Below are 142,814 nucleotides of genomic sequence, written 5' to 3' on the forward strand. Positions count from 1 at the left end.
AAATTCTGCCTACATATTTGGGCTGATCTCCCTCATACCCATGAAGCCTACCTTTTCCTTTGATATCTGGACCGTAAACAGGTTACACTTCAAGTGCTTTAAAACACCAATGAAGCATCGACCTCATGGAAACAAATGTAAACCAGAAATGAAGTAATATACCGAAATGCAGCGAGTACCTTCTGCAGATCAAAAACAGAGAGGCTAAAGTAAAATCCATTCACGAGCAAGATTAAAGATGTGAATAAATCAACACTTACTGATAAACTACAGCATGAATGCGCATCAAAACCGGGGCCTTCCATTTAAAAGAGCCCCGCTTCTTCAATCAGATGCGTTTCAGCTCGCCCTTGATGCTCCACTCAGCTTCTTCTCTAGCTGCTTCACACTCATGGCGCCATCGCGAGTTCCCATGATGAAGAGCTTCGGTTTCAGGGATTGCAAGATAGATTTATGGTGCCGCCCAAAGAGAACCGAAGAAATCATTCCAAAAGGACAGCCTATGCTAACATATCTGACGACTTGTTCTATTTGATCTGCAGCTGACCCAGCAATTGGTGCCTGTGTAAGAGAAATAGAAAGAGAAATAAACCTTCATATGTTAGCGAAATCAGAGTATAAACTGCCGCATAATCACAAGTAACTTAGTGCAATTTCCAATGTCTAGATAAGGTGGAAATTTCCAGAAACTTCCATACTGGTCATTCATTATGGAAAAGGAAACTGCAGTCAGACTATTCAGATCAATCAACCTTCGGGTCTATTAGATTTCACGTCTTTGACTCCTATCCTCATCTTGTTCATACTGAAGTCTTGAACTTATTACTTTCTGCCTCCAATGTCTGAATTCTTTAGATGCTGGAAAAACGAGAGTTGCAAATTGAGTTCTCTCCCACCTTTTTCCGTCCCACCTCTCATACTAAGATATTGGTTCATAAAAGTAACCATCACAGCCGTCTCTGTCTTCACAAGCAACTGCTCAACGTGCTCTTAGCTCATGAGGAATACAAGATAGACGCCCAGTTTGCAAGCCCAATATCTACATTTAGGCTCCATTTTTTTCTCGGAATATGAATGCTTTGGAAAATATTTTCCTACAAATGATCGGTTGTATCACTTGCAAAGTAAGTCAAACAATGAAAAATATTCTCATTAATGGCAATAATATGCGTCTAACCATTTTTGTGAGCGATGAAAAACTAATTCTTTAGTTTTATTTTGCAAGTGATAGCAATCATTTTTAGGAAAATATTTTCTAGATCATTCATTTTCCACCAAACAAACGGAGCCTTACGGAGTCTCAATGCTGCCTTTGCACAGTACATGGAACAACTATTTTTGTCCCCGACAGTGGTCGACACACAAGCAAATGAGCAATGCACATCATCCTTCTTTCCTAATAGCTTTCTGGCCTAAGTACCTCCTTAGATGCTTAATTTTGAGAGGATTGAGATCCTTTTGTTTCTGGGAAAGGAATCACCATCTTAAGATCATGACATAAAAGTTGCAACAGCATCTCATTCTCAACTACTACTGTTTCCTTCGAGGTGATGTACATGATGTGGGGCACCTAAATTGAGTAAATATGGAAAGGATCTCAATCCTTTATAACAACTTCAGCATGTTTTTAACCACTTTCAGTCTTTCAGGATGTATTATGCCAGTTAACATTATTACACTTACATCTACATAGGTGCAAACATCACCCCTTCATTGCTATTATATATGCACAGAAATAAAAAACACTGCTGCGGTGCCAGTATGGCAGGATGCTTAATGGGATTGTAGTAAAGACAAACAAAGTCCAAAGACCGGAAAAGTAATACGGGAGGGCACGATGCTCGTATTGTAATCCAACGCGGTAGCTGCTGTAAGATGGACAGTCAAGGGATTGAGTAAATTGATAATTTCTTGGCTTAGACTGTCAATGCTGTGCTTTGAGTCATCAGCAGTTACTTCAGAGCCGCTGATGGAGAAGCTGCTCTGGAACCAGGTACAGAAAATGAAAACATTTTGGTGGGAGATCCAATGAGGTTAGGTTCTTCTGTTGTATTAAGGCCTCCTAGTTGAAAGTTTCTGTTAAGACGTGGAAACACACTGCTACCACGTGATCCTAGTTTTGCATCATGTATGGAAATGCCTTCTTTCAGCCAAACTTAGAGAGTCTGCAGACAAAAGCCTGTATAGACCCCCCTCTGATGTGGAGCATAAACCGTCCCTTTCTCCCACCTCATTATTTTTTGGACCTAAAGTATCAGTTCTAGCCTTAGGTACGCGCATAACAGGACCAGATTCAGTGTTATTCTTTGGTCTAACATAGCATTCATCGCACGAACGATATGACTTGTCCTGGTCTGGAGCCAAAGAAGCTTTCAGGCTTCTCCTGCTACAGCACGCTTTGCAAAAAGCAAATGGATTGTGACATCCTGAACACCTGGAATGGTCAATGCTGGGTACCCATTTACGTAGACATACGACAGCTTGTGAAGTTAGAGCCACATGCTACACTCTTCATCATTCCACAGCAAACAGACACTTATAACCAAGCCATTAAACTACTGGTAAAGATGCCTTTGATTATTCACAAATTGGATGAGAACAAAATCTAAATGAAAACAGGTACCACAAGCAAGCTGGTATCACTAGTCAGCCTTCTTTTTCTTGTTGGAAAAATACATTTCCTTCTTGGCTAACATATCACTAATCACTTGTCATATGAGAATCAAACTGAAGTGGCCAAAATACAATCAGTAAGAAAATGCAGAGGATTTAGGGCAGATTCAAGACTAAGATACACGGTTTTCAACACCCTTTGTGACTACTTATCAGCTGGTAAAGCTGGTATCAACATCCTTCAAACGAATCGATTGCTAAACTCATATCCGATAGGGGCATGGGAGACCATCTTGTAACGCTCCTGCACGTATGTGGGCAGACCCTGAAAAAAATTGACCCGTGTGTATGTGCCTGTCTCGACGTCGCACAGCAGGACGTGAAGCTCTATACCTTGTCTCTCCGGAACAATAATGAGTTCCCCGGCAGTCCCGCTCCCGATAAAAACACAGGGGTCATCGAGCTTCAAGTTAATTTGGCGATCTGTCCATGTTGGCCCTGCACGGTCCTCCAAACTGGACATGATAATGGAAATGCCCTCGCCATTCTCGGCCATCTTCGCATCTAGGAGGGTGACGCACCCTCGGAACTCCATGAGCTTCAACTCAATCTGCCTCTCCCCACCCAATTCTTCACACGATCGGGCAGCGGTAGGCTCACGAAGTGCTCGGAGCCGATGAGGAATAGCACAATTTTTATTTCTTCCTGACCTGTTAAGAAATAGATGATACCGTCCACGCAGATGCTTCCCCTAATGGCTTGGATAGGGGCCCTGTCCTGGAGGGTCTTCCACTCCCCTGTTTGGGATCTGAACAGCTGGTGGCCGGCGACTTGTCCCGGTTCATAAACGCCCTCTTGCTCGCCACAGTATACCCAAGTGATCAGAATGACAATCTCCTGGTTGGTGGGATCGAATCCGGTGGCACAGAACTGCTTGAACAAATACTCCGTGTACTGAAACCACGTGCCATCAATAGGCACAAAGGTGGGGAATTCTCTGGGACGGGTAATGGAGAGGCTCTTGCGAGCAAGGGTGGTCGGGTTGAATAACGCTGTCTTACGGAGATGGTGGTGGTTGTTACCGTAGTCGTCCATGTCGTCGTGCTGGTCGGGATAGTAGAAGATTAGGCCCTCCACGCTCTGGGTACACTCCTTGTCGAACAATCTGTCAAAGGGGCGCACCCAATAGGTTTCGCCGGTTACATTTAACAAGGCGAGATAATAGTGATGGACCTGCAGAAGTTCGCCGTCCTCAAGAATTTCGCCACTGACCTCCAAAGGGAGGAGGAAAGCGGATGCCGGGTATGAAGGCCGCCGCAGAACTTTGAAACCCCTGGCGAACTCCGCGCCGTCAATGCGGGACTTCCACTGCTTCGAGGTGCGCCGGTAACGAACGAGCTCATTAAGCGGCATTTTGAGAAGAATTCTGGAGAAGAGTACGCTATCATCCAAGGGGGAAAGCTCTCCAGCCATTGTGGAACAGAGCCGAAAGAAAAGAGAACAGGGGCTAAGAGACTAGAGGGAGAACAGGGGAATGCGCGGGAGGAAGAGAGGGGCTAACAGACGTGGGCATTGGTTGGAAGTGCTGAACCTGAGCGACCCATTGTTGAACAGAATGGAAAAGAAAGAGAAAGATTCAAAAACGGGTAACAAGGGAATGAGCGGGAGAGAGAGAGAGGGAGGATATAACAGACTACAAGTCGGTTAAGTCAACTTGCATGTAGGCATTAATGGCAAGTGGGTTCCCACTGGACACGTCAGAGACTCTCCAGCTCTCTTCAACCAACCAGTTCTCTTCAAACAAGCATGCGGTTTGTGAAGTGGGAACAGTCAGATTCTCTCCAGTTCTCTTCAAACAAGCATGCGGTTTGTTAGGTGCAAACACGTCAGATTCTCTCCCACTCTCTTCAAATGGTTTGTTTGTGGTACCCACGTGCTTCTAAGAAAGGGAAATTGTTACTGGCCGAAGAGTCGTTACTCAATGCAGCGTTTGGGAGGAGATTGAATCCAACTTTTCAGCATGAACGGAGATGAATTCTAGACCTTAACAGAAACCTTCTTCAATGCAAATCTTTTGCTCCTCTCCCATGCTTCATCTGCACTTACTACATCTTTTGTTCCCCCAGAACCAGAGCATGTAAATTTTTCTGCAGATTGAAGGAGCATTCGTGCAAGGTCTCGGCTTGTTCGTGCCAGAAGAACTGAAGTGGGTCACTGAGTATGAACACGACGACAAGGCATTCTTAGTTGCTCTGAACGTATCTGAGATGTAAGCAAGCTGCAGCTATCAAATGTTTTGAGGACTCAGGAATACTCTGTAGACATATATTGACCTTCACCCTTCCTTCTCACCACATATTAAAGCATGGACCAGGAACATATATTTGATGAATACATTTTGTTCAGAGGAAGTGACATCAAGGTACGTTATGCATGCATGAACGTATGTTCACAGTGATGAATAATAGAGTTGAGGTTTGTTTCAATATCTTCAAGCAAATTCCAAAATAGAATCCCGAAAATGTTTGTAACTCGGGTCATTCAACAGAACAACTCTTCATCTGCATAAATTCTCCGTAATTTATGATTGCATCAGCCTTTTGCGTTAAAAAAAAGCCCATATTGTCCTCCCTTTTTATCTTTCAATTGCAGCTAGAATTGGACGTAGATTATCATGCCATCTCATGTACTAACAACAACAACGAAAAAAAAAAATTGGTTGCAGAATTTTTCTTATTTTGCTTGGCTTAAACTATTTATGAATTGTGTTTGTCCTTCCTTTTTTATCCATTTGGAAGCTGGAGCTGGAATTGGAATATGAAGCCAGCTCACTTGGGCTTTTTCCTTCAGTAGCGGTGTGTATTGGTAACGGAGACAAGTTTTCGTTTCTCATGTTCTCTCAACAGCTAAGTTCTCCATTCTTCTCTTTTTACAGGATTTGCAGGTTAAATCTTCTCCACCTGTTCAGCCTGCACCTGAACCTGCACCCCCTATCAATAGTGACCCAGCAATCATACAGGTACTTGGGTTGATAACATTTTTCACTGTAAATTTAAGTAAATGGAATCTGATTTTGGCAGTCTCTGTCTCACTACCCTCGTGCGGTTTCAACATCTGCAAGTTTGACTCCCGCTGTTAGCGGTCCCTTAGATATTGGCTCCAACACGGCACAGATGGCACTACCTGCCTCGAACTTTCAAGGACCTGGAGGAAATAAATATAGGGTCATGGGGAGCTTCCCAGCCCCAGGTGCAAATAATAGTGGGATTATGCCTATGTATTGGCAAGGATATTATACTCCCAACGGGCTTCCTCATATTAATCAGCAGTCTCTGCTTCGGCCACTACCGGGGTTGTCTATGCCGCCTCCTATGCAGCAGCCAATGCAGTATCCTGGCTTTAATACTTCTTTCCCTGCTGGAGCTTCTAACTTGCCAGAGGTCCCATCTCCTTTGCTTCCCATCAGCAGCAGTTCCCTAAACATGACTTCCATTTCCTCGTCTGCCACTTTGCCTTCAACTCTCTCTACTGTTCCATGAGCTACAGCATCTTCAGATTCCCTACCAAGTGTCATGCTCAATAAGGCACCGATCTCTGCCCTTCCTGCAGTCAGTCTGAGCGCTAATTTGCCATCGCTCCCTCCTCTGATGACTACTGGTCCTGACATTAGCAACATAATTCCCCCTATATCTAAAATGCCCAATGTATTTGCTGGTTCAACCTTGCAGTATCAAAGTACTTCTCAAGCCATTCCCTCCATTTTGGGGCCATCCAGTGCTGTCAATCCAGAAGCTTCTATACAGATGCCAACACCAACACCGATACCTCATTGATAACACCTGGTCAGCTTCTGCAGTCAAGGACCCACTAACACCTCTTCTTCTCAACCTTCACAAATTGCTCAGAAGGATGTGGAGGTGGTTCAATTGTCACCATCATCACCTCACCAAAGCCATTGGCACCTGTTGCATCAGAAGCTCAACCTCCTATATTGCCTTTGCCTCTACCTGTACGTGGTGGTTATAAGGTTGTATTCTCTACATCCTTTTTAAATTTGCACAGCCATGGCACATGTCCGAAAGCATAATCTCTTGTTTACCGATGTACATGCATTTCCGTTCATTTGCGCATAGTTCATTCTGATCTGAAGATTCTCCATCTACTCAGTGGTCTCTGACAAATTATGCTGTGTAAGGCACATTTGAGATAAATCTATTTATGTGCATTACTAGTTACCAGGGGCCTGAGGCCTGCCGTGTGCTTGTTGCACTCTGTGTTCTTATCATTGAATAATATACATTCATGTGAAATTACTACTGGCCTGAAGCTTGTAATTAAAATGCTCTCGATTTTGATTCACCACTTTGAGAATATGGAAGTTTCTTCTCTTTTTGTGCGGTTCAAAGTTGTCTGGTCCCCTCTGTGGTAATTTGTAAGCGATCAACTCTCCTTGAAGAATTATGGGAGGGCGAGATTAATTAAAGTGGACCGTGTGGGGGTTGCAGAGAAATGGCTGGTCGTTCTGGTTCGCTTCTCCGATCTTTGAGATCCTTCATCGGGTCCTCACGAAATGCTTTGCGCCGTGATGATGCCGCCCACTTTGTCCAGCCTCACCGCTCATTTTTCACAACTAACAGGTTCCTCCTTGAATTTAATGTTCCGCCTCTAAATGCTACTGAAGTTTAATTTTTTGTGTTTCTTTTTTTCCCCTCCTGAAACTGAATTTGGTCCTGCGTTTGTGATCCTTTTAGTGGCAGCACAGTGAGACAACTGGGCAGCAACCACTTGCCAATGCCGATCCAGGGTATTTACCGATTCTCTCTTATGACAATAACTCCATTGCTTTCTTTTCTTTTAGACTACTTTTCAATAGAGCTCAGTAGGCTCTTTCTATCACATCCAAAGCTCAAAGGCTCTGATATCCCTTGTCATAATTTGGAGGACTTGGTTAGCTTTTGATTGTCTCCAAGGCAGCCATTAGGAGTCAGTTGAGTGACACTTTATGGTTAATTCCTAGCTAGCTCACTGAGGTGTCAAGACCACTTTTTCGGTAAACACGGTTGGTTCTGTCTTTATGGGATAAATATCAGGGTCACCTCACAGCAGTTTCACCAAAGGTGCCGATTAGAGCTAGCTCAGGCACATGGTCTTTTTTCTTGAGTAGGGCAGTATCATTCTTGGGGGTGAAAGGGGAACCAATGAAAGGATGGACGTATGCTCAAATCTGGAAGTCTAAAAGGTGTGGTAGAAATAGAACGAATGCAGGCGTAACTGCCGATAAAATATGTTGCAAAGGTGAGTGAATTCACAGATGGAGGTCCTAATATCTCATCCCGAGGTGGTCGTTGTTGCATAATCTGGGACTGGAATGATGTTTCTCCTGATGGATAGAGCATACAGCTTGTTTAGTTATCAATATGTGAGAGATTTTGTGGGATCACCGCCAACTGTTATAAAAGCTTAAGTTGATAGGTGAAGAAGACGTGGTTTCATATTTAATTACTCTAACAATATGAATGTATTTTATCGTGATTTCTTCTGACAAGATAATCTTTTCTTACTAAGGAGAATGAAAGGAAATGGTCTTGAAAAAAAAAAAAAAATACCAGGGGAATCGAATGTTTCATTGTATGAACACTGTAAGGTGCATATTTATTTCTTCTTCGTGATTCACATTAATATGTTTTTCGGCCTGTATATCAATTCATTCTTTGGGCTTTTCGAAGCTTGGCCTACAAAATCATGGCGCTATTGCTATAGAGCCTTCATTGGCTTTGAAGGTTTTCTGGTGCTTCTTCTGTGTCTATGATGAAAATGTTTTGGGGCGCTTGATTGAGGCTGCTTTTTGCTGCATGACAGATGGAATTTTGGCACTCTAAAAAAATTTGACAAATTGCCTCAACACTGATAAACAATTTTTGCTGGTTCTAAATCAAAAATTGCCGACGTTGGCAGCTCCCTGTCCTGTTCAATTTGATTCTGTTGTTGACAGATTTTTGCGAACTTATAACACTTGACATTTCGAATGATGAACTGATGTGGTTTTAAGATGTTTCAGCTGCTTCATTCTCTTGTGCTATAGAATGATTTTACGCTCGATTTCTGATTGAAAAAATGGTATTGAATCTCACCTGTGAAAATAGCAAGTTGAAGGTTCTATCTTCCATGCCATAGCAGTTTGTCCTATTATTGGTTTTCAACTTATCCACGGGTGTTTATTTGTGAATGTCTAGGTTGTCTGGCACATCAAATGCACTCTCTTAAGATGACCTGTAACCACAGAGGTTACAACGCCATCAAATCCTTCACGGAGGAGTTGCCCTAGGAGCCTTTTAAGTCTTTTGTGCGAAAATTCTATCAAATCACTTTTTTCCTTTGTGCAGTGTTGTCGCATGTCAATCTCGAAAAAATAGCAATATAGTTGCTTCCTATCGTCAAGATACTGATGTCGCTGCTTTTGCTGTTTCTTAATAGTGGCATCAAAAGTTAGCAGACTTATTAAGTACTAAAATTTAGAAACATACTGTGTCATATTATAAAAGGTTCTTTTTTAACACCGATCGAGTTAAATTGATATATACTTAATCCCGCAGCAGCGAAGGACTCTCATTCAGATGGGGACTATTCTCAAAGTCGTGGACAATTCAGGGGCGAAGAAGGCAATGTGCATCCGAGCTTTGAAGGCGAGAAAGAAAGGGGCGAGGCTAGGACATACAATAAAGGTATCTATCGAGGAGGCCCTTCCCAAATGGGAAAGCGAAGAAAGGAATAAATTCAGTGCCACTGCCATTGCGCAGGTAAAAGTATGTCCTTTCTCACTAACAAACAGTAAAAGTATTGTCCGACGACGGTTTTATGTTCTTCTAAAAAATCGGATATATTCACATATTTTTGGTGATAGAAAAGAAGAAGAAGAAGAAGTTGAGTTTCAAATACCAAATTATGATTAAGGATGCTAGTGATTCCAAAGGCGAGTACTTTACCTTTTGGGGCCAAAACAATACAATTTTGATTTTTCCAATTATGAACAGTTAAGCCGAACAAATATAGACATGTTGATTTGTTAGAATCAAATGGAATAGTTGCATTTTGAAGTAACAATAATGGCAAAACAAAAGTCAACACAGCTCAGTTTGCCACAAAGAGTTGGCCGGATGACGCAGCTGTAACAACTCTATTTACCCTGATATTGCCTGCTCCAAGCACACATGAGCTCAATTTGATCTGAACCGCCAAATTATGTGGGCCCAAAGAGATACCCCATAATGCCACGGCCGGGATCGAATGAGCTCAGTTTGCCAGGACAGGGTTGCTGATTTCTCCTTCAGTTTCGGTCAAAATTCAATAGGATATGTTCACCAAGTCCTCAAACTTTTCACGGTAATCGAGTTCTAAAACTTTAAAAGGGTATGATCAAATTATAAAACTTGTCAACTTAATACAATCGAGTCCTTCCGTTAAGTCCATCTTATTCGGATTACAAAAAATGCCGACTTGCATTTTTTATTACTTTCTCTCTCCTACGTAATTCGGACGTGGCTAAAATCAGAAAGATAAATACAAAATAATGTTGCTTTGGTCCAAATTTAATTTGTAATAGAAATATTAATTAACTTAAATTAAATTTAACCAAAAAACAAATACAGAAGCAAAACCATCAAAAGCAGAGAGGGCCATACAACCGGTTGTGACCTTGGCCGGCGGCAATCGAGGGTCGCGGTCCTTAGCCCGTGGCCGGCGATCCTTGCCGACAGCAGGCGAGGGTCATGACTCTCACCCGGATCGAGAGAGGGTAGCTAGCCCTCGCCTAGATCGGGTTGAGGGTCGTCGCTCAACCTCTCGCCAAACAATAGCAATCCTCGCTCGCCGTCGGCCATGGTCACGGACCATTGGTCGTGGACTAGCAGCGCCGGTCAACCCTTCCGGCGATGGTGGGGGGTGGCATGAGCGCTCTATCCTTGTTGCTTTTGTTTTTTTTTTTGTTTTTTGTTTTTATAAAAAATAATTAGTTTATTTTTTAATTAACTTAACTAGCTTTTATAGAAAAAATCAAATTTTGACCAAAACGACATCGTTTTGAACTTATCTTTCTTGTTTTAGTCACATTAGCACCACGTAGGAGAGAGAAAGTAATGAAAAATGTCAAGTCAGCATTTTTTGTTACTTGAATTAGACAGAGATGGAAGGACTTGATTGTATCAATTTGACATATTTTAGGATTTGATTTCACTTTCTAAAAGTTTGAGGATTCAATTATACTTTGGTGACACGTTTTATGATTTCTAATGAACATATCCTAAATACAATAAAGGGAAAATTTCATATAATGACTTCAAGTGCCGTCGTTTTCTCAAATAAATGCCCGAAATGCTTCATTGTTTCAAAAAAGACTTGGCTGAACTGTATTTTCGTCCATTACTTTTTTAAATTTTTTCTTTTGACTTTCCTTTTTTTTTTCATCTCCCCTCCCTAGCCATCGTGGCTCTCGCTCATGACTTCGGCGAGGGCGAGCGCGACTCTGGCTTGTAACTTCGGTGACCTCCGCTAGTGGTTTGAGGAGGAAAGAGGGGAAAAAAGAAAGAAAGAAAAATTTAAAAAGTAAATAATAAATATATTCTTAATCAATCTTTTTTCAAAATAAGAATAAGACTTCGAACGCTTGTTTGAAATAAAATTCATTTAGGGGCCGGGCCTTTATTTGAAATTTTCTTCCAATAAAAAGTGTCACCCTTCTCTCTTGAAGTCGCCACATTCGGTCCAGACTGAGCTCGAGCTCTCCAATTTTGATCGTCTTCTCCTGCTCGGCCTTCGCCATGCGACCGCCGCGAACCTCCAAACGCAGCTCCACCTCCAACTCTCTCTCCCTCCAGTCGTATCCGCATTCCACTCCCCTCGACCAGCCCGTGCCTATGTCGGTCCTCCGGCCATCTCTCCGGCGGTCGCCGCTGCTCTCTCCGAGTCCAGGACCCTCGCCATCTGGGCTGCAATCTCGCCGTCAGCTCAATTCTCGCTTGGTGAAGCATGTCACCGCGGCATTGAGCCTGAGGAGGTCCCCGATGCTAGATTCAGGCATGCATGGAGCGGAAAAGAGCAGTGTGAGGATGGCGACCGGTTTGTGCTTGACTAGATGCTTGAGGAGGTCTACGAGGCGGGGATTTGCCGTGACTGGTACGGAGATCGACAATGTGGCTACCATTTCGCCTGCATTGGGCGATTTGTTGAAGCGAATCTAGTCCCGGGGAGGCGGCGAGAGGTGTACGGAAACACCGTGCGGCGGATTCCGCCGAAAGGCCTTGGAGAAGTTCGAGTTTGGTGCCGGAGGATGTTGGGAGTCGGAAGAGAAATACTTCTCTGATTTCGGTCAAGGTATGCTACTTGAGTAGCTGTCTTTGTTTGAAGATGAGATATCCTTGTGAAAGGAATGTTTGCTGCTTTTATCCCGAAACTTAGGTGATCACAGCGTTATATAATTGCACTCAGAATGGGCATTATCTAGTCAAAGTTTGTCACGGCAAAATATTCGACCTTCTTTAGCAGAAATCTTTTGAGTATTACGTGCGTCTCGTTCTTAATTACTCGTTCTTGCTTGAGAATGGCCAAACTGGTCTAAGTAAAATTCATGTTGCTTTATCAACATTGCAGCAATTCATAACAAATTCTGCAGTAGTTTAATAACTGCGTATCACACCAGGTAGAAGTTGGGTATTGTCACCTAGTTTCTGAAGAATCTTTATGTAAATGATACCTATCTTCAAGTGACTCGTTGGATCATCTATGAGTTAGTTTGATATAGTCTAGTGAATGACATACTAAAGGAAAACCAGGAAATCAAAGAATCAACTGCTAGAATAGTTCTTTGATTATAAACATATACTAAGCTTGTATCCACGTCTTTCCCATCAAGTGCTTTGACTAAATTGTCATGTATGCTATCCCTGTTGAGGTAATTGTAACAGTTGCTATAAATGGCTATCACTCAGCTTAATTTTACTTGACGCTATCTTTCAATTTTCCAGATGCTTCCCATCTCTTAGTAACATTCTCATGGTTTAAATGTCAATCAATATGCTTTTCCGGACACCCTATTGGTCTCTCAGATCATCTGGAATGTATGTTTCAACCCCTAGGGCATAATAGCAACTGTTACTCGTAATTAAATACTATTGCGTGTGGTCATGGCTTAAGATGGTGAATTGAAGGAGGCACCTATTATGCAGTTCGACTAAAGCATACTGGCAGTGTGGAAGCATATTTGTAAAAGCATTTGAATTGAAGAACGTAGAAACTTCAATAAGATTGGTCACTTTCTGTGCTCTCAATTTTGTCTAATCTTCAGCAAAGGACAACAACATTGTGGAAGTTTAGTTGCAACTCTAAGTTTCAGGAAAAGAGATTACTGAAACTTGCACGGCGTTTCTGGTTTTTCGGTTCATTTCTCATGAGATTACTTACAGTCTGACTTCTATTATGACATGGAGTATTCTGTGGAGTATTCGACATTTCGCACATTGATTTCTGGTGAGTGCGTTAATACTGACGCCACGGGTAATTTTAGGTCTTTTCATCACTGGTTCTGAACTTCTCTCGGATTCACACATTTATTTTTAGAGATAGAGACTTCCAGAACTCAATTTTCTGAATGCGACTCTATGAGTTCAGGTGAGATACGGATGACATTTCAATATCTAATTTTGTGTCTCGCTATCAGATGGTTCGGCTAAGGGCAACGATTCTCCATCATGTAATTCCTCAATGGTTCAGCTTCCGCTGACATTGGAACAACATTAGAGAATATGCTGAGAAGTGGAACTCAGAAAGCAGAATTAACGCTCTTAGATCTTTATTCTGGTTGTGGAGAGATGTCAACTGCACTACATCTCGGCGCCAAACTTTCTTGCACCGATCTTGCAATGGTATATTCATTAAATAAGCGAGTTCATAAAGCCTTTAATTTGTATTTGTACTGACTCAACTGTCGCTTTAGAGATGGGCCCTTGATTGTGATGAGTCTGCATTCAAGAGCTTCAAGTTAAATCATCCTGAGACACACGTAAACACACTAAATATCACGATTTTGGTGGCTTGGACACCGTTTCTCCTCATTGCTCTACAGCTGTTATACTAACACGTAGTCCTTATTCAGATTAGGAATGAAGGTGCTGAAGAGTTCCTAAAACTATTAGAATTGGGAAAGCTATGTAAGAAATTTGCAGCGAATAGTGTTGAAGGTATGTACGGATTGGAAGAAAACACCTGTAGAGTCACCCTTCGTCATGGAAGTCCTGCAGATGTTGATGATACACCAAAAGATGAATGTGAAGTTTCGAGCCTAGTGCGAAAAAAATATATGTTATGGCGATCTCAATAAGATAGGCAAGCCCGGACTACATTTTAAGGTTCCCATCTACATTCATCGTCGTTGCTCATTGCTTTTGCTTTGTATTGCTGAATCATCTATTTTCTCTCACTAAATGTTTATAAATTTTGTAGCCCGTTATTCTTTCTCATGCTGCTGCAATACCGCAATATGTAGAACTATCAATGAAGATGAAGTATTAGCATGTAGAGATGTTCAAGAGCAAAAGCTAAGAAAATTAAATTCATCTCAAAGGATGCGGTCAACAAATTATTTAGGAGTTGGGTGATTTTACGTGTCCACAAAGTTTCCAGTGTCAAATCATTTGGAGCTTCCGTTTTGAATCTGTCCATGTGTAAACATCTAGAGGACATTGATTCACCTCTTTCTTCAGTCATTTGTGCTGTAGCGTGTGATTTAACCGGGTTCCTTATACTTAGGATGCATTTCTGTGCATTCAGTACACGAAATAGTTTCTAGATTTGAGTTTGCTGACATCTTGTAAAGATTTTTTCTGTTTCCACTTCTAAACTTACTTTAGCACTTTTTGGTGTGTTTTAACCATTTGTTTAGTTATCTTTTTTACAGGTTCTATTTTTCATCTCTCTTCGTAATTTTGGTCCCACTTTCGTAAAAGTCAACACAATGATAAAATTCCTTAATGTTTTTTCAGTCAAAGGACTTGGCTTAGTGGTGAATGAATAAACTTGAGTGTGGATTAAGCGCATGACACAGAGTTGACTCCATATGCAAGTGCAAAACAAATTCCTGTTTACGCCAACTACCCATCCTTTGGCTCTCGTCTTACCAGGTCCATGAAATGAGATTAGTTCGATATTATATAGGCCTGGGGTTTAATTACTAGGCACTCTTTCCCGTTATAAGAAGAAAGAAATTTTATTTACCAATTGGTCAGCCACTCAGCCTTCTTATCTTTCCACTAAATTGTTTAATGTAGATATCCGACTGCATGAGGGAAACTGGGAAAGTCAAAAGACTGGTGGGATATCCTTGGACATCCGAACAATGCAGGGAGGAACTGGTTGATAGTTAAAGATATCTAAGTAAATATGTAGATCAGGCAATAATTGGTAAAACATGAGGGATGTAGTTAACAAAATTGTGCTTTATTACATCCAGAGTCAGGATTTCAAAAATTTGCAAAAGGGGTCTTTCAATTAGATGTCTTTTCATTCGAATTGATCTTTGCACCACCCAGGTTTCAGCCTTTCAGATGGATTGGATGGTTACATCTCAAACTTCGATGATCTAGTTGACAATGTCATTGAACAATAAACGAAAATCAAAGGTGTGAACTGCAAGATATGCCTCAGAAAGCAATCAAGATCATTTTGATTGCTGTAATCCTCCCTACCTCCTTTTCTCTCTGGGGAAAAGAAACTCACAAGTATCCGAGAGTGCGCACACACACATAGAGAAATATATGTTTCTCAGAATTGATCTACTATGATAGGTTGTCTACTTCTTACATGAGTTTATTGCACGAATTGCAGAGAGACCTGAAGTGGGAGGATTGCCTCGCTTTATAGTGGGACAGTCCATGGGTTGAGCTGTTACTCTCAAGGTTCATCTAAAACAGCCTGATGCATGGGATGGAATCGTCCTTGCTGCCCCAGTGTGTAAAGTATGTCCTCCATCATCTTTGGCCGTCACCATTTTCGTTGTGTTCTTTTGCATGGGAACCTTCTTTTATCTGTGCGTCATTCAAACGAATTGTCGATTATAGGTACAACATGAAGCAAAGTCATCTGGAGATGTAAAGATATCTAATCTGTGCGCTTGTTTCCAAAGTAGTTCTACTTAGTTAAGGACTTAATCAGAATGAATACCAGATCTGCATAGACTGTGAATGAGTGGTTCCTGGGGGAAATTGGTCATTGACCATGCAAATGATGCATGATTTCTTGACAGAATATATAAATGTAAATCACTTAGGTTTATTACCGCATTTGAGAAAAACCAAGTTTCTTGTGTATTTTGCTGGTTGTTGAATTTGTAATAAGATGCTGGATGATAACAGTATTTATCATATTTTTCAACAGGAAATTCCCTTTACTTTATGAGAGATGCCTGTTAATTTCATATTCCTTATGTTTCTCATATTAGACTTACTCTGGCAAACTCTTCACGCAAGAATGCTATGCGCAAGAATGCCAAATTGACTAATATTGCACCACCATTTTTTAAGTCATTTTAACCATCAGTCTCTCTGTCTCTCTTACTGATGCATGTCATCATGCGTGCGCTAAGAATGCATGCGTGCATATTGTATAGCAGGAAAAACTAATGCTTGTGCCCTGTTCTGTCTGATCTGAAGTTTTTTATACTGAGCAAAACTGCACTTCAAGTTTTTTGTTGGAACCAATGCTCTGGGCTTATGCAAATGTATCTCGACACATATAAAGTGCCTGTACGAAGCTTTTTGTACGTTTATCTTGACCCATACTAATAGGAACTTCATTTCCAAGTTCTAATGGGAACTGATGTCTGTGCCTAACAAGATAAATTGCTGACTCTAATTGCTTTCAAGATTTCAAACACTGTTAGACAAGGATCTTCAGGTTTCATCTCCATTGCTGATTCTTCATGAAGCGGGTGATAAGCTGACAGATCCTTCAGTGAGTAAGTTTCTCTATGAAAAGGCCTCTAGCAAGGATGAAACCTTAAAGCTTTATGAAGGAGGGTAATAGGTATCACTGCATTCTTGAAGGCCAATCTGATGAAAAGATATTTATGGCCTTTGATAATATTATTTCGTGGCTGGATTCTCGGTGTTCCCTCAAGTAGAAAACCCATTCTCTTGGCCTTGAAAGCAAATTCATTTGAGATCATCATTGTTAAGTTGCACCTTGGGCACCTCAAACATCATTCACTGATACGATTAAATTACGGGGTGCTGTTCCTGATTATGTTGATGTTCAGTGCCCCTGCCTAGTCTTCATTATGGACTCCTCTGCTTAACTGGGTTAAAGCTTATTCATTTTTTCGCCCCTTTTCTTTTTCAGCATTTATTGCAGCGTTCACCTCTGAATTTGAGAGCCATTTGGAGAAAGTCGTTAACCTTTTCTATGCCGAGTCATTGGTAATTGTTACTTTTGGAGGTGGAAGATGTATGTAAGCTCAACTGTCAGACGAAAAATTTTCTCTAGTGACTTTTTTTCTTAGTTCTGTAAAATTGAGAATGGTGATCCATCTTTTCCTTCCTCCTAAAAATGGAAAACTGGGAATAGAGGCAAATGTGCATTTGTAGCTCTGTTCATTTAGTTATTCAGATGCCTGTGAAGAGGGCGCTGGAACTGATGAGGGGATCCTCCGGTGATACTGATGCTGGTACCGTTGTTTACATTGCCCCGGTTGTTTTGTTTCTTGTGCTATGTTTTTCACAATCTGTGTTCATTTCAAGCATGAAGATATAATCTACCAGTTGAACTCGAGCGGATGAAGTGCAACCATCGGTTGAATGCATGTGTCATGGTTGCTCAATGCAGCATGTTATGGTCTCGTGTTCACTTATTTGGCAAATTAGGATGCCCCGGAATGGACGCTGTCTCATCAATAAGTGTCATATGAAAGTTTAGAAACTGTTGGTGCATGAATTGTATTTCCTAGGGGAATTTGGTAGGCGGTCGACGGCATAACAAATCAATAGGACCTTTTAGTCGTGCAGCGTGATGGTCAAGTTCAAGGTTTCATACCAAGGCTTTGGTCTGAACAAGGTTTTCAAAAGGTCCACTTAAGTAGCAAGCGGAAAGCATATATTTCTGAATCAGCTCATCTTATCGAATCAATACATTTGAGCAATTTTTGAACGGAGCACTAACAATCGCATAACTAAGGTGATTTCATCACGATGTGGCTATCACACCATGCCATAAGATTAATGGGAATCCTGTTAAATCAACCATGAAAGATGAGAAAACTAGTATAGTTTGAAGGATGGAAATCCGCTCTTGTTAGCTAGGGATTCTGTGTTGAAGCTCGTCAAGTAAAACGTGTTCTTGAGCAGCTGAATCGCCCTCCTTCAAAGGAATATCAGAATGCTTTACTCACTCAATTGTTCGAAGCTTTCTATAACATTTTGGTGGAAAGCTTTCTTGACTATATAGTTAGAGAATATGTCTCCCGTGTCCTGTTACAAAATATTAAATGAATGAAAAGAATAAAAACACAATGCATAGAAATTAAAAGGGGCAAATTTCGTATAAGACCTACAAGTGCCTTCTTTTTTTCAAATTAGAGTTTGAAATGAACATTATTTTCAAATAAGGGCTTGAAGTAGCTAAATTGTCTCAAATTAGAATGTGAAGTGGCCAAATTGTCTAAAATGAGGATTTTTGGTAGATCCGTGAGCATGTAATTATTTCGGCCATTAAGGAAGGGGTATTTTAGTAAAAAAATCTAAGAATATTTCTTTTTTGATTTTATTGACTCTTTTTTTTTTTTTTCCTTTTCCCCCCTCACAACCTTGTCAATGGCAGTGAGGGCGACCCTCGTCAACCTCGGGCAAGGGTCGCCCATGCTTGGGCTGCGCAGGTAAGGGTTGTTGTTGCCTTGGTCTATTGAGGCTTGCCCTTGCCCTCCCAACTAAGGTGAGGGGACCCTCGCCATATCCAGCGAGGGCAACCCTTGCCTAGAAACCTTTGCTGGTCATTGACGAGATTGGCAATGGCTGGTAGAGAGAACACGAAAAAAGAAAAAAGAAAGAAAAAAAATAAATGACGAAAATGGCTTTCGATAGGTGATGAGGTCATTCTTTGAAATTGATATAGTCATTTCAAATAGACACTTATTTAAAATAGGCCCTTATTTACTACGATTTCGCCATATCAAATTTTTATTTGAAACAAAAAACGCTTTCAAGTGCTTTTTTAAAAGGGTTAATATAATGAAAAATCTCAAATTAGTACACTTGTGATAAATTTATCTCAAACTATTTTTTTGATCACGAAAAATCTCAAACCGGTACACGTGTAATAAATTTATTCCAAATTATTTTTTGACCACCAAATATCCTAAACTAGTATATCTATGACAAATTTACTCTAAACTAATTTTTTTAACCACGAAAAATCATAAACTGATATTTTTATGATAAATTTATCCTCCGTAAAATTGGATTAATACCACTAAAAATCCTAAATTGATATACCCGTGACAAACAAAGAATAAATATCCTAAATTGATATACCCATTAAATACCACATGTCATTTAACTCAGTAATTTGACGATTAGATTTAACTAAAATTAACGGAGGGTCACAGGTGTACCAGTTTAGGGTAGTACCAGTTTAAGATTTTTTGATAAAAAAATAATTTAAAATAAATTTATTATAAATGTATCAATTTAGAATTTTTTCGTGGTATTTAACCCGTCGAAAACGATAAAACGATGGCAGTTCTTATTTAAAAGATTTTGCCAACTGAAAATGACGATTTCGGGCGTGGGGGGAAGGTCAACAGCAAGAAGCTTCCCATATACATCCAAACTCATTGAGTCCGCACGAATTCACTGACGATCGCGACTCTCGGATGCAAAATCCATCCAAGTTCGATTCTTGATCTCACCTAACAGGAAACAGCTCACCACCTCCCCCAATTTCACCTCTTTGATCGTCTTCTCCATTGAAGAACAGAGCCAGCAATCTCCGAGATCCAGCTCGCGGTCACAGGGGCCAGTTCCAATCTCTCGCTGTATGTTGCGAAGTTCACCTTTCCCCATTCATTTCATTCGATTGCACAAAGAACCCCATGTCTCTTCTGAACCAGCTGTTCAACAGAGGCGTCTTCGGCGCAAAATGGTCAGTTCTTTCCTATTCTGTGTCTGATCCATGTCTTGATTCATCTTTCTTGAGGCCACTTTCGTGCCTTTCGCCTTCTCCGGCGTTGTGTGCTTTTATGGGTTCCGCAATTTTGGAACGTTCTTGCGCTTTTGAGACGCTTACTGTTCCCAATAGGCCTTTTTGGCGAAAGGATGGTTCTTTATACTGATGAACTCCGCTCCTAGTTGCTATCTTTTTTTCAGAGCTCCGAATTATTATTCTTAGAGATTAAGGCGATGATAGTACGTGTTGTCACACTCTGATCGTTTAATGTGCTGTTCTATTGGGTATTATTTAGCGGGACAAGCTTGACATTGGCGATCTCGCGGATCAAGTTGCTGCAGAACAAGAGAGACATGCAGCTCAAGCTCATGCGCAAAGAAATAGCCAATTTTTGCAGGCTGGGCAAGAACCAATTGCTCGCATCCGGGTACTTTCAAGAATTGCGCTCAGAGAAATTTTTTATGAGATTTGTATTTGTTTATTCAAAATCCTTGAGGTGTGTGCACTCGGTTGAGAGTTGTTCTTCAGCATGATTGTTTTTGTTGCCACAGGTGAGCTGTTATACGGGAACAAAATATAATTTGCTGCATATGCTATATTGGAGCCGTTTTGTGAGTTTGTTCATGCTCGCATCCCTATAATTGAAAGTCAGAGGTTGGCCACTTAATAGATCGCCGTGTATCTCACTGAAACTGTAATGTTGCTTCTAGGTTAGTTAGATTAATTAGGTGGATATCCTCTTTTCTTGATTTCATGCTAGTTCTGTGTGGAGCTATGAAGTTGCTAGCTCTTGGCGCATGTTAATATATGTAGTTCATCCAAAAGTTCGAATTTCTAAGTGGGGATGTCCAAGGATAATAGAATGTCATCGTCAGGCCTAAGTGATCCCAAACAGTGCAAATAGATGACTAATTGATTAAAAGAATATGATGAGACAAATTCCAGTATCCTCGATATGACTGCTGGAGCATTTGCCTAAAAGTTTGGGCTGTTTCCTGAAGAGATAGGAAACTTCACCCAACACGCACAGAGATACATCACGGCAAGCCTGAAGCACAGTGCTTTTCTACTTCCAAGTGAATATTCCACGTAGAAAAGGTGTGTCAAGGACAAAAAGAGACAATTGAGACAATTGGAACATAAACCATCAGTTAGCTTGAGAAGTAGTATGCATAGATGCATATAGGTCGACTGCTAATAGAATCATAAATATAGTGGGATTGCACTGCTGAATGCGGAGTGTATGAAATTAGAGTGAAGCTATTCGGATCATATCTTGATGGTAGTCAAGTTATTTAGAGCTCATTGGTTTGTGGGCAAGTTGCATACATAGTAAAACGGAAGTTAGAGGTAAATATAGAGAGGTTTTTTCATGGAGAGAGGAGGAAAAAGAAATGTTTTTTTTTTTAGTGCTACAATGGAGAAATTGCTTTAGCGGCTTGTCCCAACTTTCAAATTACAGTATTTCTTTTTCCCACGCCTCAGAGAGTCCCCAACTGATTTGCGTGAAACCATTGCAAGCATCATTTCGTGGCTGCAAGATGTTCAGACGTGCCAGATTTGCTGCAGATCAAGAATCTGTTCACTACTAAGTATGGGAAGGAGTTAATCATGAAGTTAGTTGGCTTGTCCTTGTATCCTAACTCTGATCATGCTTCACCCATTGATTCTTACCTCTTAAATTGTTCATATGATTGTCACAGTTAATTGAAAAGCTCAGTGTTAGTGCTTCTCCAGTCAAGACAAGACTCAAAGTCTTAAAGGACATTTGCCCAATAACATAATTTGGACTGGGATTCTTCTAATACCAAAGCAGAGTTTACTTGGAAGCATGAAGATCTCCTGGTAATTTTTATTTATTTCTCTAGATTTATAGGCAACGACCTTCTTTTGAATAAGTTAGAATCAAGGATCCTCCCCACTATACTTTGATTTCAATGGATAGTCAATACACTCATTTGCGTTGGAGGTTTCGAAAATGATAATTGCCTGCAAAATTGATGAAGAAGTTTTGGGTTGGACCCAAGTTTCAGAGAATGTATCCCTGACAAGAAATTTCAGTTACCAAATCTGATGCATGCATCTTAGGTTCACTTGTCCACATTGTAGCTGTATAGATCCTTGGTTTGTTTCAAGTGTGATCCCCAATCCGGCTGTTAAGTGTTAGTTCCTGCATCTCCATCTTCTGGAATATATCAATGACCTGTCAGGTTACCGTTTGTGATTCAATGTCAACTATGTAGAGAAGTGAGGTCAGATCCTTAAGTGGCTATGCTGTGTCGATATAGTTCAAGAATATATTGTCCTTTTGTGAATACAACCAAAGTTCCTTTGTGAGATTACTTTTATAGCTTACCATATCTGCGATCCAACGACTGCAAGTAGAGATTGGCCATTACTTATTAATTGGATCGTGCATAATGTTGTATGTTTAGCTCTCTGAAAATTATTCACTGCCTTAAGTAAACAACTTTTCTTGATTTTCTTAGTGGTTGACCTACCAAAGAGAAGCCAATATCAGGTTCGTATGTAGTTTAGGTCCATTTATCAAAATAAATATTTAAGATGTTCACTTTTTGCTGGACAGAGGCCTCTGAGTGAATTCACTTGGAGATTTTCTCATTTTGAGTTAAATGACTTGATCGAGTTGAGCAAGCATCGCTTAGCTGAACAACCTGCTAGTTACTGGCTACTAAAAGAAACAAGCATATTCTCACTCTTGTTTTCATGGACTTTCATGCTGGCAGGATCTAAGCAACTTTACAATGGAGCAGCGGTGGCACAAGGCCCCACCAAGCACGTCTCTTTCCAGTTACCTCCTAACGGGAAACATGATGTAACTCGTGCCTGTCACTGCTAGTAAGATATCCTCACACAGCACAAATGAGATCGAAACATCTCACAAGAGTCAAGATGCTGGAACACCGACTGATTCAAATTTTGTAGTCATCTGAAATTCCGGAAAGAGCTCGAGCCACCATTGCTTCTGCGGAGCGCGCATCTGCCGCTGCACGTGCAGCGGCTGAGCTGTCGAAAATCCGGCACGGGATGCAGAAGAGTTAGGACGGGAGGTCTTCCTGGTATCTGAACGTGATGAGGTTGAACGCATTGCCTACACGTTCGAATACTTCTGTAAAGAAGCGAGATAGATATAATTAATAGATTAATACCACGAAAAATCATATATATATATATATATATATATATATATATATATATATATTTTATATGACAAATTTACCATAAAACTATTTTTTTTTACTTAAAAAATTTCAAACTGGTACATTTATGGCAAATTTATTTTTAATTATTTTTTTGACTACAATAAATTTCAAGGTGGTGTATGAACCAATTTTGGGGTACCTCAAGTAGTCCACATCCCCGGACAATTTTAAGACCGCAGTCTCCATTATCGATCTGGTGCCATATATTGGTTTCTCTTTGATAGTTCAACCACCAAGAAAATCTAGAAGTTGTTTACGAGGTAGGGAATAATACAACAAAAAATCTCATGTATATACACGTGTGACAAATTCATTTCAAGTTATTTTTTTGATCACAAAAAATTTCAAATTGATACATTTGTGGCAAATTTATCCAAAATTAAATTTTTAATTACAAAATATTTTAAATTGGTTCACATGTGACAAATTTATCCTTCGTTGGTTTTCGTTAAATCGGGTTAATACCAGGAAAAATTCTAAACTAATTCAAGAAAAAACCCCAAATCGGTAGATCTATCAATTGTTATGTGTCATTTAACTCAACAATCTGATAGTAAAATTTAACAAAAAACTAACAAAGGGTAAATTTATCATAAGTGTACTAGTTTGGGATAAATTTATCATAGGTGTATCGGTTTGAGATTTTTGGTGGCCAAAAAAATAGTTTGGGGTAAATTTATCACATGTGTACCAATTTTGGATTTTTTGTGATAAACAAAATAATTTTGAGTAAATTTGTCACGGATGTACCGGTTTGAGATTTTTCATAATATTAACATCTTAAGGTAGGGAATTATTTTTAGAAACCTAAGCATACAATTCTATGCATGATCCAATTTATAAAGTAATGGCCAATCTCTACTTGCACTCGTTAGATCACAGATATGGTAAGCTAGAAAAGTAAGCTCACGGAGGGAACTTTGATGGTATTCACAAAGGAAGGACAATATATTCTTCAACTAAGCTATCTTGAACAAAGGACGACATATATTTTTGTTGCGTGTCGAAATCCCTCGATGAAGGTCAAGTGGATGAATCTTGGCCCAAAAGGGATTGAAGCCCAAAAGGATTTCTGACGCGAGAATCTTTTATTGAACTTAATCTGGTCGTTTTTCAATAAGGAGTTCTGGGTCGATTTTGGAGAGAGAGTGTCAAATGCAAATGATAATTATATTAACACCGGATGCGCAATACAGACTCTTAACGATTTGACTGCCCACACATTTCGACAGTGAGACGAACTTCGACGTACTAAGACTTAGGATGCGACTCCGGAATTTAATCAACGAGGCCGAATTAGATTGTAGGACACAATGCCGGAATCTAATTGACGATACCGGACGGGGGAATGTAGGACACAATACCGTTGACGCCTAAATTTTGATTAATCTATTTTTTGCATAAAAATTATAAAAAAATCATCTCATATATTTATTTTTAGCGTACATTGCATTGGCATATAATTGGGCAAGCAGAACACTTAATTTAGCATGCGTCTAGACTAGGCACGGGATGGAAAAATATACCGAGAAGATTTGAAACTTCAGGGGACTGTATTGCAAATACTTAAAACTTCGAGGACCGTATTGCAAATACTTGAAACTTCGGGACGCATTGCAAATACCAAGAGAAGATGAAGAAGGGAAGATGATGAAGGGAAGATGATGAAGGGAAGGTGATGAAGAGAAGATAAAGAAGAGAAGATAATGAAAGGAAGATGGTGAATGGAAGATGAAGAAGAGAAGATGAATATGATGAAGGGAAGGTGATGAAGAGAAGATGATGAAGAGAAGATGAAGAAGGGAAGATGATGGAGAAATTTGGCTATAAAAGGGGGGAGAGTTCTTGAGAATTGGAGGAGGGAGTGAAAGAGAATTGAGAGAGTTTTAGAGTGGAAGAGAATTGAGAGAATTTGTGAGAGAAATTCTTTAGAGAGGAAAAAGAGAGTTCTTGAGAAAAATCGTAAGAGAAAATTTGAGAGTGAAGAAAAGAGTTTTAGTCGAGCATCATCTTCGACGAGTCCCGGCACGTACTTCGCCTCTCGCCATCCAACAACGCCACTGCTTGCCTTTTTTCGACGATAGCCACGTTCTTCCAACTCCGAGATCTTGAAGGAAGCCATAACGTGTACGTGAGTAAGATTTTGTGGAATAGAAGGTAACCCTTTCCATCTCGATCTACAAAAATGTAATCGTTTGGTGTGAACATTTGTTTTTTTATTTTAGACATGTCACGTGTCCCAAAATTTAGCATTATTACATGTTAATTTATTTTTGTAAATACTCGTGATTGGCTGCGTTTTCTTTCTTTCTAAATCATCCATGGTGTATATCGTACAAAGTTCAATGTTTTACATCCCCATAAAAAGAAGAAAAAACCAAAAAAATTGCATCTTTGAATTTCAAGTAAAATCCATCGAAATTGCCAAATCAAATATTTTTCATGAAAATGGTACCGAAAGGGCGTTAGAGTAATCTAGCGTAACCAAATCCCCGAATTCAAAATCTCCGGTTCGCGGAAATAAGATAGTTTTCTCCCGCTATTTTATTTAGGTTTCTAATCAACCTACCGAAAATGATTAGTGGCGACTCCAAATTCAAAACACGTTGCATGTTAATTATTTGAACCTTAAGTTGCGATTTGGTATGGACTTGGGAGAATCCGAGTTAGGTTAGTTAATTAATTAACCCGATAATCCATTAGCCCGAAAATTAACTTGTTTATTTTTTAGGTCGTGATGACTTAGCGACTCACTGGGGACTTTAAGAGGACTTAGGCCGGATAATTTCATGAAAAAGGAATCACTTGATTTGGCAAACTTTGGTTGAATTCTCATTCTTAGGTGTTAAATGCTTTTGCAGATTGGGAGTTATAAGGGGAGGAGTGATCGGCTAACCCTTTGTTTTGCGGACTTGGTGAATTGGAATTGTGATTTAACTTTTGAATCATTGAAGCGATGTTTGCCTTTAATTGTTGTGCATGATTTATCGTATTTGCACTACACCGCACATAACCCGTGACCGGACCGGGTCACACTAATAGTTTTAAGATGGTATTTAGATGGTTCTTTAACCTTGGTGGTAAGGTTTCGCTAAAGGTTATCCTATCCGGATCCCGAAAATTTTTCCAAAAAATGGCTCAAGAGTCGTTCTCATACACGTGAGGCTACGATGCATGAGAATTGCCCTTGTCGACCGAACCAAGCCGAAGTGATTGGACCCGACTAGTCATGACTATTGTACGCGAGGTTGCGACTAGTCATGATGACTGTGCGCGAGGCTGCGACATGTCGTTTCGTTCATCATTTCACTTTGCAAAAGCCTTTTGGATAGATAGAATAAGATTTAAACTCACAATTCATGCGCATGTCTTTGTGATTGGCATTTTCTTCGTATGAGAGGTAATTTCTTGTCTCTTGTACCCTGTTATCTCATTTTTATTTTGAGCTGGTCCATGGTTTAGGAGTATCGTTGTCTTATTTCCAATTTCGCACTTTGCTTCCGTAGCTTTTACAATTTCATCGGTTGTCCTCATTTCTGATTTGGCTTGTTCTTGTTGTGCGATTTTTACTAAATTCTACGATCGAGCTTTGAGTAAGTACCAAACACGAAAGTTGTAGACCTATGTTTCAACTAATATCCTACAAAATTTCAGAATTAAATTCATAATTTAAGATGGCCTTTCGTTTTTTCAACTACCTGCGGTTATAACAGTTTTCTGAATGTGATTTTTTGGAAAAACACATTAAACTGATTTGACCCGTGCATTTCTAGTCCGATTGGCCAACATAAAAGTTGTTCATCATCTTCTCAACTACAAGCTCGTAAAATTTGGACATGTTTTGATCAACGTGCGAATTAATATGAATTTTTTCGTAAAAGCGGATAAACTGAAAATTACATGTTTCAATCCTTTGGTCATAATCACTTTGTTCGTTTGAGTCTAGAGGGATGCCATGGGCCGGCTCGCTATTCTTGCTCCCTGTACTCATTTTGGGTTTGTCTATGTGTACAGGTAATTTATCACGGATCCTCCACATATCACCCGATCGGTAGCAAAAAGGATGGCCGACATCAACGCCACCGTTAGTGCTGCCCTGGATGAGAAACTTGGCTCCTTGACCGAGCGCTTTGAAGGGATGATGTCCCGAAAGATGGAGGAAATGATGGCCGCCTTTGCCGCCAAACTTCAATCATCCACCTCCAGCCCGCCGCTAACCATTCCTGCTCTAATTCCTCCTACGGACAACGTCGGTAAAGCCCTAGAAGCTACTCCCTATCCGACAATGCCGCTAGAGGATGTGATCATCACGGGCGTGAACTCGAGCACGCCGCCCGTAGTCCCAATCCCTCAAGCCAACCCCGTGGCCCCGGGTTGAATGGTGATACGGTCAAACCTGTTGGCCCAAATGGAACAGAGGATCCGAGAGGTTGAGGGGACTCACAACATACCCCGATTGACTCGTCTGTCTTTTCAAAGGTCACGGTGCGGAGAAGTTCAAGATGCCCGACTTTGAGAAGTATGATGGAACTTCCAACCCGGTTCAAGCACGTCCGGATGTACCAGGCAAGAATGAATAAGCATGCGACCAACGGTCCCTTAATGGTTCGGACCTTCCAGGCTAGTTTAAAAGAAGCTGCCATGAGATGGTATACGGACTACGAGATCTACCGGATGGATGATTGGGAGAAGGCAGCTAATGCTTTCATCAAACATTTCAGCTTTAACTTGGACGTGCTCACCACCGAGAGAGGACCTTGAGCAGCTTGAGATGAAAAAGGAAGAAACAATCAAGCAATATGCCACTAGGTGGAGGAACGTGGCATCTCATTTGAAAACAGTCCCTCCCGAAAGGGAACTCATGAAATTGTTTGTTTCCACCCCGCCGAGTTATGAGAACTCGAATTTTGGGATCTGTTTGCCACGTCATTCAGCCATCTCATCGCAATGGCTGAAGAAATCGAGAACGGCATGAAGAAAGGTTGGTACGGTGATGTCGCCATGACGACTAAGAGGTTTGTGGTAAGGAAAGACAAGGAGTCGGCCCCACAGTCAACATGACCTACAGCCCAAAAACCCACGACCCCGGGACGCTGGTCGTACTGATTCCTAATCAGCGCAGGCTAATTTCGGCATGCAACGACAAAGAGGGAATCAACGGTCTCCTCGGCGGTTTACCCCTCTACCGGGAACCCCGTCGCGGTACTTGCGGTTCGCGTAAGAGAGGTTTAGCGACTTCCGAGCCTCTACGACCCAAGAATACGAGCTTGCCGAGATATGATCCATCGAAGAAATGTGATTACCACTCTGGGGAGCTTGGACATGACAACGATGGCTGTTTTGTTCTGAAGCATCGGATTCAAGATCTCCTGGATTCTAAAGCATTCTCATTCCAAGGCAACAAACAGCCAAATGTCGGGAATAATCCTTTGCCGGATCATTCCGGTAAAGTTAATGCTTGTATTCGGGTGGGAATCGGACAGGTTGGTGCTAGTAAGGATGAAGGAGTCTTCGATATCGCCGGTTGTTTTGATGATGTAACCATTGCTGCTATATCCGAAGACGGAGCGCATAAGGAGGAACCTTACCCGGCGCCTAAACCTTCCAAATCATTCATTAATGCCATATGTGATGATCCACTGGAGGGTTTAGATTCGTAGTAACATCTTTATGTTTATGCAATCCCCTACGTGGGAAATTTTCTGTTTCCTTTAGGTTTTGGATCGCATTTGGATTTCTATTCTGTCTTGCACTCTTGGATTTTCTTTCCTAGAAGATGTAATTTCATATCAATAAAATTGCACCATTTTTCGAATCTTGTTGAAGTATCCCAAACCAACCCGATGACGATAACCAACGACCAACAAGTTTGTCATCATGGTAAGAACCGAGGGTTGGGCTTCTTCAAGAATTCATGTCCCACGGTTTTGAAAAAATAAAAATAAAAAAAGTTCTTCAAAAAAATCATACCGCAATTAAGCCCTGTTTGTCCTTTTGATTTTGTTACTTTATGTTTCAAGGGGAGGGGAACTTAGTGGATTCGAAGTATACGACCTAGATGAGTCCGGTCCAGTTATGAGGAAATTCGTCGGGATTTCGAACGACATGAGGAGATCAAGCCCTTAACCGGTGAACAAACCGTCTCGGTCGACCTAGGCGATGCGGAAAACCCTAAAGATGTTAAGATCGGGGCAAACCTTTCCAAAGAGATGATTGAGCGCTTGACTAAGCTCCCGAAGGATTACCAGGACATTTTCGCTTTGGTCCTATGCGATATGCCCGGTCTTGACCGTTCCATTGTCGAACATTGTTTGCCGACAGATCTTTCGGCTAAGCCGGTGGTGCAAAAGTCAAGGAGGGCCGGACTAGAATTGGTCCGGAAGATCAAAGAGGAAGTCATGAAGGTGCTTGACGTCGAATTCCTTGAGACTACAAAATATTCGATTGGTTGCCAATATAGTCCCGAGTCATAAAGAAGGATGGGCGTATTCGGTGCTCGGGGGTTTGAATTGTTCTCATTCATGGACGGTTTCTCCGGGTACAATCGGATCCCGATGAATGTCAATGACAAGTTGAAAATCACCAACACCACGGCTTAGTGGTCGGGGGGAATGATAGTGGTTCGAGGCGTCTCGGGATTTGGCGTCAATGTACAAAGATTAATAAAAATCTTTTTACTTCGCAGTTCAATGCCGATTGAAGCTCGGCCAGGATGGTTACAAAACCGGAGAGATAACATCACAAACATACAATCCGATCCGGATGAATCGATCTTTTCAAATTCAAAATTTACAAGGAATACGTACAAGGGTAAAGCGGTATCGTTTCAACTCGTTTAGAACATGAGAACGTACATTGATGCTTTCCCTTTTGATTTTTACGGGGGTCACTGCCTTTCCGGATAGGGAAGTATCCCTTCTCCCTAAAATTAATGAAATGAGAAATTCCTGGAGCCTTTGACAATCTCATGTCTCGAACCAGATAATGAAGTTTTGCAACTTATTTGCATGAGCGGGGGCAACTCACGATCCACGCCCTAAGAAGTTTCTTATGTGCTTGCGAATTCTGTCCACCAAGATAAAAAGTTGCTGCATTTTATATGCTCGAAAACACTCATACATTGCATAGTTTGTGCATGATTATTCCTCATGTTTAATTTATCAACTCTGAATAAGGAACATGAACTACATAAGATACACCAAATGTATGGAATGGGGCAAGACAGGATGATGAAAGGCAATCTTTTTCCAAACACGTCCCATTTTTTCAGGCGAGTTGAACGGTGGCTAAGTTCCGCATTCCCCGAGGTAAAGAGTTTTCTCGCGAAAGGTACGTTAGCCGAAATGACAGAGGCATTCAATTCTCTATCCCAAACACTACGGGTGATCCATTGATTACCCCTTTTGAGCGGTGGTTTCATTTCTTTACCCCTGTCAAGAACCACCCCACATCGGGGTCCAGACGAGTTAATTCCAGCGGCAACACGAGGTAAATGGTTAGAAATTTTCTTGCTGGGACTAACATTAATCTTCGGGTGTTTCTTTGCATTTATACTCGAATTTTAATTCAAGTGCCTTAGGATGATGAAGAGCATTCACTTCTCTATCCTATACACTTCATTCTTTGCATAGCCCACTTGAGCCTGCAAATTCATTTCTTAAACCCTTGTTGGTGATCATTTGCTCATTCCAAAGACGAAGATAGCATTTTCCCAAGGATTAGAATTGGAGATGGTCGGGTCAACAGAGAATTCCCGAATGGACTCATTTCTTGTATGCTAGATTTTTTATGTTTACATAATTTTTCTTTGTAAATGTTTATGTTTGTTGTAATTCCTGGTTCAAAATCATGGGATTAAAAAAAAAAAGGAGAGGCAAACTCAGCTTAAAGGAGAAGGGCCCGCTCTCGAAAAAAAAAAAAAAGCAAAATAAAGAGATGTCGAAGAGCTCTCAAAGAAAAAGGAAAAGAAATCTCTTCTCGAAAAAAAAAAAAAAAGAAAAATGAGAGTCGGGAGTAAGAAAAGCAAAGGCCGATCTCATATGAAAATTTCAAGCATAGGAAAAGCAAAGTGCCTACCAAAAGCAAGGCCAATGCACATTCATTTGTAAAGTACTTCTGAATTTTGAATGTACATTTTTGCATGTTAAGTTGTAAATTCCATGTACATGTTTGCATTGTGTCTCTTGCAAATCCTTGACAGACACTTGTTGTGAAGAAGACTCCCCAAGAAATCAGTTTGCAAAGTGCAATTTTCAGTAGAAAACTACCATCCCTCATTCAATGATGGTATTCTTTCCGAAGACATTTCCGGAAGACCAAGATCGGTGACTAGTCGGCGATGATCACCAACGTCAAGCCCCTTCTCATTTAATTTCTGAGCCAAAACGAGCCTTTTCGTTCCTCGGTCCCCAATCCTAGCCTACGTTATAACCCTCCAAAGTCTCTTCTGATTAGGGCACTTGAGTTAACGTAGAGTTAAATGATTTTAAGCATCACTCGAAGAAGTTCGAGCAAGATTATTTCTCTCTCATTTTTGCGGGATTCTTGACTTGTAAATCCGGAGCAAATGATGAAGAAATTCATTTCAGCAGCCTTGACTCAACTGGAGTCCCCTTTGTAAACCTTTGACCTAGCTCTCATTACGGTCCTAATCAAGACCTCCCGATCGGCTCGGTCGTATCAATTGCGAGATTACTTGGATCCTTATCGAATGCGATGATGGAAAGATTGAGTGATTTCTCTTGAATCCTGCAGACGGGATAAATAGCTTTTCTCGAGAGTGAGAGAAAGCCCTTTCGGACTGAAGTCCCCCCATTCAGCTCACATTCGAGGTATTCGTAATGTGAGAACCTCCCTGGACAAAATTGGTAATGCAAACTTGACAGAATTGTTATGCATGAACCATAGTATGAGTGATTGCATTATACTCATTGTTGAATATGTTTGTGTGTGTTACCTCTGACATTCTATGATAGGTAATACATTCCCGATGTTCGAGTTCCCTCCCAAGGTCTCGAAATTCATCCAAGGATTATTGAATGAGCAAGTTTTCTTTGGCAAATGCCTACCAGGTACGATACAGCAATCTGCTTCGTTCCTTGATTAATCGTTTGGAGAACCCAGGTAAGTTTTCTGAACCCCTTTTCAAATTAACAACTCTTCTCATGATAGTTGTTATGATTCAATTCAGGCAATATGCCCCTTTTGTACTTATCGATTCCATTCGATGGTGCTCCTATCAAATATTGTTCAATTCGGGCAATATGCCTCTTCTGTCAAGTCGTGTAGACATATGCACTGGCGATCTTGACATCTTATCAAATCATAACGACGTAGCTCTTATGGTTTCAATCTCGGGACGTGAAGACATATGCATTGGCGATCTTGACATCTTATCAAATCATAACGACGTAACTCTTATGGTTTCAATCTCGGGACGTGAAGACATATGCACCGGCGATCTTGATATCTTATCAAATCATAACGACGTAGCTCTTATGGTTTCAATCTCGGGACGTGAAGACATATGCACTGGCGATCTTGACATCTCTTCAAATCATAACGACGTAGCTCTTATGATTTCAGTATCGAATCACGAAGACGTATGCACTGGTGATCTTGACCTTTAGTCGGCTCATAATGACATAGCTCTTATGATTTTCGGCTCCTTTATCAAATCATGAAGACATAAGCACCCATATTTTTTATCCAAACCAAATCATAACGACGTAGCTCTTATGATTTTGGTTCCCCTTTATCGAATCGTGAAGACATATGCACCGGCGATTTCAACATTTAATCAACTCACAACGACGTAGCTCTTGTGAACTTGATCCCACTTCTTTCGACTCACAACGACGTAGCTCTTGTGATCTCAAACGACACACATATCTTGCGCTGTCTTGCATTAGGGAGAAGTCTCCGATAATGAGATAGGCCAAATACCTTAAAATCCTTGCATCCGCAAAAGAAGCTTGGAAATTAAGAGAACCATTAGCTTACGAGAAATTTGGTAAAACAGGTATTCTTGTATGCGATCCATGTGTAGGTTTCTCTATCATGAAAAAGGGAAATTATGACACATGTTATTTACAGTCTTGCATATCATGCATCACTTCATTACATAAAAAATGGGATTAAAACTCCCGCCAAAAAGTTCATCCATAATTTGCACTGTCAAAATTTAGGATTCAATTTTGTCTTTGAGCGGAACCTCTACGAGCCTCCACTCAAAGAGGGGCAGCTGTTGACGCCTAAATTTTGATTAATCTATTTTTTGCATAAAAATTATAAAAAAATCATCTCATATATTTATTTTTAGCGTACATTGCATTGGCATATAATTGGGCAAGCAGAACACTTAATTTAGCATGCGTCTAGACTAGGCACGGGATGGAAAAATATACCGAGAAGATTTGAAACTTCAGGGACTGTATTGCAAATACTTAAAACTTCGGGGACTGTATTGCAAATACTTGAAACTTCAGGGACTGCATTGCAAATACCAAGAGAAGATGAAGAAGGGAAGATGATGAAGGGAAGATGATGAAGGGAAGGTGATGAAGAGAAGATAAAGAAGAGAAGATAATGAAAGGAAGATGGTGAATGGAAGATGAAGAAGAGAAGATGAATATGATGAAGGGAAGGTGATGAAGAGAAGATGATGAAGAGAAGATGAAGAAGGGAAGATGATGGAGAAATTTGGCTATAAAAGGGGGGAGAGTTCTTGAGAATTGGAGGAGGGAGTGAAAGAGAATTGAGAGAGTTTTAGAGTGGAAGAGAATTGAGAGAATTTGTGAGAGAAATTCTTTAGAGAGGAAAAAAGAGAGTTCTTGAGAAAAATCGTAAGAGAAAATTTGAGAGTGAAGAAAAGAGTTTTAGTCGAGCATCATCTTCGACGAGTCCCGGCACGTACTTCGCCTCTCGCCATCCAACAACGCCCTTTGCTTGCCTTTTTTCGACGATAGCCACGTTCTTCCAACTCCGAGATCTTGAAGGAAGCCATAACGTGTACGTGAGTAAGATTTTGTGGAATAGAAGGTAACCCTTTCCATCTCGATCTACAAAAATGTAATCGTTTGGTGTGAACATTTGTTTTTTTATTTTAGACATGTCACGTGTCCCAAAATTTAGCATTATTACATGTTAATTTATTTTTGTAAATACTCGTGATTGGCTGCGTTTTCTTTCTTTCTAAATCATCCATGGTGTATATCGTACAAAGTTCAATGTTTTACATCCCCATAAAAAAGAAGAAAAAACCAAAAAAATTGCATCTTTGAATTTCAAGTAAAATCCATCGAAATTGCCAAATCAAATATTTTTCATGAAAATGGTACCGAAAGGGCGTTAGAGTAATCTAGCGTAACCAAATCCCCGAATTCAAAATCTCCGGTTCGCGGAAATAAGATAGTTTTCTCCCGCTATTTTATTTAGGTTTCTAATCAACCTACCGAAAATGATTAGTGGCGACTCCAAATTCAAAACACGTTGCATGTTAATTATTTGAACCTTAAGTTGCGATTTGGTATGGACTTGGGAGAATCCGAGTTAGGTTAGTTAATTAATTAACCTGATAATCCATTAGCCCGAAAATTAACTTGTTTATTTTTTAGGTCGTGACAAATACCGAAATTTAATCGACGGTATTGGACGAGATGAGGAAAGGGTACAACACCGGAATTGAATCGACGGTATTGAACCTAATGAGCAGATGCCGGAATTTAATCGACGACACCTAACTCTGGATATGAAACTCACCGGAATTGAATCGACGATGGGAATTTGAAAGCTACAGCTAAACTAAAGGCTAAGAGTTTAATTGTAATGATAAGTGTTTTTTTTTTTGTTTTTGTTGTGTGTGTTGTGTTGTGGCCGAGGGTATTTATAGACTAGCTCTGGTAACCGTCGAACGGTTATTTCCTTTGGCTCCACGTCTTATCCTTTTCCGATAAGTCGTGTGGATAGCCTTTTGATGGTTTCTTGATTCTCGCGCCATTTCTTTTCGGGGGATTACCGCCAATATTTCAGTAATCGCCCCGATTGTGGCTCATTTCGCGCGCTTCTCCTTTCGTCCTCCAAGTAAGATGCCGCCAAATTTTTTTGACAAGTGGCATCTTCTAGGTTCTCCTAAATCTGTCTTGGATACACCTACCCGCAGGCGGTCAAAACTCCTGCTCGTGCTCGTCACGTGGCTCTTGGAGTAACTTTGGGTGTTAACAACTTTAATAATTTTTTCACACGAGTAACCTTTGGCCGCAAGAAATGCAGCTAAGGTATCTAGTCAGACCCACCATATATCCTCAGGATTAGGATAGAGGAGAAAAGTCATTTTCTCATGAGGCGAACTTGCACCTTGAATCCTTTTTACATAGTCTAAAAACATCCTAGTACTTGATCGAAATCATTATTAATGAACATGGAGATACGTATTCGCTTCCCGGCCTCTATTCATCCGAAATAGATAAGACTAATTAATACTCCATATAAAACGACTAGTCTACACAAAAGAGTACATCGAATGATACGACAGACAAACTAAGTATTTAACCCTAAAAAGAAGCCTTTCACATTGTTCAGTATATCTATTTTATAAAGTAGCTTTAGAATATACGTTGATCTAGCTTATTTTTAAATAACTACTTGCCTTTCACATTGTTCACTCTGCTGTCTATCGCATTCGCTGTGCATCAACTATGTGTCATCCATTATATCTCAAGAAATGAGATGCAAACTGCGAAGTCTATCGAACCATTCCTTCATTCCAATCAAGCTAATCTAAACTAGATCTACGACCACTTTAGATCCTTAATTTCTTATTACGTTCTATTTGTTTCGCGAAAAATGAGTCATTTAGAAATATCTACCTAAAAATGATGGTCTATATTGCTTAAACAAATGATGAAAAAAAATATTTTCATTGTCTACAAACATATGGGGGCATAATTTTACTATCGATAATGAAAATAATTTTAATGGCTAATTATTTTAAGCAATAACTGATACAAACAACTATTTATACGAAAATATTTTTCAAAAGCATATTCATTTTCTGCGAAACAAACGAGTCCTTAGTATTGTGGCTTTGTCTCACTGCACTCCTTGAACTGTAGAAAGTGTTCCACTGAAATTTTTGAGGGGCGAGAGAGAGGTACAGATCATGGACAGACTCAGGTAAGTAAGTTTGGCCGATGGCTTGAATGGAGGAGGGTTTGTACGTAAATGATGAGCGCTGATGGTTCGTGGGAGAGGTGGGACAATGGAGTTGGATATGAACTGGAAGTTCCCACTCAGTTCAGTTCCTCTTTGCCTTGGGGAGGACTTTTTGGAGCAATCACCGCTCGTCCTCATGCACCGACCAGCCACGCTATTTCCTCACTCGACCGATAGTCACTCTTCAATCACAAGCATGAATATGAACACATTTTCTTTGGATGGTTGTTCGGAGCGATCATGAATTCTAGCATCCACTTTAGGTTCTTCACTTCTGGGGTAACTTTGAGCAAGTGTACTTGAGGGTTAGGAACCAACATAACATCACAGCAGCAAATAGGAGAGGAAGATTATTCAGGAAAAAGAGAAGGAAAGTGACAGACAGGCCATAGAGATGCACTCCCATCTATCTTGGCGTTTTGGCGTTAGGGCAAGGGTGCGGAAATGCAGCCTACTAGAAAATTTTCCATCGTAGTGTCGGGTGGTGTATCATATCACAAGCTAAATGGCCGTCTCAATCAGTTTAAGGATTAGAAGTTTTATGAGGAATAACTTTCTTATAACTTCACTGCCGACAAATGCGGGGAATAAGAATCAAATTCAAGATTGAAATCTCCTTGTGGAACTGATGTTGGACAAGCAACAAAAGATTTTATGAAGATTGATCTTGCCAAATTAGGAAAGATATAACCGTTATATTATTTCCAGCCAATATTAGACATGATTAAAGAATGGGATATCTATAGGTTATATATCTTTTTGCTAGGTGTTCCCAAGTTTAACTTCTCTATAAATAAGTGCCTTCTAATTTGGAAATATTGTCCAAATAGTCTTAAATCTATTGTACGATGGTCAATTCAGCCCTAAATTTTTTGATTGTGCCAATTTAATCCCAAACCTTTCGGCGATTTGCTAATTTGGTCCCAAACCTTTATATTGTGCCAATTTAGTGCTAAGCCTTTTTAAATTTGTCAATTCAGTTCTAAAGTTTTTGACGATTTGTCAATATAGTCCTTCGGTCAATTATTCGGATAATATATTCGGGACTGAATTGGCATATAATAGGTTTAAGATTGAATGGTAAATTTTTTAAAAAGTTGAAGAGTAAATTGACACAATTGAAAGATTTATGGCTGAATTGACCGCCGTACAATGGGTTTAAGACTTTTTATACAATTATTCCCTTCTAATTATCTTTCAAACATATAAAGTTTCAATATATTCACATTCATCCGGTGCTTCAGATTTCCTATTCCTTGAGATTTGAGGTCACTCTGTAAGACTGATTCTAATCCGTCTCGCTGTCACTCTACCCCAGGAGCACCTTTAACATTTGGATAGGTGGGACAAATCTTGTCCAAAAAAATTTAAACCGTTAGAAAAATGGGCCAACAGCACATTTATAGCATAATATTTAACATTTGCCCTCTCGTGTAAGTTGGTCTTTGAAGATCGTCTTGGGACTAAAAAACATTAACAAGATCTAACGGAAAAAAAAAAAAAAAAGACAAACAAAATAACAAGCAAGATCAAATCGAATCATTGCAGGTAATACCGAGGATATGTGCTCCCATATCATGTTAGACAAATGGTTTGTCTAAAAAGTTCGATCGTTATATTCAATGGTGTATGGCTTATCATGACCGAAGGATAATTCGAGCACACTTCCATTTCATTTTCAACTTTCTTAGAAAGTTTGATCGTTATGAAACGGGAGGAGGGTGTGTACGTATATGGTGAGCACTGATGGTTCGAGGAGAGGTGGGACAATGAAGTTGGATATGAACTGGAAGTTCCCACTCAGTTCGTCTTTGCCTTGGGGGGGACTTTTTGGAGCAATCACCGCTCGTCCTCGTCCACCGACCAGCTACGATATTTCCTCACTCCCCCAATAGTCACTCATCAAGCGCAAGCATGACTATGAACACTTTCTCTTTGGATGGTTGTTGGGAGCGATCATGAGTTTTAGCATCTACTTCAGGTTCTTCACTTCTGGGGTAACTTTGAACACGTGTACTTGAGCGGTAGGAACCAACATCACAGCAGCAAATAGGAGTGAATATTATTTAGGAAAAGAGAACGAAAGAGACATGCCATAGAGATGTACTCCCATCTATCTTGGCGTTCTGGCCTTAGAAAGATAATTTAGTTCTAAAGCTTTTGGCGATTTGTCAATGTAGTTTCCCGATCAATTATCCATATAATAGGTTTAAGACTAAATTGACATATAATAGGTTTAGGACTGATTTCACAAATTTCTAAGAAGTTGAGGATTAAATTGACACAATTGAAAGGTTTATGAATAAATTAGCCAATCATCGAAAGGTTTATGACTAAATTGGTATAATTGAAAAGTTTAGGGCTCAATTGGCCGCCGTACAATAGATTTAAAAAATTTTGGACTATTATTCCCTTCAAATTTATCCAGTGCTTCATATTTTCTATTCCTTGATGAGATTTGAGGTCACTCTATAAGACTAATTCTAACCCATCTCGCTGACGTTCTACCTCAGGAGCACCTTTAACATTTGAACGGGTGAGACAAATCGTGTCCAAAAACATTTGAACCGTTAGAAAAAGGGGCCAACAAGGTATTTATAGTATATGATTTAACATTCGTCCTCTCGTGTAAGTCGGTCTTCAAAGACCGTCTTGGGACTAAAAAACATTAACGGGATCTGACGGAAACAAAAAGACGAACAAAATTGCAAGCAAGATTGAATCGAGTCATTATAGGTAATATCGGGATTCGAATCTTGACATGTACACCGATACCATGTTAGACAAATGGTTCGTCTAGAAAGTTTGATCCTTATGAAACGTGACGAGAATATATTCAATGACGTATGACTTATCATGACACAACAACGTTGGTGTAGCTAGTGGTAGTGTCACTTGTGGGGGTTCCCCCGATACCCTTCGGTCCACACCAGAGAAAAACAAAAACCTCGAACTCGAAAAAGGAAAAGGAAAAGAAAGAGAAAAAAAAGGGGTGAAAGCTACGGTTGCATGGTGCGGACCAAGAACCGGGTACAATAATAAATCAGGAGGGGAGGGGAGATCGTGCAGCCATGTGGGATGGTGATCCGTAGAGTTTGCCCATCTCGACCTGATGAGCAGATCGCAGCAAAAAAAACTCTGCAACGATTTGGCATGCGGTTCATTTGCCTCCAAACACATAACATCATCCCCTTTCCATTCTTGGGTTGCCTTTTAACTTGTTGCAGCTGACACCCCCCCAAGAACGAGAGAGAGAAAATCTTTCACCAAGCCGTATGGGGACGTGACATTGGCGACGGGACATCGCTCCATCTGATCTCATATATAAATATATATATGAGGTTTTTATAAAATTATCGTTGGAAGACAATGGTTGTGTCGGAATATTATCTTATGATAATCGTCGAAGAAGTATTAAGAAACTCTCAATAACTTTGTCGGTGCGAAAAAGACAATGCCGTTTTATGCGCTATTCTCGATTGCATTTTTCTTGAAAAGGGGTTAACTTATTAACATTTCTTTGGCTAATAAATTAATCGTCAGCCACATATACATATACATATACGTATACACACACATATATATTTATGATATATATTTATGAACTTTGCTAACGGTCTTTAGGTGACTTTCAAAATAACAGCATATTATAAGACATAAATTCTTAAAAATATGGACCCTACAATAATTTTTAATTAAGTTGTTATTAGTTTTTTGTAGTCCAAAATAGACTATTAGCATAACAAACATATTAGGAAACATGTGTTAGTGATTTGTGTCAAAAAATCCCACGTCGAAAAATCGAGGCAGAGTAGAGCAGTAAGTATATCCATACTGGCCTATAACTCATTAGCTTAAGCTTTTGAGTGAACGTGAATTTGACCGGATATGTTAATGAGCTCAAACTTGGGCTCTCTCTTAATAATCTCCCCGGACGAAGGTATTGGACTTCTGCTACGCACTCCTATTAAGTGATATCAGAGTCGATGGTTCGATTTCTGGGCGGGCTCGATAGCGGACTTCATGGTTTTGAAGTTAGGCATTGATGGAGACTGAAATTTGAGATAAGTTGATGCGGAAGGATGACCTAACACTAAGCTCACATGCAGGGGAGAATCGCGCGGCAATTCCAAAAAAATATTCCAAGCAAACAATCCACACTAACATAATATAATAATAAAAAAACAGAATCGGAAGAACATATCGGATAATTTGTTATCGAAATTCACCCAAATTTGGGCCATCTCTTTGCGCAGAGGCACTCTACGAATCCACTAATATTCGAAAAAGTAGGAATACCATTGATGATCTTCTCACAAGATTATGGCACAGAGAAATTGACTACACTCGGAATGTCGTCACGACCTCTCTTTTTCCTTTTCTCTCTATTTGCTGCTTTGCCCTGCTTTTTTTTGTTCTTATGACGAGTACTACCTTTTACATCGCTAATATAAGAGGTATATCTTTTATCCTAGAAGCAAAAAAAAAATAAAAAATGAAAAGACAAAAAAGCACTTAATAAAATATTTTGGCTTCACATGTTAGCAATCTCCCACTTGAGACAAATATATCGAATGCACCAAGCAACTTTGCATCCATCCTCTTAAAAAAATTAGCAACTGGAACTTGTGCCTCTGCGATGCTCCTCATCAATTAACATGGAGCAATACCAATAATAGTAGTATAGAAAGTATGTTTCTCGCTGTCTACTATCTTAATAAACATGTCAAATTGATTCTTTGAGCTATCAATATTTTATAGCTTTAACTCATTATCTTTCATTGCTGACTTGATGAAGTGGTAACGCTTCTTGATATATCTAGTCATTGAGTGATAAACAGTATTCTTTGCTAAGTGCACTGCACTTTAACTACTACTCCATAGTGTGCTCATTGATTGTTTTCCCACATAATCTTGCAACCACATGATTTTCGTAGAGGTTTTCGTGATTGCCACATACTCTGCTTACGTCGTCGATAGAGCCACTACTTTTTGTAGTTGAGATACCCAACTTACTATTGCACCTGCAATTGTAAAGACATATCCAATAGTACTCTCACCTCTATCTTGATCACTCGAGTGATCTACATCCGCATAAACCTGCAATTTTAAAGACGTGTTTCCATAACAAAGATAATAATTTGATCTACTTGCTAGATATCTTAATATCCATTTTAGTACATTCAAATTCTCTCTACCCGGGTTCTGCAAATATCGATTGCAATATCTGGTCTCGTGCTCACCATGGCATACATCAAACTTCCCACGGTTGACCCATATGGCACTACTGCTATCTCATCTTTCAAAGCCCGAGTACTTGGACACATATCCTTGGAAAGTTTGAAGTGACTCACTAGAGGAGTTGTAACCGATTTTGCCTTATTTATGTTGAATCTCTTCAACATCTTGTTCACATAGTCTTCCTGCGACAACCACAATTTCTTATTTTTTCTATCCTTGATTATTTTCATGCATAAAATCTTCTCGGCCTCTCCAAGTCTTTCATAGAAAATTGTGATGCTAACATCTTCTTCACTTCTGCGATTCTTTTCATATTAGAGCTAACCACTAGCATGTCATCGACATATAAAGAGAGATACACAATATCACCATTGCCATACTTGCTAAAATAAACACAATAATCAGTTTCACAATGTGCAAATCCTTTTTCTTTTGTAAAATCATCAAACTTTAAGTACCATTGTTGCAGAGTTTGCTTTAAGCCATACAAGCTTTTCTTCAAGCGACACACCATGTGTTCTTTACCTTAGACCTCAAAACCTTCAAGTTGTGCTATGTACAACTCTTTATCTAGATCACCATGCAAAAACGCTATTTTTACATCTAACCGCTCGAGATAAAGATCCTCCACTGCAACTATACTCACCAAAGCTCTGAATGATGTTATCTTCACTACTACTGAAAATATCTTAGAGTAGTCGATCACTTCTTTTTAAGAAAAGCCCCTTACTACAAGTCTTGCCTTGTATCCGAGACCACCGTCTGCTTCACTTTTCATCTTGTATGCCCACTTGTTTAACAAATACTTTTTACCAGTAGGCAACTCGATCAACTCCCAAGTTTTGTTCTAAAGTAACAAGCTCATCTCGTCTTTCATAGCGCGCTCCCACTGCATGTGAGATGTGTCTTCTTTGCCTCATCATAAGTCTCCAGCTTTCTCGAATCTATATACAAGATATGGCTTAGAACAGTATTAGCTAATGGATCAAAAATTACCTTTGGCTTTATCAAACGTGTAGATCTCCTCAAAACAGATGCTTTAGGGTTGTTAGTCTATTCCGAATCACTGTATTCCTCATGAATTGCCTATTCATTAATAATGTGCTCATTTTGAACCTCCCTTTAGGTGCACTATGATATGCTGGAATTATCTTTATAGGAATTGTGTCCAGCTCAATATATTCTGGTTCTATAGCTGTCTCATGCTCTGTCTGATGATATTTGTACATCTTTTCTTCATGTAACACCACATTCCGACTACAAATGACTTTGTTATTCTCATAATTCCGATGCCTATATCCATATCCAATAAAGACGCACTTCTGGGACTTAGCATCAAGCTTCTTCTTGTCCTCTCTATTAATCAAAGCATATGCAATACAACTAAAAACTTTTAGATATGAATAATTAACATTTTTACCTTATCACTACTCTTGCGGTATTCCTCTATCCAGCACACTAGATGTACTCTTGTTAATCAAATATATAGTTACATCAATCGTAGTAGCCCATAAGTGTAATGGGAGACCCGCATGTAGCCTTATGAATCTTGCTCGCCCCAAAATAGTCACGTTCATCCTTTCGTCTACATCGTTCTCGTGAGGAGTCCTAGAAATAGTCTTCAACCCATATATGCCTTCTCGGCTCAAGTATTCTGCAAATTCTTTACTCATGTATTCACTACCATTATCGGACTTTAGAGAGCTTTAATCTGATAACCTGTTTCTTTTTCTATCATGGTCTTCCATATATGAAAACTTCGAATACTTCTTATTTTTCTCTAAGAGCATAGGCCTAAGTCTTTCTTATCGCATCATCAATAAAAGTGAAAAAATATCTCTTACCACCATAAGGGAGTTCCTTTGCCGATCCCCACACATCAGTATGAACCAACTCTAGCTTTTGCCCTTTATTCTGTCGTCTATTCAATTTTAAACTTACTACCTTTTATTTTCCATAAATGCAACTTTCACAGAAATCTAATCAACTTTCTGCAAACCTAAAAGCAACTTTCTTGAGTGTAACTGCTTTACACCCTTTTCACCAAGATGTTCCAAACGATAATGCCGAAAAGTAGATAAATTATCTGTAGCCACTGTAATTGCAACTATATCAACGATATTGTTTCCCTAGAGAAGATAAAGTGTAGATGTACGCTTTTCCTTTGCTACTACTCTTACCCCTAAGATTATCATCCACTCTCCGCATCCAAAATTTGTTACCATGCCTTTTTGGTCAAGTTTATTAGTTGAAATCATATTTTTCTTCAACTCAAGAATATGTCTAGTTTCATGCAAAATTAGGCGTCCTCCACCTAAAATGTTCACAATCACAGTTTTTTTCCCCCCATAATCGGACATAAGTGGCCGTTTCCCACAACCACTTATCCAAAATCTCCATTGGTGCAATCAATAAATATGTCTCTTTGCAAGGTACAATGAAAAGAAGCACCAAAATGAAGAAACCACTTATCTGTCATCAAATCAAACCTTGCAGATAAACTCAAGTTCTCTAGCAAAGGTTCATCGCTTACCACATCAGCTCCTTGATTCTCATCTCATTATTTCTTTTTATAGCCTTCACGTTGAAATCTATGGTGTCCATCTAGTGACAAAATCAGCACTCGTCTTTTGCAACCTCTCTCTTCTCCCTTGATTGTGATCTACCACGCCCACTGATTTTTTCTCTGCTTTTACTCCTCCCATGGTTCTCCACTACTAGTGCCGTCAAAGATGTAGCTACTGAAAACCTATCTCCACCTGAAACTTTCCTTCGCATTTCTTCATCCATGATGCTGCTCATAGCATCATCCAGAGTCAAATCATCATTCATGGTACTCGAAATTTCCTGCACCATAGTGTTGCAACTTTCCGAAAGGGAATATAAAAATAGTAAAGCTTGAAGCTTCATATCCAAATTTATCCAATTGACCTATGACTTGCATAAAACTATTAATGTGCTCTGCAATAAATCCTCTGTCAGATAGCTTCATATTAACCAATTTCTTTAGCGAAAATATCTAATTTGATGTGGACGATTTCTCATAAATATTTGTTAGAATATCTATGGCTTCTTTTACGGTCTTCGCTTTTGCAATGTGGTACCCTGTCTTTTTCGTCAACCCTAGACAAATTGCACGTAACGCCTTTCGATCAAGAATTTTCCAACTCGATTCTGCTATCGGATCCACTTTCGCGAGTACGGATTTCCAACCCTCAAGTGGTGCATAGAGATCTTTCTAAAAAAGATGATTCATGAGTTGGAGTTTCCACCATCCGAAATCCTGCCTATCAAACTTATCAATTCTGATTTGATCTTACGCCATACCGTTTGCTTTCAATTGAATGTCACAAAAAGCCCCTCGATGTTCTCGATTAGTTAATTCAGGCTACGATACTAGTTGTCGGGAATCGCACACGAATTCTAGAAAAATAATCCAAGCAAACTATCAATACTAGCAAAATATAATAATAAAAGAAGAAAATTAGAAGAATACACTAGAGAATTTATTATCGAAGTTCACCCAAACTCAAGCTACGTATCCGCGTAGGGGCATTCTGCGAATTCACTAGTCTTCGAGAAAGTAGGAATACAATCGATGGTCATCTCACAAGATCGGGGCACAAAGAGATTGAAAACAGTTAGAATGCCGTCATGGCCCCTTTTTTTCTTTTTCTCTCTATTCACTACTTTGCGCTTCTTTTTTCTGCTCTTGTGGCGGCTATTACTTTTTAAATCACTAATATAAGAGGCTTAGTTTTTAACTTAGAAGCAAAAAAAAAAAAAAAAAAAAAGACAAAAGATAAAAAGGCCCTTAATAAAATATTTTGGCTTCACACTCCAATAAAACAGTCACTAAAAAATTGTTATATAATCAATACCTAATATATAAATCTCAGTTAATTAATATATAACAAAAATAAAATCAAAGAGAAAAAAGGAAACCAAAAGCTGGAACCCAATAAGTAAATGCCTATTGTAAATGGGCCTAATACCCAAAAAAAAAAAAAAAAACTCTAACTTTAACATTTGTGACAATTCTACCTAAAATATTTTTTGTCTCATAAAAACCTCCAACTTTTACATTTGTCTCAACTCTACCCCAAAATTTTACTTTTTTCCCAATTCTACCGGCCTAGTACAAAAAAAAAAAAAAACCCCTCAATTTTAGCATATGTCCCAATTATATCCAAAATTTCATTTTTGTCTCATAAAAAACCTCAACCTGTTACTTTTATTTCAATTATACCGTCGTTAGCCTTCCGTCTATAATCACCATTAGTTACTCCTATATGGCATTTTCACGTTGTTAATGAATTACACCTTAGTAAAGCTGACATGAAAAAACTCGTGAACTTCTCTCCTATAATTTGTTTTCCCTACATATTGCCGGGAGATATAGAGTCACTCAAGACGGTACGTTTCGTATTCTCTTCGGCACTTAGCAGCCCAAAAAGGCTAGACATGGAGATATTTGGACTAACGATCTAAAACCTCATCGTTCCTGAAACCTACTATTTCTAAATTTCGAAGATTCATTGATAAGTTCGGTGAGAAAACTCGAGTCACGTAGGATTAACTAATGGTGATTATGGAAGGAAGACTGACGGTGGTAGAATTGGGATAAAAGTAAAAGTTGAGGGTTTTTTTTTTTTTTTTGGTATTAGATCCGTAGAATTGAGACAAAAGTAAAAGTTGGGGATTTTTTATGAGACAAATTTTTTTTTTGGATATAATTGTCAAAAATGGTAAAGTTGGAGTTTTTTTGGATATTAGGCGATTGTAAATGTATATGCGGTTGTCAAGAGCCTTTTTGTCGATCGGATCTCTTGCTATAATTAGTGCTTAGTCAAATCAAGAAAATTTAAAAACTAAATCTAACGAGCCAATAGAGAAAAAGAAACACAGATTGAAACTTAGTTAACTAAAAGAAAGAAAAGAGTAGGGCCGAAATTTAAACATCTTATGCTTGATTCTTGTACAAAAACTGTATGGTTACCTAAATGCATAATGTAAAAGCCAAAACTTCAACATACATGAATCCTAACATAATTTGCAGAATCATACTGCTTCATATCCAGATACGACTCTCTCCATCTTCCATGATCATATTTCGGACTTTTGACACAACTTATTCATCATAAGAAGAAAAGAAATCTGTCGATTATTTGACATATACTACGCTGGGGAAATCCCAAAAGCAATCAACAACTTTATTATACTATCGAGAGAGAATGATAAGATCTTCCCGGGAAAAACTTAGTGGGAGGAGTTATGGCGAATGCTAAGTTTTTCGTAGAACTCTTGATTTGCAAAATGAAACTCATTAAATACCATTAGATATTGAATGAGACAAGTACAATTTCCTAGTTGGAGCAAAAAGGAAGAGAGCGCAACTGAAGTACTCCTTACAAGGAGAATGATTAGCCTCTTCGTGTCGGCAACCCTATTTACGAACCTTGAAGGTAAATTTTAGGGTAAACGTCACATATGGTGTAAACGAGTCAAGCCACTCGGTTTCCTCGAATCCCCAATGGACTCTTTTCGAGTTTAGGCAGCTTAAGTACTCTATTGAGTACAGTTTGAGTTTAGAACTTGAATTTCCATATAGTTTTATCGCATATAATCTTATTACACTTTTGGAATTCGAGTCCGAGTGTAGATTAAAGTTTACAAATTGAGTTTAGCGTTAGGTTGAGCTCAAGCTGATTGAAAATCTGATCAAGTCCCCAGTTGGACAAATCAAATTGGATTGAAATCAAATTGAGTATCAAGTCGTGCGCAAATAACGGGAAAAGTACACTAGAAGTGCCATAACTTTTGTACGACGTTCACTTGAGTATCATAACTTTCAAAATGTTCACTTGAGTGCCATAGCTTTCAAAAATCGTTCACTTGAGTGCCATGTTGACGTGGACGCCGGAAAAGCCGACGTGGCAGCCGAAAAGTTAACGTGGCACGCCGAAAAGCTGATGTGGCTCGCCGGAAAGATGACGTGGCACGCCGGAAAGCTGATGTGATACGCCGCAAAAGTTGTTGTGGCACTCAAGTGAACGCGTTTTGAAAGTTATGGCACTTAAGTGAATGTTTTGAAAGTTATGGCACTTAAATGAACGTTATACAAAAGTTATAGTACTTCTAATGTACTTATCCCCACAAATAACCGAGTTGAACCCTACCCGCAAAAATCATGCCGAATCGAGATCAAATCGAGTATTGAGCCATGCACAAATAATTGAGTTGAGTTGAACTTGATAATGATAATATATTAGCTTAGCTCAACTAAGTTGCAAACTTGTTCTCGAAATTATTCCAAAACCCACCATGGGATAATTGTTCAAAAAGTCCTAAACCTATTGTACGACAGCCGGTTCGGTCATAAACCTTTCAACTCCGCCAATTCACTCCTAAATCTTTTGACTATTCGCCGATTTAGTCATAAATTTTTAAATTATATCAATTCAATTATAAATCTTTTGACGTTTTTTTAATATTGTCCTAACCTTATTATTTGGATTATTGGCCAAAATGACTATATTGACAAATTATCAAAAGGCTTAAAACTAAATTGACAAATCATTAAAATATTTAGCTCTAAATTGGCATAATCGAAAAAGATTTAGGACTAAATTAGCATAAATGAAAGGTTTATGATTGAATTGGCCGCCATACAATAGGTTTAGGACTTTTCGGACAATTTTTCCTATAATTTTCAATATTGAGATGTGTTCTTCATGTTGCTTTTACCCTTTTCAATTCCTTTTATCAATTTAATTAGCTTGTAACGGATCCTTTATCTTCGAATCAATCTTCAAGTTTTCGGTTCATTTATATAGAAAAGTAATTGAGCCCATATCTTGTTAAATCTTTCGAAATTATTTGGATCTGTGTGTATAAAACCATGTTAAGCACATTAGTAATTAATCGAGGCCAATTAATAGTTTAATCTCAAAGAAGCTATTGGGTAGTGTAGGTCATGTTGAGTCGGAGTGACCAAATTTGATGGACATTATTATGTGGACCGTGTTTGGTTTACCTATTTATTAAGTGAATCGTGCACTAATTGACCTATTGACTTGATACGATGCAAAGACTACCACATTCCCTTGCAAGTATAAAGGTCGCTCTGTCTGTGGAGATCGGACATAGATAGTTCTTATAATTCTCAAATCAATGACAGTTAATGTCAAATGTGTGTAATGTTTTCTTTACACTAGTGATATATGCTCTAGGACTTTCGTCCCTACTCGATGGGTGGGTCTTACGGTCAAGCTCCTTATGCCTTTGCACTTAAGGCCAATCTCCGTTTGACCCGAGGAAACTTTTGCACGCCACCATTACCTTTTTAGAGACCTATGCCCCATAGCAACCGTATACCCGAGACTATCCCTTGGCCTGTAATTTCTGACATAAGGTTAGAATTTTAGCTCTTCTAGAGTGACATCTCGCTAATGGCTCGGGCTCTCTCGGAATGAGGTCTTCTTCACCTTCCACCTAAGCTACACAGGAAAGGCCCAAAGACAATCCCAAGGAACAGTAAAGCTTCATAAGCGGGGAGAGGTCGACCACAAGGAGTTGCGGTTTGGCACACTACTAGGACTAGCGAAGGAAAAAGAGTGGTTTGATTATTCTTTTCCCTTTCGGCAAGAAGACAAGATTGTCAATCATGTTTTTCTTCCCCTGTTCAAATAACCAAGCGGGATATGAAGCATTAATAATCGATCCGGAGTTGCCGACCGATCTTTCCGCATCAGCAGTTGAAGAATATGAAAACTCCATCTTAGCAATCCAGTAAATAGCCGGGGAATGCACATGTGAAAGCGAAAGCCTTCGTTGAAAGAATGGGCCATGGCTCTCGTCCTCAAAAAACTCTTTATCCTCTGTTGTCTTGAGAAGTGGAGCGATTTTTCGTGCAAAATTGGAGATGAACCACCGAGGAAATTGATCCATCTAATCAAGTCTACAACTCCTTTTTTCTTAGAACATGTTGAGCCAATTTTTCTTCATGTAAAACCTGCTTGGTTTAGATCGGGAAAATCATACGATTTTATGAAGCCGTGTGCTATGGTTCGAATTCGTATTCAATCCTATTTCCAATAGGAGTAGTTGAGAATGGAATTCAATTTTTTTCCATTATTTTCGTATACGTAATAGTGCGAAACAAAAGCCCAGCTCCAAGTTGTTCAAGAATAGTGAAATGGTGGTATTGAGTTTCTCGACCCTTTGTTTTAGGATTAGTCGGTTCTATTTCTTGATGGGAGCTGGGAAGGGATATAACCGAGCGGCAACGAATGATTAGTCTGTTGGATAGCTAGTAAATCAAAGATATTTAATCACTATATAACGATGAACAATAAGGCATGCCATCCCCTCAACCATTAGCCGCTGTCAACACCTTCTGGCCAGTCTTACTAAGTATCCCAACCATTATTATTCTTTTATCAAAAGGCAGTCTTCTTATAATCGAGTAACGCTACATTGGTGTATGAAATTTGATCGACAAAACCGATAAACTAAGTCAACGTGGTTGCTAACGCGAGCGAGCATTCAAATAAGCAGCTAATCCGGAACTCCAATAATAATAATAATAATAATAATAATAATAATAATGTGCCCCAGAAGGTGCTGTACTAATATTACGGTAGTCATATTAAACCTAGCATTACTTCTCGATATATCAGTACCGACAGCTCTGCATCTCCACACTGTTTCTTATACGAGCAATATCGTTCTTGGATCTTTGTCCTTGGCATTGCTGGTACACAACAACAACAACAACAAAAACAACAACAACAACAACAGCAGAACTAGAGCTGGAAGTTGAATACGTATTGCCTGATCTTGTCCTACTTCCATTTCCTTCCTTCACTTATATCGCCCAGTCCTGCCAAAGATGAACCAAGCATCTCTCTCTCAAAAGGGAAAGCGTGAGTCATTCTTTTCTCCTTGGTCAGGGAGAAGTCCAATTCCCTTCACCCGTCTCAACCGAACCAGAACGACACTCTGGTAGACTCCTAGCCCCTCATTCTCAAGTGGAGTCACGAGAATGCCCTCTTTGTTCTTTCAATTCTCATCTTTCAGAGAGATAAAGAGAGAGAGGGGTGTGCACTGTGCAGTGCAGGGGCGTGGCAGGGGGTGGAACTGATAGAGAACTTTCAAAGGCCCTCCTTTTCTTCCTCTCTCTCTCTCTACCCTTCACTCCACTCGACTAGCCTTTATATTGCAGTCTTCAACTGCAAGTCTTGTGAAATCTTTGCCTGTTCTCTAAGACCACCTTTGCTTTTTCCTTTTTTCCAGCACTTAGTATCTTCCCACACACCCACTTAACCTGAAGATTGCTTTAGCCTCACGTTTTTTTCTGTCTCTCTGTCGGTACCAACCAAACCATGTAGGTCTCCCCCCACACACAAACCCACTCTCTTTTACTCTTTCAGCTCCTCTTCATTATTAGCTAATTTGACCACCCCCCATCCTCTTCTTCGAGACTAAGTCCTATTGTTTCTTTCTTTCCTTCTTTTTTTTTTTTTTTTTGCTTGTTGCAGGAGAGAGCTGGAAAACAACTCCCTAGACCTCAACAACTTGCCTGAGGATTGCACTAGAGATGGTAATACGCAAGTGTTGGAGGGCAGTAGCTCCTTATCAGGTATCAAGTGTTTTCTCCTTTAGACTGCTAGTTACTTCGGTTGAGAAAAAACGAAAAAAAAAAAAGGAGAGAGATAGAGAGAGAGAGAAGTTCAAGTTCCTTTCGCTTTTGTCAATACAAAATCAGTTCCATTTTGTCGGCGAAGAAAGGGAGACATTGTGTAGTAACTTGCCAAGCTCGAAATCAGAGAGCGAGTTTTGAGCTTTTACAGTGCGGACCAAAAGGTTCTCATCTTTATCAAAATGAGAGAAAGAGTCGGTCCAAAGTCGATCTTTCAAATGCTATGATGGTACGACCCTAAAAATTAATCTGGGGCGAGAGCCGATTAGGGTTGGACCTTTTGTTTTTCTCTCTCTTTTTGGGGGCAAGAAGGGTCAAATCGAGTTGCTTTAATTGGTTGACAGGGTGCAGGAAAAAGAAGAGCGACGCAAAAGAAGAGTGCGGGAAGGTCTACGAGTGTAGGTTCTGTTCCCTCAAGTTCTGCAAGTCTCAAGCTCTTGGCGGGCACATGAATCGCCACCGTCAAGGCACGTCCTCTCTCTCTCTCTCTTCCCTTCTGTTCATTTCTCTTAATCAGGAAGAAGAACAGGAAAAAAGAAACGAGGTCTGAACTGCACTGTTGATGAAACCTGAAATGGACTGTGGACTTCGGTGAATGATCTTGCTTTCGGTGAAGGCCTAGTCATGTCAAATCTCGGTTTCTTCACACGCACACACGCACGAACTTGGAGTAACAGTTGGGGTTTCGCTGAAATTCTTGAGGGGGGAACTACTGTTGGGGGTTTTGATTTGAAATGATTTGTTCTCTTGTTGTTCCTTCGGTTGTTGGGTTTTGGTCAGAACGAGAGACTGAGACACTGAACAAGGCTCGTCAGCTCGTCTTCGGTAACGATACCCTAGCCGCTCATCCCGCCCTTCCTCATCATCATCTAGGGTACGCTCTCTCTCTCTCTCTCTCTTCCTTTTAACATGAAAATGGAAACTCTGACGAGCATAGGACATATGTGTGCTCAACCAATGTGCAAAGATTGGTAAAAGATAAAAAGGAAAAGATGGGATTCTCATCTTTGGTATTCTTAACCGGATTTTTGTTAAAATAACTTCTCTTGTTAAAACTTAATTAAATTGAAAAAATTATCCTGTTAAGTATGGTTAATAGGACCTTGTTCATATCACCCTCAATGAACACAGGACACGTGTGCTCAACCCTAGTGAGATCCTTTGTTTTGGGTCATTGCTTCGTTCAAGCTTAAGTTCAGATATGAACACACTTGCCTTAACCCTAGTGAGATCCTTGTTTTCTCAGTAGCTGCCAATCAATACCGGGAGGCTATCACACGGCAACCAATGTGGCAGATCCGCCGCTTCCATTCAGATCATCGATGTACCAGCCGCCACCGCCGGCGCGATTCTTTTCGGCCTCCTCCTCATCTTCCATTGTCCAGCCACTGCCACCTTACCTATACCCATCGCCACCCCGCCTCGCGGCCTACCCTTCGCATTACAATGGCAACCAGCACCCAGCCGCCGCGGGCGATAACTACTCAATGGGCCACATGTTCAGCAGGAGCTCAAGCTCGCACTTGGGCACACCGGAGTCGAACTACACCTGCATCGGGGCACCGGTCGGAGAAGGGTTCAACGCACCCGAGGGAGGAGGCAGGGACAGGTTGCCGCAGGGTCAGAAGGAAGGATTGAATTGGGTGTCGAGATTGGATCCTCCCTCGATCAATCGGTTTCAAGATGGGTTCTAAAAATTTGATCTCCTTGGACGTTTGTTTGGAGTATTGAACCAAGTTCTTGAAAAGCCACCCTTAGAGACAGAAAGAGGGACATGACAAAAACTGACTACAGAGAGGGGGGTTCATTTCATGCAAGGGAAGAGGAGAGAGAGAGGGAGAGAAGTTTTGGTTTGTTTGGGGGACAGAGGGAGGGGTTGAATGGTACAGCTTTTGGAATCAGGTAACACTCTCTCATCAGCTAGTTTGTCCGGAGAGAGTGAGTCTGTGTGTTTGTGTCGTCGTGTATTGGGTTCACGTATTCGATCTATAAATCGATTATGAGTTGTTTGCTATAATGTCTGTAAAAGGAAAAGCTTTGAGCTTTTGAGGGGGTTTTGGTTGGTCGTGCATGTGGGACAAGGGAAGTTCGATATGAACTGGAAGTTCCCAACCCTCCCTTTTCCCCTTTGCATGCGTTGTAAGTTTGTGAACTCTCTCTCTCTCTCTCTACACTGTGATCTCACTTGTCCAGAAATATCTGTCCTCAGACAGTGACTATGGCTGGGGGTGAAAAGAAGTGTGGCAAATGGTCGTGTTTTAATCAGTAGACCAGAAACCATCGTGATTAATAGCCAGTGAACTCCTAGGCAAAATCTTTAGATTAGTTCTTTTTATGGGGAAGTGAAGAATGACGAGTCCCTTTCTATCCCCAAAGAATAGTTGCTTTCGTTCGAGGTCATGTGTAGTTTCATGGTTCCTTGTTTATTGGGATAAGTTCCTGTTAAGGAATCTCCTTTCGATTGAAGCATCAACAATCAGGGAGCAGATGATCTTCATTTTCGGGAAATTCCAAGTAATAAGCTCGTATCTCTTCAGTATTTTTCTCACAATACTCTCGGAGAAAAACCCTAGGAGTACTTTCAATCATGTAATCTCCCTATGCATGCCTGAAATAAGTTGAAACCAGGTCTTATATAGAGAGGGCCAACGCGAAAGTGGTTTTCTAGAGGGACTGGCTGGGCGCCCAACCATGTTTGAGCCAGGCACCTGGGGCTGGCTCGACATCCTGGCTAGATGTTAGCCAGGCACTCAGCCACTACTAGGTAGCTTCAGCTACTTGACTCTTGGGGTGATCGGTTTTAGGGTGGGCAATTCCGACTTTGGAGCAGGGAGCCGGCCACGAAAAATTGGAATGGTGAGGTGGGAGCATTGAACCTTATTGATAAGTTCATGTTGAAGATGTCGAAGATCGGGAGAATGACTTATGCACATGGATATTTTGTCACGACAATGAGCAGAAATTTCAGTTCTGCGCTAGCCCTAGATAATGGTAGTAACTTTGTCGTTACAAATCGGGTTGACCTGATTCCAAGGCCAAAAGTTCAAGGACTTTTGGATCTACAATTTTTGTATTTTGAGTTTTCTGAGATAAGAACTGTAGGCTTGTTGATGATGAGGAGAATTTATCGATGAAGAATGGATACAATGGGGAAAAGAAAGGAATTTCAGGGGTTGCTCTTCTAGGCTTCTAAGGACGACGAACGAATTTAGAGTCAAAGTTCAAATCTCTAGATATTTAATGTACTCTCTAGTTGTTAGATTTTCATTGTATTTTCTAGTTCCTATGTCCTTAATGTTGGGTAGTTTCAATATTTTTAATGCTTTGTCGATTTCCTATGAGTTAATTCCTCTATATAAAGAGACTAATGAATGAAAATATAAGAGATTTGCCGCAATGTGAGCAAATATCTATCCCTAGCATCTATATCCTTGAAAGTTGAATTCTTCCTCGATAGTGAACCAAAAAAGCATTTGTATCGTCAGCTGGTGATATTTTGCAGGTCTTGATAATGAACTTCATCAATCCCGATCACGATCCTTGGTTGGTGATATTATGTACGCCTTGGGTTGATCGTAATCTATCTTGCATTTTTCGTTTACCCATTGACATCACTCAAACAGATCTTGCCCACCCCCACCCGCATCAAATGGGCACCGTCCGTGGTTCCATGAACCCATCCTGGAATCGGACGACTAGTCCGGACAGGTTCCCAAAAAATTGGAAAGGGCACCATCCGTTGGTTCCATAGACCCACCCGGACCGGATCGGGTCCATAAAACCCATCCCACCAAACTTCACGCGATCAATGGCTTATTTTTCAGTGAGCCATAAACTAGTCTCACCAAGCTTTTTTTTGGGCAAAAAAGAATGTCATGTTCTTTAATTGCCCCGTTGTTTGTAAAAAAACTTCACACACCGCAAAGAATACTTCACATTCCTCTCAGCACTTCGAACAGTGAGTAGATTGAGGAAACTAGAAAGGGGTAATGGCAGCAATTAGGGTTTACAAATTACAACAAATAGAGGTGATCGAGAGCGAGAGGGGGAGGCAAGGCCGTGAGTCGAGTTTGCATGGAACGACCAAAGGCGTGGCCCTAAGTCAATGGGAGTTAAGAGTTGAGAGACGGAGAGACCAAGAGAGATCGAGATGAGACGAGATGACTAAGGAGGGAGATTACGGATTTATGATTTTAGTTTTTCTTAATTACTGGTCCGGTTCGTGTGGGCGATTCCACACTTGGGATATTGAAATATGGATTTGGGAAATAGTTTTTTTTTCTTCCCTTTTTTGGTGATTCCTTCTCGGGTTTAAGTAACACACTTCTAAGCTTTGGCATAAAATCCATCAACTTCATGCCTAAAATACATCCAAAACCTATGTATATCCGTTCATTCCTAGAGAGAGAGAGAGAGTACGGCTAGGATTGGTTGTATTCGCTATTATATACAGATATATTTTCGAGTAGGATCTACAAAGATAGACCATATCTTTGAAATCACACATGAAGCAAATTGAATTGGCCCCTCCTTGAGTCTTTTTCACATAAGATGAATCAAAGATGGTCGAGAATCACGCCACGCTAGGCCAATCGATGCCAATTCGAGGATCAGAGCTACACATATGTACTTTGTTCTAGATAGACTTGGCTATACATATGGGCCTAGCTAGGGCTTTGCATTTTTGTTGCAATAACCTGATCTGGGCAAATAGCCAGCCGAACGCACGCTTTACTCACAGTCACCAAAGTGAGTGAAGTTACCTTCTAATATCTGAAAGCCCGACGCTTTGTCAGCTAAGCAAAGCCTTGCAAGCAACCTGGATTGGCATGTTCCAAGATATAGATAGCAAAGAAGAGTAAGCCAAGCGAGGTTGGATGCATCGTCTGGCTCGGAAATGTAGCCATTATTCCCCACTTGAGAGGGGTAGGTTCCATTGGAGCAATTACTTTCAGGCCATTGATGCATAATGTTGGCTTCATTAAAAGTTTATTCCCAATCAAGATCGATTAGACTAATGTGCACTGGATTAGTGCAATTAATGGACCATCGTTTGAAGCACATTGTACCATACTCGATGCTCGCAAAATGCCTGTGAACATGTGCTCATTTTGTCGTAGGATGCGAATACTGAGATATCAAAGCAATTCAGCAACCTTGGTTCCCGTCAAAACGGAGATACTTACTAGTATTTATAAATCTTCCGATACGATGCTCGATAGCACCATAGACAAATTCGAGCAGGAAACGAAGTGTGGGTCCACGAGAAAGAATCTTCAATACTTGTTATATCTGGTGAGAGCGATAAATCAAGAAAGTTATGTACCTTTAAACATGAAATTAAAATTTGTTATGTAACAACCAACATCTTGTCCAAAATTGTAATTAACTTAACATTCCATGCAAATTATGGTGAAGGAATGGGCAAGAATTTGGCAATTTGGAGTAGTGGCACGAAATGGAAGTGGGTATTGCTTTAAGCATTTGTAGTCCTCTCTCACTTAAGAGGAGTGCATAATTCTAATTGGATCCGCCATAAAAAGTTGTTTCGATTAGGCTGTAAACTACAGATGATGGTCTACAGGCCTTAGATCGATTTTGTCTTATTAATGGACAACAATCTATCACTGCCCAGTATATTGACAATATCCTATTAGATAAACGTGCAATTGATGTCCCCCCTACTCTAAAAAAAAGAAAAGGAAAAAAAAGGGACATACAAGTTGAGAATTCTTATCCCGACAATGTAATGTCAGTATCGTTCTGATCCTCCTAGGCTCGTGCCATTTCTTTGCTTAGGGTTTGTTTGTCGTGCAAACATGAGTGATTGAAAAAAAAGATCTTTTTTTTAAATGATCACATATATTGCACAATATAATTGGTCAATGAAAAATGATTTCATTACTGACAACAATTTGTATTTAAATATTATATCTCATTCATTTATTTTTATAAATGATATAAACAATCACTTTAAGAAAAATATTTTTCAAATCATTCATTTTCTATAAAAACAAATGAATCCTAATTTCTCATTTTTTTTTTTTTGCCCCTCATCATTTTTTGGTTTATAAAATTTTTAATTTATTGCCAAAAAGGAAGCAAAACCATTTGGATGATAACCCTAGATTCACACTATTCCACTACGCATAAAATAGAAAGATTAGCTACTATGTGGAGACTTCCTATCTCTATCTTTTTGAACTATTACCTCTATTTGTAATGCTGGAGGATGCCCCTAAGTTGCTGTACCATATCTGCTCAATAATACTTACATTTTACACCAACAAAAAAAAAAAAAAAGGGAAGGATGAAAGTTGATGTATTTTTATACTCCGCAAGCAATTTGTCTACTAGAAAGAACATCATAAACAATGTTTAGATCTTTCAATTGGTCAAACTTTGAGCCTAACAGTTCTATAGCTTTCCTCCTTCAATGTGGTTTTGATCCATGTTGCACGTTTCACTCGTACAGGAGCCAAAGTAATTTGTTGTTACCCAATTTCAGGCGACTAAAAAGTTCATAACGTGTTTTACCGCATGGAAAAAAACATCTTTAACAAATCATGACTAGATAACTTAAAAGGGACCAAATTGATTTCCTCAAACCATGCACATCTACCGTCTCTAATTTTTAATTAAGTTTGTTTGTGGGTAATGTCCAGGACTTATAACTTTCAAATTAGATGTACGTTTTCCTCCAACCATGAATAGTGTAAATAGCACTTATGGGTATTCGGATCTTTCCACGAGCGCAATTATTTATCAGCTACTCGCTTGTATCAGTAGTTTTATTGTGCATTTGTGCACTCGATTTTCTATTTCTTCTTCTTGCATGGGCACGGCCAGAAACTTTGTGGTGAAGCTCGCGCAGCCATGGCCACTGGGGCTGAACTTTGCTACAAGCTTCTGTGGCCATTGTACCATGGTTGGCATGCCCAAGCTCTCACGGCCATGGGTGAGCTATACTACGGAACTCATGTGATTGGCCGTGGTCCTCATGAACATGAGGTCCACCTGGCGGTGGGTGCGGGGAGAGGGGCGGTTGGCTGCAAGGCGCCAACGGTAGGGCCAGGCCGTTGCGATGGCTCGTTGGTGCATGGTGTCTTAAGCTGTGTGTGAGGAGATAGAAAGAGGGTTTTCCAAAAAAGTATAAAATTAAGAGTGAGAAATCACATGAGAAGTAAGCGTAGACTAACGTCTTAAATCATTTGATTTTGATTCAGCAAATCCTGTATTCAAATTCCAACGTCACTCACTCATTTTTACCTTAGGGATCATGCTTGCCACCCAATTTTTTAAATCTTACTCGATGCACGTGAATGAATTGATTTATGTGTACTGTACGGATTAGTTAAGTCACAGTATTTCTTGTATTATATAAATGATTGATCTTATTACATGCAAAAAGAAAATTAATAGATTAATGAATCATGTTAATGAGTGTCACAAGGCACTGGTTAAACATATTGTATAAGGAAAGTTTCAATTTTCAATATCTTGATTGGACACTTGATCGTGCAATTGATACATAATAAAGTTTTCCAATTAGTCTCTTGTCAATTCTAACTGATTTCTATGTGAACAAGGCAGTAAGTGAAATTGAATTTGGCTTCCGACCAAAAAGAAAAAAAAAATTGAATTTGGCTGCCCCCAACTCAATCATTTCATTTCAAGCAAAGCATTAAATACACAAGAGATCTGGCAGACAAAAAGCTGAAACTGGATCTCTAATTTTTCAAACATGATAAGCACCAATCTCAACGTGGGATCTCATAATAGACCACGCGTTCCTGATCGAGTCTCTCTCTCTCTCTCTCGCTCTCTCTCTCTCTCTGTTTTCGGACGTTATATTGATCACCCCGCTTGTTTTCTTCATGAGTCTCACCTTCAGTCCTTGTTATTTCTCCTGCTAATCGACGTTACATCTCTTTCACTCTCTCTCTCTCTCTCTCTCTCTCGGTGTGTGCCTGTCATCATTATAAAACCCTAAAAGTAATCAGTGGGTAGATATCTGAAGCTAAGGTAGGCGTTGGTTGATGTTCTCATGGGCTAGGGGTTGTCTTTTGTGAAAGAGACGTGCATTCGAGTTCTGGGGGGTTGGGGGTGTAGGGGAGGGAGGGGGGAAGACTTTGAGACTTGAAAGAGAGTGTAAAAGTGCGTATAGACTGTGTCTAGGTTTTTGTTTTTACCCGTAATACATGCATCGATTGGGCAATGCGCACACATCTCTGCATGCATGCATCAACTGTGCAAAGTGCGTGTAATAGGGGTGGTGGTGTGGTGGTTGTCCATCCATCCATGTGTAGGCGCAGCCTGGCTAGGGTTTTAGCCACTCTCTGCTTCCAGCTGCGGCGATAGGGTCGATGGTGGTAGGACGAGAGGAGTAGAGAGCTGGCAAAAGATAAATGAAAAAGCAAAAGTACAGTGCTGGGGTCGATCGGGAATAGCGACAAGAATGTCTTTGGTTCTTCCTGACCGACCGGCAGACTTTTTCGGACTCCGTTCTGGTGGCGCTGCTTTGGTTTTAAAGATGCTCCAGTCCAGTCCAGTCCCAGTACTCAGCCCTCCTTTTCCTTTTGCCCTTCTCCGGTTTCTGTTCCCTTTTTCTATAGAGAGGAAAATACATGAAATGGGAGTTGATTCTTCCTATGATCTTGAAATAGAAATGCTTTCCATTCGGACATTACCAACTTATGTTGCGGGGAAACAAAATCCCAGGCAGGACTGCATGAACATGATGAATGATATAGAAAAGCTATGAACTGTATTAAATGAAAACAGGTCTCCCTTCAGAGACAACATCTTTTTGGAGAGCTTTAGCGCTGATTCACCTCTCAAAAACTATGCATAATCCTCGTCTTAATGGCCTCAACAGCGACTTACCATCACTAATGTGTACGTCGCGCCACTATATTTCCAAGAGACGTGCACGATCGATTAAGTAAATAGCACATTCTTGCGTCCCGAATCAATTTCAAGTTTGTCGATTCCACTAAAATTTTGGCCATTCTCAACCCCTATCTTGTACAGCCCAACATAGTCCAATTTCGATGACGGAGGGAATACGTATTCAATTCCAATGGCATAATATTCTATACTTTCCACATATATACATGTCTTGCATAAGAACAAGATGGTCCAAGCATAAAGACCAAGATCAGCGTCGTCCGTAATTTTCGTACTAGCATTTATTATATCCGCATAGAATTAGCTTTTGGGTCAACTAAGATGGAACTTTGCCGGTCTACCGTATACTGTTTGCAGATTGAAATAGAGAAGGATCAAGTAGATGCTCTGACTGACCCTTTTGGAATTTACAAGGTCCACGAATGACAAATTTAATGTATGTCTGTCTTATGAATGTCCCTTTTAATCTAAATGAAGACCTTAAAGCATGGAAACTCCGGATCGGACCATGTAAAGACCTCTTCTGTTTAAATTTCACAGGACAAAAGTTTGTTTGCGTTTAAAAGGAAAAGAACAGAACATGCACATTTCTAAAGATTTATGAAGAAGTTTGTGGAAATCTATAAGCCGAAGTATCAAAGTTCAAAAAATTATATTCGGGTTTAAGAATATAAATCGAGGCGCATGAACAGCAAGATTTATATTACACAAAAAGTCGATCACTACAGTTTGTGATCTTAGGTCATTTAAGATTCCAGCTCCTCATAATGCACTCAAAACTGTTCAAAAACTAGCCCCCCTATACATGAAACTTGCACATTGAACTTGTACCTTTTCGACCGACAAAAACAAAAAACTTGTACCTTGGGATGTATCAATGCTCTCTTTTACCTTAAGCATCACGAGTGGTGCCAAAGAGAACACTTAGAGAATTTACAAACGAATGGCCGATCCCGTAAAACATTTGCTCCTAGTATTCTTTGTAGTCTTCAACACATTTATCAGTTTTATTGAGGAGAAAAAGAAACATTTACTTTCCCCACCGCTGAACCCCTTTGGAGACGGTCAGCATCATGCACTCGCTAGGACGTCTTCACACCTAAAATGGCCATTAATTATATATGTCTCCCTGCTTTACAGAAGAATTCGACCGTGTAGGCAATGCCTTCAACCCCATCACATTCAGGTACTAGGAAGACCTCCCGTCCTAACTCTTCTGTGCCCTGTAGTGGATCTTCGCCAGCTCAGCGGCTGCACGTGCAGCGGCAGATGCGCGCTCTGCAGAAGCAATGGCGGCTCGAGCTCTTTCCAGAATTTCAGATGATTGTGGCCTTGTCTCAGACTTTGAATCTGTCGGTGTTCCAGCATCTTGACTCTTCTGAGATGTTTCGATCTCATTTGTGCTATGTGAGGATGTCTTACTAGCAGTGACAGGCACTTCAAGGCGTGAGTGTTCTTTGTTACTCTCTGCAGGAGTTATATCATGTGTCCCATTAGAAGAAGGTAACTGGAAAGAGACGTGCTTGGCAGGGGCTTGTGCCAGCGCTGCTCCATTGTAAATTTCCTTAGATCCCGCCTGCATGTAAGTCCATGAAAACAGGACTCATAATATACTTGTTTCTTTCAGAAGCCTGTAACTCACAGGCTTTCGGCTAAGCAGTGCTTGCTCAACACAAATCGATCAAGTCATTTAACTCAAAACGAGATAAGCTCTAAGTGAATTCACTTAGAGGCCTTCGTCCAGCAAAAAGTGAACACCTTAAATATCTATGTTGATAAATGGACCTAAACTATCATAGGGACCTGATATTGGTTTCTCTTTGGCAGTTCAACCACCAAGAAAATCACGAAGTTGTTTTTTTTTTTTTTTTCCAAGAAGTTGTTTACTTAAGGCAGCGAATAATTTTCAAAAAGCTAAATGTACAATATTATGCAAGATCCAATTTATAAGTAATGGCCAATCTCTACGTGCAGTTGTTAGATCACAGATATTGTAAGATATACAAGTAAGCTCACACAGGAGCTTTGATGGTATTCACAGAGGAAGGACAATATATTCTTGAACTATATCGACATAGCGTAGCCAGTTAAGGATCTGATCTCACTTCTCTACATAGTTGACATCGAATCACAAATGGTAACCTGACAGCTCATTGATGTATTCCAGAATATGGAGATGCAGGAACTAACACTAACAGCCGGATAGGGGATCACACTTGAAACAAACCGAGTATCTATACAGCTACAATGTGGACAAGTGAACCTAACAGGCATGCATCGGACTTGGTAACTAAAGTTTCTTGTCAGGGATATATTCCCTAAGACTCGGCTCCAACCCAAAACAACTCTATCAATTTTGCTGGCAATTATCATTTTCGAAACCTCCAATGCAACGCAAATGAGTGTATTGACTCTTCATTGAAAACTAAGAATAGTGGGGAGGATCGTTGATTCTAACTTATTAAAAAAAAAGTCGTTTCCTATAAATCTAGAGAGATAAATAAAAATTACCAGGAGATCTTCATGCTTCTTAGTAAACTCTGCTTCAGTATTAGAAGAATCCCAGTCCAAATTATGTTCTCGGGCAATGTCCTTTAAGACATTGAGTCTTGTCTTGACTGAAGGAGCACCAACACTGAGCTTTTCAATTAACTGTGACAATCATATCAGCAATTTAAGATGTAAAAATCAATGGGTGAAGCATGATCAGAGTTAGGAAACAAGGACAAGCCAACTAACTTCACGATTGACTCCGGATTCAGGACGAAGTTCAGCAGCTGCTAAGACGAACTCCTTCCCATACTTAGTAGTGAACAGATTCTTGATCTGCAGCAAATCTGGCACATCTGAACATCTTGGAGCCGCGAAAATGATGCTTGCAATGGCTTCACGCAAATCAGTCGGACACTCTCTGAGGCGTGGGCAAAAGAAATACTGTAAATTTGAAAGTTGGGACAAGCTGCTAAAGCAATTTCCATTGTAGCAGAAAAACAAAAGCAATTCTTTTTCCTCTTCTCTCTTCATGAAAAAACCTCTTTATATTTACCTCTAACTTCCGTGTTACTATGTATGCAACTTGCCCACAAACCAATGAATTCTAATTAACTTGACGACATCAAGATATAATCCGAATAGCTTCACTCAAAGTCCATACACTATGCGCCCAGCAGTGCAATCCCAGAACCATATATGATAGAATTGTGGATGATCTAGATTAACACAGAGGAATTACCATGTTTACGACGATATTAGCAGTCGACTTATATGCATCAATGCATAATACTTCTCAAGATAATTGATGGTTTATGTTCTAATTGTCTCAATTGTGTGTTTTTGTCCTTGATGCAGATACCAAATCTAACCGGAACTACCCTTCCAAGGAGAAAAGAAGCTAACATTATGCAACAATCTAGAAACACTTAAATATTCTAGGAAGCCGCAAATCAGGATAAATAGGGAGTTTAAAAAATTTGAGTACAAGTAATTGGGTCCAGTTTCTTCCTTCCCCTCTCCCCCCCAAAAAGAAAAAAGGAAAAAGAAAAAAGAAAAAAAGGGTTCCATTTCCTTTTCTACATGGAATATTCGCTTGGAAGTAGAAAAGCACTGTGCTTCAGGTTTGCTGTGATGCCTCTCTGCACGTGTTGGGTAAAGGTTCCTATCTCTCCAGGAAATAGCCCAAACTTTTAGGAAAATGCTCCAGCACTTATATTGAGGATACTGGCAATTTGTCTCGCCATGTTTTTTTGTCAATTAGTTATCTATTCGCATCGTTAGGGGCCGCTTAGGCCTGATGATGACATTCTATTCTCCTTCACCATCCCCACTTAGAAATTCAAACTTTTGGATGAACTACCACATAAAATATATCAACATATGCCAAGAGCTAGCAACTTCATCAATTCCACACAGAATTAGCATGATTTCCAGAAAAGAGGGTATCCAGGCAATGAATCTACGTAGCCTAGGAGCAACATTACAGTTTCAGCGAGATACAAAACAACTTATAAAGTGGCCTACCTCTGACTTTCAATTATAGGGATGCGAGCATGGACAAACTCACAAAACAGCTCCAATATGGCATATGCAGCCATTATATTTTGTTCCCGTATAACATGCTCCACCTATGTCAACAAAAGCCATCATTCTGAAGAACAACTCTCGACAGAGTGCACTCACCCCAAGGATTATGAATTGGACAGATACAGAGTTCATAAAAGAAAAAAAAATATCTGAGTGCAATTCTCAAAAGTACCCGGATGCGAGCAATCGGTTCTTGCCCGGCCTGCAAAAATTGGGCTATTTCTTTGCGCATGAGCTTGAGCTGCATGTCTCTCTTGTTCTGCAGCAACTTGATCCGCGAGATTGACAATGTCAAGCTTGTCTTGCTAAATAATACCCAATAGAACAGCACATTAAACGATCAGTCAGAGTGTGACAACACGTAGTATCATCACCTTAATCTTAAAAGAACAATAATTCCGAGCTTTATCAAAAACATAGCAACTAGGAGCGGAGTCCATCAGTATAAAGAACCACCCTTTCGCGGAAACGCCTATTGTGAACAGTAATCATCTCAAAAGCACAACAACGTTTCAAAATTCCGGAACCCACAAAAGCACACAGCATCGGAGAAGGCAAAAGGCACGAAATTGACCTCAAGAAAGATGGATCGAGACATGGATTAGACAGAGAATAAGAAAGAACTGACCATTTCGCGCCGAAGACGCCTCTGTTGAACAGCTGGTTCAGAAGAGACATGGGGTTCTTTGCGGAACCGATAAAGGATATCTACCGAACGAAAAGAATAGGGGAAGGTGAACTTCGCAACATACGGCGAGAGATTGGAGCTGCCCCCTGTGACCGCGAGCTGGATCTTGGAGGTTGCCGGCTCTGTTCTTCAATGGAGAAGACGATCAAAGAGGTGCAATTGGGGGGAGGCGGTGAGCTGTTTCTTGTTGGGTGAGATCAAAAATCGAACTTGGACGGATTTTGCATCCGAGAATCGCGATCGTCAGTGAATTCGTGCGAACTCAGTGAGTTTGGAAGCATATGGGAAGCTTCTTGCTGTTGACTTTCCTCCCTCGCCTGAACTCGTCAATTTCAGTTTCTATAGAATGCGTTGTCACGGAGCATTTTAATTTTTTTTTTTTTCATATTTAGATTACTTTTATTTTGCGAAAATAAATAATTAAAGAATATTTTCCTAATAAGGAAGATATATATGTTCTCTGACAAGAAAACAAAATTTGATTCCAATCACCGATTAAAAAAAAAAACTGAACTTTCATTCTTTTTTTTTTTTTTTGGTCAAACTTTCATTCATTTGACAATGGATATGTCAGCGTAATTGTTGGACGAAGTGCTAACCATCACAATGGGCCCAATATAAATAAATAAATAAAAACCTTCAACTTTAATCTCTATCTCAATTACTTCCGAAACCTTATTTTATCTCATAAAAAATCTCAACTTTAGCATTTATCATAATTTTTATCCAAAAAAAAAAAATCTGTCTTATAAAAAGCCCCCAAATTTTACTTTTAGCTCAATTCCATCACTATCACCCTTTCATCTATAATCATCGTTAGTTAATTCTACGCGGCTCGAATTTTCTTGCCGAACTTACCAATGAATTTTTGAAATTCAAAAACAATAGATTTCAAGGACGACGAGATTTGAGATTGTTCGTCCGGATAATCAAATTTCCACGTCTAGCCGTTCTTTGGGTTGTTAAGTGTCGAAGAGAATCTGAAATGCACCGTATTGAGTGGCTCGCAATGTGTAGGGGAGCAAACAACAGAAGAGAAATTAGGTTTTTTCATGTTAGCTTGGCTGAGATGTAATTCATTAAAGACGTGATAATGACACATAAAATTAACTAACGGTAATTGTGAACAGAAGGCTAACGGTGGTAGAATTGGGGCCAAAGTAAAAATCAAAGATTTTTTATGAGACAAATTTTTTTTTTTTTTTGCATATAATTGAGACAAATGATAAAGTTATGAGTTTTTTTTGGGTATTAGACTAAATTGAGCCAAAAGCTAAAGCTTGGGATTTTTTTGGGTGTGAGGCCGATAAAATTAGAATAGAAGTAGCATTTTGAGGTTTTTTATGAGATAAATTGTTTTGGGGATATAATTGGGATAGACTAAAATTGAAGGTTTTTTTGGATATTAGGCCCATTGAATATTACACCAGCATGTTGCCATTAAAATTGATCGAAATCCTATTAAATTAACCATACAAGACAAGGAAACTAAAATATATTACATGGATGAAATTGCAATTTGATACGACAAGATGAGCCGATTTTCAGCAAAAATGCTTTCCACTTGCCACTTAAGTGGATCCTAGAGATCAAAAAACAGTTTTAAGACCAAATCCTAGGCATGGAGAGCAATCGTACTCAAAGATTAACGGAAGTCCTATTTAATGAAGGGCCCGAACAAGAAAGGTTGAAACCTTGACAATCGCGCTGCGCGACTGAAAGGTCCTATTGATTTGTCACGCCAATTCCCCTAGGAAATACAATCCATGCACCCGACAGTTTTCAAACTTTCGTATTGCTCTTGTTGACGAGACGCATCGGACCCAGGGCATCCTAACACGAGACCGGAAAGAGCTTGCGTTGGCCACTTTCCTGATCCAAAACATGCTGCATTGTGCAGGAAGATAATGTCAAGTAAGCAACCACAACACATGCATTCAATCGATGGTTGCACTTTATCCGTGACTGTCAGATCAAGTCTTCGTGCCTGAGATGAACACAGATTGTGAAAAACATAGCACAGGAAACAAAACGACCGACCGCGATGTTAATGAAAGTATCAGTACCAGTGTCACTGGAGGACTCCCTCATCAGTTCCACTGCCCTCTTCGCAGGCATCTGAATAACCAAATGAACAAAGCTACAAACGCACGTTTGCCTCTATATTTTTGGTTTTCCTTTTTCAGGAGGAAAGAAAAGATTGATCACCGTTCTCACTTTACATAACTAATAAGCAAAAGTCACAAGAGAAATTTGTCGTCTGACAGTTGAGCTCACATACATCTTCCACCGCCAAAAGTAACAACTACAAACGACTAGGCAAAGAAAAGGTTATCGACTTCCTCGAAATGGCCCTCAAATTCAGAGGTGATTGCTGCAACAAACACTGAGAAAGTAAAGGGGTGAAAAAACGAATAAACTTCAACCCAATTAAGCAGAGGAGTCCATTATGAAGGCTAGGCAGGGGCACTGAACAGCAACATAGTCAGGAACAGGACCCCTTTCCTTAATTGTATCAGTGAATGAAGTTTGAGCTGCCCAAGGTGCAACTTAACAATGACAATCTCAAATGCATTTGCTTTCAAGGTCAAGAGAAGGGGTTTTCTACTTGAGGGAACACCGAGAATCCAGCCATGAAACAATATCATCTAGGGCCATAAATATCTTTTCATCAGATTCGCCTTCAAGAATGCAGTGATACCCTCCTTCATAAAGCTTTAAGGTTTTATCCTTGGTAGAGGCTTTTTCGTAGAGAAACTTACTAACTGAAGGATCTGTCAGCTTATCACCCGCTCCATGAAGAATCAGCAATGGAGATGAAACCTGAAGTACATATTGATTGACTTTAACTTTATTCTTACTTGCAAACACATGCGAATAGGCAAGCAATTGTGAAGCCACAACTGGAAAACACTAACCTTGTCTACTTGTGACTCAATATCATTAGTTGCCCTCAAAAGTTCTGAGGCAGTCTGCAGTCGTGTCTGGTCATTGTAGCAAATCACATTGTAGACAGCCTAAAACAAGACAAGGCAAATAGGATTATTGTTTGACACAAAAAAAAAAGAATTATTGAATTGCACAAATCTCATGAAGATCGAACTACCAATTCTTAATTAGCCTATTGGGATTTTCCATGAATGCAATGCCCAATCACAACCAATATAATAGGAACACCGGAAAATTATGATGCAGCGATCAAGTTCCATACTTTCTAGAACCTTCTTTCACTTTTCTTTAACAGTTACTTAAGGTTAAAAAAGACAATTGGCCTCAGCCCCCGGAACACATTCACAATTGCAGCCTTTTTATACTGTAACATCCTTGATCACCGTATTTAGGATATAAGCATGGTAAACAACTAGATAATAAGAGGACCAAAACCAGATTCTAATAATCTGAATAGTAATTAATCCCTTATAAATAGTGCTATTACACCCGGTAATCATCTCGAATTGGGAAAATATGCCAATAAAATTAGCCAAAAGGACATTGGTTCACACATTATGCAGCGATGTGCGAGAGTAACGCTTAAATCAGCAAAAAAGAAGTTGGAATTGACATATCATAGAATCTCCCGACTTCAGCAAAATTAAAGTGGGACTGCTCTTTTGTGAACATAAAAATTATTCAACATAGTTCACTTCTGAATAGGCCATGGCATATAAAACCATGTTCACTTTTGGATAGGCTATGGGCATTGGCATTGAGCAACTGATCCGTTTCAACAAATCTAGCCAAATTGCATTAGATGTTTCTTTTACCAGGTCATGAACCATGGCAGTCGATTATAAATCTACAGTGAACCCCAATGATTAGTCTGCGATGCTGACTAATAAGCTTTTGCACGACTAGGACAAGACAGCATGAACTTTCAGCCGCTCGCATAAAATCAAGCATAGGAGACCATAAAGTAGGAAACTAACCATTTTCCTTTTCTTCAAGTCTCTGAAAGCCACCTCAGCAAGATCCTTCTGTGGGAAGAGCTTTGCTTTTGGCAGAATGCTAGACATAAGGGTCAACACTTTTACAACTGCTTCAGGTGGTCTAACAGCATCTGAAATCTTGAAAGCAATTAGAGTCAGCAATCTATCAGTTCCCATTAGAACTTCGAAATGCGGTTTCTATTACTGTGGGTCAAGATTAACGTAGAAAAAGCTTCTTATAGGCACTTTATATGTGTCGAGATACATGTGCATAAGCACAGAGCATCGGTTCCAATAAGAACTTGAAGTGCAGTTTCACTCAGTATAAAGTACTTCAGATCAGACAGAACAGGGCACAAGAATAAGTTTTTCCTGCTATACAATATGCACACATGCATTCTTAGCGCACACATGCATTGGGGAGAGAGACAGAGAGAGGCCATCGGAAAAAATGACTTACAAAATGATGGTGCAATAGCAGTCAATCTAGCACTCTTGCGCATGGCAATCTTAGTGAAGATTTTGCCAGAGTAAGTTATATATGAGAAACATATGGCATATGGAATTAACAGGCATCTTTCATAAAACAGAGGAAATTTTCTGTTGATAAATATGGAATTTCCTTTACAATATTTACAGTTGTTATCACCCAGCATCTTATTACAAATTCAACAACCAGCAAAATACACAAGAAACTTGTTTTTTTCCTCAAATGTGGTCATAAACCTAATGATTTACAGTCATATATTCTGTCCAAGAAATCATGCGTCATTTGCGCAGCAATGATCATTTTCCCATCGGGAACTACTCATTCACAGTCTGACAGATCAGGTATTCCTTCTGACTAAGTTCTCAACTAACTAGAGCTACTTTGGAAACAAGAGCACAATTTAAAAATCTTCTCATCTCCACATGACTTTGCTTCATGTTGCACCTATAATTGTTTGAATGATGCACAGATAAAAGAAGGATCCCATGCAAAAAAACATGGCAAAAATGGTGACAGCCTTAGGTGATGGAGGACATACTTTACACATCGGGGCAACAAGCACGACTCCATCCCATGAATCAGGCTGTTTTAGATGAACCTTGAGAGTAACAGCTCCACCCATGGACTGTCCCAATATAAAGCAAGGCAATCCTCTCACTTCAGGTCTCTCTGCAATTCGTGCAATAAACTCGTGTAAGAAGTAGACAACCTATCAATAGTAGATCAATTCTGAGAAACTGATTTTTTTCTCTGTTGTGTGTGTGCACTCTCGGGCACTAGTGAGTTTTGTTTTCCCAGAGAGAAAAGGAGGTAGGGAGGATTACAGCAATTAAAATGATCTTGATTGTCTTCTGAGGCAAATCTTGCAGTTCACACCTTTGATTTTCGTGTATTGTTCAATGACATTGTCGACTAAATCATCGAAGTTTGAGATGTAACCATGCAATCCATCTGAAAGGCCAAAACCTGGGTGGTCCAAAGCATAAACAGCATATCCTTGAGAAGCAAAGTGCCTGGCGATACCTGAAATCTCATTGTCCCAACAGCACTGCAAATCCTTAATTTCTATTTGGATAACTGATGATGCCAAAACTCCACTATTATGGTGTTGCAACTAAAATTAACATCTCTAAATAAAGGAGGAGTAATTGAGCAGACCTTCAAAGAAGAAAGTGCAAGTATCACCATAGCCGTGGCAAAAACAAACTGCGCCTTTAATTCGAACACCTGCTTTAGGTAACCAGCTCTTACAGAAAATTTGGAGACCGTTTGAGTTTGTCTCATACCACTACATGAATAAACATTTGGGAATTTCAACGACATTGTGCGCCATTAACTAAAAAAACCAAAAACACACACGCATTGCTTTTCCAAATCTCTTACAAGACAACAAACACAGAAACTAATCAAACCCCAGCAAGAATGAATTAATAACAAAAAGGCACGCGCAGTTGCAGTGTCAACTTGGTTACCTCCTCTGTTCTGATCCCAGCAGGAGCCAGCTACACGCCAAGCCACACATAAACCCCAAAACCATCGAAAGATCAATGAAGAAAGAAACCCAATTAGTAAATTTGCATACTGGAAGAGAAATCTCAGATCATCGCCAAAACGACCATCACCAAGCTGAAACGACGGACCTTGAACAAGCAATGATCGAGCTGTCGCTGGACCTCGCTGAACGCGGCTCGGACCCTTCTCCTAGCAGGCGCGAAGTCCAGGCTCTGCGACGCGATCGCGTTCAGCTCGTCGCTGAGCCCATCAATCGGCGGCCTTTTCTTGGCGGCGACGGTCAACCGAGTCTTGAGCGACGGCGGCGATGTGGAGCTCAGGCCCGCTTTCGCCCGCACCCCTAGTCGGAAAAGAGTACTCCGAGGGTCGCTTTTCCGGCGAAACAGGGACAGCTCCGGCAACCGGAACCTGAGGGTCAGCGCAGGGTCCATGAGATTCCACGGGAGCTCTGGGAGTACGGCTTCCAAGAACAACCGAACAAATGTCGAAAACGAAAAAGTGAAATCTAATCGACATTATTTTGCATGCTTTTCACAAGGGCTGTCTGTCCGAGCATCACGTGCAAGTCCCGCTTAAAGGTCCCGATCGCGATCATTCGAGAGGTCTCATTGCAAATACAATCATCAAATAAATTTCGATCTTTATCGTGTGTTTTACATAAAATATTCATTAATTAAGAGATCATGTAATTAAAAATAATTGATAGTACCGTCATGCTAACGGCTCCCTAAGATTAGAATAGAAAATAAGTCACGACTCATTGTCGCCCTAACTATCAAATTAAATGTGGATGAACATGTTTATTGGAAAAAAAATTATATTGTTCCTTTCTCCTACAATTTCTCATAAATTTCATTAAGTAATTTGATTTGCTAAATAAAAAAATTTTACACCAAAAAATGATCAACTCTTTATAACCGACATGAAGTCGCCTTGGTCAAATAGAGTTTGGCGACGTCACTAATTACTTAAGGCGGTTATCGATGGTTATAGAAATAGTTCACAAATGACTATGAACGATAATTATCGAAGAGACACAAAGAAGATGTTGATTGAAGGCACATTATCGGCATCGGCAACGTAGCCATTGATAACAAGACAACATCAACATTAACAGGTAGACAAGGGGTAATCAACAAGACATGTCTATAAAAATGCAACAAGTTGGCCACCTAATTCTAGCTAAGTGTTTGGATATAGAGAAGAACATGAATTCTACGATACTGATTGACGATAAAGATACCAATCGATGGTTGATTCTAGTGGCACATCGGAGGTTATAACCGTTTACGAAAAGGGCAACATGCGCACATGGGCCGAGGCCCAACATCGTGGAAATGTAGTTATAACCGCCTTTGAAGTATTAATTGCTTGTTGAGCAGTTATGTTTAGTAGATCATAAAAGATGATGTGTAATGTTATTAAGGGACACATCATAAGAACAAATTCTCGATGCACTTCATCAATGTCAATGTCCTTAAAATGTTTGCCATTTAGAGTCCTTTACTTTTATTATATTGTCTATCTTCTTTGTCTCGCCGAATTCATGTCTACATCACAATTAAACCTATCTAACAACAAATTACAGGTCAACCTTTCGTGAAAGGTTTTGTACTATTTGGGTCAGCCCCACTTTCTAGTGAAACAAACAACAGTAGATCCTCCAATAATATTAGCCTTAGATTTTAAGAGTTTAAAAAAGAAGGCACGTTATCTGTTCATCTAAAACTTGCTTTAAAAGGGTCGATGGGTAGTTCGACATGGCAAGGGGTCAATGAGAGATTGACAATTTGACATCACTGCAGGAGTTTGCCACTCCTCTCATGGGAGTAACAAGTTTTTTCAGAGCACTAGACGTAAAATTGTCTGGAGATTTGGACTACTTGAGGTACCCAAGATTGGTTTGGACACCACCTTACTTTTAATTAACAATAGGGGTAAAGACACTGCAATTAGTTCAACTATTTTTTTGCGTGTGCAAATCGAGTCCATAAAATATATATATAAAATTCGTGTTAGTCCTATTAAAATAAAAACGCAAATATTGATGTGGACTAGCACGTAAGTATCATGTCAACACTAACTAGATGAATTGATACTTGTATGTACTTTTCAAGTGCTAGTTAGATAAAATATTGAATATACAAAATAACAAACTCTAATGCTAGGTTTGATTGCCCAGATTTGTAGTCAGAATAAGAATGAATTAAATAAGATAATGAATCCAAGAATTTTGTCATATTCTATCCATTGTTTGGTGAACTACGAATTTAAAGGCGGATAAGTAGAGGCAAGGCACGATTGAGATCGATTATGATTTGCTGAAAGATCATAATACTTTAAAAATTATTCAGTGAATAAGATAAAGTTTTTTATGTGTTTGAGGTCATATAGCTAGAACAGTTCGCAAAGATGAAATCCTACCATCGTTCCATCCAGCCTGCCATGTAATCCTCCTGCCAAGTTGCCTCTTGACTAAATTTTGTCAATAAGTTGATAGTTCGAAGGCAGACATTTCTTGAAATAACAATTGGCACCCCCTAAAGATGAGATACCTCTCCCAAACCTATCTCTTCCTTGACAAGATCTCATTTGGAAAACCGTCCACAGTGTCATTGACCGTACATGATGAAGGTCTATTATCATCGAAAACGACAAGATGATAAAACTATTTTGCGCTCATGTGTGTTCAGCTTTTCATGCAATATGAGTTAATCTTTTAGCATAGCCAAAGATTAAAACCTTTTCGATGCCTTACGCATTGACTTCACTACGTTAGATTCCACAGTGCTTAAAATGAAAGATAAGCTGCTCCATTTAGAGAGAGAGAGAGAGAGAGAGAGAGAGAGGAGCTAGGAAACAAAAGAGGTGAGGCGAGCAAAATTAAGTTTTTTTTAATAGTAGCTAAAAAACGATTTCAAAACTGTTTCGATTTCTGGGTGGGTTTTCATTGGAAATTGGGAATCGAACCTCTTCTAATTAGTTCCCACAAATTAGAACTCATTCCCGGATCCGTTTGAATAGGAATCGGCTCTCGGACCTGTTCTTCGGGTGGTCTAGTCCGAATTTCGAGTAAACTAGGTTTGGTTGCATATCTCTAGTAATGCCTCCTCCTTTTGTTAATTTTGCTCCTAAATATATCTTTAAAAAATAAGTAAGAAAGCAGGACTTGAACTCCCGTCGTCACGACATTAGCAACTCGTGATCTAGTGGCTAAACCAGTTGAACAATTAACTGGGGCCCTTATATGTACTCTAGTTACGACTTGAAAACACTGCTTACTGTGGTGTGGGCTTGAAAACACAACCATCAATCCTCTTGTAATAGTGGCCTGTTATGCTCCAAAGGCTATAGAAGAGCCATTACCTATGTTGGGTTTTATGGAATTTATTGTGGTCCGCCCATGTAGGCAATCACACCCCTCACCCATAATTGATAAACTATCAAGGCAGCTTTCAATATTTCGAAATGTCTTTTGTAGCAAGTCAGGTTTCTCACTTGGAATCACGTCTTTTGTAGCATGTCAGTTTCCTCTGTTCTCAATCCGACATTTTTGGCTATTATGAGAACGCAGAGAGAGAATGATCAACATTTTCTCTCAGCTCTCCAACGCTTGATCGAAGCAAGGGACCTCTCAAGATTGCAAGAGTGACATCTAATCTGTGGCTATTACGATATGTCCTGTGATGTATTCGTTAATGATCGGTAATTCAAGTCTGTTTTTGGGCATGTTTTCCGCACGTTCTTTGTTTATAAATAGGAAATCTGTTTTTCTTCATTGGTATCGGAGCCTGCTATACATGATGCAAAGAAACATTCTTGGTTGATGATGCAGCCCTGAATTTACCTTGTTAAAGTGCAAGACAGGACCTGGCATATGTCTTCATGTATAGGAAGCTAGTTTTGATACTCCTATAAACAGTATAGTTGTATGTGTCCTTTTTTTAGGGTCGAAATGTGTCCTTTATGAGGTTAACCATTGACAGCCTCTGCTTGATCGTTCAGTATTCTTCTTTATAAGATGAAGGGTGCGTATTAATTCAGACATGGTACATGTCATGCAGATAAGAAAGGAACACACCTCGATGTTATGGACAAAACGTTATTTATGTGGGCTTTCTTCTTTTTGAGGATCTAACTAGCACTCGTTCAGATTCAAATAGAAAATTCAAGGGCAATCAGACTGTAGAAGGTGCTTTCACTTATCCAATGCTTGCTTACCTCCATCATGCACTTGTTGATCACATTTAGAAAGGATTAACAGGATCTGTGTATTGTCCACTAGAAGTTAGAAAATTCGATGGTTTAGTTTAAAGCCTGGATGCTTATGCTGATAGTTCCATTGCATTTTGTTTTCTTCATTTTTGGTTTTGGTGATAATCTTTTCTGTTAGTATATAATTTTCTTTTAATCACACGACACTTTTGAATTGAGTTAAATTATAAATTGCTAGTCCACTGTATTCAATGTGAAAAAAGTTGGAGAAAGGCAAAAGAATCTGACTTATTGGATTGGTTAGTGCCCTTTTGTCTAATGGGGTGCTGTGTGACTGATCAAAAACTCACTAGATTGCTACGGAGGTGGAAAAGGAGTTTGTAGTTGAGGAGGAGAGTTCGAGTTGGCCATTGGATGTTCAATGCGGATGTAGGCCGGAGAATTAGGGCTTCGGAGTATTTCGAGCAGCACCCCATCAAGAATGTGGTTGGAGAAGATGGTTTTTAGATTGACTGGGAAGGGAAGGTGGAGGACAGTTGGGTCAAGGAGATCAATTGTGTGGAGTAGGAGAGTTTCGCTTGCCGTCTGAGCCCGTTGATTGTTCTCGTTTCCGAAAGATACAACAGGTCTGATCATCGAAATCCCCCCATTTCGGACAAGTTGCTGGTTTCCTGTGGCATTAGTATGAGTAGGTTTTGTTGTTTTATGCAGGAAAAACAATGTATATTAATAACAATATTAGGAGATGGCAAAGAGCTTTTGAGCAATCCAAATGAAAATGAAAGATGAGAACTCTGATTCACTTGTTCATGTGATTATTTCTTAGCTGTGGTATCTTTACTGTGGGCTACCTGTTCTTGGTTGTAGTCCATAATCTGGTCTGCATTTTCGCTTACCGGAGAATATCTTCTTCATATATGTCTTATCTTTGACTTTGAGCTACTGAGAAAATTGAGTGCTGTCTTTCTGTTGTTTTTGGGCTTTGCCTTTAAAGAAATCCGAGTTTTCACACAGGACCTGGGCGTTTACCAATTGCTGGTGATCTTCAAAACTAAAATACGAAAATGATCTACGCTTCTCAAATTCCCACTCTTAGAGTATATGCTGACTCATTCACCCAAACTCTGCATGAGGGTGTATCTGACGTTTCAATAAGGTAAGGAGCAATATTGATGGAGAATGGAGATCAAGCTAGACGAGAGGATGAAGAAACCAGGGCTTTCTTTTTCATTCTTAATGTCTGCACTGATAGACTCTGGGCAGTGAGTTGTCTGAAGCACAAACCTTCAAAGAAGTTCTGCGTGTTTCTTCTAAAAGAGAAATTCTAAAGGTACCATTCATCAAGTAAGTGACAAATATTAATAGTTAAGGAAAATTTCAAGAGCTATGTCTGCTGGTTTATCTCCTTTTAATTTGTTATCGATTACTTTAGAGAATTGATCTGCTTATTTCGATATCATGATGGTAAGCTTTGGTCACTAGAACCATTAAGATTTGGCGGAGATATTACACGTACAAGAAAAGGTAAGGAAGGTTTGTTCAATCCCAAGATCATATAGGCGACATTACATACATGCGAATTGGACATGGCAGAGTTTGATTCCACGGTCGGCGAGCTACGAAATTGTCATTTGGATCACCAAAATAAATTCGGGCTCAAGCTATCCCAAATTCATTGAGTTGGCACGCCTAAGCCTGAACTTTCCAGTGATGATTTAAGCAATCTCATGGACAAACATAACAATGAAACTAATAAGAAAAAAACAGTAATCATTCTTCTTTCGATCAAGCAAAAATTAGAAACATTATCGTGCTTAGTACATCCTTATTTCCCCAACGCCGCTGTTCCACAACTTGGCCGGCAAAAGCAAACTCAAGGTGATGCTAGCTACAGCTCTAACCAGCGACCTGTTGCTGTCGGCTTCCCGCACATTCTTCATCTTGTCACTCCCAGGATCATAAAAAGTCCAGGAGCTCTCCGAGCGTCTGAGCGCCATCACTCGGCCAACAAGATCAAGACTATCACCTAAGCTCTTCCAGCGGTTGAGCGCGATCTTTCAGCCTCAACAGCCCAGAACATCAAGTCGGTAGCGGCCCCCCACCGGCAACGGCAGACGGACACTATACTGCTTCATCCACCGTTTGCTCTCCTCCATCACCCACACGTCTATACTCTCCTGGCGTGAGCAGTCGACGAGCCCCAGAACTCCCTGGAGGTCCACCAGGTGCGCGTTTTTTTGAAGCTCCGGGCACGGAGTCCACTCGAACTCCTCCTTCGTTACGTCGAAGGAAGAGATCCTGATGACTCCGCCTCTGCCCTCGGCTTTCCAGTGGATCGATCCGGCGGCGGACACGGGGTCTCTGAGGATGAGGCTGGAAGGGGCGCTTCCTATGTCCCTCCATGACCGCGAGCCCTGATCAAGGACCTCTGCCCAATGTGCCACAGCCCTAAGTCCGTGGGCAAAGCAGCTCACTCGCACGATCTTGTACCGGCTGGTGAGGCGGTCCACCCCGATTCCGATACTGTGCAGGTACAACCGCTTGGCGCTCGACTGCAGGCGCGACCGGTCGACGCTCGTCAGCGAGACCATTTCTCGCGTCAGAGGGTTGAAAAGATAGGTCACGCCAAGGTCCTCGAAGCAGAGCAAACCATGACACGAAGCTCGGGGTTTGTAGAGCCCCAACTTCAAGGCAAATTCGGGGATCAAAGTCCGTATGAACCCATCGTCCACCGCGAATTGGCTATCCACGAATTGGCGATCCACACGGCGTCTCAGCTCTGGGATGCAGCAAAATCCGGGTAGTTTTGTCGCCGCTTGTGGTTTGCATGGCGGCGAAGCGCAGGTGGTCGATGATGTCGAGCCATCGAGTGCAGACGAAGCTGAGCTTGAGGAGCGGTATAGTGGGTAGGCGAGAGAGGACGCTGCGGAGGAGGTCGAGAGGGAGTGAGCTCGTCCTCGGCATTGCAGACCGAGAAGAAGAGGAAGAAGAAGAAGGGCTATAGGTCGACATTGGCGAGAGCACAGAAGAAGATGTATTCTGGTTTGTTTCTATAATCGCTAATCTTTCACTTCCGCGATGTAGAAATTGACCCGAAGATGTATGTGTTCTCAGCCATACGATTTATCTACGAGTAAATGCCATGTCTTTATCTTAATTTCCATCTAACAAGAGAAATTGACTCGGAGATTTCGATGTTCTCGACCGGAGGAGTTATCCAAGTCTACGTTAGATTTATATTTTGATTTTCCTCTGCAACAAGAAATAAGAAAACATGAATAAATCTTTTTTTTACGAGCTACATGTTTGTTAAGAATTCGTCAATCTCAAACATCGATCACACAGTATAGAATCACCCGGTGCATTGAAAATTATCAAATCATCGTAACTAATTTCTTAACGGGTGCCCCTAAGACACTAACTAATATATTTAGAGTTTATAGATAAGAGAGAGTATCGACAAGTGTCTTTGTATTAAGGTATTGATTGAACGAAACACGAGAGACATAAGGTCAAAATTACCAAAAAAGTCATTAATCTATTATATTTTTGTCAATTCTATCATACATTTTTTTTTTGTATCAATTTAGTTCTAAACCTTTTGCATTTGAGCAAGTTCGGTTTTCTAGCCAACTTTGGTCTGCCGGTGTCGACGTGGGCGCCGACCGACGCCGACGTAGATAATTTTTAATAACATTTTTTGAATTACTTTTACTCTCTCTTTTTTCCTCTTTCCTTTTCTTTCTTTTTTCTTTTTGTTTTCTTCTTCTTCTTTCTCTGGTAGGCAAGGGTGAGGTTGGCCTGGCCCAAGTCAAGCCTAGCCTCGCCACCATAGCTGGGCGAGCTCGGGCATCCATGGTGGCCAAGCTCTCCCAATCATGGCAAGGTCGGCCTCGCCCGGACTTGGCAAGATTGAGCTTTGTTGTCACCGGGCGAGACCAAGCTCACCCAGCCATGGCGATGTGTAGATGCTGAGATTCTCCACCTTGACGAGCAACTTATGGATCAAAGACTTGGCTCCGACCTAGCGATAGATCCCCGAGACTCGTCGTCTACAATCCAACCTCAAAGCATCGCAAGATCGCTATCTAGATCAGCGCATCTTCTAGTCACATCAATGACCTTCATGTCGCCATGGATGTTGTCGGTCTCATGACAGATAAAAAAAACTATCACATAAGCATATTCCCAAATTTTAAAGAATCGGTCTACATAATCTTGACAGATATTCACATATCAAAATAGCAGTTGCTTATCTCTTGTCGGGAAACATAGAATGTGGTCCGCCCCCCTTATTTGACAGAGGTTTTTTTTTTTTTTTTAACACTAGGAATCAATTCTTTTTTTTCTTTTTTGTAATTGAGTCCTTAAAGTATATGTTATTTTATTGGAGTTAGTCCTTTCGCCAAAATAAAAATGAAAATGCTGACGTGGACAAGCAGGTAACCACCACATCAATATTAACCATTGAACAGTTGGGTGTTCTTTGATTGATTTGCGGTCTTTTATAAGGAATACACCTAGAGTATTTATAACCCATTTTCGACGGTTATACAGATAGTTACTCGGAAATTAAACATGCTCTAATTACCTCATATTATTTAGAAACACTTGTCTAAACAACAGTTGCATCGAGATCGTTGATTCCACTACTCTAACGGTTGCATCACGCACTCTTCCGCCCTGACGTTCACATGCTAGTGTCATTAACCTCATTGATTGGTGAACATTTTCATCGACAACCAATGATGTTTGTTGTCGATGACTTTATTGGAGAGTTGTCAATTCTCTTCAAGTTGTCGACTATTCTATTCATCAACGACTTCTGTTTCATCAAATCCTGCTTTCATCGACTAAGTTTATCACTCGTTGAAACTAACCAAGAGTTCTGGATCAATAAGGGAAAAAAAAAATAACCAAAAGTTAGGTCTTTTTCCATGCCAACGCAAATGCTTCTGATCAATGCCATCGAACCATAGTTCCCAACTCTGAAATGGCAGTGTGTGATGCATTCAGTGCTGCTATCACCCGCTGCTGCTGCAGCAGTCGGCCATTTGCAATGAAGATGATTTTCACTTGCTCAAAAAAATCCACACAAACACAAAAAGTTGAAACCCGACGCGATCGTTCTAAGACTCGTGCCCAGCCCATTTCTCTTTTCTAACTATGGAACTGGGTCCAAAATAATTAGTATGGGCCGATTGATGCAGTTCAAAGTTCCTCGTATTAGCCGGACATCATGGGCCGATGCATCTTAGGTTGGGCCGGAATCATGGGCTTCCTGTTCTCTTCTCTCGCCAAGGGTTCCAAAAGACCGGAACATGTGGCATTGCATTTCATTCTATCATTTATCCAAAACTTCTTCCTAAGTACGGTGGTTAGTCAAAGTTTAGTGGGGATAATGGGTTTATTGTCATTGACAATTAAGAGGAGTGGATTAATTTCATTTCATTCCAAACCATTCATCTCGTGCTCTCTTTCTTCAAATTTCCAGCCGCTAAGGGCTGTGGTAAAATAAAGGGCACAATGCTTTAATAATTGTTTTTCTAGTTATATATTGCATTTCGTCCAACTGGCCGAACGATATACAGATATAATTTTCATCGTTTCCTAACTTCCAAAGGCAGGATATGTAGACGGAAATGAAAGAAAAAACTTGGTTACATCGCCAAGGTTTCGAGATGCTGAATGAAGCCCGAGCTCCAGAGACTGTACAAGTTTTTCCTTCTCTCTCCAGCGGCAGAAGTTGATCTGCTTCGTCTAACTTTATGCTCAAGTCACTAAACTTAGCATACAATAATCAAGGTATTAATACATATGAAGGCACAAATTAATCATTCATTTGAGCAGCACTCTCTTACTCAAGCGGCACGCGCGTGCCGGGCTGCATTATCCAACTTGCCCAGTATTTTACAAAGAGACAGCATCATCTCCCGTCGTTAGCTCCTGTCGTACATGTGTATCCATGTATGAAGATTAGATTAAAGTTAAACAGATAGATTCGTGCATTGATAACTATTATTAGGGTTTGATCACTGTCGAGTACGAACAAGAGTTTTCTGATGAACGCTTTAGACGAAACCCACGTCGAGAGAGAGGACAAAAGACAGTTATTTTAAATCCAGAGTTTCTACCTCAGAAGGCTGTCGTGGGCTCTCCTCTGACAGGACCTAGGGATTTTTGTTCTCTCCATCTTAATTATTACTCAACCCGCTTTTGAATGACCATCGCAAGGGTTTGGACGTATTATGTTCGCAGCTTAATTTATTGGTTTCGGACCTGAAAAAAGGGAAAAAAGCTAATGATCTGGACCCTGGTACACTTCAGCATGATGATTACGCCGACCACATTGACCCTTGATGCATCGTCGAGTCGTAATGGTCCCAAGTTGGGGGCGGGGGGTGGTGGGTGTTTGTGATCTAAGCAACTTGCTAGCAAACCCCTCAGGTATAGATCAATTGCAATTTCAGCCCACATCTTTCGGTTTTCTGCAATTGTTCTCCTCGGCCGCCGAGGTTATTTACCAAACGGTACAGACAGGTACAAGTAATTAGAGCTGTAACTTTTTCAGTTATTATTCTGGGTCATTTATCAACGGACCAGAGCTTTTCTTAGATAATATGTTAACAATGTCCCGATCGCAAGTTAAATTCTTCCTAAAGTGCCAAATTACGATTTTTTGAAAGAGAGTATTTCTTTTTCTGCACTCTTGCACATATACTTAAGGTTCACATTAGACCTCGTTTGCATGGACATAAGGGTAGTCGATATGTACCTTCGATTTTAATTAGATACCCTTGTAAAAGTGAAGTTGAACTAGAAACATCTCGTCTACATCGACAATATTATAGATGCATGAAGGAATATGAGCAACAAAATCGAGGGAGATAATCACAAAATAATGATAAGAGTATAGGGAGTTGCAATCCAAGCACCTCATAATTGACAGGGTCTACTTAAAGGTATATAGTATTTTACATATTTGCTATTTCTTCAACGGCCCTTTTGTTCTGTTTATGAGCTCGAAGTAAAACTTAACTTCTATTCGTGCGTCTCCTTCAATATTAGCTCGCGCTGATCCAAACTCATCTATGAGTTGCATAATGGCTGAGTAGTTGGTGAGCATGGTAGTCAACTCATTTCACGTAGAGCAATCGATGTGGACTCTTGTCTCTAGCTTCATGGGAGTCCTTGCTTGAATTATATATTTAGACTGCTTGCCTAGTTGAGAAAAGGACATGTTGTACAATAATTTGGAGCCACCATATCTGTACCATAGTGTCTATAACACTTGGTTAAAGGTGGTCAGAGCGCAACTTCCACTATCAGAATGCTGGATACTGCAGGACTAAAGACCGAAGCTTTTCTTCATTTGACTCCTCTATCACGAATTTACCAATATTTAAGGATAGCCATCGTTCATAAGGTGCTTATATCCTACATGACAATCCTAGCCCCGATGGGAAGCTTCACTCAATTCTTTGTGCTAGAACGACATTGCCTACCCATATTGCAACTCGTCCGTGTCAGCACAGGTCTAAAAAGGGCCATGTCGGTTTAAAGTTACGCGAGACTTATTTATCATAGCAACAACTGAAACTGAATAATGTGAGATCAAAGGCCTAGCAATCGACGCCCGACATCTCCATCCTAGCGTTGATAACATCGCTTGAGCGTAGCCTCCCTGAGCCCATTACCGAAACTATACTATATGCCTCGATCTCGGGCCACCACAAACAGCTTAAACAAGGAGACGTGAGATCAAAGACATACCAATCAATAAGACCATGCAGATGTGGCCAAACCAACTAAAATAGCTAGATCATCGTGGCCAAATGAGACGCACTTAGACTAAGCTATATATTATATGATTTAGGAATCAATCGATTCTTAACTTAAGTCAGCCCCCGTACGCGTTCCTTTTCTCTTCAAACCTCGTCAAAATTTAGCTGGTGAACGTACCTTTCACCACGCTCTACAAGAACGTGATTAGTTCATGAATGCGAACGGGTAACCGTCGACTTCCAATAGCCAGCGTCCAAAACGAAAGTGGTTCACGTTTTTATCTAGAAACAGTAGGTAGTAAAAGCAAATTCCATGTGAAGTCGTGGCTCATAAGGTCCAAAAGGACTCCAATCGGCGGGTTAACTTTCTGGTGTTCGCGTGGGGCTCGCGTCGATTCGTCTCAGTCAACCTTACAATGTAAATGCACGACCAACTTTAAAGTCCCACGACCGAAACCTAAACCCAAAAATATTACATTTTAGTCATGTTTGTCACGCTATTGGCACGGTCTAAAGAGCCACTATAACCGGTAAAGTGATCATCATCCGTCTATTTCAAAATGTGTGTTGCAATTTTTCCTCGCGAGACATTTCCTTCCCGTCACTATCCTAAGTAGAGATAAGCATGAGATTCACTTTTTGAGGTACCAGCAGCATTCCTATACTTAGTTTGAAAAATCAGTTCTAATCTCTAACTTGACATAATTTCACCAATCTAAGTGGTCCGTTATTACACCGATAGCCATTTACTGTGTTCGTTTTTCGTTTTTCGCTGAGTTAATTTGATTTCAGATATCAATAGGTATTGCATTATGTACTTGCGTAGGCATATTTAATTGTCCTATGTGTGTTTGTCAATTAGCACTAGTCACAAACACTAGTGCTCAAAAGAAACGGATTTGTTTCCATTGTGGTAGGTTTTGCGAAAGAGTTGGCATGTATTAAAAAAGTGTCGATAAGGAAAAGTTATGGGATAAGTGCATTGGACTTGATTTACCAACACTTTTCTTACCAATGTATCGAGAAACTTTCTTTATAACACTACCAATTTTTCGGGAAAATTATCTTAAATCTCTTAAAGTTAATGCCACTTTGGCCAATTCAGTCATTAACTTTTCAATTACGCCACTCGAGTATAAAACATTTAAAAAAAATCAATTGAGTCTATCCGACAAATTTTAGCTAGAAATTGCTGACTTGGACACTAGTGGTGCCATATAGGATAGCCCGCGCCGACATTGACATTTTTTCATAAATTTTTTACAACTTTCTTATATTTTATTTTTCTTTCTATTAACTCCAAGTGGTCCTCACCAGACATGGCAGGAAAAAAATGAAAAGAAAAGAAAAAGTTTTAAAAAAAACTTTGAAAATTTTTCAAAGAACTTATAAAAATTGTCTACCTCAATGCTAGTCATGTCACGTAGGATGTCCGGCATTTATATCAGCTATTTTTAGCTAAAATTGATCGAATGTACTCATTTGAAAAGGTGTCAAAAAGTTTATGGCCCTATTTTGTTCAACATTTGGCCAAAGGACTTTGAGAAAATGCAAATACCTTTGGGTGAAAGGCTTTTTTCATAATGCAATTAGTATTTGATAAAATGTATTTTAAAAACACATTTGAAAAACAACTTTGACGTAAATGTTGTTTGGTGAAAAATGAACTTTGTAAAGTTTTTACTTTTTGAAAAAAAAAGCGGCAGTCGGGGGGCGCGGTGACTGCGGGTAAGCGAAGGTGATAAAATTAAAATAAAAAAAATTTAGTTGTATTTCGCAAAATCCTTTAGCTCAAAGTACCTCGAGGTACTTTTGGGTAAAGGACTTTGGAGAGCATTTGAGATGCAATTGCATCTCCCCAAAGTGAGCCAAAAAATGAACCAAACACCATTTGTATTTAGCCAATGGATTTTAGAGTCTCAATGCTCATTTTTAATGCTAAACCAAACGGGGCCTATGACTCAATTGACAAAACTGAAAGATTTAGGAATAAATTGGCCAAAATGCAGTAGGTTGAGGACTTTTTGGATAAAGTGCAATAGATTTATGACTTTTTGGACAATTTTTTTCCCAACACTTCCTACATTTGCACTTGCTCCTTTCGTTTGAAGGTTCACTCCTACCTTCAATCGGACAAGACTAGCAATAGTCCTTACTTTCTAACTTGAATCACTAACTACAGCTATTCCGTTCAATTCCTTCCTCCCTTCACTCATGCTAAGTAGAAGAAGTAGAATTATTGGCTTTTTTTGACATCTCGATTTGACAATACTGTGAATAGATAGTTTGAGCTTGAATAATGATGGGTTGAGGATACCCCTTAATGACTTGCCTTAGAACATAGGATTGAGCACCTTCGGACAAGTCCTAAAGAAGAAGATAACAAGTGAATAACGAGGAAAACAACCACTATACTTTCGTTCGGGGATTCTAGCAACCTTTATTTGGTGACTTAATAACTTTATTCCCAATTAAGTGACCTAGCAAAAAGTCGGTAAATTAAAATCTATCAAATAATCGTTGGTAATTAACTCAAATGGTACTTGGAAATCTAGAAAAAAGAAAATGTGATAAATCGCTTAATTTGGAGTTATTTATATTACAAAAGAATTGACAAATTTATGGCGTCGCTAAGAAAGGTAAATGAAAAGTGGTAATTAAAATAAAAATAAATTTGGGCAAGAAACTCAAATGAGAGTTGATAACCCAAAACTAATTGAATTAATCATAACAAAGTTGATAAGTTATTCTAATTAAGGTTGGTAATTCTAAAACAAAAATTGGTAAATCCAATGCGTGGATAAAAAATACAAATAAAAGTTTGTAAACAATAAAAAAAAAGTTGACAAATATACATAAAACAAATCAAATCAATACAGGTAAGTAACTCAAACAAGAGTGGGAAACCCAATATTTTGTGGTAATTTAATGCGAGAAACGTTGGTGAGCCACGTTAACTTTAGTTGATAATCTCTAAAAAAAATAGTAAATGCAAGGGTCGCTAACAAGGGCAAACAAAAATTGGTAACTCAACAAAAGAATTAGTAAAAAAAATTGTAAAAGAAGTTGGTGAGTAATCAAATGAGAGTTGAAAACTCAAAACTGGTTGGTAATTCGATACGATAAAACTTGTTGAATCACTCTAATTTAGCTTGGCAATTTCATATAAGAGTTAGTAAAATATGAAAGTGGGTAAATTATTATACAAATTGCTAATTTGCAAATTTAAGGAAAAAAATTGGTAATTACCTTTTTGCAGTTTACCAACAAGTTGCAAAAATGACAAGTGATTTTTTCCTTTCCAACTATGCCAATACTTATGCTTTTTTTGTTTCACAAAAAATTTAATGATTTGAATTTTTTTATAAAAAAACAAGTGATCGCTCATCTCACTTACCAAAATAAATGAACGAAATTTTTTTCCATCATAATAAAAATATCTAGACATAAATTGATGTCGATAGTAAAGTTACTTTTTATTGGCTAATTTTCTCAAGCGATGTGACCGATCATTTTTACGAAGATATTTTTCAAATCGATAATTTTCCATGAAACAAATGGGGGCTTAATTAAATTTACAAATGTGGACAAAAGGAATCCGTATTCTTGAGCTTTCAATGACAGAATTCTGTCACAAATGTAGCACTCCTACTTTTGCTACTCAATCAGTCAATCGTCCGTTCTAAACCCGCTTACTATAAGCTCGAAACCCGAAATTCAACATTTCATAGCGATGTGTCGCGAGCTGAACCAAAGACTGCAAAGTGCCAAGGGTTGTAAAAAGACGAGAGCTAAAGGCCAAGAACGACTCCAACCACCATCTGATGGATTGTTCAGGACGACCCCTTCTTTCGGTTCGAAGTGAGCATTCCAAACTCCAGTAGTTCGCACGTAGTTGTTCCTCTTATACATCTCTGACTCTGAACGACGCTGCATGCATGGATATCATTTAACTATAGTAGGAAGCAGTTGATCTCTCCACATCTGCAGAAACTGCTGCTTTAGAAAGTTGCCAAATGTTAGAGTATGATATGATAAAGACTAGATCACATTTCGTGGGTCGCTTTTAAATATTGACTTCAATATAAAAAGTATAGGTTAGCACGTTATATTCTAAGCCTAGCGCTCCACATGCATCGAACGTAAACGGGTTTGAGGTGACTAGGAACGGAAGTTGCCAGAGACAAACTAAGGCAAAAGACAAAACCGAAGGAAAGGTTAATACCTTCGTAGCGACGTGTCATTAAAGAACTCGAATCATTCAGCATGTGTATATGACTGTATGTATGGATTGACTCTCTTCTCTGCAAGTTAGCCGCACATCTGTTGGTACGAGGTGGTTTCTAAGTTCTTGATATTGCCTAACTCCCTTAGAAGATTCCAAAACCTCTTTGTTTCTGAAGAAATTGACAATTAAAAGGCGTTTTTGTTTTTCTTGATTGGGGAAAACGGACCGTCATCGATGGCTCCTCTCCACGGAAAAAAAAAAAAAAAACAACGATGTTATCCTCTTTTAAATAGAAATATTAAACGAGCTTCACCTTTTCCTAATCAGAATAGCCGTCTAATTCAGATAACGCCTCATTGATTACGAGCATCCCATTACACCCTATCGCAAGATCTTAATTCCATGATTAATTAAAGCTTTATCTCCATATGTCAACGTTCATAAGATAAGCGAATTACATGTCAACTGAAAGTGATCGACACCCTCTTTGCATTTGCTACCATTCGTGTTCTTCTGTCTTGTTTTCTTTCGGAGAACTTTATAAAACTGAGGTTTATCGACCTTGTTGGATCGTAATAGTGTTTGTTTATGGACTCTTTGGACGTGTCAGTAATTGAGATTGGGACCATCACGCGGGCTTTTCCTACATATTTGAGAGTCTAAATCATTATGTCAACAACTTAAGTAAACTCCATCAACGTCAGCGGAAATAAATAAAGTTTGCAGAACCTAATCAGCAAATCAGCCATTTCGCATAATAAAATGGCGTTGATCATGAACCACGAAGACGATAATGACCCGTCAAGCTCCATGAACCAACTGCTTGGAACTCGAATGAGCCAGCGGATCAAGTTCTACCGAGGACGGATAATTGGCAAGTGGGGTTGCATGACTCACGATTGATAATCAATCGATCGAGTCCAACTTATGATACAATAAGATTAACCTAAAAACCGGGATTATACTATTCTCTTACTTAAAGCCATGTTTTGATCCCATGACGCTGAAGCACAACTTATGTTTATCTGTTTAGCTAGCTCTCGTTCTACAATATTCCATTAATTTCATCTTCACGTTAAAATATATTCCTCCACAAGATTTGAAGGCGGCATATAGTTCAAGTTATTGGAAGGTATACTCTCTAAATAGATCGACGCGCAAAATGCGTGCGGTTGTTGGAGGATGTATTTTTTGGATTTGGACGTCTCGTTATTCTTTGTAATTAGGTGCAACAAAGTTCATAAACATTTTACCAAAAGTGCAATTGAGTCTAAAAATTTATCCATAAAGTGCATTCGAGTATATTCGTCAGTGAAAGAAGATGACAAAGACGAGGAACATGATTAGAAAGAAAGCTTTTTCTATTCTGTTTTTTGAAGGTATCGTTTGTACAGTTGTATATAAATAATATTGACAAGACAAAAACAAAAAAGGAAAATAATTATACACAAAATCAATCAAGTGCATAATCCCCTAATATAATCTTCAATCAAGAAGATTGCAATCCGATCCTTAATTATTAGGATCTCCAACACTCCCCCTCAAGGCGACGGCCGATATATGTCTAGGACGCCGAGCTTGCTTAGGAGATATGAATGCTGCCTTCGACACAACGGTTTGGTAAAAATATATGCAGGTTGTTCCACAGTCCCAATCCCTCTAGTGACAAGGACGCCTTCTTGAATTTTGCCTCGAGTGAAATGACAATTAACTTCAATGTGCTTTGTTCTTTCATGAAAAACTGGGTTCGCTGCCAACTTGAGTGCCACATCATTATCGCAAAATAATTCGGTTGGGCTTTCCACATGTACCCCGAGGTCAGAGAATAAACCTCGTAACCATACTATTTCACAAACGGTTTTGGCCATGGCGCGGTATTCCGCTTATGCAGATGACAAGGATATCGTTGTTTGTTTCTTGGTTTTCCATGAAATTAGAGACTTTCCCAATTTTATGGAGAAACCAGTAATAGATCTTCTGGTCATTGGACAAATTGCATAATCCGTGTCGCAGTAGGCAGTCATTTTCATGTTGCAATCGCGAGATAGAAAAATTCCGAGTCCTGGACACCCCTTCGGATCCCTAACTACCTTTAATGTTGCATTCATATGAGATTGCTTTGGCTGATGCATGAATTGACTTAATATTTTAAGCGCATAACATATGTCGGGTCTTGTCATAGTAAGGTATATCAACTTCCCAACAAGTCTCCGATATCCCAATGGATCCTCAATGAGTGGATCTTTGACTGGTGCGGAAGTCCCTAAATCATATTCATGAGTTGTCATCTTGACGTTCTGCTCTATGGGAATAACGGCGGGTTTGCATCCCGATAGGCCGGCTTCAGACACAATCTCTAATGCGAACTTCCGTTGACTAAGGTTGATTCCTTTATCAGAACGAGCAATTTCAATGCCAAGAAAATATTTCGGGGCTCCTAAGTTCTTGATGTGGAATGTAGAGTGCAAATATTTCTTGAACTTCTCAATGCGAGACTCATCATTTCCCATGATAAGTATGTCATCAACATAAATCAGCAAATAAATGGACGCAGTACCTAAGGTCCAAGTGAAAAGTGCATAATCATGTTTTGAATGCTGGAACCCTACTGTTAGAGTATCTGTGAACTTGGCTTACCATTGTCCGGAAGCTTGCTTGAGACCATATAAGGATTTGCGAAAACGACATACATGCGACTCCCCCCGTATGCGTAATCCCGATGGAAGCTTCATGTAAATTTCTTCATCAAGATCACCATGAAGAAAGGCATTGTTGACATCCATCCGATGAAGGGATCGGTGACGTGCAGCCGCAATTGCGAAGAAAGAACAGACAGTGACTTCCTTTGCAACTGGTGAAAAAGTTTCATGGTAATCGAAACCCTCCCTCCGAGTGAAACCTTGTGCCACTAAACGTGCCTTGTATCGCTCGATAGACCCATCAGCTTTGAATTTTATCTTGTAGACCCATTTACATCCAATGGGCTTTCGATGTTCGGGTAGAGGAATGATGTCCCATGTGTGATTTTCAACAAGTGCATTGAGTTCGGCTTCCATCGCCTTTTGCCATCGAGGATCTCGTGCGCCTTCCCGGTATGAAGATGGCTCTTGTTCTTCGGAAATTCGGCTAATGGTACACGTATATGTGGGAGAAAGATGACTGAAAGAGACATATGAGGATACGGGATAGTGGCTTCTTGAAGCTTTGGATGCGAAACGGATATAATCTTTAGTCCATGTAGGCGGTCGAATAGTGCGCCCCTAACGTCGTGGTTGCTTGGCGGGAACTAGAGTCACCGGAGAAGGGTCTAGAGAGGATGCCATTGGTGACGATGGATAATCGGTAATAGGAGATAAAGGAACATCCGCAGGGGATAATTCTGCTGATGTCGCATTTATCCTTTCTACTGGAGCTGATACAACCGGTACTATCGGAGCAACAAGATATGGAGTAGAAGGAGTCACAACATCATCTTCTTCTAGAAAATTTTGACGTTCCGAAACGGTCAAGGATGAAGGTGTCTCATCTTGAAAAGGACAGACATCTTCATGGAAAACGACATCCCTACTAATGAAGAAATTTCCAGTAGATATCTCCATAACTCGATAACCTTTTTGTAAAGTGGGGTACCCCATGAAAACACATAGAGTGGCACGAGGATCCATTTTGGTCCGAGTCCCAACAGTTGTTGCATAGCACAAGCATCCAAAAGTTAGCAGATGATCAATAGAAGGTAATTTTTCATAAAGTAATTCAAAAGGTGTAGTACCACCAAGAACTCTACTTGGCATGCGATTAATCAAATAAGTAGCGGTGATCACACAATCACCCCGGAATTCTTCGGGAATAAAAGCTTGGTATTTGAGTGCTCGTGTGACCTCTAAGAGATGTCTATGTTTTCGTTCCACAATCCCATTTTGTTGTGGAGTATAGGTGCAAGAGGTCTCATGAAGAATGCCTTGGGAAGTAAGTAAAGATTGACAATCATGGGAAAGAAATTCACGTCCATTATCTGTCCAAATTTTTTGGACAGATGTATTGAATTGAGTCTTGACCATAGAGAAGAAATTCGACAACTTGGAAATGGTCTGACCTTTAGAATGCATGAGAAAAGTCCAAGCGGCACGTGAAAAATCATGAACAATTGTGAGAAAAAAACGAGAACCGTCGCGATGAATTGTATGATAAGGGCCCCGGATATCAATGTGTATTAGTGAAAAAGGACGAGTAGCTCGAGATGTACTCAATGGGAAATATTGTCTGGATTGTTTAGCTAGGGGACATATTGGACATTTCGGATGAGGAAATTTTGCACTATGACCCAATCATTGGTGATAAAGGAGATTTTTATTAATAGTGGTAGCATTACAAGAAATGCCTTTATTTAAGGATTTTAAATCTCCGGGAGAATTGATCCGGAAAAACAAACCATCTTCAACTCTACCCAAGCCCATCGGTTTGCCGGTCATACGATCTTGAAATAAGCAATTGTCGGAATTGAAAATGACATTGCAAGAATTATCTTGACAAACTTGCAAGACAGAAAGGAGATTGAATTCAAATTCAGGAATGTATAGAACATTGCGAAGGACAAAATTTGGCCCAAGCTGAACCGTGCCACTTTTAGTGACTTGAGTAGTGTTTCCATTTGGAAGTCACACCGACAGAGGGAATTGAGATCGCTCATCAATATGGGAAAATAAATTCTTGGTGCAAATTATATGATCACCGGCACCTAAATCAATTATCCAAGCATTTACCGAAATAGAATTTTCTTGGGATAGAAGGGTACCCGAAAAACTTGCACTCTCATCGGTAGTCTTCAACCGGCTCAGCATTTTTATGATGGTCTGATACCGGTCCCGAGTAGTGGTGTTGTGGGTCCCGTCCCCTTTTCGTGCAGAAACTTGATAGGCAGATTTTTCTTTTCTTTCGCAATCATTTGGGCGTTCATGTAATTTCCAGCATATCTCTACAGTATGATGTGGCCTCTTGCAATAATCACAATATTTATTTTTAGGCTTAAGAAAATTTCCACCTACCTTCCCCGATGATGCGGCACCACGAAATCCATCAGATCCGTGTAATAAGGCCGCCGACGTGGCCATAACAGGCCCATGAGATCTTGTTCCCTTGCTGATGAATCCTGGACCATCGGATGCACCCTTGTAATATTGGCCGTCCAACCCTAAGGCATTAGGGTTCCCTTTGAGCACAGCCCCTTTGAGCGCAACCACAAATCCAAAAACGCTCTTCTCGCTTCTTCTGTCCCCAAGGTCCCGAGAGGATGAGAGCATGACGGAGCTTCCAAGACTATCGCCGCGATTGGCTGTAGCGCCGTGAGGTGAGAAGGCCGAGAGGGCTACTCCCTCGTCGTGTCGTGTTGCCGTCGCCAATCGCCGGCATTCCTCCTGGACAGCAAGTTGAAAAATGCGACCAAGGCTCGGCAATGGCTCCATCGCGAGAATCTAAGTCCGAAAAGGTAAGTAATCTTCGTTTAACACGAGCAAAAATCTGGTGGCTTTCTTGCGGTCACGAATCGCGCGATATTGTCGAAGGGTTTCCTCGGGACCGACGAGGGTTTCTTCTGCTGCTTCGATATCATTCCATAGGGATGATAATCAATTGAAAATGCTTGTAATAGATTGATTCCCTTATCTCGAGTTCGATAGGGCCTGTGTAAGTGAGAAAAGCTTTGCTCGATCGAGCTTTCCATACATTTCCCGTATATTCGACCACATGGTCTTTGCGTCTTCGGTTGGTGGTAATCCGGCGGCCACTTCGGCCGTGAGGCAATTACCAATCCATTGTCGTACCAATTGGTTGCACCGTCACCAGTGACAACGTTGTCGCTCATCGATCGGGACCGGAATGGTGCCATCGAGAAAACCATCCTTGTCCTTTGTGACTAGGGCACGCCGAAGATCCCTTGCCCGGACGCAGTAGTGCTCCGATCCAGCCAATTGGAGGTTGATGAGGCGCAATTCGGGTCCGTCGGCTGGTGAGGTGTACAGCGGATCTCCAACCTTTGGCCGGTTGCCGCCGATTCCAAATGGGTAAGGGAATACGGCTTGGTAACCGGGCAGAGGTGTCGGGTAGGTTGCTACCATACTCGATTCGGGTATCCGTCCCGCATAAGAAAACTCGGGCTCGTGGATTGGGCTTGCCCCAAAACCGGGCTCGTGGATTGGGCTTGCCCCAAAACCGGTTGGTGAGCCTCCCCCGAGCTGAGTATGCCCCCGTGTTGCTTCATTTTGTGATGGCGATGATGACCTTAAAATAGTGGGCTGAGCAGGTCCATAATACCATGGAACCGATGAACCGGCTCGAAAGGGCCTAGCATTTGCAGCAGCTGGATGGGTTGGCTCGAAATGGGCTGCCCCTGGTTGACTCGATAATGCCGCCACCGAACGGGCCGAGCTTGAATGGGATTGCCCTTTGTAGTCCGAGTAGTTTCAACAGGTGGATCCTTAGGAGAATTTGAAGTTGGAGGTATATCTTCCATGCCAAAATGACTCTGGTTATCCTCGGTTTGTTGCTTGTTTTTCATGGTAAAATATGATTCCTACGCCGGAGTGCAAACTCTGTTTTGCAGATTAGGTTGCAGCAAAAAAGAGAGCAAAAAATAACCGGTTGGCAATCAAGAAGAAGAGCGGAAGCTAGGCCGAATACGAAAGGCTCTGATACCATGAAAGAAGATGACAAAGACGAGGAACATGATTAGAAAGAAAGCTTTTTCTATTCTTTTTTTTTTAAGGTATCGTTTGTACAGTTGTGTACAAATAATATTGACAAGACAAAAAAAAAAAAGGAAAATAATTATACACAAAATCAATCAAGTGCATAATCCCCGAATATAATCTTCAATCAAGAAGATTGCAATCTGATCCTTAATTATTAGGATCTCCAACGATCAGCTCTGTATATTTCAAACGACAAAAATAATTGAATGTGTCTTTTTAAATAATTTCGCGCATACTTGGCTCAAATGTTGCGCCGAGTTGGCGCCACATTAGCTGGACAGTTTGGAAATAAGAGAGAAAAGCTAGAGACGCAGAGAGGGAGAGGGGTGTCACCTCTGCTCATCCAGAAGCCCCACCATGAGATGGCGAGAGCAAGCTATCAACCTAGGGTTTTTGTTTTCCTACGACATGTAACTTTGACTTTCATGAACCAACCTAATTTTGTGAATCGAGACGCGTAGTGAAAGGGTTTTGCTAGTATAACAGTCTTTGGATGAAATAATAGTATATTATGAGCGATAAATTCTTAAAAAATAAATAAACTCTCTATTAATTTTTAATTAATTATTATTTAATTGTTATGATCCAAAACAGACTGTTAGTCTTAGAATGAAATTGTCTAAGGAAAAAGTGAGGTTCTTAGTATCATATTTGACATTGGTCGATTTTTTACTGCTTTCAAACCCCGAGGGTTATCCCAAGCAGATAAGAAAACGTGCGCGTCTTTGGCCGAGACGCATGCCATTGCGGGTCCGGCGTGCTTGACTTGACGTATTGATGAGAAGCTCGAAGCATTTTCAGGCTGAAGCGCCACCACATCAATCAAATCCAGGGACCCCGCTTCTCACATGGGGTTTTTGTCAAAAGGGACATTCGGATTATTACGGGGGCAATCAAACCATTCGAAAGGTCCGAAATCCGGCAAAGAGATTCAACGTTGGAAGTTGCCAAATTGGTCATTCCTAGCAAGTCTCTGTCGCAATCTTTTCAGATCCATTCAGCGGGGGATGGTGATTGTCAGCATCGTTGACGATGTTCCTGCTCTATACCCCCGGACTGGCGACCTTTCTTCTCCCTCAGTAATTCCATTCGCGAGAGTTTCTCGCCATTATCTTTCATAGTCAAGGCAAGATGCCTTTCTCCTTCCTTTCTTCTCTTCTCTTTCTATCGTTGAAACGCATGTGTGAAAGGAAATGTCTGCGGGATAAGATGAGGGATAGGAGGTGAGTATGGTGATGCATAAAGCAAACACGTTGACGCTCGACATAGTAAATTTCAGAGAACATTTACGTAAATGGGTGTGCAAATGAGATAATATAATCCTTCATGATCTATTGAAGGGGAAAAATAAAGAAGAATTTTGCGTTATAATAAGCAGATAAACAAGCTACTGGAGAAAATGTCGTCTGACCATGTCCTAAAGATATTATTTTTTGTCTATCATGTCCTGGCCTTTTCGCTAAGGAATCGGCATTAATTTGGAGAAGGGCGCGCAAATAATGTCTAAAAAGAAAGAATGTCTTGGCTCTAAAGTGGGCTGATTAAGTAACTCTTTCCTTGATTTTGCGAGATAACTATAATGATTAGCTATCACGAAATGAAAATTGCATAATTTTGTTAACTTCAAAATTATATGCGACTAACCACCGCCTGTGGTGGCTGCATTGGCTTTGGGCTCTCTTCCCCTCACGAAGGGAAAGGGTTCGAAACCCAGCGCAGTCATTAGGGATCTTAAGCGTGGCGTCGAGGTGGTGGGTCCTCCGCTAGCGTCACCCTAGGGTTTACTGCCCGGCTGTCGGCTGTGCGAGGGTTCCTTGAGTTACCAAAAAAAAAAATTATATGCAACTATGCCAGCAGCAAAAATTAACTTGTGGTAATTCATCTTTTAGAGGGCGATAGCGAGGTAGTTCCTAGAACCAAATATTACCATACATGTGAAATTAATCACAATAGTAGAGATACATTTGTCAGCATAAACTTTATTCATCTCAAATTTATTCGACTGCTTCGGTTTAAAATAATGAACATAGGCCATGTTTCTCGCGGAGAGAGGCTTGCCTATTCATGTTTCCGCAAGAAGGATGATGCTTCTACATGTCAAGGACGACAGTTTCCATTACAGTTCTCCAGCCTATCCTCAGTATTCAAACCCTAATTCTTTCAACGCCGAAGACATTAGCAAACTCAAGTTAGCAAACCCCAATTCTCTAATTCGATGCTTTAGTCTCCCAATTCATGTCGGCATGCGTGTGTACGCACGAACGAACGATCACTGGTTCCGCTACCGATCCGTTGAACTCCTTCGTTCCAAAAAGCTACTGCCATGTCACCATCAGCGATTCGATTGATGGATTTTTGACGAATTGAGGTTTTGGGATCTCAAACGGATGACGCAGTGGTAGGCCACACCAATTGAAATTCATAATTCTATGGAGAATAATAATTAATTAAGTGATGATTGAAGGTCGGTGAGCCTTGGCGGCCTGATTGACCGATATCTAGTCAGTAGTCATACATGTCATACTTGTGCCAATGGAGCCCAAAGTCGTTCCTCTTTCTTCCCAAAAGGTAAGTTAACGATGATGGGGTTTATGTACGATAAGAGGAAAAATATTGCAAGCAGTAATGATGCACAAGATTGGCTTTTGACTAACGATGATACTCTTTGTTCAAAGCTTTAATAGTGATCGGGGACAGCGCAATTAGACGTCGAGGAATTTCTTGATAGCGAATCAAAAGATCATCCATTTAGTAGCCACAATTTTATACAAACTGTTTTGGTTCGAGCCACTTGCACAAACCAAAAATTCAGACTTAATCGATTTATATGACTTTATGAGTTTTCTATGGACCTCTAAATAGCAGGGTCTTCACGCTCGTGCCTTGAGATTATACAAGAAAAGAGCATTAGTAATTTTAACAAAAAAGGCTTCAATTAAAATTAACTTTCGTAAATCTCCAGTCTTGTTTCTCAGCAATTTTTCCTAATTAAGGAATCATGTCATATCCAATTCGAATCACGTCTCTCCTAAGACAAGGACTTTGGATGATTTACATTCATGTATGTTCAGTTGAACTGAGAAATTAATCTTCAATAACGCTTCGACTATTGAAATTATCTTTCAAAGAATAAAGTGGTTTATAAATGCCATATCTATATGCAAGCGAATGAGACATCATCAAGCATCCATTTATAAGCTATCATATCAGTTTGTCAACAAATTTCAAAGAACAATCTTTATTTTCCCGTCATTTTTTCAGGGAATCGTACGGTAGTTGAATATTAAAGTGTTTTATGAGCCGGTCACATAGCTAACATAGTGTGAATGGCCAATCACATTGCCAGCCGGCAACGCATCACATCATAATTGGCGTTTAAAATTCTTTGAACATAATTATTTTTTTATTGGCGTGTTACATTAACATGTCATTGTCACATGAAATACATTACTTTAGCTGGACACATCAAATAAGTTCGCGAAGCCACGACTCTTGTTCCCTAGAAAACTGTCATTTTTCCTAAGTATAGTCTTTCCCTTCAAATTTATTAACAAAACGAGACAAATCAATCTGATAATGCAAAAAAAAAAAAAACTGAAGGGAATTACAGGATAATAGTAGGTCGAGTATATTTTCCACTTAATACACTATCGACATATCAAAGACAATGTTTCACTAAAAGTTAGAGCTTAAGTTTATGAGATTCTATCCCATCCCTTAGTCGAATTAGTAGAATGAAAATCGTCATCAATCATCGTAACTTTTTAGGAGAAAAGTATATTATATGGATAAAATAAAACCAAATCGACACATGGATTGTGGCCCGTTCCCTCCGAGCATTTTCTTGTTGTCACTTAGATCGGTCATAGTGATCCTCCTATTCGACTATTTTTTCACTCAGTTGTTCTCATTTCCACTTGCACCATTGGATGGTTCTTTGGTTCTACCCTTTTCGAACAATTCTCTATTTCTCTTCCGGAGATCAAGATCTCGAACACTTTCAGTCTGGTTGGCTATCTGTGCAGCGGACGTGGATTCTCTTGGTGCCTTCATAAATCTCACGCGCTGATGTTTTGAGTGTGATTTTTATCAACAATTGAGGTTCGTCAAGACATCATAAGGGGCGTCCCGGATGAATCCGGCGGGCTTTTTCATTCCAGATATGGGCTTTCGATTGTGTCTCGCTGGTAGGTTTGAGCTTGAGCCGGTTCCTAGGGGATTGAGGAGCTCAAAAGGCTTAGATTTGCCTAAAAATTGTATTTAGAAGTCGAAAAATATAAAGAAAAACCTAAAAATTAGAAATGCAGGTTATTCATATCTTAAATATAATGATGCCGTAAATTGGTGATTTAACGTGAAATGGGCTACGGACATGTGTGGCAGGGGAGTCGAATTCGGAAGAAGTGGCCTGAAACAATGCGAAAAAAGTGAATTTTTTTTGTAGAATTTCAACTGGCTTTCTGCCCCTTCATGTTGGAGCCACCATGTTGAGCTTTGAATGAACAGTTCAGAGTATTTTCTTTTTCTTTTGGTCAAGCGAACATTTCAGAGTAGACTTGCGTGCGCCACAACTCTTCCCAAATCAGAAGTCACGATCCATCGAAATCTGGGTGCTCGACCTTCGTTTATTTGAATGAAATTGGTAGACTACTTGGAATTATCGAGTCAATTGATTGATAGGGAAAAAATACCGACAAAGCCCTAAATATAATTTTTTTTTTTGCCAATTCAATCGTTAAACTTTTGCATTTGTGTCAATTCGGTCTATTTGACCAGTATGCCCGGATCTTGGGAAGGGTCCGCCGACCGGCTATCCCCACCCTCGCCGACCCTTTCTTGATGATGGTGGGCCGGCGGCGGCAAGTCCTCCTTGCAAGTTTTTTTTTTTTAACCTTATTTGTTGAAATTAATCTACATAAAATTGACATAAAAAATCAGATTTAGACAAAAAAAAAAATTCATGTCTCATCAATCGCAGCCAGCCAAATGGATCGAATTGACAAAAATACAAAAGATTTAGGACTGAATTGATCAAAAATAAAGTTTATGATTGAATTGGCACAATTACAATTGATTTATCACTTTTTTGATAATTTTCCCGATCATTAATTAAATTTTAAGTCCCGGTATCGGAAAAATAATTAAAGTTTAGAATATACAATTTTTCTCTAGAAAGGAGGTTGATTATGTTCGGCGCATGTCAGCATGATATATAAAATGATGAAATTGAAGGAATACATACATACATACATACATACATACATACATACATACATACATATAGTCTTACTCTGTAGGCATTTTCAAACTGGTATAGGTTCTTGAAACTCGAGAGCGAAAGTGACAATGAGTTAAAAAGCATCCTAGTTTCTTAGAGGTCTACAGGTTTGAAACCTCCCCTCCTATCCCATCTCCATCCCTTCCGAACCTTCACCATTAGGCCTCATAGCTGAGTCGTTCGTCACTGATAATCGTTTTCTTGATAATGAGAACGAGTAGGATAAACACCATCTCTCGAAGCTGGTTTAGAACAAGAAATAATGGATTTTTTTTTTTTTTGGCCAGATTTGCATTGCGAAATGATGGATCCTAATGGTTATGAGACTTACTCGCACCGCATGCAGTTTGCAATGGAACTCCTTTGATCAAAACTCCAAACCCCCCGGTCGCTCTTCGGAATTGGTGGCACCAATTCGACTTGGTGGCACTTAAGTGATCTCCAAAAAAATATTGACACCAAAGTGAGCTCCGTATACAAATATTGGCAGTTGAAATGTCCTCATGCCCATTACACTCTTTTTTAAAATTTTCAGTCCAGAATAAAGACAGCAAAGAATCTCAAGTATTTCCCAATTGGATTCATGTCCGCCCACTCGTATCCACATTTTCCCTGTAGTTCAAGGGGAAGGGAGGAGTCCATAGGCCGCAATCCTGACAGGCAACGACCTCTCATTGCTAGGTGTAATCTCGCCTATTCTTCAAGCACCTTGTCAATTAGCACCTATCCATATGCTTCGAATTTGTTGATGGATGCCGGCAGTGTTGATTCATAGTAGTAATGTGAAGTAGGCAACCGTAGCTTCTATACAAGGCAAGACAGTTTCGGCTGAAAGTCTATTGCATTAGTAAGATAAAAGGTTTTGTAGAAATCTTATCTCGAAGGAAAGATTGCATACAGAAAGATAGAATTTTCTGAAAGTCCTACCTAATAGATTTAGAGTACATTTCTAAATAACCTATATACAAGATTGCATTCGCATATAGATAGACTTGCATATTTAAAAAAAAAAATTAGAATCAGGCATAAGATTCTCTAAAAAAATTTAGGATTTAATTTATACTATTTCCTAGACGATTTTTTAAACTATGGTTACCTAATCGATAACGATGAAGGTGGGTTTTGTAAATACCACGAGCCTCAATGCATCCACTTGTGTCTTTTTCTCCCATAAAAGAAGAATGAAGAGTGCTTAATCTCCTAATTAATTAGGCCTAATCATCCCCCATTAAGATAGACGCAGTTGCTAGATGTGACTACTTATAATGTCCAATCTGTGGAGGATGGCCTGCGAAAGAGTGCATCAACTTGCACATTTTCGGAAAGGTGGTGCACCCATGATTCTCTTTAATACCTTCTCGATCACTTAAATTAAGGTATATTAGACAAAGCTGAAACGGGGGAGTTGACGAATCTTTAGCCGACTGATTTCCGATTAATGACTAGATTAAAGTTGCACTTTTTGGAGATTAACATGCGGACAATCTCAAATGTTCTTTCCCAGCTTATGATCAAGCGATCTAATCACACGATAAAGCCACCGCCAATGGCCACTAATCCGAGCTTAATGCATGCGCGAGGACATACCGCATATAATTCGGAATTGCTTAAGAGGGACGTCCGAGCTTATGGAATCTTAACCCTGGTATCCCGTACGATATTTGCCTAAAGAGTATTTGGTGACAGACTACACATAAAGCTAATTTTTTGTTCTTTTTTTTCAAAAGCAAAAGCAAATATGCTGGATATGAGCTCTACTTTCGGTTGCATTGTCAAGATATTCAATGGGGTATCAAGTCGTAAAGTGAAATATCCCGTTGAAATGAAGATAAATTCTCGGTGATTTTCAATTTTATACATGTCATATCTACGAATGTGTGTTATACTTATACACAATGTGACTAATATGCTAAATGTATTCTACTTTATGTCTTTTCCACCTCACATTTAGTGGCGCAATGAGAAGTTGTAGAATGAAAGAGAGAATAATGAGTAATCACTCTCGAATACATATGTCATGATCGAAAATATGAAAATTTAAACCCTATGGACGAATTAAATCCCAAATCAATGAAAGTGTCGAATGAAAAAATGAAGTACAAAAAAAAATTGATGCAAGCACATCCCAAAGGAAAAGTGATAGCATTGACAGTAAAATGCACGATTCGACTCTTATAAACTTCCCATTAGTCCTTTGTTTATTCCAATGAGGACATGGAATAAGCACAAATTTAATCACGGTCGAATTCACTTCATTGAAAATAAATTCAAAAAATATGGTTGACGCTCGAGTTATTTGTAAATGAGCAACAAACAGAAGTTTAAGTTTGAAATATCGTAATTACCTCCTTTTCTTTTATGGAAGATGCCGGTAATTAGAAAAATCCATCTGTAAAAGCCCAAAAAAGATGGTAGATACATTCTTTACGGAAATAATGTCGAAAACTAAGACACTTGTCCATAAAAAGAGGTTAGTCAACATGAAAATAGGAACGCGTCTTAATTCGAAGCGGTCACCTGACATGAAAATAGGGATGCGTCTTAATTCGCATATCAAACTCTTAAAAAAAACCATTAGTGACGTACGCATCACTTGATAAATCTATTTCATAATTTTTTTTTTTCTTTCTCTATCTATCTCTCTCGTTAATGTTACTATTATTTTTAAAACTTGATTATAATTCAAGTTAAAAGTATTTTTTTTTTTAAAAAGGGGGGAAAGGTTGATTGAAAATAAATTAGAATGGAGGGAAGGGTGGAACGTCAAATATAAAAGAAGCCAATGCTGAGAACATCGCCTCTGGATTTCCTGCCATAAAGGCAGGTGACATTCCATTCCCCCCTATAAAAAGGGAATGGACGGTGGGGATTCGATGTATCCCCTGCGAACATCCGAATACGCCCTTCGGTCATCCACACTCACACTCTCCTTCGTACCGCCAAACCATGTCCATCGTCATCGCTCACTCCTCTCCTTCGTCTTCGTCGATAGCGCCTCACTGATCTGATCTTCCTGATATTGTTCCTCTACCATGGAGCTGATCAAGCTCACCTAGCACGGAGCCACCCCCGGAGCAGCAAGAGCCAGACCCAACGCCACGAATCTTCAACCAGACCACGGCGGAGCTGGGAATCCCCTGTTCCGTGGATTTGCATGAATTGATCGAGGGGAGGGACTAGGAATACGCAAGACTCTTTTTGTGTTTGCTGGGGGAGCGAATTCACTCTCGCTCAGGCTATTTTGCAGCATTGTCATTCCTGTACTGTACTGTACCCATACGTCTCTCTCTCTCTCTCTCTCTCTCTCTGATCACACACAGAGTCACACCTTCCGCGAACAAGTTGTACGGCTCAGCCATTTTTTACAACCAAAGAATCGTCACGCTCTCTCTATGAAACTTCTCTTCCTAAACCCATCACACTCTCCCTCCTCCCAGCTAAAATCCCTCTTCTCCTTCCCTCCTCTCTTCTCTCCCCACAACAACCATCACCCCAACGCCTCCACCCACCACAAGCCCGTCCGGTGGTCCCCGATGGCCTCCTCCGCAGCCGCCCACCGCCGCCTCCGCCGCCGCGCCAAGGTGGTCGTCATCATGGGAGCCACCGGGTGCGGCAAGTCCCGCCTCTCCATCGACCTGGCCTCCCTCTTCCCTTCCGAGGTCATCAACTCCGACAAAATGCAAGTCTACCAGGGCCTCGACATCACTACCAACAAGATCACCCCGGCGGAACGCCTCGGCGTCCCCCACCACCTCCTCGGCTCCTACGACCCTGACGACGGCGAGATGACGCCGTCGCAGTTCCGCTCCCTCGGCCACGCCGCCATCTCCGGCGTTGCCTCCCGCGGTAATCTCCCCCTCCTCGTCGGCGGCTCCAACTCCTTCATCCACGCTCTCCTGGTGGAGCGGTTCGACCCGGAGACGGACGTGTTCGGCGGGCTCGGCTCGCCGGCGAGCCCCGAGCTGAGGTACGACTGTTGCTTTCTGTGGGTCGACGTGTCGCTGCCCGTCCTGGAGGATTACCTGTCGAAGCGCGTGGACGACATGCTCGGGATCGGCATGTTCGAGGAGCTCGCCCACTACTACGACCCGGGCCGGACCGACCCGGGTGGTCGGACCGGGCTGAGGAGAGCCATAGGCGTGCCGGAGTTTGACCGTTATTTCAAGAAGTACCCGCCGAGGGGGGTGGGCCAGAGGGACGCGTGGCGGCAGGAGGAGGGAAAGGAGGGGGACGACGATCGGATGCGGGAGGGTGCATACGAGGAGGCGGTGAGGGAGATAAAGGAGAACACGCGCCAGCTGGCGAAGAGGCAGATTGGGAAGATCCTGCGGCTGAGAGGGTGCGGGTGGGAGATGAGGAGGCTGGACGCGACGGAGGCGTTCGGGCTGGCGACCGCGGGGGAGGGCGGCGGCAGGTGGCGGGAAGTTTGGGAGGGGCAGGTGGTGGGGCCGAGCGCAAAGTTTGTGAAGCGGTTCTTGCAAGAGAAGTAGGTGTCGTTTCCGAGAAAATTCTTCTAATTTTCACTCTCTTGTTTGTCACCATATTTTTGGGGGAGAGGTCAAAAAATGCTCTCTCTCTCTCTCTCTCTCTACAAAGGAGGGGACGGGGGTTGGGGGCCGACTCGGTGGTGGGTCCATGTAACGGCTCGATCGATTTGGTTCGCGGCTCGAGCCACGGCCGGCCAATTTTGGGGGGATTGGTTTCTGTCAATACTACTTGGGTTGGGTGTGCCACTTGGATGTCGGAGAGAGGAGCCTGCTCTTCTCCTCCTCTTCTTTTCCTTTTGATCTTTTTGGGGCATTTGCCGAAAAGGCCGTAAACGGTATAAAATTCAAAGGAGAGTTATTCTGCCTTGTTCGGCCACGGACTTCGGATCGGATCGCATGTATGAAATTTTGAAAATTTCCACGTACGGAACGGATTCGTGGGGGTTTGTTTCGTACGTTCACCCTCTTTGTCGCTCAAACCCACGGCACAAATCGCTACATTAGGCCCGTGAATGTCTCGATTAGGACCGTGGATGATCTCACTTGTTATCGAAATAAACTCCTCCTATTTTCGGGCCCAAAGGGAGAAACTTTCGCTCGAGGACTTCACGTTGACGAGCGCCGGATGATGAGATAGCCTAAAAAGCTGGCCTTTTCGAAACCTCTTCTCTACTCTAGTGTCTGCTCTCTACCCTACTCCCATCTGCCTTGGTACTCTAGTTTCTCCTAGCCTCTCCTCTCCTCTCGGAAATCCTCTTTTTTTGTCGCATAGTCTGTTGGACATTCTTTGTATTTTCGTGTTCCTTTTTTTATTCCTGTCCTTTTCCCTTGAACTACGGCGCGAAAGCAAGCGGCGCAGGCAGACCCGCGAGCAGTTGCCAAGGTCATGTCCTGGTTTTTTCTTCATCTTCTTCTCCTCCTTTGGTAGCCGCGAGCTGATGAATGGCCAATGAGCCGCTGCATAAGCGACGCCGAACGAAATGGACTCTGGCCTGTTTATACCATCAAAGATCTTCCCGTGTTGATGCAGAGCGGGCGTTGCAAGAGCACTCGAACCTCGAGAGGGGTTGAGTTGAGGCTACTACTAGCTAACAGTAACACCAAGTCCCATCGACGGGGTCAGTCTATTGACACGGCAGTTGGCGACGGTGGTGGCCCCCCCACCCTTCTCTTTCTCAGCCCGAAACATTGGAAAAAAAGGAGGAGGAGAATTTACATATTTCAATAAGAATCTCAAAACACCTTGTTAAGGACCGGTAATTGGATAATGTTCGATTTTTAAGATATTAATCTTGTATCTCACGAGAATAACCAATACATCCAGACGCCTAAAATATTTCCCCGTTTAGTTATTTAACAAGTGCATGCATTCGAATTCGAGATAAAATTTAATGCCTCTCGTCTCGAAAACTTGAATGTGCTGAGTTTGTGCTATAGAAAAACGACGTCGTTTCGAATGAAGTTAGCCACATCCAATCTTAACGTGCCAATGATACGGCTGGCGACGATTGGATTTGTGCGTAGATATTTTTATTCCAAAATTAATCAAAGTGGCTACGTTGAAATTTAATGCAAAGATTTAGGACTGCAGGAACAAAATTGAAGGATTTGTAAAAAGGTTTATGACTGGACCAGTAATTCCACTGTATTCCAAAAGGTGCTTTGATTTATTTTGCTGACCTTTATGGTTTAAGCAACGTCTTGTCGGAGTGCTGCACTAAAGTTTTGGCAACAGTGAGGGAAAAGTGCTGCTTACTAATACATTCGTTGCCCGAGATAGGAGTGTTGTCTTGTCTAGACAACGCCCGCGTAAGCAAACCCTGTAAAAGTTGTTGCCTAAAGTTTTGATCAGCGCTCCACATGAAAAGACGACCATGCAATACATATCGGGCGTTGCATGGGGCTAGTTTATGCAACGTTTAGCTGAGACGGAGCCGTTCTCACCGACGTACCGAGCGTAAACGAGGACGTTTTGCTAGATACGTCTCGGAAGCGCCGACCAAGTGCTAGCTTGGCGGACTCCGTAAATTCAAACAACCGTTTCGAAATTCTCGGGCTTAAAATTACGACTCGAGGACAGGAGACCGATACACGCGCTCGGGTCCACCGCATCACAACACCCGAATTCGAAAGCCACGGTCAAACTAGAGGCGACCCTGACTCGGCATAGTTTTTTTGTTTTTTTCGCGATTTTCTAGTAATCGATGGGCAGCGCATTCTTTCCATGAAGCATGATGATGGGAAACGATGAATAAGGGGTGAGCTTCCATAGGTACAAGAGCTTTTTAAGCACTCAAGGCAAATTCCATTCATGATGCTTGAACGGACAGACACTGGAGAACGGGTCTCTCTGCTCACGCTCCTTCTAGTTATTGGTAAGGAGCTGCCTTGAGAAAGAAGATGGCATGGAACCGAGAGCGTCGGGCGTTGCTCCGGAATTATGATCCAGCTCTACCGACGATTAAACTACTGCTCATGGACCAATCCAAAATTGCCTAACGAGATTAAACTATGGGATGGTGTCCGGTATGCAGATGCATCCCTCTGGAATTTCGAGCCACCTGAGGGAATGAATCATTGCCAATGTTGACTCATGATTGACTCGGTTTGTACTCGGCATCTTTGTTAAATACATTTAAGCATATTTAGCGAGAGAGGTTTTCGAATATTAAAGCGACGCCTTTATAAATGTTTCGAATATTCAAGCATATTTAATCTTGTTACACATGTCGATTACTCGTCGAATTTAACTTTCTTCTCCGTGGCGAACTATTTGTTGGTGAAGTGTTTTCGAGGTATCTGCTGGGCAACCTAATTAAGGATGTTTATGATTTTCGATACCCCCTCCCGTGATATGCCTAATCGATATTTCACGGACTGGATTATCCTTTGTTATGCTTTGGTGTTAAGCACTTCAAGGGCGCTTACAGTTAATATCACAAGACTAATGCAGTTCAAACACTTACTACAAGTTAGGCCTCTCGGAGATCGTGTGTCTGGATCACTGTTTAGGTTAGGGACGTGCCGCGTGGGGTGAGGTCTTAGTGTGTTTCACATGTCCCTATCTTTGAACTTGGCGCACCCGTCCCGTGAATGGCCTGGGGATGCTAAACATCAAACAGTTTTCCAGAAAGCAAAACGAAGAGACTTTATGGTAGATCTCTTCCCAGCTCAAGACGGACGTGCTATTGGCCTGTGGTCCTCATCGTTCCTGGCTCGAATTCAATGTGCTACAAGCGTGCCCTAGTGAACGTAGGACAAGGATCCGAGAGGGTACTTGGTTTCCTTTTCCGGGGGGGGAGGAGGAGCTTGAACACCGCGTCACCATTACTGCAGCTCATTAGATCTGGAGAATGACATGTGCTCGACTTCGGGGGCTTTCAGGGCAATTATGTGGCTGGGGTAGGCACTAACTCATGTGTTGTCCATTTCATCGCCCAGGGATTCTAGAGATTGCACATTTCTCCAGTATGCCAAGCTAGCTCTCTTAGACAGCCTCTCTATGGACAGAGTTTCATCGACCGAACTCAGTCCACGCTGAGCCTAGCTCACGTATGCTGTCGGGTGAGGTGGGCCTCGAGGATTCCTAGTTAACAGGGGCAAGCAACATTCTATATCGATCTTGCTTTTCTCGAGCAGTATATCCGCGTGATGTGTCGAAAGCTTTCTCCCTAAGTACGGGGCATTCGTTGGCTCGACAAAGCTACTCTCGCGAAATGCTGTCCTCACTAAAGTTACCACAAAATCAAGGCAGGCTTTATTGATCGACAACATAAGTTATTAGCATACCTCTCTTACTTAGCCAACGCACATCCTTAACTGAACCCATTAGTTAATTTGCACAGAAGAAAGTACTAAACTATTAGAAAACGATCCTCGCTAGGCTAACTGTTATTCCCGGCGATAATTCTAAAGGAAGGTATTTGTGGAGATAGGTCTTAACCAAAAGCAAGGCAAATCAACCTCTAAGCAGATCGAGAACATCCAATGCAATTGCCCTTTTTAAGTGCTTAACAAGTTAGTTTTGCATTTTACGCAAACCAGATGTACAAGAGAAGGGAGATTTAGGCAAATTGATTATGCTAAGTTAACCCAAATTGTGGGGGGGGTGGAGATGGGGTTGAATGATGGGGGGGCTGGTAAGAGTATGGGAGATCCGAGGGAAAAGACAAAAGCATCGAAAAGTGACCAAACGTGCACTTAACATCGGACGCAAAACATGATGGTGGGGAAGGAATTTGACAGAGACCGAGGAGGCCGTGCCTCGGCGCGAGGGTAGCGAGGAGGGAAGGGACATGAACCCGAGTCAGAGCACGCGTACGGTTCGTCGCGCACGATCCCGTAACCCGCACAGCCCATTAGCACGTATTTCTAAACGCAGATGTGGTTGGGTCACGAGGGCGCCGTCCATGTTCCAACGCCTTGTGCTGTGTTCCTTGCCCATGTCTCGCTCCACCACTCGCACGAGCCGGACAAGACGGTGGTGGAGTTCATTCGAGGACGACATGAAAAAATTGTTTATTGGGAACACGTGAAAGAGTGTTCTTGCTGCACGCCACTTGTTGAGGCTCATCAATTGTGCATTTTGAAATATTACTCAATTTTTAAAAGTGTGTTAATATCCTTAGGGTGCTTGTTGACATGATTTGTTTTAGCATATATTGTAGTTATTTCATGTGGAAATTGCACGTCTTACGGTTATTTTTTCTATTGAGATGCACGTGTGAGTCGTGTTAGAGAAATCCTAAATCGAAGAATTGATATGGTGTTGAGCAGTTAATATATCCTAATTATTACTCGTGGTCACGTCAAAGTTCGAATCTGTTAGGAGTAGCCTGTCTTTTTTCTCTCAAAATACTTCTATGGGCAAAAAAATGTTATGTATGGACGAGCTCCACATGCGGAAGATAGATCTCGAAGCATTGTACCTCGGAAATCCCCTCTTCAACCCAGGAAAATGTGGGAGAAAATAACAGTTTCTTGAACAAAATGTTGATAACAAACTTAGCCCTTAAAGAAGAAAGACACTATCTTGAGTGGCAGAGCAAAATATATTCGATGGGGGTGTTTAGAGCACACCAATATATGCTATGCATTCTAGTCGGCTGCCACGAAGCACTTGCGACCCTTGATGTTGGCGCTCTCCGTATAGAAACAAGAAGAATGGAGGAATGGGTTTACGGCAGAACAACTATTTCAACTGTGCTTTGCTCCTATATCTCGATTGGGGAATGATTCAAGATAGATGCAAGTTATGGGTTGCAGCCCATGAAGGGAAATATCTTCGGAGCTCAAATTTTTGCAACTACATGGTCAAGGCATTAGTCTCTCTTTTGTGGAAATCAATCATGGATACGAGAGAAATGCCCGAGATGGGAATTCTACATTAGCAGAGGATGGAAAGTCGATTGAGGACGAAAATCGCACTCGGATTCCTAACGCCTCAACCTATCTACCTTCTTTCATTGATGCAGACCCCGTTTTCAAATAAAGAAAGATAGAAAGCTTCTTTGTCCCAGGGACGAAAATTTGGGATAGTTTAAATAAGGTGTTTTGGCCAACCTCAGCCCAAGCCATTCTTCATATTCATGTTCCAAACTCCGTTTGGGTGGACAAACCAATTTGGTAGCGAGCTACTGATGGAATATTTCTCATGAAGTTCAATTAAAAACTCATCAAGTCGCAAACTGAAAATGGCGTAAGTCTAGGATTTGGAACAAAATCTAGACAGCTAGAGTTCACAAGTGATACCAAATGATGTTGTTGAGGACGGCGGCTAATGTCTTACCTTGTCGAGCTGACTTATTTCATATCCCCAACCCTTCTTGCTCGTTGTGTGGAGACTCAAGAGGAAAATAGAGTACATTTGTTCACAATGTGTCCACTGGCCCAAATTTGTGGAGACAGAGCCAAGAGGGTACCATCTTGGAACTTCAGGTTACCGGAAAAGATGATCCTTCATCCAAGAAAGGTAGCACGTAGAATGTGTTTGGATTGCAAGCTCTTCACCCTTTATGCAGCAATTCTCTCTATTAGAATGCAACGCTATAGGAAAGCAAAGTTACATTATCAAATTATTCCAGTGCCTTCGCAGGTGATTCAGCTTGTCATACAAGATTTCATAGAACATTTCAATATGTTTAGGAAGAAGAGTAGAGTTGAATTAAACAAGATATTCTATCTAGGTAAGGACAAACTCTTGGATTTCTCCGTCAAATCCATAGTTAAACTATAGTGTAAATGGTGCGTGAAAGGATAACAAAGGAGCCATAAATATCATTACGCAATTGGATAGAGGCTTTGGACAAAAACGAGGAAGATGGAACTCGCGAACGGAAGTAGAAGCCATAGCTCTTTTTATCGCTAGCAAAGTTGCACGGTCCCACGCCAAACATGGCGCCGTTTTTGAAAGTGATGCTGAACCTGTGGGCCCACAATCAAACGAGGCCCTCTGCGAAAAGTTTTCTCTTATGAAAGTTGAATGTTCTAGTAAGCCCGGTCTCACTAAATATTCTTTGCCTATCATTGGCCTTTCTGTGTGTTTTTTGGACCGTCCTAGGTCTCTACGTTGTACCTTCATCTTAGATAACGATCAACTGGTGAATGTCCTGAGTCGTTGTTTGACCAATCATGTCATTGGCTGCTCGCCATCAAACGCTACTCATTGAAGGCCCTTGATGATTGCATATATATCGCATCATGTAATCGTGAGCATTTAGCTATCAAATGTTTAGTCCTAATGGCTCTATCAACTTGAATTAAGGCAATGAGAGATTCGCGATTTCACCCGGAACGGCCCAATAGGATTTAGCTCTTTCATTGAACACCGTTTTTGGGAATACTTTGGCGAAGAACTTATTCATCTCTAGTCCTTTCGAGGAAAATACAATTGTCGGCGGCCGAAAATGGTCATCGGAGACGACTCGCGGCTTCCGTCTCATATCCAATGCCGGTCATTAGCGATGGCTCGTTTCAGCCCTAATTTCCTACTGAGTTATCGAGCAAGTTAGTAGCGTCCGACATTTCTCTAGATTTGCCACTCACCTTTTTTGCTGATGCTACAAAGTCTGTTCGGAAAAAGATTAGGGTTTGCGTGGGTTTGACTTAAACAAACAACAAACACAACAAACAATTTTCCACAATTTTCCATGCTTTTCAAAGCAAAAAAATGTATCATACGTATTGTTAGAAAGTACGAAACCCAAAAGCCTAAATTAATTGGTGAAGGGCGATCACACGTATATAAAGAGCACATAAACCCCATGCCTTGTGCGATGTAGGTTATTTTAACACCCCCCTCACACATGCAGACAAGATTAGGAGCGGTACGAGGAATTTGACTGGAGGGGCTTCGAAAAAAAAAATGGTAATTTGACTAGCTTCAATGAAAGGATTGCATTATCTTTTTTTAGTAAGGCCTATATTTTGTGAGTTTTTCAATTATACCCTCAACACTAATTTATTTGCATCAATCATGACTCGGTGGTGAGCAAGAGATTAACATATCGGTTCCTTGGGGCGATTGAATAAATAAGATTTGACGGGAAGGTTGAAGCCCGACGCTCTTCTTCTCCACCAAACATCTCATTGTTTGGTAAAGCCAGTTCTTGTTTTGCGTTGGGCATGAGGCAAGAGATTGCCTCCAATCCACTAATTAAATCTATTCAAATCTCACTTAATCTAATCGGTCCGTCCTTTTTTTTGGGGGGGTTTATTTTTGCCTTCCTGCTAAAGCAACATCTTATTTTTCACATTAACCCTAATGTCAACCACATTATAAAGGGAAAAAAAAAAAGTCACATACATACACAAAACGCGACATCTTTTCATGGTCAAATCAATGATGTCCATCGCCTTCATTGTGAATATCCCTTTAACCACGCTGATGTTTACGTAATTTTTACCTAATTCATCGACGGTTTCCAAGAAAAAGTCTAAGCAGCCATTATCGAAGGATCGATACGCGCGTGAGAGAAATTAGACACGTAATTGCTTCACATACGCATATCACCCATTCAACCACGACGGTGTAAATTTGTGATTAGTAGTACCTATTGACCTTAACAACAGTCAAAAACTTGTCGTGTAAAACCTTCATATTTTTCGACCCAAAAACAAAATATTTAATATTGACCGGTCAACTCAATGTACGTGGATTCTCCATATATTTTATTGTTCACGCAAAAAGTCAACTTGGAAGTTCTTTAATGCCATAATGACGATAAGTTGCCCCTTTTGGAAATTAAATCAAGTCGGGTCTAAAATATAAAGCACCTTTGACTGTGAGATTCAAGCCGATTGCTGTCAGCCGCGACTTCCGGAGCCGAGCCCCTTCGCTAGCATGACAATTGACAAAGCCAAGCCGTGATCTTCTTCTTCCTCCTCCTCCTCTTGTTATTCCTTCTTCACCCTTTTTTGGCCTTTCGGTCTAAAATATGAAAAATGACACAAATGATCCTGAACTTTGATCCAGTATGCGACGTTACTCCTGAAATTTTAATTTGTTCAACATGATCTCTCGATTTTAGCCCAATATGTAATGCCGCCGTCGGATTTTTAATTTGTCCAATGTGAACAATGTTGTGAGTTTTGGTATTTTCACATGTAGTTCAAAAATGCCGATTTATAATTTTTGAAACTACACAGAAAAAGAGAAATTAGTGGCATATCAATGCTAATTTTGTAAGCATAGATTTGGGGAATGAAAAAAAAAAATAGTAACAAGATGTTAGATAAATGACATTTGATAAATTCTTCTCCTTATTAATCGTGGGAACAAACGTGGAATAACCAATGAAAACGTGCAAATTGGAAAATGCAATTCGTTCATGGATCATCTGATATTTCGGCTTGAGTTTTAAACGTCTCGCAAATGTCGCAAGCCGTGCAAATCTCTCATGTGGTGTGGAGTTTGCAAGTAGAAATAATCAAGAAATAGTTGCACGCATATATAGCCAACGCCTGTCGTCGCCACGGTGATGACCTCCGCCAAACTCACTATCGGCTGCTGCTGACCTCACTTGCATTTGATTGACATGGAAACTACGAATGCTATCATTTCTGATTTATTTTAGATAGCGTTAGAAGAAGCTCCGCATTTAATCTTTCCCGAGATTAGGATGATATTAAATGAATGGAAATTTATGTTTAGTGAAAATGGTATCTAAATAATAGTGGCATTATTGACATTGTTTCTTTTATTATTTATAAACTGTATTAGGTGATTTAGCTGCGCTTGAAAACGTAGCAACACACTATAATTGAGAAGTGTTTTTTGTCTAATGAAATAATAATTGCAATCACCGTGATACTTCTGGCTGTACTTTTGCACTTTTAGCTATGATCATGGTGGATTTCATTAGGAATTGCTACAATCGCGGCTAGCACTTTTAGCAACACAACCTACAATCATACGACACCTATATGATCGCCGCTAAAACACTAAATAATTACTGTTATAAGTGAAAATTTCTTATGGTGAATGCGTAGGAGGCAGAGGCGATGGTCAGGGGTGGCGTCATCGTGGAGGGGCGGTGGTGGTGAGCGGAACCGGTGAGACGGGGGCGACGGTTGGCGAGCGTTTGGGGGTTTAGACGTTTGTAATGAGAGGGGCAATTCGGTCTTTTGAAGGGGAATTTTGCTAGGTATTTTTTCTTCAGAAGAAGATAAATTTTACCTGGCGCAGGAGCCAGCTGGGAAGTGGCTGGCTAAGCCTAACCGAACGGCCAAGCCAACAGATCAACAACCCTAACATTCTCAGCTTCTCTCTCTCTCTCTCTCTCGCCGTGACATTTGTCAACGGTCAGAGTCGCCGGCTATATCTATCTCCATCTTCTTCCTCGCTTCTTCTTCTTCCTCAATAAAGCTTCCCTCAGCCCTATTACCACACCCCTTACCCTACCAACCGCCTCTCTCTCTCTCTCTCTCTCTCTCTACTGCAACGATTATATATTCATTTACATACATCACAGTCAGTTCTATCTCCTTTTCGATCACACTCAATCCCTGTCCCTTCTGATTTCTCTTCAGTATGCGCAACCAGATGGGCCCTGCAGAATTTCCTGGCCATGGCGATCTCAACACCGCCGCCGCCAGGAGGGAGATCAACGGCCCGCGTCCCCCGCTGCTGAAGATCCACAAGGACTCTCGCCTCATCAAGAAAGCCTCCTCCCATCGCTATCCCTCCTCCTCCTCCTCCTCCTTCTCTTCCAATAACTCATCCTCGTCTTGTACGTCCTCCTTGTCAAACCCCAATCATATACCCGCGGACTCGTCGCAGCACCAACCGCAGCCGCAAGGGACCGGCCCTGTCATCATCTATACACGTTCGCCGAAGATCATCCACACCAAGGCCCGCGATTTCATGGCCCTCGTCCAAAAGCTCACCGGGTCCTCGCAGTCCCATCACCACGACGGCCGCGAACCCGATCCAGCTCCGGACCCGCCTCAGCCGCAAAAAGCGCAGATGGATGATAACATCCCTCCCGACGAACGGGACGCATCGTCCTCAGTCTTGAGCGAGGGTAGACAAAGCAGCGCCGTTCCGGTGATCCACGAAGCCAACTGCATCTCCCCGATTCTGAGCCACCAAAACGCATCGATTTCGGAAATCCCGCTGTTCACGCCGAACGCCGCGGATTGTTTCCTGTCGCCGGGGCAAAGAATGTACAGATACCCTTATTCTGCTTACATGTCTCCAAGCGCGGCGCATCGGATGATATCGCCTTCTATATCCGAGTACATGAACGGAATGCCAGAATTCTGAGATGAACGAAGCGCATGAAGTGATTGGTGATCGAAGTTGAATAGAGTTGGAGATTATTAGCTTCTTTTTTTTCCTTAGAAATGATTGATTCGTTTCCTGTCCATACCTTCGAGAGCGATCTGTTGTATGACCATTTTTTTTTTGCGTTTCCCACGTGCTTTGCACTTGTTAGGGATTCAATGCATTCATTTTGGCCAATAATTGAAAGGGAGGGGTTGATCTTGAATCTCTCTTCTGGCTACGCTGACACCGATTTTACATACGAAACTAGTAGTAGAAGCGAACTCGAATGCATGTTACATAGATTGACAATTTAGGTTTTGTGTGTTTCGCGAGAAAATGAATGATTTAAAAAATATTTTTCGAAAAATGATTGTTTATATTGTTTGAAATTGTCGGTCAATGAGAAATATTTACATTGTATGGACGATAATTTATATCTAATCATTTTCGTTGACAATGAAAATGTCTTTCGTTCATTCACTTTTAGGAAGATGTATTCATTTTATGCAAAGTAAGCCGAGCCTTAGTGTCTGCTGCATTGCAATTTGTGGCATGAAAGGGAGCACTACAAGAGTATGCAAATGTTTTACATTCCTTTTTTTTTTATTTTATGTTATGGTCTTCAACAAGTGTTTTTATTTATTTATATAGTTTACTTTGTGGTAAACTCGAACATCAAGTACTGTATAAATGATTTTGAAAAAATTATCACAAAAATCCTAAGCCTATTACAATTGTGTCAATTTAGTCGTAAGCTTTTTTTTTTATAATTAAGTCTTAAATCTTTTGCATTTATGTCAATTTAGTCCTCTCGGCAATTTGGCATCGACGTGGACAAAATTTTAATAATAAATTTTTTTATTTTTTTCCTTTATCTTTCCTTATTTTCTATTCTTTGTAACCCACTATGGCTGGCGAGCTATGATCGGTGTCGCCGGAGCTCGCTGGCCACTAGGCAAGGGCCGCGAAGCCCTCACCCAATTGCAACTAATGAGGCCATGGCAAGGTTGTTGGGCGAGGCCACGACGAGATTGCCCTTGCCTAGATCTAGGGAAGGCCAAGTGATGGTCGCAGCCCTCGCCCAATGATCAGCGAGATCCGGTGACGCTGGCTACAAATAGAAAAGAAGGAAGGAAAAGAAAAATAAAAGGAAAGGAAAAATAAAAATATATATAATTAAAAAAATTTCCACATCAACATCGGCCAGCAAAGATGACTAAATTGACACAATTGTAATAAGTTTAAAACTGTGTTGGTAATTTTCCCAAATGGTTTTTGCTCCTCTTTTTGTTAGTAAAACAATGAATGCATCTTTTCATTGTTCTGTTGATTCTGTCATAGCGAAGTGTTAGTCCTCCCAAAATTCGATTAATTTACCGACAGATTAACGAGATCTTGCTCATAGATAGATCGGATATTAGGATTGATTAAATTGGATGTTAAACAGCTCAAAGTTGTCTTCATGTTTTTCTTTTGTAACAAGATGTTTTGAGGAACCCTGAATTCGTTTTCTATGTTTAACTGGTGAATTTCAGATCAGAGCATAAAATCACGAGACCAGAAGTGTACATTTTTTGGTGGTTCGGATTTTTCCTCCCGACTTTTAGTCTTTCGGATGCGAACTTCTTTGATGCCATATTTTGCGGGTTCTAAGCATTGTTCTGTTCAATAAATTATGTTAAGAGAACTTTATATTACAAGGATATATAACAATATAACTCTTAGCGAATTATGTATGTAACATCAAGAGGAAGCATCTCTTTTAAGGCGAGAAATTATTCCTAACAGAGGTTGTGAACACTTGTTAAACTCGTGGATCGAGTTACGAGGAACGAAATTTCGGTGGATGGACCAAGTCACCAAACAAACTAAATAGTCAAAAGGATTAAAAAATACAAATAAATGGGACAAGATTTGTTTACCCTCACTTGGTATCCCTGTCGTGGAATAATTGTTCAAAGAGTTATATGTTTATTATATGCGGCCAATTCAATCATAAGCCCTTCAATCGTGTTACTTTAGTCATAAACCTTTGACGATTTACCAATGTAGCCATTCTGATCAAATTTGATTCACGTGGATGCCGACAAGCTTAAGTGGCACAATCAACGCTAACGTGTACAATATTTGTAAAAAAAAAAAATCTTTATTTTACTATTAAGGGCCTCTAACATCCCTTAACAGCAAATAAAATAAAAATATAGACAGTGTAATATAATAAAAATATGAAAATTTAAAAATATTACAAAATTTGTTTATATCAGCGTCAATCATGCCACGAATGACAATCGGTGCCCAAGTCGACGATTTCTAGTCAAAATTGGCTAGAAGAACGATATTGACAAATTTTCAAAAAGTTTAAGACGAAATTGGCACAATTGAAAGGTTTGACTGAACCGGCCGTTGTACAATAGATTTAGGACTTTTTAGATAATTTTCCCACCCCATTAATGTCTTGATAAATCGTAATCGCTAATACATGAGTCATAAATTTAACTACTAGCTATGGATCTCCTCTACCGTTCATAGTACTCCCTCGGTGGCTCAATGAATCTCAATAATCGATTTCTAAAACAGTAACATAAGTTGAAATTTATCGAGATACCGAGAGGGGCACAGTTCCATGTAGTGAATTTTCATCCTTCGCGACTCCCCTTACTTACTATAGTTACTTAATTGATTATGAGGAGATACTAATGACCAATGGGCAAAGGATCTTATTCCCTACTAACTCGCGTGCGACACAAGGTTGCAACGCTCAAGTCGTAAACATCGAAGCTCTCAATTTTTCTTTCATTGACTCAGAGACATAATGTCACTCCCGACTAAATATAGCATATATAAAGGAAGCCTAAAAGTCGTAAAACAATCCTAGTTGAAACCTAATTAGATTGATATTTGAAAAGTAAATAGTACATTTAATTATCAGTAACTATCTTTTCCGCCAAGAATTGTTTCAGTCGACAAAATATCTTTCGCCAAAGATCGATCTTCAGTTTTTGTTAGATTCGAGTTTAGTGGCGAATCGGACACGAATATGAAAACATGACAAGAATCTAAACTAACTAAATATAAGGAAAAAAAAAAGTTACTCAAAGATGATAAATTGATGGATTGGAAAGTACATAGTTGTGTTCCTAATTGTGGATATCTTTACAATGATTCGACTTGGCTTTTCATAGCCAATACTTAAAGCAATTCTTTTCAGCGATTAATATTCAAATTTGAAATTACAACCGTATGCCCTTGTATAGGGCTCCACGGCCATGCTTCATAGCTGCACCTCATCTTATCTATAAAGCGGTTCTACTCTCGTAGTTATCGCAAGTTAGTCTTTTCCGCGAACTATCGGTATCTCCTCAATCGTGGTCTTCCTAGCTTTCAGTTTTCTACCTCTAGCATTTAGTTAAATTCGCTCAATATCAAACATCAACCAATCGTTATCGTATGTCAATAATAGCATTCGATCGTCGATATTTAAAATCTTCGACAAACTCTTTAGGTTGTTATATCTTACTAATAATTCTATTGCTTGATACATGTCTACATGTCGGTGCTATGTCCACAGTTCATACAGTCAACAAACTTTCTTCCCCAGGCCTCTCGCTGATAATCAAACCGACTGACACCGAGCTCTACATGTCGATGGCTAGCACAGTCAACAAACTTTCTTCCCTTGACCTCTCGCCGATAATCAAACCGACTAACACCGAGCTCTATGCTGGCATCATATCGATTAAAAGGATTTGGTCATGTTTCAGCGTCTAACACTATCTAATCATATAATCATAGAAAAAGGAAATAAAACCACCTAAGAAATGAATAAATGAAGGAATGCTTTCGACAAGTCGTATGAGCTGCACCATTCTCCCCCGGGTAAAGCTCGACCTTGACGTTTTAAGGTGCTTGCTGAGGAACATTTTTACCCACATCATCCCCAACTTTGGGAATCGTTCTTATGAATTAGTAACGACATTAGAGCTTTGGCCGGATCTTCAAGTATGCAGGTGAGATAAAACCAATCTTTTGTAGCTCAGCCCAATGAATTATGGAAGATCACCAGCACACAACAAGGAATCGAAAAGAAACAGTTCATGAAAAGAAAAGCTTAGAGAAATGAAAAATGTTTTGTAGAGCTTTATATTAACCCTTAGATCTTATGTTGGTTTTTCGTCCCGTAAAGAATTTGACTTAGGATTTAGAAAAGTAATCCCATATTAGCCTGCACTGAACATCTTGTTTAAGAATTTTTTTTTATCTTCTTATTTATTATGATATGACATAAATTTAAGGTTTGGAATACACTCGAATGGTAGAAGACTATGAAAGGAGCACGTCTCTTTCGCATTTGGAGATGCCCACATGTGCTTTTAAGACCGATTTGACTTATGTTTAAAGGAAAAAGATCATTTGTCCCTATCTTCATTTCACGTGCCTAACATTAATATCGCTTGGTCGTTTAAAAACCCTAATTTGACTGGCCATTCAACACGTGGCACGCGATTGCGTGGTCCAAGAAGCATGCTTTTTTTTTAATGTTGCACTCTTGATTTCTGGTTCCAGACCGGGGACCAGGAAATGTTATAAACGTGGACTTCTGAAACTCCATTTTTTTTTTTTTTTTTTGCTCAAGGCACCAACCGCAGCTCTGCAAGAGCAAATTCCTGGAAACTCCAATTCGCTTTTCTTTTCAATTTCTTTTGGCCGAACTCGGAAACTTCTTTCCACCCTTCACATTTAAAACGAGAATTGACCAAGACTTTCCATTTTGTCAAGAAGCAGAGTTCACATTGATCAAAATGTTCGGTGGGTGAAGATTTAAAATATCTCTTTTGGTTTTTCCTTGGAAGTTAAGGACTTAAAGTTGATCATTAGCTTCTATTGAACATACAAAAGAACATAATATGTAAGGGTAATGCTTTCCCTGACAGCATTGTAAGGAGAGATACAATCTCAACCGTAAATTCAAACATCATCACCGAGTGTTTTGCATAGAACATTCATTGATTGAGAGATCGTGTGGTCAGAAATAACTTTCAATCTTGTCAAACTAGCAGCTTTTTCCAATAAGTAATTACATCTTTACTTTTATATGATCGAACCTAGCCAAATCAAACAATGTATTGGTAATATGTACCCGACCTAGATAAAGTCGGTCCATTTAAAACCTAGACTAGCTACATTTTTTTTTTTTATGGTCAGTCGGATTACTAAATTGATTTGAATAATCTACGAAGATTGATGAAAAAATATCACAAATAAGAAATAAATGATGGAAATGTTTGCTTGCTTCATTATTGAAGAAGTATGATAAGAAATGGAACGAATGAATTTGTATATTTACACCATGTTCGTTCACACTCCTTTTCTCAATGGTTTACCGTTTTTTACTCCGACGACAATTATTACAAATTTGACAAACGTGAATCGCTACTTATCTGCGAGTCAGATCGTACCGCGTGGCCGGTCAGCCACGGCGGCTTTTCAGACAGAGAGTTTTCGTCAAGACTCATCGGAAGCGGTGACCTCGTCAGCGTCCCACCACCGTTCCGCATCAGCTCCCGACGAGTCCTCCACCGGCGAGATGACATTCCTAAGGTCTCCGACGGTCACCTCACCGCCGGCTCTCTGCTCCCACTCGGCGACCATGGCGGGGATCCGAAACCCGACCCGGCTGTCCCAGACGTTGAGCGCGATCTTCCCCAAGTTGTTCAGCCCCGCCGACATGACGGCCGCCGGCGACCTCGGCGACACCAGGACCTGGCAGAACCTCCCGACGAACTCTCCGTTCGAGTCTTGCAGCCGCAGCAGTCTGCTGTCCGACCTGTCCCAGAGCTTCACGACGCTCTTGCCCAAGACGAACTGGGACAGATTGTCGGCGAAACTGCGACGCCGCCGGAGCTGCGTGTCCCCGGAACCCACGAGCCGGAAATTAAAGTCCCCATGCGAGTGGCCGCCCGACGGGGAGGGAAGCTCTTCTTCGTCTGACAGCCCATCGTCTTGTTCCGACGATGACGAGCAAGTGTCATCGTCGCCGTCGCTATCGTCGAAGTCGGAGACGAGAGGTTGCCGAGCCGGGAGAGGAGTGCTTTTCGGGAATCTGAGGCCCGATAGCTTGACGACACGGTGGGTTAGGGCGCCGAAGCAAGCGAGCGTCGCGAGGATGATGGCGCTCCATTTGCAGACTTCAAAGGCTTGCGAACTGAACGCCTGCTGAGGCCACGATCGAGACAAGATCTGAGAAAGAAAAGGTGGGTTTTCCAGGAGATTCATCGGCCGAAAATGCGAGCCTTCGAGGAGGAGAAAAAAAACGATCTTTTGAAGTGGGAATTCGCGTTGGGTATGCGAAGGAGAACGAAAGCGTGGAAGGGGATGAAACAGAACCGTCTGGGGGTTTATAAAGAAGGTCAGAGAAGAGGGAATGGAATCATGGATAACGCCAGCCTTTCTTCTGGCGTGTGACGTGGAGAAATCTGAGTGGCGGCTGAGGAATATTTGATCCACGTCGGAAGGAAAAAGGCAGGAAAGATCGAGATGGAGGCAGGCTGAGTCAGCCATGACGATGGCTGCTTTCTCTTCTCTTTTGCTTTGATGTGCATCACATGGTCGAAAAAGGATGGATGAAGGAAGTTCTTATCGTTAGATCAGCCGATTGAGTTTCCACGTGGACTCTGCCATTGCCTGGTTTTGTGGGGAGACTCTTAGGTTTGTTTTGTTGGGAGAAACGTAACATTAACTTGGTCAAAGTCGACCTAACCGATACTGAAAGGTAGATGATGTCAAAGCATGCCTCAAAATGAAAAAATCTTTTAGACTTTGGAAGATTGATTACAGACATGACCACTAAAGCGACGTCCATCGGATATGTAAGCTCACTAACCCTTTCGAACACGACGGTACACTACAGCGTATCTAATCTATCAGAGACATTTCATCCTTTCATCAAACTTTTGCACAATAAAGAAGAGTCGCGTAACTTCTTATTCGTCGCTCCGACGGCGTTTGCCGATTAATTTTTCGGATTGGGCAAACGTCTCATGGCACGGGTCATTGCGAATTACTGTGGTAAGAAACCACTTGGGTGGCCCCAAGGGAGTTGTCTGCTCGAGGACGTGATTCAATGACCATGCTTCTCAAGACCCAACTGGAGGTCGAGTCCCTTCGAGCATTTAGGTGTCTTGTTCTCCTTACTATCTGTCGTATTATTCCTTGTGCAAGAATGTTCCGCCACCTCTCTCGCTCACTCGCATTCAAATGTACTAAGAATCTGATTTTCTATCAGCTTTATTCGATTCGCTCGAGTTGGAGTATTTGACTCATTGAAAATGGCCATGGATCCTAAGCATAGACAGAGTCCAGAACTTTTGCCAATTGCCCTGTGCAAATAGAAACAAGTTACAAGAGCGGTCACCGGTTATCTCGACCAGCAGCCAAAGAAAAGCGAAGGAAGGGCGTCGTGTTCTCGGCCCTGCCTGAAGACCGATCATCGCTTGCAGCATATCAGTATCTGGATAAACTTGCGGGAAAACTTCCATTGAGGTTCGAAATATTGGTCAGTCATACAACTGAACTCTGAGCAAAGAAAGAAAAAGGTCCAAACTGGGACTGGCAATTCTTTCCATCCGTAGGTGGTCGTCTTCTAATTCCTATCACTCGCTATCCTGCCAAAAGAAGTCATTACACCATGTCATACTCAAGCAGTATTAACTTCTTACTTGCATTTTTTACCAGAATAAGAGCAGCAGTTCACAGGACAAGATAAACTCCTTGGTCGAGACCATGAATTTGCATATCGAACATTTAGTACATGAAGGCAAGCATATACCGACTAAATACTGATAAATTAAAGGCTTGTATTGTATTAAATATTTAGTGTTCCTTCAAACAAATCTCTGATTAGCTCAAAGTAAATCTTCTGCCTTAAGTCCTGACATCTTTGGCCTAATTCGTGATTGTGGAAGCAGAGCAAACCTCAAAGGTCGCTCAATTGGTTTGAGCCGAAAGTCAAATGCTTTGCTAGTATATAGAAAGTATAACCAAATGACCCCCTATGCTTCCTCTAACTTGCAGATTTGCTGCGACACTCTATCCATTCTTTCCCTAATATATGCTCATAATTCACATTGAAAATTAACCAAACTATCGTTTCCATTCATCAGGAACAACCAGAAAATGATCAAGAGGGCATAGTAGAGTGATGGACATCTGTGGCATATGTGATAGTCCTTTGGAACATAATTCAGGCAATATGAAGTCACTTTGCTATATCTTGGAGCTGGTAAAGACCCCAAGGTGGACAGCGAGATTCAATTCGAGAGCATCCCTTATATTCATCACAGCATGCTGTCAAACATTTTTGTCACGTATTATAAGTTGAAGCTGCTTTTACCTCTGGTTTCCTCACCACGAGTACTGGGCATTTGGCATATTGAACACAGTAGCTGCTCACACTCCAGATTAGAGCCCTGTCATGGCACTATGGTTAGTACCACGTTCGCTTTCTGAACCTTAAGCATAAAGAGCCACAAATGACAGAGCAAACATTGCAAACTTGCAGAAGAAGTTAGAGTTCATTAGATTAATTCTTGAAGTGACAAGGAGCAGAAAATGCAAATTCATGATATGCAGAAAGCCAAGGAAAATTAAGGGCACACTGAACTAGTTGACGTAAATTGCAATCCAAGTTACTGAGAATTTATAGCGCAACTCTAGAAAATCTCAGCAGCTACTGTACAGATGGAAGTGGCGCGATGATAAGTACCCCAGGAAAAGTAAATTCATGTCACATTCCGAGCAGTGCTTCTGTGATTTATTCATGTAGAACTGTTTTTTGCATCTACTTAGCACATACATCGCATCGATTCACAGCTAAAGTCAGCATCCAGAAGTTCGTTTTCCAGGTTTTAGTCCTTCTCTGTGTTCATTGTGGAAATATATACAATGAATCATAAGCATGCTACGGCACACCTCAAAATTGTCATCGCTGCAGAAACCAAACAACAGCATCAAAATATCTCATGAGGAAGAGAGGGAAGTAATCGAAAACCGCACCTTTTTATCTTTCCTATCCCACGCTCGCCCATAATGAGAAGACTAACGTTGTACTTTAGAACGGCGTCGCATATGGCCACTTTAGGATCCCCGACATCTGCAATCGTTTCTGCCGTTACCTACATTTAGAGAGACTATTGGCATAAGACCAAAGTGCTCCCACAGATGCGGAATTTTGAAGCTATGAAAGTAATTCTTTCCAACAGGAAAAATCAAGTCTAACGGGGTTGTAGAGAACAAAATCGGCCCTTCTCATAGTTAAAGATGAGTCAATCAGCCGTATAAGAAAGAAACATGATAAGATATGAATGTTCAGTGTATTTAAAATGGTCATAGGAGGCAATAGCATAGCCCAAAGAAGCAAATTGACCAGCGAGAAGCTGTTCGATGATTTGCAGCAGAGAACTACAGACTTCAAATCTAAGTTGATTAAGATGCTCCACTTTTCAATCACTCAATGACGTCCCCTCACATCGGAAAGCTATAATCCCTTGCTATTGAAAAATCAGACGGAGTGTGGAGATGGTAATACCCCTCGGTTAGCACAAATTTCCTTAGCTCTATCCAAGTAGGCCGAAGTGAGCTTCTTATTGTTTGCTTCGACAGACTTGACCAAGTCCGGAACTGCAATACAGCAAACACGAGTCAGCTAGTGAGTAGAATTTCTACGAACTTGTGGACGATTGTCACAGCTAGAGTGAGAGAGAGGGAGGGAGGGAGGGAGGGAGAGCAGGGCTTAACTGGGCGAAACAGAGCAATAGACGCGAGCAGAGCCGAGGGAGGCTTGGAAAGTGCTGACGGGTCGAGGAGGAGGGTGGGCCATGAAGATGAGGAGCGTGGAGCGCTCGACGGACTCCTTGAGGTTGTCGAGCGCCCACATGAGCGCGTAGTGGCTGTGGTCGCCCTCGTCGATCGCCACCATCACGTTCCTGTTGCCGAAGCCATTGGCCAACAAAACATCCGCCATTATCGCAGCAAGAGTCTCTGAGTCGTCTTCTTTAGGGTTTAAGCACAGAACAGACACTGATGGAAGATGAATATGAGTTCCCCGGCTAAGGTAAAAGACATTTCCTAAAAAGGTAGTTGGGAAACCAGATGGCGGGAAGTTCAGGTGAGAACTGAGAACCACCAGTCAACCCTGTGAATTCCCGACCTCAACACAGCCACCTTAAAAGTTTCAAAAAATAAGAAAAACTTTTTATGGTTGCCAAAATTTCGACACGGGAATATCCTAGTATTTATTCACCTACGAAATAATTTTGTCAGAAATTAAGTCATTCGTACAAAAATAAATTGCCATAAAAATTATACGGCAGCCGGTACGAATGAGAATTGTGATACATTGACACGTCATTGCACATTTTTATATAAAATTTATTCTCTTCCCAAATTAAAATCTAACCAAAATAACGACAAGAGATCTCTTTATCTCAATTTAAGTTTTAGTGTACGCTTTTTTTTTTGGGGGCCAAACTACAATACTTATTAAGAATTTTGAAAAAAAGAACCTTCAATGGTGGAGAGTTTGCGTGGTGAAGAACGGAGATGGAAGGAGCGGCAGTCGCCTTGGGTTCACCCGAGCCCAGCAAGGGGATGGCATTCCTCGCCGGATCGATCGGCGGCGGTGTACAAGTCGCCTCCCCCTCTCCTAGGTTTCGCTCTTCTTTTTTTCCCCCTAGATTTTTATTTTCTGAAATTTTGTTATTGCGACATTAACGCTTTTAGTAGCAACTTTACAACTACGTCAGCATCTGAACCTTTTATGTCTTAATTTAGAATTGACTATATTTAAATCAGTTTAAGCAAATCGTAGTGAACCTTTTCTTTTTCAGGTAATAGAAGAAGATAAACTTGGCAATGCCCATGATAGGGCTCAGAAAGGGCCGGGTGGGCGGGCTTTGGCCCAATTTGTTCGGCCCCGGCCCAGCCACTGCTGCTTTGCATAGAAGATTGGCACGTAGTTATAAGACTATTCTCATTCCTGATGACTACAATTCCATAAACTTGTACATTACTTGTGATCTGTGTTGCGCGGAACAAACGATCGAATAATAAATAAACTTAACAAGAAAATAATTGGACACCAAATTTACGTGGTTCGATCGTAGAGACCTATGTCCATGGGAAGAGTAGCAACGAATTCAACTATGAAACAAGCAACACAAAAGAGATTACAAAACACACTCAAGTCATTCAAATACTCTTTATGTTTTCCAAACCCAATTACATTCAATAACTTACACAATATTTAGTATCACAATTCTTCACAAAATAATATCATAATTTCATAAAGGAATTAACAAATCTTACCACAAGATTTTCGCTTAAACACTCTTCGGTTCCATGGGAATGTAATTCATCGAAGAAGACCAACTTTGCAGCTTGAAAACCACGTCCAACTTGACTCTAACACCCAAAAAGGGACATATGAATTGTGATGGCAAATATTGGGCATTCATAAATGATAATATTATCTTTGGTCACGTTCTTTTACGAGCTTAAACTCGAGATATATTTTAACATTAATTATAAAAATGAGGCTCTTCAAGCTGGTTTCTTCACAACAAGAACAGGGCCCTTAGCATTGTGGATGCAGTAATCGCTCACGCTCCCCAGAAGTGCTCTATTGCAACAGACAAGCTTTGTTGTAACAAAGAGAGAGACTTGCAATTCTTCTCAACATGCTAGAAATTGAAGAACAGGACATTCCCAACAAACGCATGATCCTCGAACGGGCGCACGAGACAAGTTCGAGGAGCTCAGCAACAATGAGACACTCAATCCTATAGTCAGGAGCATTGAAACTGTCCTGACAAAGCACCTCCAACGAACTCGGAAGAAGAACAAGAGTGAACTGGGATCACGTTACAGCCGACAGAATCCGAATAGCGCTGACAGAGAAGGTATGGTCGAAAGCCGTAATATAGAACTTCGAGTTATCATTCTCGAGAGAAGAAAAACACAGGAGTTCGAAAAATAAGATAATCCCAATTCAAAGGAGCCTATATGTGGAAACATTCGACCGCGCAATCAAACTGGTATGCAGATTGTGACATGACTCACAGGACTTAGGGGCCAAAAGACTTAATAAGCGAGTTCAAATTAGCTGAAGGAAGCGTCCGCTCCCCATGTTTGGCACAGATCTTTTTCGCATTCTTGAAGGTCATTGATCAAATCCAAAGCTGTCGAAAACACATTCATCGTGAGCAGAGAAGCATCATCCCATGAGTTAAATCCCACCGTCGGCGGCCAAAGATGGTGGCACCTGACCACCCTAACTTCAGGCAAATTCTCGCCCGAAATCGGGTTCGCACGGCCTGGAGCCATCAGCCGTGAGGCATCATTAGAGTCTAGGGGCACGGATTTGTACAAGAGTTTCTCCCAAACTTATAGCGAAGACATGCCACCCCAACCTTGACCGGGGTAGGCTGAACCTGTGTGGAGATGGAGAACCATATACTTAATTCCAAAATGGTGGCGTTATCCAAAGACGTTCTTGAATGAAATCTTCATGGCTTATTCTAAACATTTTCCTTGGTGAAAAAACCCCTCACCAAATGTAAAATGGATGGCGCCCTATCGAAATCATTGAAATTTGCCATCAAGGATGGTACAAGGACAATCGACGAACCTTTTTTAACAACGGGGGATTATGTTATTTTATTGCTGAAAATACACGAGAATTTTATATACTATCAATCTAATTTATCTATCAAGCGATCACAATTTTGAGGTATCAAATGAATGGGTAGGGTCATGTCGGGTTTGGATCGAACCATATTCGCTCCGACCCATATTGATTTATTTAACCTGCGTTAACTCATTTTCATGCAGTACAAATCTAATGACACAATATCTAATACATACCCGATCCAATCCATAGTACTTAAATATATGTGGTTGCGGTATATTCGAGAATATAGAAAGTTTACTAGGAACAGGTAAGTTTTACCGTACAAGAGATTCTCCTCTTTATCGGGGAAAAAAAAAAGAATTTACGAGAAATAATTCCGAGGAATTAATATTCGTGTACTACGGGCTACGGCATTGATATTCCAACGTCCGACGGAATGAGGAACATGAGAGACATAAATAGGACGGCATCAAACCGACAAACCTCGTCCTTTCCTCGTCTCTGGCTTCCCACCGGTCCCATGAGATGCGTCCATATTTGCCCACTCTTTGTTTTACCTCGACGTGCGATTCGCTGCAGATGATTTAGTATTTACAAATTATCCACAATTTTATAGACTAGAGGGATCGGATTCCCACATTTTTTTTTTATAAATTTCGTAAAATTCATGAAATCTTTCGAAAATACTTAAATGTCGACATGCAAAGCTTTTTTCCGTTGCATTACGAAACTTAAAATTATATTTTCGAATTTCGAAAAGAGAATCGTAGGTAAATATGTGCATTTTAAAATGTTTCCCATCAATACTGGAGATAATTTCACAAATTATTTACGAATTTTAGTCCAGTGTGCAATGTCGCTAAACTTTAAATTTTTTCAAAGTAGCCCCCGAACTTTAGTCCGATGTGAAATGTCGTTTTTGAAATTTGAATTTGCTCGGTGCGGTCCATGAACTTTTAGCTCAATATGCAATGTCGTCCCTAGACTTTTAATTTATTTAATGTGATTCCTGAATTTTTAATAAATGTTCAATCTACTCTCTGTACTATACGAAAAAAATCTAATGTTATCCAGTTAACGGGATTCCCGGATTTGGCTTCCAATACGGTAAGTTTGAACGGTGGATGAAAAAATAACATTCCACATGAATTATCTATGCTAAAAAAATTAAAATTTTATGGATGACATTACACATCAAACCAAAGTTTATGGATTTGTATGCAATTTTCTCCTTTTACTATTATTATCTACAAGAGATGAGACTACTTCCACACTTCTCTTAGGTCGCGCCATATTGTGGTTACCCATTTGACTCTTTCGATCATGGGTTTAACATCTACATTAAGACTAGCAATTACAATTGCCAAATGTCATGTGGTAAACATACTAAAAAACCAAGAGGCTCGAAAGATCTGATGCTTAGATCCAATCCACTCCCTAATCAGGTCGCACCTCCCCTTAATTATACTTTCTAATCATGCTTTTTGCTTAGGGACAGCTAACATGGTTTTGGGAATAACTTAAGTGCGATGTGACCTTATTGACACCTTCCACCCCTTTTAGATGGTCCGTACGTTGTCATCGGACGGCTGCACCAAATTTCTCATCATCTCCTTTTCACTTTGCCGACAAATGACCTCATTGCTTTGTAACAAACAAATGGGTCGGGATCTCCTCCTAAGCATCTTTGAACAGTTTCTCATTAACGGGTCTAAACCCCGCTTTCAATAGATCTAACCTGGATTTTGGATTTTGCTTAAAGCCCTTTCAAATTAAGCTCTACCTCAGTATCGACAAAGTAAAAATCATTTTAGTCGGAGAAACTAGGGAAAAGAATTGGGGCATTACGAAAATGCTACGTTTTCAAAGTCTTAAAATAAAAGTGGATAGACAAATGAAAAAACCAAAGTAGACACTTGCGGCGAGGAATATACAGATCTAATGTCCACATGTTACCACAAAAATCAAGGCTATAGCCTCAAATTTCTACTAGAGATGGCAATTCGAGTTGCATACGTATGATTACAATCTGCTTTAGATGAGGCGTGTATACTATTTGCAAGCTGAAATACATCGTGAGGAACACGGAAATAGAACAGCGTAAGGATGTAGCTATCTTCATCTCGACCTTGCCCTATATCATAGCTCTTTTCTAATTTTCTATGTTCTAATCTGAAATTTAGAAGTTCTATCCTAGAATTAGATATTGAAACCCCAAACCAACCTCCCCCCCCCAAAAGCCTCACTTTCATTATCATTCCTAAAGCTTTAATTTTCCTCCTGACATGAGTAAAATGAATGATTTTAATTTTTTTTTTATATGTAGAATAAGATATCATCCTGATGCTAACAAGTACCCTAAAGCAGTGTTAAGCATACCTAATTAAGGGTTACGTTCACAAGTGTCTCGAGGGACTTGTTAGCCATACTTAATAAAGAAATGTTTTGATTTCCGACGTACTAATTATATGCTGGCACACACACACACATAAAAAGTTGCAAGCTCTCTTCTATTGACTAGTTAGCAGGTACGATGGGTACTCTATAAAAAAAAATCCCTTAATTAATACTGCGATTTTTCAAAACAGTGATTATACATAGTAGATGAATAGCCAATACATTCAAATTTTACTAATTATTTACTTAACTAGTGATCAATTTGTTGACGACATCCTCACTATAAAATTCTTTAGAAGAAATATGGGGTTATGCTTATGGCGGCAACAAGTAGACCAGTAAAATAGCAGTAGTTACGGAAAAATCAGAAGTATGGAAAAATGACAAAAAAAAAAAAACAAAGAGAGAGAGGAAATAGTAACATTGGAAACCCAGATGCTGATAGGGGTAGATGCTTTAATAGCCTTTCGGTGCTTAAATTCAACGGCTTCCTTTCTCTTTTCACTCATCACGGGCCAAAAATCTCTCCTTTCATTTTCTGCGTTTGCTCTTGCCTCCTTTCCCTTCCTCCCTTCCTTCCTTCCTTCCCCCATTGATTCAATCCAATCTCCCATCTCCCCTTCGATTTCTCCATTAAACCCATGATCCTGATTCTTCTCTTGCTCCCACACCACCGCTCAGACACAAAATCCCAAAAGCTTCGAAAGCTGCAGTTGCTGACTTCTTCTCGCCGCTCCTTTTGACTCCCAAACCCACCTCTGTTTCTCCCAACGCCACTCGATTTCACACCCCGACCCTTCTCTCTCTCTCTCTCTCTCTCTTTTTCAAACCCTCTTCGCGCTTCTCCACGTGCGTACTGACTACCGGAAGATGCGACGGGCTCTGTTCCTCTTCTGAGAGGACAGCTCGCGGTATACTCTCTCTCTTGCTCTGTTTTCGCTCTGTTTCTCTACACCGAGCGCGACCGGCAATGGCGATCGACGTTTGCTCGGAGATATCGAGCCCCGGTGTGCTCAGCCCTCGAATCTCCTTCTCCCACGATCTCAAGGGAAGCGGGGACGCCGTGCCCGTCGAAGAAGATGACCGCAGTCGCCACGAGAGGCTCGACCGGTCGCTGCTGGACTCCGACTTCGACTTCGACTTCTGTGTCGGTGCGTCGAGTTTCGTCCTCGAGCTCTGCCCTGCCGACGAGCTCTTCTCCGATGGCAAGATCCTCCCCGGCGAGATCAGGAGGGACAGAGTGGTAACTGCCGATCACCATAGTTGTCGTCAAATACCGTCGTCTCATCCTCCTCCTCCTCCTCCTCCTCCATTTAGGACTCCGATTTCTAGTGCTGCGTTCACGGAGAAGAAGAGTCTGAAGGAGCTCCTGTCGGACAGCTTCGACGATAGTGACGACTACGACGACGACGATGAAGAGGATGAGAAGCCTCCACCGAAGCCGTTCTGGCAGTTCAAGCGCAGCTGCAGCCTCAATTGCGACGTAGCCAAGAGCGGAGGACTGATCCGGTCATCCCTGCAGTTCCTCTCGCGGAGCAACTCGACCGGTTCGGCTCCGAATCCAAAGGACAAATTCGCCACCAAGGACAACCAGAGGCAGAATTTGCAGAAACAGCCCTCTATTTCGAGTCGAAGATCTTCATCGGAGTCATATCAATCCTCCTTCGGCATGCCATTTTCGTACACTTGGCCGCAATCACAAAAGCCTCCGACGAAGAAACGGCACGGACACGGGGTGAGGGTCAATCCTGTATTGAACTTTCAGCCTCATATCACGATAGGGACGGTGAGCTTGTTCGGGCTCGGCTCGTTGTTCTGTAACGGCAAGGTCAGAAAGAAGAAGAAGTGAGTGACGAACGATGGATTAAAAATCTGTTTATTAATTTGCATGAACACACAGAAGAAAGAAGAAATCAGCTTTTTTCACTTGCATTTTTTCTTATCGTGCACATGTTTTAGATAGATAGATAGATAGATCTCGTGGCGGTGTAGATCTGGGGGGGCTTTTGATGGAATCAGCATGTGATGAGGTTCTTGAAAAATTCCAAGGAAATATAATGTATGCGTCTCTGCGGTGGATGCATGTTTAAAGATCGAGTCTTGGTTCCTTCTACTTCTTCTTCTCTTCTTCGTCCGATGAATGATTTGAGAGAGAAAAACTACAGAGGAAAACAGAGAGAACCGGTTCATCGTATCATTATCAGCATGTCGTGGACACGGGAGACACTAGAACAAGAACAGGGGTGGCTCGTCCGCGACACACTCCATCAGTCCATCCCTCCCTTTGCTTTTTGGCTTTTTCTCTTTTTCTCTTTTCTGCTTTGTTTGGTCCGCAAGAATTAATGTGGGTTGTCTTTTGTTCTTTTCCGCTTTTGATTGGAGCTCGCTTGGCAGTTAGCTCTGTTGATTATAACAGGTAGGATGGTGTTGTGGTCATGGTGTGTTGGACGCCTTTTTTTTTTTTTTTTATTTATGGTTCTTTCTTTTTTTGGTCTAGGATTGGAGAGAATTTCGCGAAACCACCTCGGCAAAATTGATCAAGTTGACGCCTTTTTTCTAACAATGAGGGGAATAAGGAATTAGCGGATGAATTTGTTTTGGGTTAGCTTGCGGAAAGAATCCTCGGACCGGAGAGATATGAGTTCGATATGATCCGAGTTCGATAGATATTGATCGGTAGTCGGATGGCCATACGAAAATAAAAAAACAAACATTATGGGTTTTAAGCTTTAATTTTTCTTCAAAATCAAGCTACTATCCTCAATGACTAATTTTCTTTGTGTTTTAAGCTTTAATTTTCGTCGTTTGTTTTCTGTCATTTTCATATCCAAAAGGAGAAAATCGGGAAGGGAAGGCTCTCCAGGGTGCCGTTAGTTGCTCCAATCCGCAACGCCTCGTGTTCAACTTGCCAGTTCTGGTAAAACGCTCGACAATGCGTAGTGTTGCCTCGGATGCTATTTGTTGTGGGACTCGCTTTCGATTGGGAGTGTCGTCGACGAGCAAAACAAGCGGCAGAGCCGCGCAGGTCCACATCGACCAGCCAAAGTTCGGCGTCGTGGAGTGATGAAAGTTTAAGTTTTGCTTCAATTGAAGTTGGCTCCCCATACGATTTTGTCCGAGGTTTGAGTAAGAAACAGGTCGCGTATTTAAGAATGTGGGTGGGGAGAGAAGGAAAATTACCATAAAAAAATATAATCTATTGTAATTGTACCAATTCAGTCTTAAATTTTTTTTTTTTTGTTAATTGAGTCCTAGAAATTTTCAAATTTTACTAATTGAATCCATCCATTCAATTTTGGTAATTGATGACATGGATGTCAACCGTCCACCGGCCATCCTACGTGGCATTGCCGGCACCGACATTGATTTTTATTAATTATTTTCTTTTCTAATTTTATTTTCTTTATTTTTATTGTTCGGGGTCGGCGAGGGCGTCATCGAGCCCTTGCCGCGAGGCCTAAAGTCCTAGCCAAGTGCAAGGGCTGGCAAGCCCTCCCCCATCAGCCATTAACAATAAAATGAAAAGAACAAGACAAAAAAAAAATTAATACAAAAATTTTAAAAATAATTAAAAAAAAAAAAAACTCTACTTCACCTCTAATAGTGCCATGTATCGAAGAACAACCTACTTATGTGTCACTAATTTCCGGTTAAAATTAGTCGGTTAGATTCAATTGGTAAAATTTGTAAAGGTTTTAGACTCAATTGGCAAAACAAATGTTTAAGACCGAATTGGCACAATTGTAATCGGTTTAAGACTTTTTTGGCAATTTTCCCTAGAGAGAGAAGGTAATGCCGATGGTTATAGTGGCCATTAATGTAACGATGCGGTCCAACAAGGGCGGAAAGTGGTCGCCGAGGCTAGAGGACTTGGACAAGGAGCGGGTTTTGGCTGACTTTTAGGATGTCGAAGGTGGCAGAAATTAACTGAACTATGCCCTTAACAGAGGAAGAGCAATTCTGAAATATACATGTAAAAACTGAAATTAACTCACGGATGCACCTTTTAAAGAAATTTAAAAACAGAAATTAACTCTTTTTTTTTGTTAAATGAGTCCTAGACATTTTCAAATTTTGCCAATTGAATCCATCCATTCAATTTTGATAATTGATGACATGGATGTTAGTTGTCCACCGGCCGTCCTATGTGGCATTGCCGCCCCTAACTTTGATTTTTTTTATTAATTATTTTCTTTTCTTTTCTTTATTTTTATTGTTAAGGGCCGGTGATGGCGTCGGCGAGCCCTTGCCGCGAGACCTAAAGACTTAGCCAAGTACAAGTGCTGGCAAGCCCTCCCTCATCGGCCCTTAACAATAAAATGAAAAGAACAAGACAAAAAAAATTAATACAAAAATTTTAAAAATAATTTTAAAAAAAACTCTACTTCACTACTAACAGTGCCATGTACCGATGAATGGGCGGCGTATGTGTTAACAATTTTCGATCAAAATTAGTAGGATGGATTCAATTGGCAAATTTGTAAAGGTTTAGAATTCAATTGGCAAAACAAATATTTTGAACTAAATTGGCACAATTGCAATAAGTTTAAGATTTTTTTGGCAATTTTTCCAAGAGAGAGAAAGTAATGCTGGTGGTTATAGTGGTCATTAATGTAACGAAGCGGTCCAACGAATGCGGGAAGTGATCACCGGGGCTAGAGAACCTAGACAAGGAGCGGCTTCTCGCGGACTTTTAGGATGCTGAAGATGGCATAAATTAACCGAAACGTGCGCCTAACGGAGGAAGAGCAATTCTAGAATATATACGTGAAAATTGAAATTAACTCACAGATACACATTTTAAAGAAAATTTAAAAAAAAATTAAAACTGAAGTAAAAAAATTTCTGCCGCCGACATTAATTTTTCGTAGGGTTAATACCATGAAAAACCCTAAACTGGTACACTTGTGACAAATTTACCCCAAATTATTTTTTTGACCACGAAAAACCCCAAACTGGTACATATGTGACAAATTTACCCCAAATTATTTTTTTTACCACCAAAAACCCTAAACTGGTATATTTGTGACAAATTTACCCTAAACTAATTATTTTGATCACGAAATACCCTAAACCGGTACACGGGTGACAAATTCACCCCCCGTTAAATCGTCACTTTGTTTTGGCTTTTAGTCCGCTCTTGTATGGGAGGACACAACCCTTAGTGCTCCACCCATCCGTGCGCTATGGATGGTGTCATTGTACAAGAAGAGACTACTGAAGGAAGGAGGTTCACGATTTGACATAAATAGGTAAGCCTTAGGGGCAGCCGGCGGCGAAGATCCCGACCATGGAGACCATGGGGATAAGCTGGTAACAATGATATGGAAAGCAAGTCTTCGATCTTACAAAGAAAGGCGATGGCTCGAAGACCTCGTCTCTAATGCTTTTGCCTTCCACGAGACCGTACCTGTCGGATCTGAAGATCGTCTATCTCAAATTGATAAACCTGTAACAAATAGAGGGTTAAAACCCCATATTGGTATACCCGTCAACTATCACATGTCACTAAATCAACAATTTGATAGTTAAATTTAATGAAAATTAACGGAGGGTAAATTTGTCACATGTGTACCGGTTTAGGGTAAATTTGTCACAGGTGTACCGGTTTGGGGTTTTTTGTGGTCAAAAAAATAATTTGGGGTAAATTTGTCACAAGTGTACCAGTTTGGGGTTTTTCATGGTATTAACCCTTTTTCGTAGAAGATTTTGTCTTAATAATGTTTCAAAAATAGAAATTTTCAACCGTTATCAAATGCTTTTCTCCGATCGGAAATTAACTTTAGAATAGAAGCAGAAAAGTCAACTTCCGGCTAGAAGTTAATTTTTAAAGCAGAAGTGTTCTCATGTGCGCCCTGAGAGAGCTGGTATGGACTCTTCCTAGAGTCTAGAACGTAAGTTTGTTGCATCATTTTCCTTTCTCATGGCCATGGTTAACAGTGCATGTGACGGATCTTACCCACCGTTTATGGAGTAGTCCCGCCTTCTCTCGCCTTCTCTAAGGATGCCCAGGTAGGGTCTCGTTTCTTATCTGACCAACCAAGACCGCTTAATTTAGCTGACATTTAGACCCGCCAGACAAGAATATTATAACAATTCATTGGCCCCCTCTCGATTGGAAGTTGAGTCACGTGGAGAAAAAGTACCGAAAATTTTCTAAACATATTATATTTATGTCAATTCAGTCTCAACCCTTTTAATTAGACTAATTTAGTCATAAATCTATTGTATTGATACCGATTGAAATAATTAGGTCAGTTTTGATCGGAAATTACTGATGTGAATGTCAACCATCTTATGTTGCACGGCCGGTGCTAAGTTGACATTTTCATAATATTTTAACAATTATTCGAATTTTTATAATTTTGTGGTTTTTTTTTTATTTTTTATTGTCTTTTATGTTCTTTATGCTTATTTTTATTTTGACTAATGATCGATAAGGGCTACGACGTCCTCACCAGATCTAGACGATGGTCGTGACGCCCTCATTGTGGCTGATGAGGGCATTGAGTGAGGACCCGCAAGCCCTTACCTAGTGGCCGGCGTTCCTTGCTGGCACTAAGCAAAATAATAATAATAATAATAATAATAATAAAGAGTAGAAAATAAAATAAAAAATATTAAAATATTAAAAATAAAATATTATTGAAAAATATTAGCGCCGGTCATGCCACGTAGGGCAACCAGCATTTACATTAGTGATTTTCAGCAGAAATTGGCCAAATCGACTCAATTGGTACCAATATAAAAAGGTTAAGAACTGCATTGATACTAATACAATAGATTTAAAACCTTTTTTTTTTGTAATTTTTTTGAGTCGTGTAACGTAACCGTGGCGAGTAAGTGGATATGTAAATTAAGTGAGCAACGTGCATTCAACGAAACTTTACCGCATCATTCAGCCCGAGAAATTACACAAATCGAACTTCATTTCTTCAGGGCCAATTCTCTCGACGTTCTACAACCTCTCGTTCTCAAGAGCTAATTTCGCCATTTTGACTCGTTACCAATGAGTCGTGATCGACTCGATTGATTGACTACGTCAGCTACACGATCAAAACGGGGTCGAATTTCGCGGCTTCTTTCTCGCCCAACCTCTTCGCTGGCCCGTTGAACGGAGAGGTTCCTTCTCCCTCGGACCATTCCATCGTTTGTCACCAAAACTTTCTGCAGAGACCATCGAGATTCCGCAACCTCGTAATTAACCTTCGTCACGCACTTGAGCGCCTATTATAACTGTGTTTTTTTGCCCTTTTGCCTCTTGGGGACAGGTTATGTGCAAGTAAAGGAATCCTTTGCTTCTCAAAAAGATCAAAGGTGGTGTCGTTCCCATCACTTGCGTGCCCTTTGCAAGTTCCTATTCCCCCTGAACAAATCTAGCCCTGTATTGCGTCGACGCCTTCTTCTAATTGATCACTCGTTAGACGTTGCTTCATTCGTTAACCCGCTTAAACTACAACAACTAACCTTGAATCCAGTTCTAAGAATCTTGAACCGTGACGATATTTTACACCCTCGAGACAAAAAAAAAAATTGGCACGCGAAGCTTTTCTGATGAGCATGTGTCTGGCATTTCTATCAGAATACAGGTTTTCTAGATAGAAATGTTACATGCGAGAATTTGCACGAAACCGTGACGTTTTTCTTACATGAATAGGACTCAGAGCCAATGCGGCATTGCCTTAACCCAGGATTGCAACGTGAGAGAAGCCACTTTGCTGAGAATTTTGTAGAGATCGTCTCTACAATCTTCAGGTTGAGATTGCTCGTTCGTTCTCTTTTTGCCAAGTCAATGAAGAGAATATCCAAAGTGCTAAGAGAATATGAAAAATAGAAACATATTTGCAGTTGACCAAAGAAAAAAAAAACCACAGAGGAAAAGAGAAGACTTTTTCTTCCGCTTGACTGTTCGAAGCCCACATCGACAAAGGTTGACAATTTTGTCAGCTAACATAGTTATCATCAAACACAGTATAACCACCTTTGCATTACCAGAAATATCTAGAAGCATTATAGCAAGGGGACAATCACTCCAGTTGTAGGAACACAAGGGAGCTTGTGCCTACCTTGGACATGAGGGGCCAATTCTAGTATACTTCAGGTGTACTTCACAACATCACGATCTGTATGAAGTGCAAAAAATGTCGTAATGCATCGTAAAATTGATTCACGATACCACGATGAGCCGCCGTGACTAATTATAAACTAGGTGTAAATAAAGCATAAAAAGTCGAGGGAGGGACGGTACCTTAAAAATTCCGAGATAGGAGAAGATTGCGTAAAGGAGAAAAACAGTCACTTTCCATAAAATTCCCTCCTTTGGCACCAGAAGCTAGCCCTACATAGATTGACCCGTTGAAACTAACTGCTCCGTCTAAACTTGTGACATACTGTGATGATGCTTGAGATAACCGTACAGAGGTCGGTCAGTCGCGCCATTTTTCGGCATATGAGAAGGATTCTCTCACACTCGGAATGTTTTGGCTTGAAGCTCATAGAGCAACATGGGAGATATTCCAACATGGGAGAATCATCCAAACCACAAGTATTGAAAACCATTATCTCTGGATTCTAATCTCCGCTTCAAGAAAACTCTTCTTTTTGAAGATCATCGTTCCGAAGAGAGAGATTAGACCCCAGAGAGGACACCCCCGACATGAAGGATCCTCCCACTATGTCCACAACCCGGTCGTCAACCCATCGTTCATCTATTGTTCCACCATTTACAGACCCTGATGACCCACAACGCAAAGGCTCATGCAGACATTGAAGAAAAAGTTTCAGCATCTCGGTAGCCTTTGCTGACTCATTCGATGACAGTTATATTTTACAGGAATGATCATCCTCATGATCTGCCAAAATCTGAATCAGGCTTCCACAATTGCACGTAGAAGAAGTAATGTATGGTGAACGAGGCTTGCTATAAAGAGGCAAACTGTTCGTGCCAAAAACAATGTGTGAATGCAGGATTAGGTAAGACATTTTCTCCACCGAAATGAAAGATGACCTGCAAGATCAATTGATAAGCTCTTACTGTAACAAGTCTAAAGGATGACGGAACATGAGCATAGACAGGCAAGCAGCACCAGCAGTTTAGCAGTTGGACCAAGTAGATTTATCAGACTTCAGTTGTTAGAAGAGTGCTGGACTCGGACAAGTTCTTTTTCCCAACCAACAAAAGTACAGCCACTACCTATGGTAGAAGTCATCATCTCACCAGAATGTGCAGGTTTGCTGGAATTTCACTGTCAGACCCCTCGAGGGCCAAGAACTGCAAGAAGCTAAAAGAACCGGCTTAAGTTCTTCAATGAGCAGATGTTCCACACGATAGACATGCATCCCTTGCACCAAACTGTTCCTGTTAATTTCTCCTCCCTGAAGACCACAACTTGTCCAATTGGTGCAGATTCGACGAGACAATATATCACAGGAGACAGCGAGAGAAAATGAATGCAAATAGTTCGCTCAACCATGGAGCTCCAAATAATGCTCAAATGCCCTACTGTCATTGGCTAAATGATAACCATATCAAACTTTGCTGATAAACATATGCAACGATCGAAACCAGAATGAAACATCCAATACCCAATTATTCACAGAATCCTCGCAGTTGAGGGAGATTGCCCATCTTTATGGAAAAAAAAAAAAAAGAGCCTTATTGAGATCGAGAGAGAGATCGATGTATAACTAATTATCAACCTAAATCAGCACTTCCAAGCAACTAATCGTCAGTGACAAGCAAGGTGGAAAAGGACCCTTCCCCGGTTCCACCATCAACCCAATTCGCAGAGAGCCAAAAGGAAGTTACTTGGAGTTCCATTACAGGTGCCCGCTCCCTTTGCTACCTCTGCAAGAGAAGAAACCATAGATGAAGTCAGATTTCCCACGAAAGACCGACTTTTCAGATAACCAATCAGTTCTTTCCGGAATAGCTAATTGGAGCTAATTGGGCAACTCAATAGACAGATGCAAAATTGTCTTATGTCCTAGTTGAGAATTCTGATAGAAGGAGACAAGGGAAACGATCGTGTCTGGAAGCTAACATATAACAAGAAGGAAAGAAACAACCTCTGATCACAGCTAAGCCAAAGTCAAACATCGGCTCAGTTTTCTCGGGAAATCGAAAAAGCAAGCAGAGAAAGATTCAAGATTTAGTTCTCGTTCGGCTCGAAAGGATGGAGGACAAGGGAATTTACTTTGGATTTTCAGGAGCCTCTTCGACTTTGTACGCATCAGCTGTAACTTCCGTCAACCACAATCCAGGGAAAAGAGCCTGCAATTACAACAGAAGCAGCTTCAAATCGCAATCAGAAGGAAGAGGAGAACAGAATGCAGTTCAATAATCAAGCAAGCAAAACAATCTAAACATCCACTGACATCCAAATTCTTCTGCACTGTCCTGTTTCTCTTCTTCGGCCTCCGAGGCGGCCGATGTCCGGTCATCGCCATGAAATCCCCCTCGATTTCCTTCCTCTGGAGCGGCACCGCGAACTTGGCTCTCTCCTCGTTCTTCCCACCGTTGCCGCCGCCACCGCTGCCACTACCACCAGCATCAACGCCCTCGCTCCTCGACGGAGAATCACCGACTTTCGCTCCTCCATTGGCGGCGGCCGGAGCCTTATAACCCGGCCTCCTCGTCCTCAGATTCCACGGCACAGTCGCCTGCGCCGCTGCCACAGCACCCGGTTCCTGCTCCGACGCTTCCTTGTTCTCGGCCAGAACACCGGAATCTTCCTCCCTCTCTCGCCAAAGCTCATCGCTCATCCTCCTCTTCTCTCTCTGCCATCCTATTCCATCATCACCGCTGCCGCCTCCGTTTCGCGGCCCGATGATGACCACCGTGGGCTTACCCAGCGCCCGCGCCGCGCTCGCATCCTCGGCGTCCGATTCGACCCGCCTGATCGCGACCTTGAGAGATCGACCGCCGCCGTCGTCCAAGACGCTGGGACTGGGATTGCTCACTTTCACGCACCGCAGGTGCTTCTGGTTGCTCCACCGGAGATACGGAAGCGCGAAATTGTGCAGCTGCTTCGGCCTTTCGGAGGAGCCCATCGCCCCGGAACCCCGCCCGCTCTCTCGCTCCTTCACTCTCGCGCTTACCATTACCGGCCGCACGAGGAGGACTCGAGACTCGCAGAGCTCTGATCAGGAAGCTCCCGAGCAGGAGAAACCGACCGCTTGATCTCGGGTCTTCTCGTCAGTGTCCTCTCGGGAAAAAATTTTGTAGCTTCAGAGCGACAATGGAGTCTCTCTCTCACGAACAATTTTGGCCGGGAAACGTCGGCTTTTATACGAGGTGCGAGAGTGCGACAACTTGGTCATACGAAGAGGGAGAGAGAGGCGTTAGGATCTGGTTTTTTGAGAATGAGATCGCTAACGTGAGCCGTCAGATCGGGGGGCCCCAGACCCCAAAATTCAACATATTTTTCATGTATCCAATTTAGGAACCGAAAATTAAAAAAAATAAAAATATTTTTATTTGGGAAATATTTCCACGACGGTGCTATCGGGAACGGTATAATCTCAATCGTATATCCACACATCATCACCGCGTAATTTCTATAAAGCACTCACCGATTGGAAGATCGTGTGGTCGGAAATGATCGACCACTGCCAGACTGTCAAGCTAGCAGTATTGCTCTCTTTTTGTTTTAATTACCTTCTACGATATCAATTATATGAGACTCGGGTTGCTGCATTGTCTATAGACCCTGCGAGATTTCTTTCCAACAATACGCTTTCGATTGCTGTTTTCGACAACTCGATCGATCTTATCTCAAATATTAATTACGTGATATCGGGGTTGCTTTATTATCTGTAGACCATATGAGATTTTTTTTCCAATGATGCGCTTCGATTACCGTTTTCGACGACCTGGCCGATGTTATCCTAGTCATTAACTATGTAAGGCCGAGGTTACTATGTTGTCCGTAGATCATGGGAGACTTTTTTTTTTGTTTTGTTAATATCACGAAAAATTCAAAACTGAAATACTTGTGATAAATTTATCCCAAACTATTTTTTTAACTACAAAAAACCCCAAACTAGTATGCTTGTAACAAATTTACCCCAAATGGCACACCCGTGATAAATTTACCCTCCGTTAATTTTAGTTAAATATAATCATCAAATTACTAAGTTGGATGACATGTGGTAATTGATGGATATACCGGTTTAGGATTTTACAAGTGTATCAATTTGAGATTTTTTCGTGTTATTAACCCAATTTTATGGAGGGTAAATTTATCATAGACGTACCAGTTTGAGATTTTTTTTTTTTTTATGACCGAGGTTCCGCGTGGCCGGCGAGCTTCGCTCAACACGGCGGTGGAGTACGACTAGTCCTCGAGAGGGGCCGGCGTAGGAACCCACCACCACGACCCCCCACTTAAGACACCGGCGCCAAGGAGTTTTGAACCCGGGACCTCTCGTGAAAGGAACTAAACTCAAACCAACTTGGACACCGATCGGTGGGTCCACTTTGAGATTTTTTGTGATTAAAAAAATTATTTTTTGGTAAATTTGTCACAGATATAACAGTTTAAGATTTTTTTTGGTAAAAAAAAATAGTTTGGGGTAAATTTATGACACGTAAATCAATTTGGGATTTTTCGTGGTAAAAAAAAATAGTTTGAGGTAAATTTATCACGTGTATATTAGTTTATGATTTTTCGTGATATTAACCTTTTTTTTTCTTTTTTTTCAAAGATGCACTTCGATTGCCATTTTTAGCAACTCGGCAATGCAAGCATCTTATTTAAAAACGAACTGATAAAAGAATATGTCTTTAACATCAATCAATCACTAAGTACTTCTCATTTCAAATTTATCTCACCGCATTACTGCTAGATTTTAATCTTTTCACCCAACCATGCAAATTCGAGTTTTTTTTTTTTAAGATGATTACATGTTGAAGTTGTCTTTTCAAAAAAATTACATATGGAAAGAAACGACCTCCGATAGTTGTTGTGAAAAATACCCTATATTGCCCGACTATGGAGTTTAGAATCTCGTGCGTGCATCCGTCCCTTTCATCAAATTTCACGTGTCACTCCCAATGTGATTTGCACGTGAGAGGGACTGTTGAAATATCAATATATATGCTCATCACATGCATGTAGTCTCCCTTTATCTATCAATTTAAATTTTTTTATTGGATTTTATAACAATTATGGCTTTTATGAAATAAGACGTTTGGTGATTGATCTTCGATCTTCCCCGCTCAACTATTTATAGTTTTTCGGCGGCATGCATGCGTGGAAAAAGATCTATCGAAAGATAGATCTTAGTCTTTGATTTGATTATTTACCAAAGTGTATGTTTAATAAGAGAAAGAAAGGTAAATATGATTGCCGCCTAAATAAAAATAAATAATAAATGAGCCGTGAAGTCGGCGGATTAGAAATCAATGTTTTTATTTTGGATTACAGA

At 40.7% G+C, this 142,814-nt stretch overlaps 10 protein-coding genes, 4 long non-coding RNA genes and 1 pseudogene across 16 annotated transcripts; 6 read left to right on the plus strand and 9 right to left on the minus strand.

The window, feature by feature from the left end:
- The first annotated feature begins 4,343 nt into the window (after positions 1–4,343).
- On the plus strand, positions 4,344–6,807 carry LOC115754210 (annotated as a pseudogene).
- A 9,566-nt stretch (positions 6,808–16,373) lies between these two features.
- LOC115752648 (zinc finger protein JAGGED-like) lies at positions 16,374–53,344 on the plus strand. The gene is made up of 11 exons (XM_048279041.1): positions 16,374–16,414; positions 16,521–16,612; positions 16,996–17,100; positions 17,255–17,320; positions 22,560–22,648; positions 22,759–22,870; positions 50,824–50,881; positions 51,032–51,132; positions 51,537–51,659; positions 51,973–52,066; positions 52,439–53,344. Exons 1-11 carry the CDS (start codon positions 16,374–16,376, stop codon positions 52,884–52,886), a joined length of 1,329 nt encoding a protein of 442 aa, XP_048134998.1. The 3' UTR covers positions 52,887–53,344.
- A 7,433-nt stretch (positions 53,345–60,777) lies between these two features.
- On the minus strand, positions 60,778–61,008 carry LOC115752398. Its single transcript, XR_004016738.1, has 2 exons — positions 60,966–61,008; positions 60,778–60,933 (listed from the first exon to the last, which is right to left on the minus strand). It is a non-coding gene; the product is annotated as an uncharacterized LOC115752398 (long non-coding RNA).
- A 44-nt stretch (positions 61,009–61,052) lies between these two features.
- On the minus strand, positions 61,053–65,006 carry LOC115752390 (IST1-like protein). 2 transcript variants are annotated; one of them, XM_048278754.1, is made up of 6 exons: positions 64,811–65,006; positions 64,355–64,487; positions 64,120–64,223; positions 62,842–63,013; positions 62,614–62,754; positions 61,053–61,569 (listed from the first exon to the last, which is right to left on the minus strand). In XM_048278754.1, the coding sequence occupies exons 1-6, from the start codon at positions 64,858–64,860 to the stop codon at positions 61,285–61,287; spliced, it is 885 nt and encodes a 294-aa protein (XP_048134711.1). In that variant the 5' UTR covers positions 64,861–65,006; the 3' UTR covers positions 61,053–61,284. The 2 variants fall into 2 exon arrangements, with proteins under 2 accessions (XP_048134711.1, XP_030546405.1); XM_030690545.2 differs by having other exon boundaries at positions 61,053–61,678; positions 64,811–65,005.
- Positions 65,007–67,065: 2,059 nt separating this feature from the next.
- On the minus strand, positions 67,066–71,329 carry LOC115752378 (caffeoylshikimate esterase). The gene is made up of 8 exons (XM_030690537.2): positions 70,927–71,329; positions 70,759–70,788; positions 70,445–70,574; positions 70,163–70,309; positions 69,825–69,955; positions 68,797–68,934; positions 67,789–67,887; positions 67,066–67,693 (listed from the first exon to the last, which is right to left on the minus strand). The coding sequence occupies exons 1-8, from the start codon at positions 71,227–71,229 to the stop codon at positions 67,475–67,477; spliced, it is 1,197 nt and encodes a 398-aa protein (XP_030546397.1). The 5' UTR covers positions 71,230–71,329; the 3' UTR covers positions 67,066–67,474.
- Positions 71,330–74,796: 3,467 nt separating this feature from the next.
- On the plus strand, positions 74,797–75,797 carry LOC125315013. Its single transcript, XR_007198357.1, has 2 exons — positions 74,797–74,990; positions 75,367–75,797. It is a non-coding gene; the product is annotated as an uncharacterized LOC125315013 (long non-coding RNA).
- A 1,030-nt stretch (positions 75,798–76,827) lies between these two features.
- Positions 76,828–77,604, minus strand: LOC115754199. Its single transcript, XM_030693161.2, has 2 exons — positions 77,116–77,604; positions 76,828–77,067 (listed from the first exon to the last, which is right to left on the minus strand). The coding sequence occupies exons 1-2, from the start codon at positions 77,602–77,604 to the stop codon at positions 76,828–76,830; spliced, it is 729 nt and encodes a 242-aa protein (XP_030549021.2).
- A 24,353-nt stretch (positions 77,605–101,957) lies between these two features.
- LOC115754160 (adenylate isopentenyltransferase-like) lies at positions 101,958–103,615 on the plus strand. The gene has a single exon (XM_030693124.2). It carries the CDS (start codon positions 102,439–102,441, stop codon positions 103,534–103,536), a length of 1,098 nt encoding a protein of 365 aa, XP_030548984.1. The 5' UTR covers positions 101,958–102,438; the 3' UTR covers positions 103,537–103,615.
- A 9,826-nt stretch (positions 103,616–113,441) lies between these two features.
- Positions 113,442–131,474, plus strand: LOC115750727. Its single transcript, XM_048278761.1, has 2 exons — positions 113,442–113,467; positions 130,183–131,474. The coding sequence occupies exon 2, from the start codon at positions 130,354–130,356 to the stop codon at positions 131,230–131,232; it is 879 nt and encodes a 292-aa protein (XP_048134718.1). The 5' UTR covers positions 113,442–113,467; positions 130,183–130,353; the 3' UTR covers positions 131,233–131,474.
- LOC115750749 (VQ motif-containing protein 8, chloroplastic) lies at positions 113,494–114,526 on the plus strand. The gene has a single exon (XM_030688296.2). The coding sequence runs from the start codon at positions 113,564–113,566 to the stop codon at positions 114,296–114,298; it is 735 nt and encodes a 244-aa protein (XP_030544156.1). The 5' UTR covers positions 113,494–113,563; the 3' UTR covers positions 114,299–114,526.
- Positions 119,572–120,738, minus strand: LOC115750719. Its single transcript, XM_030688242.2, has one exon. The coding sequence runs from the start codon at positions 120,572–120,574 to the stop codon at positions 119,804–119,806; it is 771 nt and encodes a 256-aa protein (XP_030544102.2). The 5' UTR covers positions 120,575–120,738; the 3' UTR covers positions 119,572–119,803.
- On the minus strand, positions 121,659–124,416 carry LOC115750764 (universal stress protein A-like protein). Its single transcript, XM_030688321.2, has 5 exons — positions 124,094–124,416; positions 123,885–123,976; positions 123,353–123,471; positions 122,691–122,766; positions 121,659–121,962 (listed from the first exon to the last, which is right to left on the minus strand). Exons 1-5 carry the CDS (start codon positions 124,317–124,319, stop codon positions 121,951–121,953), a joined length of 525 nt encoding a protein of 174 aa, XP_030544181.1. The 5' UTR covers positions 124,320–124,416; the 3' UTR covers positions 121,659–121,950.
- On the minus strand, positions 122,002–122,684 carry LOC115750771. Its single transcript, XR_004016528.2, has 2 exons — positions 122,386–122,684; positions 122,002–122,317 (listed from the first exon to the last, which is right to left on the minus strand). It is a non-coding gene; the product is annotated as an uncharacterized LOC115750771 (long non-coding RNA).
- A 5,840-nt stretch (positions 131,475–137,314) lies between the features above and the next one.
- On the minus strand, positions 137,315–138,838 carry LOC125315008. Of its 2 annotated transcripts, XR_007198351.1 has the most exons (3): positions 138,320–138,838; positions 137,632–138,235; positions 137,315–137,506 (listed from the first exon to the last, which is right to left on the minus strand). It is a non-coding gene; the product is annotated as an uncharacterized LOC125315008 (long non-coding RNA). The 2 variants fall into 2 exon arrangements; XR_007198352.1 differs by having other exon boundaries at positions 137,632–138,838.
- Positions 138,839–138,885: 47 nt separating this feature from the next.
- On the minus strand, positions 138,886–140,652 carry LOC115750737. Its single transcript, XM_030688277.2, has 3 exons — positions 139,761–140,652; positions 139,580–139,656; positions 138,886–139,230 (listed from the first exon to the last, which is right to left on the minus strand). The coding sequence occupies exons 1-3, from the start codon at positions 140,484–140,486 to the stop codon at positions 139,203–139,205; spliced, it is 831 nt and encodes a 276-aa protein (XP_030544137.1). The 5' UTR covers positions 140,487–140,652; the 3' UTR covers positions 138,886–139,202.
- Positions 140,653–142,814: the final 2,162 nt, after the last annotated feature.

The sequence above is a fragment of the Rhodamnia argentea genome, chromosome 5 (assembly GCF_020921035.1).
Source record: "Rhodamnia argentea isolate NSW1041297 chromosome 5, ASM2092103v1, whole genome shotgun sequence".
In the NCBI taxonomy this organism is placed as follows: Eukaryota; Viridiplantae; Streptophyta; class Magnoliopsida; order Myrtales; family Myrtaceae; genus Rhodamnia; species Rhodamnia argentea.

Excerpts from the sequence above, each read along its gene's own strand:
- LOC115750737 (XM_030688277.2), bottom strand. The coding sequence starts at position 140,486 with ATGGTAAGCGCGAGAGTGAAGGAGCGAGAGAGCGGGCGGGGTTCCGGG. Across the intron at positions 139,657-139,760 it reads CAGTGCAGAAGAATTTGGAT|GCTCTTTTCCCTGGATTGTG; the intron begins GTCAGTGGATGT and ends TTGTAATTGCAG. Across the intron at positions 139,231-139,579 it reads GAGGCTCCTGAAAATCCAAA|AGGTAGCAAAGGGAGCGGGC; the intron begins GTAAATTCCCTT and ends CTTCTCTTGCAG.
- LOC115754199 (XM_030693161.2), bottom strand. The coding sequence starts at position 77,604 with ATGGTCTCGCTGACGAGCGTCGACCGGTCGCGCCTGCAGTCGAGCGCC. Across the intron at positions 77,068-77,115 it reads GTGTCCGTCTGCCGTTGCCG|ATCGCGCTCAACCGCTGGAA; the intron begins GTGGGGGGCCGC and ends TGAGGCTGAAAG.
- LOC115752390 (XM_030690545.2), bottom strand. The coding sequence starts at position 64,860 with ATGTCTCTTCTGAACCAGCTGTTCAACAGAGGCGTCTTCGGCGCGAAA. Across the intron at positions 64,488-64,810 it reads GGCGTCTTCGGCGCGAAATG|CAAGACAAGCTTGACATTGT; the intron begins GTCAGTTCTTTC and ends GGTATTATTTAG. Across the intron at positions 63,014-64,119 it reads CCTATAATTGAAAGTCAGAG|AGAGTGTCCGACTGATTTGC; the intron begins GTAGGCCACTTT and ends CCCACGCCTCAG.
- LOC115750719 (XM_030688242.2), bottom strand. The coding sequence starts at position 120,574 with ATGAATCTCCTGGAAAACCCACCTTTTCTTTCTCAGATCTTGTCTCGA.
- LOC115750727 (XM_048278761.1), top strand. The coding sequence starts at position 130,354 with ATGGCGATCGACGTTTGCTCGGAGATATCGAGCCCCGGTGTGCTCAGC.
- LOC115752378 (XM_030690537.2), bottom strand. The coding sequence starts at position 71,229 with ATGGACCCTGCGCTGACCCTCAGGTTCCGGTTGCCGGAGCTGTCCCTG. Across the intron at positions 70,575-70,758 it reads CTGGGATCAGAACAGAGGAG|TGGTATGAGACAAACTCAAA; the intron begins GTAACCAAGTTG and ends TTATTCATGTAG. Across the intron at positions 69,956-70,162 it reads ACAATACACGAAAATCAAAG|AGAGACCTGAAGTGAGAGGA; the intron begins GTGTGAACTGCA and ends CACGAATTGCAG.
- LOC115750764 (XM_030688321.2), bottom strand. The coding sequence starts at position 124,319 with ATGGCGGATGTTTTGTTGGCCAATGGCTTCGGCAACAGGAACGTGATG. Across the intron at positions 123,977-124,093 it reads CTATTGCTCTGTTTCGCCCA|TTCCGGACTTGGTCAAGTCT; the intron begins GTTAAGCCCTGC and ends GCTGTATTGCAG. Across the intron at positions 122,767-123,352 it reads GGGATAGGAAAGATAAAAAG|GGCTCTAATCTGGAGTGTGA; the intron begins GTGCGGTTTTCG and ends GTGCCATGACAG.
- LOC115752648 (XM_048279041.1), top strand. The coding sequence starts at position 16,374 with ATGTATCTCGACACATATAAAGTGCCTGTACGAAGCTTTTT. Across the intron at positions 17,101-17,254 it reads TACTTTTGGAGGTGGAAGAT|TTATTCAGATGCCTGTGAAG; the intron begins GTATGTAAGCTC and ends CTGTTCATTTAG. Across the intron at positions 51,660-51,972 it reads CATGAATCGCCACCGTCAAG|AACGAGAGACTGAGACACTG; the intron begins GCACGTCCTCTC and ends GGTTTTGGTCAG.
- LOC115750749 (XM_030688296.2), top strand. The coding sequence starts at position 113,564 with ATGCGCAACCAGATGGGCCCTGCAGAATTTCCTGGCCATGGCGATCTC.
- LOC115754160 (XM_030693124.2), top strand. The coding sequence starts at position 102,439 with ATGAAACTTCTCTTCCTAAACCCATCACACTCTCCCTCCTCCCAGCTA.